This window comes from Sinohyriopsis cumingii, chromosome 11 (genome assembly GCF_028554795.1).
Source record: "Sinohyriopsis cumingii isolate HCF-2022 chromosome 11, ASM2855479v2, whole genome shotgun sequence".
NCBI lineage: Eukaryota > Metazoa > Mollusca > Bivalvia > Unionida > Unionidae > Sinohyriopsis > Sinohyriopsis cumingii.
The window spans coordinates 96,755,937-96,900,115 of NC_142971.1; the positions used below are offsets into that span (position 1 = coordinate 96,755,937).

At 35.6% G+C, this 144,179-nt stretch overlaps 3 protein-coding genes across 3 annotated transcripts in view; 2 read left to right on the forward strand and 1 right to left on the reverse strand.

The window, feature by feature from the left end:
• The first annotated feature begins 2,506 nt into the window (after positions 1 to 2,506).
• LOC149789072 (uncharacterized) lies at positions 2,507 to 51,875 on the forward strand. Its single transcript, XM_089973581.1, has 9 exons — positions 2,507 to 2,590; positions 10,923 to 11,042; positions 17,595 to 17,744; positions 18,297 to 18,440; positions 20,067 to 20,221; positions 25,191 to 25,344; positions 36,978 to 37,136; positions 40,971 to 41,101; positions 42,597 to 51,875. The coding sequence occupies exons 1-9, from the start codon at positions 2,507 to 2,509 to the stop codon at positions 42,646 to 42,648; spliced, it is 1,149 nt and encodes a 382-aa protein (XP_089829707.1). The 3' UTR covers positions 42,649 to 51,875.
• A 14,169-nt stretch (positions 51,876 to 66,044) lies between these two features.
• Positions 66,045 to 66,584, forward strand: LOC149789073 (uncharacterized). Its single transcript, XM_089973582.1, has one exon. It carries the CDS (start codon positions 66,045 to 66,047, stop codon positions 66,582 to 66,584), a length of 540 nt encoding a protein of 179 aa, XP_089829708.1.
• Positions 66,585 to 72,040: 5,456 nt separating this feature from the next.
• The window catches only part of LOC149789074 (hepatocyte growth factor receptor-like), an 84,317-nt gene continuing 12,178 nt past the window's right edge, over positions 72,041 to 144,179 (reverse strand). Inside the window, exons 3-20 of the mRNA XM_089975256.1 lie at positions 133,290 to 133,457; positions 118,397 to 118,525; positions 116,836 to 117,015; positions 113,684 to 113,826; positions 111,772 to 111,889; positions 111,068 to 111,204; positions 102,268 to 102,435; positions 101,467 to 101,554; positions 96,465 to 96,740; positions 94,509 to 94,658; positions 92,585 to 92,873; positions 91,740 to 91,886; positions 90,722 to 90,805; positions 89,859 to 90,043; positions 85,769 to 85,878; positions 85,174 to 85,336; positions 84,699 to 84,835; positions 72,041 to 78,252 (exon numbers count right to left, since the gene is read on the reverse strand). Coding sequence (XP_089831382.1) covers positions 78,057 to 78,252; positions 84,699 to 84,835; positions 85,174 to 85,336; positions 85,769 to 85,878; positions 89,859 to 90,043; positions 90,722 to 90,805; positions 91,740 to 91,886; positions 92,585 to 92,873; positions 94,509 to 94,658; positions 96,465 to 96,740; positions 101,467 to 101,554; positions 102,268 to 102,435; positions 111,068 to 111,204; positions 111,772 to 111,889; positions 113,684 to 113,826; positions 116,836 to 117,015; positions 118,397 to 118,525; positions 133,290 to 133,457 — 2,868 coding nt within the window. The 3' untranslated portion in view covers positions 72,041 to 78,056. The remainder of the gene's footprint in view (positions 78,253 to 84,698; positions 84,836 to 85,173; positions 85,337 to 85,768; positions 85,879 to 89,858; positions 90,044 to 90,721; positions 90,806 to 91,739; positions 91,887 to 92,584; positions 92,874 to 94,508; positions 94,659 to 96,464; positions 96,741 to 101,466; positions 101,555 to 102,267; positions 102,436 to 111,067; positions 111,205 to 111,771; positions 111,890 to 113,683; positions 113,827 to 116,835; positions 117,016 to 118,396; positions 118,526 to 133,289; positions 133,458 to 144,179) is intronic.

The following is a 144,179-nucleotide window of genomic DNA, read 5'->3' on the forward strand; positions in this document are numbered from 1 at the left end:
GGAGATATGGACATAATTAAGCTTAGAAATTTATTTAGTCAGGCTCAGTCTACCCCGCATGGTTTTATAACAATAAATTTGCATGATCAGAGGTCACAATATCGAATCGGTCTTGATACAAGTTTCAATAAATAGCAGCAAAGAGGGCGCGACCTTGATAAGGCATCATCATAGCAAAACTCACGCTTATACCCAAAACCCGTAGAGAGACTCACTCTCGGAAAGGTAGAGGCCTCGGTGTTACGTGGTTTTTTTTTTGTTTTTTTTCGTTTTTGTAATAAGGGTTAGTTTACCAAAATAACGCTTATAAAATGAGGTGGGTTTGTCCCCTCTGCTGCTTCAGTACCTACACAGACATCATGATTATTCATTTAAATGTGCATTAGACACTCATTCTTTTTAAAGCGTTGCACTTTCATATCGATACTTCTCAGCCTCTAAGTGAAAAAAAAACGATTTGTAACAATTTATCGACTTGTGTTGTCTACAATGATTGGACGCAGAAGCTGATGCATATTACAAAGCCATTTGTAATTGATTCCATAAAAAAGGTGACTTAAAACGTCAAGTGAAAAAGGTGACATTTAAACCCGTGTAGGCCAAAATGACAGAAAAACGCGGTACAGAGGAAAACCAGAACCGTCGTCGAAATCGACACGAAAGAAAAGCCACTCTGGGAGCAAATACTAGAAACTGTCGATGATGTAGAGACTCCAATATCATTACAGAGTGTCCCTAGAAATTCTAGGATACCACACGTTCGTGAAAATGTTGCATAGTGACTTGTTTGAATTGCATTAGAATCGTTTTGCTGTGCATGAAAAGCAAATTAGGTAACCATTTCTCTCTTGTGTAGTTTTATTATTCGCAAATTGTAACACTCACCTAACGTGTCCTGAACAATATGAAATCCCTTGTCCATGTTATTTTTAAAATTCTGAACACATTCGCTATGGCTACATAATCTTATACCTCTTCCTCTGCTCTCAGAGGTTCAGATTGGGAGGCTCTGTATCTTTGCTGTTTTATTCCCTGTACAACTTTATTGTCGAGCTAAAATTAAGAAACTTGTATATTTGTACGCAATCAATAGTTTCATATTTCACTTTTTCAGTTGTATTTAGCATTTGTGCAAGAAAATAAAATGAGAGGACATAAAAGAGATTAAAATATCTACTATTATTTCCTTTCTGTATCTAAATACAATACACGTGCAATGTTTATAGAAACCCAGTTGACAAATGTGCGATGCGCCGTCCCAAAGTTAGCTCGTATTTTGGGGAGTTGACCTCGTAACCTTCTGCTTCTAGGATTTCTCACGGGGTACTGAGGTCTTGGTACTGTGAAGGCCCCGTCTGAAGACGTAATGGTTGGCGATTTGACTTCTTTCCCCTCTTAAAATATTAGAACGTATGTCCTGTTTTGGCCGATTCTGCGGACACTAAACAGCATGTAACAATTTAAACTTTACATATCTAAAGTTAAAGATAAAATCGCCGGTATTATAAATAGCTAGTCTAAGGGTGTTCACAAATTCATGTAAATTGGAGAGAGAGACAGACAGACGGACAGACAGAGAGGGGATGGTAATAATTCAAGTTGAATGAAATTCAACTTTTAGACGTCGAAATATTTAATTTAATAGAATCATTAACACATAGACAAAGCAAAAGTTTCTGATTTTTATATATTCATTTACAGCCTTAAATATTTTCAAGTATCGTGTGTATTTGCCCAAAGTATCCAGTATCGTGTGTATTTAACCACAGTATCCAGTGTCGTGTGGATTTAACCACAGTATCCACTATAGTGTATAATTTAGCCTATGCGTCGTCTTTGCCAGTCTTCGACCTTTCTTCATTCTGTAACTGAGTGTTGTCTTCCTTCTTCCAGCACTTGACCTAATAAAAATTATTAGTAGAAAACTACACGATGACATTTCATGGTCAATAAGGAATGAAGACAGAGAATAAGTAATTTCCATGTGTCAAAATAGTGAACAATTTAGAAAAGAACGATTAACATATAGACAAAGCAAACAATTCTAAAATACACTCACGGGGAACTTTATTCATTTATTTAAATGAGGCCAAATATTTTGTGAATAATGATGAAGTGATTCCATGATTTGACAAAATTCAATAATGAATATTTAATATAATTCGTTACAAGGTTGAGGGCAAATACAGATATATATTTTTGAAGAAAAAAACGATCAACAAACAACGTTTCTGATTCTTAACTATTTATTTTGTTTTATAATTTTTGTAAGCAACAGTGACTATTTTCCGCCATTGACAGTTTAAAATGCCTATGTACCGCCTTTGCCATATCTTAGCGTGTGTTTGTCCGTCCTTGCCCTGTCTTTGCCCGTATGTGCGAGTCCTTGCCCTGCCTTTGCGCGTATCTGCGGTACTTAGTGGGACCGCTCAAGAAACAGACTGCTCTTCAAACATTTGATACATTTTCGAATTTATTGTGTTCGCAGAAACAAGCAGACACAAAAATGGCGGCCGCTGGCTACGGCGGGAAGTTAAAATTTGATTCGACCTTTAAATCTAGGAAATATCATCCTTACAGAGTTTCCAGAGTAATTATTTGTTAAAATGAAACGTTTATCTGTGTTGTTTAAGCTGAATACTTCTTATTTACATGCCTTGTAATATTCTACACAGCTTTGACTTTATATTATAGTACTTATTGTTGACACTCCTTAGCCCCATCCCAGCACATATAGCTGGTTAGGACTTAGAACTGACACCCTGTTTATCTCTAAAAGTGTTTTTAATGTGGGTTTCCCCTGTCACCGTGTGAGGTCTGTATGTGTTTTTTGTTACGAAAAAACAATAATGCGGTACAAATGAATTTAGCAGGGTTGATTTCTTTTTCATCCATCATATCGTATTGAGTTTTGTTTATCCCAAAAGAAGCATAAACTATGTACTTTCTTCCCTTTGTCTGGGCTGACAGTGGGCCTGATTTGCTTCAGATTAGGGTTGTACTATTACCACAGTGGCAAACAATCACCATGGGCTAATTTCCTTCCCTTTACTTATTTATATTTATTATAAGTGACTTTGCCACAGTTGAATGTCCGATATTTGTTATTGTATGTAGAAGATATTTTAATTAATTTTTTTAATTTATTTTTTTGTATGTATGTATGTTCGGACAGGCCTATCTAGATCAAGTACCTAGTCCTCCAAACGAAAGACACTGAGCCTGACATTTATGATTTTGGGTCGCTCATGGTCGATGTTTTACTTTGTAGTACTATATATCACCCTGCAGTAATACAGGAAACTTTTATTTAACTTAAGTGGTAAGGGTAAAATGCATAAAACTATATCAGTAAGAGCTATTTTAGTGACTGATCATGTGCAGGCCAAATAAGATATGCGCAAGGTATTTTGTAGTCCTATGGCGTAAGACACATCACCCTATATATTTTTTAATTTGGGGGGGTGATGGGTCTTACTGCCTAAATAACGGTGCTCTGTAGCGTGTTTTGATGTCGACTAACAGTATAACGAAAGTCAAATTGTCAGAAATATCAGACAACTGGCAACCAATAACGATGCTTTCCTACAAAGTAAAGTTTTCATGTTTTTGTCAGACTTTACTTACCATGATGTCTTTTCTCTAATAAATTCAAATTCTCATAAAAGAAATGGACCTGTTTTCAAGTTTTGTTGGCCTACATTTCAGTTGGCTGGAAGGTAATGAAAGCTGGGAATGCCGAAATTGGGTTAAGTTTAAATATTATTCTTTAAGAAAACGAATAAAAATGTACTATGCCTATTGGAACTGTAATTTGTAAAGCAATGTTTCGTTTCATTCAAGAAACATATCCACCAAATGAACCTACTTAAACATACCTCAACTATCGTCGCATTGCGACAAATTCAAATGTATGTCAACAAAACATGCAAATGCATCCATTTGCTAGTGTCTTATTTTCATTCCGCCAGGATACAGACAGCACAGTAAGTATATTAATTAGTGGAAGAGTGTCAATATATGCTGCCAAATGTGTGAGATATTCCTGAAACTTTGACTACTCGTTTAACGACATCGGAACATGCTATACAAGCCCATTATTTGGATTGTAAGACATAGCACTTAAGCAAAAACAACGTGCTATGTCTTACATTGTAGGACTAGGTATTTTGAAAAATGAAATTTCAGGGTGTAATATAACTTGTCTCTTTATTACATATTTATATTTTTATCCTCCATATACCTTAAGATATTATGCCATGAGCTGTCCAAAAATTAAAATCTTAAAATAAACAGTTGTCAAAAATTTAAGACTTTTGGAGATAAAGTTTTCTCCTCAGCAAAGGGGAAATTACATTGTAAAAAATAACTTTTATAATACCTTAAACTTAATGCATGTTAAATATTAATAAATGTATACAAGTAAAGAAAAAAATACACTGAAAAGCGGTTTTCCAAGGTTTACCTACGTACGGTAATTTGGAGTAAATTGTCTCTGTTCGTGCATTAGGATTCACATCGCTTTGATATACTCCAAAACAGAAGCACAGTCCAGGTGAATCAAAAATGCAAAATGTGTTTAACTATCTGTTGTTTCAATTTCACTGTTATTTCTTCAAAATCACTGAGTACCAAATTAAAAACTGAGACTATACTCAACAACACTCCATCAAGATGGTGAAGGGTTAAGTTGCATTTATAAGAATGTAGGTTGGCACTGAAAATCACCAAAGTAGCAATCCAGAAGTTTATACCTCTTAAGATGGTGATCAGTCCTATTAAAATTGTGTATTGTGTTTGAAAAGTTATGAATTGGTTAAATGGAATGCCGATTTTATTGAAAAAATAGACATTAATTTATAGCGTAACATATTTTCAAACTGTTAGACATCAGTTATTATCTGTACTACTTCATCATCTTTGTAATGCATCTGCTGTTAGGACTACATGCCTGACACACTTCAGAGTTCATTTCAGGCAATGCGCATCAGCTAAAATTTTAAAAAATATCTATAAAAAAATGGCAAAATTATTATTCGTTCTTAAATTGCATCTGTAGGACACATACTTGACAGAATAAAAGGATAAAATGCAATTTAAATAATTTGCCGTGCCTTTACTTATCCTATAATGCATGCAAATATTAAAATAATGCCAGATATATTAGATTTGGGTTCTTTCCTTGACATGAAACCCAATAATTCCGTCCAAGACAATATTACTTTAAAACAGGATATGGAGCAAAATAAGACCTGTTTTGATATCCAAGTCTAACTTAATTTTCAAAAGCATGTTAGAGTTATCCCTGCCTCGCTTTTGCATAGCTAACACATCCCAAATTTCACTGACAGTAAAAATTGGCAAACTTGATGCTTACTTGCTAAAGTTAGTGCTAATATTAGTACTCCTACTTCATGGATGGAATACTTGTATAAGTCAGTATGTATTAGGCCAAAGAAATGTAATTGCTAATGCATTGTTTTTTAAATTAGGCCAGATATGTAAGTTTTTTTAAAGCATTATATATATATATATTTATCCCTGTTTGTTGAACTTGAAGAAAATCGCGATCAAAATTGGTAACGGAAACTTTGATGTATCGCTCGTTTTATCGTTGAAAACGGTAGATAGGACCTGGAAATTTCAATCAACACTATGAAATATCAAATTAAAAAATAGTTCATACAATTTTTTACATTTTCTTTCCAAACGACATTCCTAATACACCACAATTAACGCTATGTAAGGAAATTTCAATCAATGAAAATGTCACTTACCCTGAGTGGAGGTAGTATTTTAATTAATAAATACAAATTAAATAATTTTTTATCAAATGAAAGTTGTGTTCTTGTTCCATCTTTTAGTTCCTTTTAAGCGTAATCATCATAAATGCAATGTGTCCTCTTGTAATTAAATGTAAAATGCATCAATCTACCATAACAGCTATGTCCGCAAGCGTTTCTCTGAGAACCTAATTAAGTGCCGACCATGTTTTGATAACTGACTTCCGGAAGTATTTGTTGTATTGTTGCACTGAATTAAAAGCTGGCCTCCTTTGTATTATCACGTTATTTATGTCCTTTGAATAAATAAAAAAAGGAGGTAGAATAAAAGAAAAGTTAAAAAGCACAAAAGTCGGACTAACTTAAAATCTAGTGGCCTCGGTCGTATGTCGGGTGAACTCACCTCATTTAATCAATCGAACACTGTAATAAACATTATTGTGTATGTGACATAAACTACCTTAACTTAACAGACTCTTTCGTAACTGTGATCAAAGATAACAAGGCTGCCAAGCGAAATGAATACTTTGTAAAATATAGAGCTTGATTTCACAGATACAGACCATTGTGGGCAAGTGAGGTTCAGAGAATTCTTGAACTGGCATTTAGAGATATCCTCTGGGATTATAAGAAATTTCATTATTAATTCCATTGAAATGATGACATTAACATTGTACTAATTGAACAATAAAAAATTGAGTTTCAACGTAGATGTATCACGAAATAAATTTCGCGTGTTTTTAAAACAAAAAAGGAATCTTGTTTGGGAGTGTATCAACTGTTAGTCTAGTTCCCAAATTATGGACTTCCAATTTGGCAAGATACTATTAAACACCACTACGGGAACCAGACTCGTGAAGAAAACAAAAAGCAGTGACGTTAATACAGATTTTTCGCGTACATGTTATGGTTGTCCAAACCAGTTGGAACAATGTTTCATATGTTGGATATTTTGAAGGAAAAAATGGTTTTTAAACAGAATAACGAACAACTTCATTAGAAAAAGCGCATTATTAAAAATTATTATCAACGTGATTGTAAATTGAGGAATGAGTCATTAAACAGTTCAGTTCCCTAACACCGTCCCACCACCACCACCACAGTTTTCTCGATGTCTAAGCGATTATTTTTCAATTTTTGGAGGTAACTCACGCCTCGCTTATAGTGCGGTCCATGTTTGTGGACCCTGTTGTGCGCGAGTTATTGAGAGAGAGGTGTGTATATATATATATATATATATATATACTAAGCACATGAAGTACTTGGCTAAAGTGGCTCAGTTATATGGTAGGGGAAAAATGTGCTAGAGTCAGTAACGAAAAACGGGGACAGTTAGCTGACTGGAAACACTTGGAGGTCGGGCCTCAGCTGTAGCAGCCAGGTGTGATTCATATTAGCTTTTTCAGCCTACTATAAATAGTTTTGAATATGCTTCTTTTATACACTGAAAGAGATTAAATATTCCTCATATTTAATACCAGAATTGCTGTAGATAAGGCATACATGCCAACCATTAGGCTTTTGGCGTAATCATTCCACTTTTTTCTTATTATATTACGCCTTACACGTATCTGTATTCGGATTACACATTTTTGGTATATCCCCCTCCCCAAAAAATTAATAATTTGTTTTGTCATGAAAGTGCCATTCAACGCCGTCAGATCACGTGGTCACTGTTTATGCTCTGGTTGAAATCTGCTATTTAAAGTACCGGTAACTGGGTCATATTCTCCACTCTCGAAAATGGAGGTCGCGGATTTTGTTCAGTACTTACTCGAGTTTTCATGATTAGAATCACAACTATGAAAGCTTCAATAACTTAGGTAAAGGCTCTGATATTTATGTAGGCAGCAATTAGTTTTTATAAATTATCAAATTCAGATGACTTTGTGATGTAGACGCAAAGAACTTGTAAATTTAGAGTATGAGAAATGGCAGCTACGGTTGGTCATGCGGCTTCACTAACTTGACGGTGAACAAATTCTCTCAAGATTTTAAAGCATCTAAGAATTCTTCCGTGAAAAATAATTACACAGCTATAACAATCAGACTTGACTCTTAAATTTTTCCATTCATAATACTGTATCCCCTAGGGGTGCAAGACTGAGAGTCAAAAATCACCTTGGTATCAAAACTGGGGGTCAGGTTAAAAATTTGTGGGTCTCTGAAGCGCAAATGAGGGTAAAGGGAAACACTGCATAATAGATGTGTACCAAAAATGTAAAATGGTTATAATTGCTGTTAAACGTAACATACACTGCACTGCTTAACAGTGTGTATGGAGTCGAATAGGTAACAGATGTTCTTTTTATATCTCACTGCACTGTGTAACTTTGTTACGTGTGTATCGAAAAGCTAAAAAGCCATACACTCTTTTTAGAGTCTGTGTAAGAGACTTTGACAACAAAAAAGAGCAAAGTTAGAGTGCTCTTCTTTCATTACCAGAATTAACAGTAGATTCCACTGGAGAAAACATGTTTTTCATTTGCTTCATAATGCTTCATAATGCTTTGAATAAACCTAATTGTGAGAGATTGTTCAGTATTGTTAACAAAAATAAAACTAAATTCAGATCCAGGCTCAGTAACCCAGTACTTGGTGCTCTACTAGTGTGCAAAATATTCATAGGCTCAGCTAGTACAAAGTGTTTTGAAATGCAATACAAAAGTCTATTGTTTTTTAAAGCTCAAAGTGTTAAATACGAAAAGTTGAAGCAGTAATTGATGTTTAAAATCCAGAGGGATAAATAAATCATTTTGTACATATGCTTATTGAATTTTTATCATGTTATATGTGGATTACTCTTTTTGTCCACTTGGATTACACTTTTTCCTTGACAGGGGTTGTCATGTATGATAATGGTAGAAATGCATGTAAAATATTGTTTACCTTTACATGATATTTTCTTTGAATTGTGTGCCATATTGCATGTATTTTTATTTCCAGCCTTGGACGTTAACTTATTTGGAAAATTAAGCAGTATACATATTGTAGAATACAAAAAAAGTCATAACAAGTCTTATTTGGAAAATGAATTACTGTGATAATCTCATGCTAACAGTCATGGTGGACAGGGTATAGTTGTGTAAATATTTCAATATAATTTATCTGATATAGGTTGTATAACTTTATCATTGGTGAAACTCCCTTAAAAACATAATTACATTTTTTAAAAAAATGAGGAATATCTCAAACACTTGGCAGCACATATTGATGCTTTTCCACAAATTAAAGTCATGTTGCTTTAGTCAGACTTTATTTTGATGTCTTTTATCTGATAAATTCTAATTCTGACAGAAGCCAATTGATGCTGTTTTCAATTTCCGATGACCTACATCTCAGTCGGCTGGAATGCAATGGAAGCCAAAATCGATTAAAAGGATGAAATGTTTCTTGAACAAAATTAAGCTATCTAAACACTTTCATCAATACATGTATTAGTATGCTTTTATTCATTTCATTAAAGAACCATACCTCAGCTTAATCTGATTTCAGCTCAAATAACCAAACAAATAAAAGCCACTTCATTATAAGCCCATTATACATAGCATGTATAAAATGCTGACAAGCTGCGGAGTGGTTAGAAAATGTACTGATATTTGCAAGGATTGAATACAGAGACAGAAAGACGCAGAGATGTACATGTGGTCATTATAATAATACATCAAATAAACAACTTTAGCTTTCATTATTGTGTTTGTTTCTGAGTGTAGCTGAATAAGTAGTGAATGTGGCCTCAAAATCAAGACACACTGAGACTTAGACAAAATGCTATTTACATACTTGAATAATTTTTTTGGGTTAATTGGCAAATTGATGATTGTAATGAGATTCAAAAGAGGGGTATAGTTGCAAATACTGATAGTTCGAATGGACCAGTATCTAGTTGTAAGAAAGTGTGTAATGCCTGTCTAAGTGTTTGGAATAACACCGTTCATTTCATCTGGACATTTCACCATTTAAGCTATGTCCAATATGCTTCTGAGTGGAGACTGCAACTTTTGTGGTGGGACTCCAATTTTTACCAATATAGTAGTCCCATATTCCTAGTTTTAAAATCCTAGCAAGATCTCTTTGTCAGAATAAAAACACAACCCATGTGTAATGTATTTGACATGCTGAATTGAACATTCTTATTCTATAATTTGTTATCTTAATCTTTTTAAAATAATAACTATTAATTGACCTATGATTTCCAGGATGATTTTAGCAATGCACTTGATTGATGGAAAGACAATAATAAGCACATGCTTTTGTTTGCACAGTTGATTTGTGTTGATAAAGTGTTGCCACCCATACTGGATAGAGACATTTAATTATAGTCTGGGCTTCTGATTTGATTACCACTTGGCCCGTGTAAAAAAAAAGGAAGTTTTTTTTGAGCACTGTAAATGTACCATTGCTTGATTAGACAGGTGTGAAACTAAAATAAATATGTAGCTATTCAATCATATGCATTTGTGAATACTTCTTGTTATATATGATTAAACGATTCATACCAAAAGGAGTATTATGACCTTCTCTGAGAGACCATTAAGGGGTGGTCTTTTAACACAGCTTCCACTGTACATATTATTACATATGATTAAATGATTCATACCAAAAGATGACACTTTATTCATTCATTCCATTTATTCAACATTATTTTTGATGACAGACAGTCATTTTTGAGCTGATGCAGTTAAGAGTGATTTTCAGTTATGTTATCTGCAGGTAATATCTATACATGCAAAGACTACAACATTTACCAGAATTGCTAAGTGTGTACACAGCTTACAATAACCAATATGATCACAGTTAATTGAAAAAATTACAACTCAGCCTTTCTCCATATCTGCCCATTAGGTTTACTGGAAAACTGACCACCACTTTATTTTTGGACCACTGCATGTTAATTTAAATCTTCATGTTTTAACAGAAGCAGAATGAATCCTCTGATCAGTTTAAACTAAAAAAATATCTATCTTTAAATAAGAAGAAAAAAACAGACAATCAGCATACATATAATACACGTATAATTAAATAAGCAAATACAGGCAGTTAAAACCTGTTACTTTTATTCTGAAACTGTACAATACACATTATTCATTTTAGTTTTGTCAGGCTGAATGTGATTTATCTGTGTGTTTGTTTGAATAGGTACCACGAAGAGAAGTCCATCAGACCTATGACAGAATATATGCCACAATTTATGGACAGTGTGTGGGGGATGCCATTGGTTTACTTACAGAAGGACTCACCAGGGATGAAATCAAGAAGGTACTGGTACAATACAGCTCACCTTTTTTTTTCAGAACCCTGCTCATCGTGATGGGGGACTGAATCCCTCCACTTTTGCTCTGCTATGGAGCAATAAAATATGAATTACCGCTGTGCCTCAGCCAGCACACCAATGGCATTCCACTCTGGATCAGCTGATTGGCATTACTGATTAACGTTTGGCCAGTGAGTCAACGAAAACCATGATTGGTCTTGAGTGATTAATAATCAAAGACCATGTAAGCAGTCTGATTTTTTATTTTGATCATATCTATATGGACAATAGAAATTACTTTTAAAACTCTTTTACATTCATACATTTAGAAAACTTAAGCGCTGACTTGACGAGAGGCCCACCTTGTTTTGCATAGTGTAAATTTATCCTGCTGTTTAAACATGTTGGTACAGGATAAAAGTTTTTATATATACCTTTTTGTGCATGTCTCCTTTATCCAGACCTCTTTCTTAATTGTGAATTGACAAACATTGCTAACTTAATCCTTTGCCAAGGTTGCCGTTCAGCTCGTACAGTATCATTCTGCCTATCGCAGCAGTTTCAAAGCGTGTGAAACCGCCTACATGCATCCCAGTCATGTTGTCTCCAGTTAGATATCGTGCATATACAGCCAGTAAATTCTGGTTATTCTTTGCCTGTGTATAAACCATGCTCTTATTTGTTACAGACTTGAATTAAATTACTTTTGTCAGTTACAATTACAATGACTGTGTGCTTGCAGATGCCAGTTACATTTACAGTTCCAGTTAGTTGCAGTTATGACTGTACAGTTACAGTTATCTTTGTCAGTCACAAATAGAAGTACTTTTCCCCCCATAATGAGACAAAAACAAGAAAAATAATTTTTGGTTGAGTATTTTATGCACATTATGTATCAAAAAAATACATTATAAGCAAACATAAATATATTGACCAGAAAATGGTTATATTTAGCATTATTTGTAAGAAATATTTGATAAGGAGTACAAACAGGTTGATGCATTTTGGATCAATGACAGCAGTATTATTATCTAGTCCTGTATATCCTCACTAATCACCAAGTAAAATGATATATAATGGCTACAACCAACGTTTTTGTAGGCAAACATCTTGCTACTGTACTGCTATATAATGGCTACAACCAAAGTTTTTGTAGGCAAACATCTTGCTACAGTACTGCTATATAATGGCTACAACCAAAGTTTTTGTAGGCAAACATCTTTCTACTTTACTACTATATAATGGCTACAACCAAAGTTTTTGTAGGCAAACATCTTGTTACTGTACTGCTTTTGCTGCATTTCTATTCAACAGAATATTCAGTCAAATCAAATACAGTAGCACTTATTTATTTGCAAAGTTTTTAATTCACATAAGCACCAGAATATCTGTCAGTGTGCTGTAACAAGACTATTACTAATCAGTGGTCATTACTGGTTTCATAAACAAGAATTGTCTACCCTGACTTTCCAACAGCCTTATCACCACCTCACAACACAGCTGGACATACTTTGGTTCCAAAATGGCTGTGTGTATCTTACAACAATAATCAATGAGACCTGCCATGACCAGTCATAATATTGTTACAACATACTGATTGATGTTTTAGTGCGTATAAGCCCATTATGCACAATTCCAAAAACTCTCTGCAATTGACTGTGATATGGGGGCCTTGAATGGTCTAAAGCGCTCTCCATTACAGATCTCTACCATCTCACCTATATCTGCATGAGTTTGAGTCTATATGTATATGAGAAAGCTTGCCAGTAGCTTCTCGTGGGTCAGTGGTTCTTCATGGGTTCTTCCTCACACCATTAATACTGGCCGCCATGCATAGTCTATTGTGTGCTGAAAAATTGCATTAAACCCAACAAAAACGACAGTGTGATATAGGTCAAATGAGGACTACCATTTTTTATTTATGTGTTATTTGTGTTTTCTAACAGGATGTGACTGATACATGAATTATTTAACATGTGATCAATACTCAAATTCATGGATTTTTCATATGCATGTAAAGTATTTAATGCATTATGTTATTGTACTACACAAATGTAAATTTTCAATATACAAGTGTATTTAAGAATGACTGCCTTTGTTTAATCAAACGCATATTTTTGTGCCAGCTTTTATCACACACACTCCCAGGTCATCTTTTTTTATACATGCTTCATTATCTTCAGCTAACTGACAAAGTTGTTTATGTGTGTGTGTGTGTATATATATATATATATATATATATATATATATATATATATATATATATATATATATATAAGGCAAGAATTTTTTTAAAAATTTGTTTTGTTTTAATTTTAGGTCACAAGGCTTAGGCCATGTGAGCTTATATGATGGTCCTGTGTTAGCCATTCATATTTCTTTCTTTTTCAGCTCATCAAAAACCACCTTGCTAAATTGGAATGTTCCTTAGGATATGGTCAACCAAAATTATGTTGGTTTGGATTCACTCAAAACTGTGAGACACTATAGCAATCAAGTGAAAATTTCTTCTTCAAATTTATTAGAACACTGAAGCCAAATTTGATCAAACTTGGTAGTTATGTTACATAGGACATCTAGCATCATATTTGTCTGGCAATTCTGGTATGCAGGGATCGTCCTGGGCTTCGCCAATGTCGCAAATTGCGATTTTTTTTCCTTATTGGCGACAAAAATATCCCATCTGGCGATTTTTTTGGCGACATACTTTTTGGTTATTTAATTTGTACATACAATCGTGGATTTGGACTGGATAAATTAAAAGGCAGAACGAAAGGAAGCCACAAACTTGACTAAGCAATGCATTGGTATCAATCTGTTACACAAACAATCCTTTGTTCTTATTGACAACCCCATCTTTACAGTGCATTGTTACATCATAATCTGCTTATGCTGACATCTGGGCTGAGTACTGTATGCTGCGATACAGTCAATCATGCTACCGCACTATACCTACAACTGACCGACTTCTGAAGACGCGAATAGAACAGATACAATTAATTGTATGGCTAATCCTTCTGTTTTTTTTATACATATACCAATACAATAGTTTTGCTGAACCTTCATAGAAAACTGATAAGCTTTGAAGTACCGACAACTGTGTATAAATACAAAGCAAATGGAAACAATCTAAATCACAATTACATCTGTCGCCAGTGCAGCATTTTACTCATTGATCTTTTCATTTTGCCATCAGTCCTGTGTTACGGCTGCAGAGACTTAAACTCCGCAACAAGAAATAGCAAAAAAAAAAAAAAAAAAAAAACAGTTTTGCATAATTAATAATAATTATTTATTTTTCAAAATACAGGAGTGAAAGAATCCCTAAGTTGGGTGTGAATTTATGCTTATATATACGGTCCAATATTGCCAGGTGTTGACTCGTGTAAGTTTCATTCGTGGGAATGGAGATCCTATTTTTCTTGTCGAGAAAATTTATACAGCATTCAGTGATCATTCTTGGGATTTAGGAAGCAATTCGCTACAAGCTTTGTGAAGCTAGCCATAAAGGTGGCGGGGGGGGGGGGGGGCTGCTGAGAGACTACTGGTGTCACCTGTCAGCACTGTACACTGTGAACGTGGATTCAGTAAGATGAACTTCATAAAAACTGACACCAGAAATAAGCTCTGCATCTCATCTCTCGAGAATTTAATGAGAATCAGCATGTACAGATGTGAAAAATTAGACTTTGAAACTGCATTCAACAAGTGGGCAGCCCTAAAATCGCGACGGATCTTCATGTAACACTTTGTAACATTTTGTTAATGCTTCTTGTAATTAAAGTATTAACTAATCCATCTTTTGTAATTTTCATTGCCTGTTACATTAACAGACTAAATTAACACTTGGAAAAATGTACACTACTTTTTTTGGCGACACTTTTTGAAAATTGGCGACAAAATACTGAGGTTGGCGATTTTTTTGGCGACAGCTTTTTAAAAGCCAGGACCATCCCTGGTATGGATCCCCTAATAACTGGTTGGAGTAAAACTTTATTAAACTTGATTGGTGTTAGGGCATGCTTTATCAACATTTTGTTTGTGCTGCTCCCCAGCAGTGTTGGCTTTCATAGCAACCATATGGAAAATTGTTTTCAACATTTTCTTAAGAACAGCTGAGCCAGTTTTGATCAAACTTGGTAAAAAAATGTTTGTTATGACAAGCTTGGTAAAAATATTGTCTTGCTTGGTTCCTCTAGCAATGGTGTGGCTTCCTTAGCAATCGTATGGAAAGACCTTTTCCAACTGTGTTTCTGTAATGGCTGAACCAATTTCAATACAACTTGTTTGGAATGTTTGTTGCTGATGTATCAGATCTGTATCAGTGATGTCACCCATAGCATTGATGTGACTTCCAAACTAACTATGTGGAAAATTTATTTTCAAGAATAACTTTAAAAAGACAGAGCAGATTTGAATCAGACTTGGTAGAAATGTTTGTTGGATCATGCTATAACATAATTCTGTTTTATTACTTCATTCTCCTTTCACGCTTGTTAAAAGATTGGTCTCAATTTAACTGACTTTAATAATGGTACAACAATATAAATATCTGTTCCACATTGTAATTTTGGCTTTGAAATATTTTGCTTTTCTGAAAGTAATATATTTACGCAATAATTAGAAACAAGTCCAGAACTTGCACTCCATTATATACAGGTCACATGCATGTGGCACTCATTCTGTTGACTTGATACCAATTCATAAGCACATGTGCAAATCTCGCTGGGCAAGAATCCACTTTGCTAATTTTCCATCTAAATTGTTGCCTTGGGATACTTGTCTCCCAAATCAAGCTAAAGGTCCACATTCATTCATCTGCTGAGAAAAATCTGTTTTTGACCAATTTGCAATCATTGATTAAGGTATTTTTAAATATCTTACCATTCCATGTAATTTGTAACTTCCTGCTTGTGCTTAATTATAACATTGCTTATAAGGCCTTCGCCTGACATTTTTACATCACTCTCACCTATGTGGGATCTATAATAAAAAAAATGTGTTTTATTGCAACAGCTGAAATCTATAATGTGGTTTCTTTTGTTTCATTTTATTCCCCTTTATATATGTTAAAGTTTTGAGGAATCACTTTAATTTGGTAATAGTGTAAAGTTTCAAACTGCTCCATTGTTTCAATTTATTTCAAAATTCCTGTGACTAGCAGTAAAAGGAAACCAATGATTGCTTCCAGATATTGGCCAACTCTGTATATTAAAGAAAATCTGCATACTTAAAAGAATCCAAAGTCAATTTCCATGGCCAGTTTGCTTTGTAATAAAAATGACCTTTGTGTTTGATATCTAACCCAGTAAGTTCATTGCTTGCTATCAGGTGTGTTTATTCACCACCCAGGCTATTACTTGTTTGCCATCTGTGATCATAATTGATACAAAAAGGAAAAAGGACATTGATGTTTGCATGGTAAATATTATACACAGCATTAACTTTGTTTAATGATACTTTTTCTAACTCATTCTAGTGAAACATTGTCGTTTGCACTCACAGTGAGTGTGTGTGTGATTGAGATTTTTAACATAGCTTTAACAATTTTCCAGTCATATCGCTACGATGTCTGCATTGTGGCAGCTTAAAGTGATGTCTAGCACTGGGGCATCATGTCACATACATGTAGCATGATGTCCCATCCAGTCACGTTATCCTGATACCAGGCTGACCAGTCCTAACACTAACCTCTTCATGCTGAGCGCCAAGTGAGGCAGCTGTTAGTACCATTTTTGTAAGTCTTTGGTATGACTCAGCCAGGGATCAAATTTATTTATGTAACAAATAGTTGCCAGTGCATTGTGTAGCCAAGTTTATGGCTTCCTTTCGATGTCCCTTTGAATTTCTCCACTCCAAATCCATTATTACAAATTAAACAACCAAAAAGTGTGTCGCCAAATGGTATATTTTGTCGCCAATACGGGGAAAAATCGCAATTTGCTACATTGGCGAAGCCCATGACGATCCTGTATCTTGGAACAATGCATGGCATACATTTGAGCGAATGGAAATTGTTGCTTCTAAAGCCAAGGAATTCTGAGACTGATAACTTATAATGTAGAAGGGGTATAAAATTGTAGACTTCACTTCACCTATGCTGTTGTGAGAGGCATCAGCGAGGAGAATCCTATATTATGTGGATTGTCCATTATGATTACACTGTTGGCCTGCTTCATCAAATGAAAGATAATAGTTGGCCCTGTTTTGTCAAACCTGGCTGAAACACTGAGTGCTAGTTACGGTCTGCATCAATATTGTTATTGCAGTATAAAGCATATTAATTGTTTGTTTTTAAGATCTGTTTTATGTATCAATGCTTTTGAAACATTAGAGAACTTCGGAGTACAACATTTTCCAATTTAGAAACTCTTTAAACCTTGCAAACCATGTACAAAACCTATATTCTTACCAAATATGAAAGTTCAGCTTAATAGATCATAACATGTTTAACACATTTTATTGATAATGTTTGCCTTACTTGACCAGTAATGTCACTGACGGGGCTGCAAAAGGCACAAACATTTTATTAACACTGCTTTTTTTTATCAATCCAGCACTACAAGGAGGTTTTCAGTCGCTTGGAATTTGTGCACAAGAAGATGTTTCCTGACTCCCACCGTCGTCGCTGGGATCAAGGAGACTGGACTGATGAAACTGATCAGATGATCCTAATTCTTCAAATGCTTTTAGAAAATAAAGGCATGGTGAGTCTTGCTTCAGGTTAAACTATCTTGTACTAAGTTTTAAGTTGAAACAATTTAGTGACTTAGTCATGAAAGTGGGGTCTTTTGGGACTATAACATTTTTATTATATTTTTTTTTTAAAGAGCCATGTAAGGAATCATCTGGAATATTTATTGGTGTCCCATTGCTTGTTCAAATGTGTTGCATCAGATGCCATCAGCTCTATAATACAACTCTTCCTAGATCATTTAAGATAAATTCCAAACTTAGAGATGAAAATTATTTGCACAACAATGTTAGAATTTGATCTACCTCTTGCCCATTTGGGTGGCCTACGAAATAAAACTACAGGGATAATGAATAAGACATACCCAAGGACAACACTAAAAATTTACTTCAGAGTTCTGGTTTGGAGCTATATTTTCTAGGTCATACTGGCCACAAACTTAATTTCAGGTCACAAATCAAGCCACATAGAAGTTGTTACTCTGTAAATAAGAAAAAACAAAATTTGTATGTCTTATTATCTTGTTCCATTATAAACTTATATTGTGATAAAGATTTCCTTCTAGGTAGAGCCTGTTGACTTTGCCAAGAGGTTGATGGAATGGTCCGAGCATGGTTTTCGAGAGCTTGGAGATATTACTTGTCCTGGGCTTTGCTCACAGGTTCGCAGTGTGATATTACATCCACAGTTCTCAGAGACACCCCAAAAGGTAAATGGTACACAGAGAAGCTGAACTTAAGTAATTCATGTGTATCCTTAGTATAAAAAAAGATTTGGTGACGCTTTGGTATTTCATTAACACAATTTTGTCACTTAATCATAAAGTTCGGATTCTTGTAAGACCATTTATTCCATAATTTGCACTGGGTATGGGGTAGGATACAATCCATGTGTAGTGCTTATGTGTTCGCATATATGCAAGCTTATGTATTTTTAGTGGCATTGGTTGGACATTTTTCATTAAAGTTCATGCTACGTATGCATTAGTCAAGAATATTGGCAGAGTGCATTTGAAAAAGATTGGACCCATAGCCCCAACTTAGTAACTATCCTTATATCTTGGGAACATTTTACTTATAAAATATTTTAAGGAAGAATGAAGACACTTTTCCCATTTCTCATGTGACCTTTTTAAGAATTGACACAGATATCTCAGGCTGCAGTTCATGCAGAGTAATAATTTTAGCACCAATCATTAGCTCAGAGATTTGACTTTTTAGGCCTACATGATATTTTACATTCTATTTCATCTTAATGAAATGCCTTCCCAATTTTCAATTACAATATAAACTCCTATTTTGCTGAGAGACAGTTTTATTTTGGATTTTCTGATTCAGTGCTTAAGCACTAAGATATTAAAACTAAACTGTTTATGTGATGCATGTAAACCACCTGTAACTATTAACTTTCAAGTGAAGTCTGTGCCACAGTTACTGTGTGGATTAAGCTGGTGACTGACAGTGATATTTAAATGGGATAAAGCTACTGCCACAGTGATGACTTGTTAACTATCAGTGCAGCTCTTGTAAAAATAAAAAGTCATTCATTTTATATTTTGTTTTTGTAAAGTATTATTTGCAAGTTAACTTTCTGTGATTGCCATATGTTATGTGGCTGTCATTCAACATATTAGTAGGGCAGTTTATCGTGTAGGGAATACACAGCCATCTGTCCTTAAAAGGGTGCCCATGGTAGAAGTTTGGTGCTTATGCATTTCCTCCTATTGCCTATTATCTGACCATTAATTTGGCTGAGGAATGAATTTGTAATAGAAATTAAAAATAAATTATATTAAATTTTGTATCTTCAAATCACCTGATTATATTGCTGTTAAACCTCCCACACTTCCCTGCAAATACAAGCATTCTCATTAATGTATTGCTCAACTTAAACTGGTAGTAGATAAAGGTAGGAGTTATTTCTCTTTGTCTATAGAGATCTGAAAGATGTCAACTTAAACTGGTAGTAGATAAAGGTAAAGGAGTTTTTTTCTCTTTGTCTATATGGTATATAGATCAGAAAGATGTTAAAGGGATTGGGTAAGTATTCTCAGAAAAACATAATTTACTCCAAAATTTAAATTTTTCTTTGAATACAACATAATTTTAATGTCATGTTTGAATTTCAACTACTGTCCAGTGGAATTCTAAAACAGCAGTATAATAAATAATTGCTCATCATCATCCATGTCATTATAATATTAAGAACAGTCAGAATCATTAAAGAAATAAAAAGATTTTAAAACAAATAGCAAGATCTACACATTGCTTTTTCCCCTTTGTTCCAACCATATTGCTTTAAAGTTTGATAATGATCCAATGTTCATTATTTATAGGCTGCAGAAATAGTGTGGAGAGACTCTGGTAAGCTTGCAGCGAGCAACAGTGCAGTGGCACGAATATCTGTGATAGGCATCCACATGTACAATCAACTAGGGCAAGTTATCAAGAATGCCCTTGATGTTTGCAGATTTACACATGCTGATCCAAGGTACTTAATATCCCATTTGGAACTATCCATTTACTCTCATGAAGCATGTAAAAAAAATTATATAGTGCAGAAATACAATATTGCTTATGTTTAAAGAAAAAGATTGTGTATAGATGTTTGGTCAGAAACACAGATGTCAGCTGAATTTTGTCCTGTGCTTGAACCTGTAACCCAGAAAATCCTATTTAGAATCATACAACGAAATTTTATAAAAGATGGAAATGTATACCTTTAAAAAATCATGCATCTTTATCAAAGTTTCCAATTTTGCAAGAAAGTTGTCCCCCACATAAAAAATCGCCTGCTGCCCAACATGTCAACTTGCCACTAGAACAGGATCAGGATTCTCACAGAATTTCCTGGCATATAGTCTGTTTCTAAATTCTTTAGTATTTTTTCCCCCATTAACAAGACGTAAACCCATTACACCCTATTAATTCTTGTTTCTCTTCCACATAATAGCTTTTTTTTAAATATTGACTTTTACTTTGAAAGAATGTACTAGATCAGTTTAGTTGGCTTACTATCGCTTGCCATTTATTAGCATTGTTATGTTTAATTTTTGAAAACTAGCTATAAACCTGATCAAATTACTCGACTAAACTGCTGACAGAAACAGTCCAAAGTAATGTATTTCATGTCTATAGTCCGATGGATAAACATTACATCTTTTCAACGCTGTTCAGAGAATTGGCTGACATATCACGAGTCATGAAAACACCATGGTTATATCCTGTTTGTCCAAAATTGATATTATTTGAACAGAATATTGTGGTGACAATTGCCTCTTTTCAGATGGTAAGCATTGCATTTTTTTTTTTTTCATCAACCAGTCAAATTTGGTATGCATTTTACTTTGGTATTGGACACTGAAACCTTAGGTGCGCAGAAATTCCTGACAACATTGTATATATTAAAAAATGATACAAGCTCCTGTATCAATACATGTTTGGGGACTGGTTTAACGAATTACAAGAAGAGAAGTTGATTTTACAGAAACTTCAGTCCTTGTCTATACAACAGTATATAATTTTGAACGTCTTTTGACAAAATTTAAATCAACCCTTTTGAAAATGTTTGTCAAGTGACGGATTTTTAACCAGATCGTCTTAAGGAGATTAGGTTGTATTTAAAAAAAATCTTTTGGGGGATTTTATTGGCACAGATAAATTCAGGGTTAAACTCTTTTCGTTACAAGACAAGATTCTAATTATTTGCATATATTTTTTTCATGCTGATTTGGAAATGTTACTTTTTATGAAATCCATATATGTATTGCTATAGAATTCTTTAGAATTAAATGTTTGAAAGGAAACAAAACATAATTTATGTTCATCATGTTGTTCTCACTTAGCAACATAGTACAGCAAAATAAAGTTAGAATTTTTATTCTGTACATTGAATGACTTTACGTGCTAATTTATAGGAATATAATCAAACTTGTTTTGTGTGATACATTTTGTGGTTTTATACATGATCATCTTTTCTGACTTCGATGTTTTTGGAGAGTCTTGAAAGAGAAATATCGTTAGATTTAGAAAATGTATGTTTTATAATCTAAAATGTTCTTAGTTCCATTCAGTAATGGTCATATGTGAACCTTAAAAAAAGTAATTTCATCCTGGAGATGACCTGGAAATTTATCTTTAGAAAAGCGTGGGAACCATGTTTATATAATTTATTTATATAATCATATCGAAAAGACATTTCATAGGTGCAGTTGATTTTGGTTTATTATTGTTGGGTTAGAGACTTTGTAACATTTATGACATTTTCATTTTGAATGATCCAAGGCTTCATATTTGTCTTGATGTACACTTTATTAGCTGAATGTTCTTTCATTTCTCAACCCTTAGCTCTAGTATAAACCAAGATTCTGAAACATGTGAAATACACTTCATTTGTGTAATCAGTAGAGTAGGGTAACACTAGTCATTTTGAATCACCATAAAAAAAATGTCTTCGCTATGATATGCATCGTGTTGTAAATAGGCTGATTCCAGAACAAGCTTAATTTATTTTATTTCTTCTTGTCATTTTAATATTTACTAAATATTGTTAAAATAAGCTAAAAATGGGTGTTGTGCAGTTTTAGGGGAGGTTGTTGTGGGGTTTAACGCCATTTTTCAGCACATGATAGGCTATGCATGGCGGCCAGTATTAATGGTGGAGAAAGAACCAGGGAAAAGCCTGGAAAGAACCACCAACCCACGAGAAGCTACTGGTACGCTTTCTCACATACCCACATTGGCAGAATCCTAGACTCGAACCCACACAGAGGTGAGATGGCAGTGATCTGTAATGGAGAGCGCTTTAGACCACTCCGGGCCTTTTATGGGGAGGTAGATTGATAGTAAATTTATGGGGTAAGTGTACAAATGCAAAGAAAACTAATGTCAGGAGGAAACAAATCAGCATGTATATACAATATTAATGGGGAACCCCCCACCTACAAACCTCTTTGGAATTAATGCTATATCATGTCTCCCTAAAATTTACTGAATTTAAAAGAATCAACAGTTGCATAGGTGGACATAGTACATTTAAAGAGACCAGTTTTATGCATGGGTTAAGTGATCTTGTTGATTTCATTGGAAGAGATGGATTGATGGCAAGAAAATGTTCCTTTTTGGACAGTTTATATCAGTTGTTTCATTCTTGTATCTTACTGTGTTAATAGTTAGAAACTAGAAAGTGTTGCAATTTATCAGTCAGTGATATTGAACTGCCGCAAATAATTAACCTGAATGTATGAGGTGCTATCAGTCATCGTTAATTGTTAGAGGAAGACTGTTAATGGTAATTTGAAGCATGTTCTTAACTGTGCCAACAAAGCTGTAGGGTAAAGTCTACAGTTATATTTGTAAAATTAGACAAATTTCATTGAGCAAATGGTTTGTTTTGTAAAGATTAATTCATGCAGTAAACCTATCAAATAGGCACCATTTTTGATTGTCAGCAAGGGGCATTTGGAAAGTTCTGAACATCTCAGTAATTTGTTTCTTCAAAAATGAATATACCTACACAATTTACAAGCATGTCTGAGACATTTTCTTCTGTGAAACATCAGTATTTAACCCTTTCATCACTAAGTAACTTTGGAGTTGTAAAGCAAAATGACTTGTGGATTTTGAAATAACATAACATTGCCAATTTTAAAGATATCTGGCTGGATTAGGTGTCAAATCAAGGTTAAAAATCAAGTTTTTTAAGACTAATTGATTAAAATGTGTAAACAGGTAACACAACAGGTAAAATACAAGTAATTATCTATTTACTTCTTAGAAAACTTATAAAGTTCCCAAAACTTGTTCAATTGACCCTAGATGTACTCATGAATAATTCCAGTAGCAACACAAATCTTTCTTTCAGCTATATGACAGCTAGAAATAAAAATTCCTTAAAATTCCTTGATTTCTTCCAAGGTGAGATCGGTCCAAACACCTGTATTGCCTCTGGCACATTTGATCGTCACATTCAAATTCGTTAGATGGACAGTGTTTCCAAAAACTTCATCTGAATAAAATATTTGAAAATATTCCAAAGCTCTCCTGGAGCCATCTAACACTCATGTGGGTCATGTGGGTCTAACTCTCTCAGAAAACTGAAACAAATCTCTGGTTTTCCAACTTTGTCCAAACAAAAATTATGTGGAGCGTACACTTCCTCCGGTTCAAAACCTTCAAAGTCCTCATCATCGTCATCACTGTCACCCACAAGCGCATTCCATTGCCTCTCCAGATGCCTTCTCTCATTTTCATCCAACTTTACTAGGTTGAAATTGGTAAAATCCACTGATAATTCAAAATCTAACACTTCACTTCACTTCGAACTCCGCCATTTTGTATACAAATTTCACCATTCGGAAATCTCGTTAAAAGTGCCTTCTTTGTTCGATATTTCTAGATGTATACAAGCTAAACTCACGAGACAATCCAAATATAATATCTATATTTCAAGTAGGAAGTTATTATAGGTATCCCCAAATTTATATAGTCGGGTACTGCCCCAGACCGGTAAACCGGTCCATAGTGTTTACGGACTTACTTCCCCATAGTGATGAACGGGTTAACGTGCAACACACCCAGTGAACAGGTGTTTGCATTTAATGGATAGTGGCAGTGGGCAAAAAGATCCTGTAAAAAGCGTAAGCAGTTTTTTGACTTTGTATGATATTCACCTTGGATATAAAAATGAATCTGGATAAAATATATGGATCTAATGCTTTGTCATATATAATGATTTTAAGACATTTTTGTCAGTAATCAAATAAAGGTGACTAGGACAAAGCATCTGTAACAGAAAATGAAGTCACAGATGTGATGAGTGTTGTTGATGAAGATGCTAGATAGACAGTTGAGGAAATAATCCAATTAACAGGCATAAATTCATAACAGCTTTTAATATATTAAAGCAAAGTTTGTGCTAGAAGGATGTTGCATTTATTGATGAATGAGCAAAAACATACATGGGTGGAAATCAATAAGCAGCCAATTTGCCAGATTCAAAAACTGTGATCAAAGTAGATTAATTGAAAGGTAATATGATGAAACATGGATATGCATTTTGTTTAACCCAGAATTTAAAGGAAACTAAAGTTGAAATCAGTGAAAATGATGCACATTGTTCCAAGGAAGAAAGATTTTAATGCTTTATTATTGGGCCTAATTATGCAGATTTCCATCCTAGAACATTTGACTGGACAAGTTTATGTGAAAATGTCCTTCCTAGAGATGTAGAAATCATTGCTTTATAGTTTACCATTACTGAGAACCTACCAGAAGGCCACCACAACCATTGCAGTGACATCATCTGTTTGTGTATTATATTAGTTTGAATAAGCTAAAAAGTCCATCTTTGGGCAGATATTAATGTATTTTGTGGTGCATGTCATTAAATGATGATGCTTGCAACATTTACAGTTTTGCTGAAACAGAGTCACGTGAATGTTGTTCTTTCTGTTTTGTAGGTGTGAAGCATCATGTATAGCTGTGGCAGTTGCTATTGCTTTGATGCTACAAAAAGATGACAAGTATTTAAAAAAGAACGGACAACTAGACATTGATTCTGTGATAGATGAGTGTTTTACGTATGCATCAAGACTCCTTCCAACAGTCACACAGGTAAAATTCTAAGACATTTGCCAGATTTGTCAGGTCTGTATCAGCAAATGGGATTAAATTAAAAATTTTGTGGCACAAACATTTTCATTGTCAGCATCAATAAATTATATTGCAAACATCACTTCATACTTGTTTTTAATTTGTGCTGAATTGTTTTGCTGTAAAATATAACCCCATTAACGATGCCACTTCTCTGGTAAATGTAAAGATCACACTCGTTAAAATAAAAACAAGCCATTTGGTTTGGAACTCAGGGCTGTTCCAGTAAAACATATACCCCACCCCACCCTGGGACGGCACTGCAAAATAAACTTCTGTAGGAGGTTGTGTTTCAAACTATTTTGATTCTGACAGTGGAATGTTGGTTAGGAAAATCACTTCTGTTGTGAGTTGTGTTAACAAAATGAGAAATCGCTGGTGGGGTTGTCAGAAAGAAAGAAAAATCAAATTTATATTTAAAATCGCATCTAACCCCCTCCTAGCGGTCTAACATGAATAAAACATTGGGTCAGAAAAAACGTCTCAGATATAAAAAAAATGTGCTATGCGCAGTATGCATTAAACTTTTAACTTTAAAAGTGCATTTTGCAACGTAATTTGCGCTACCACATATATCTCACAATGATTGATGTGACATCCAGATATCTGGATACTTCGGTTAACATAAATGTTAAACTAAATTTGATTGATTCATTGGGCCCTGGAACAAACATTTTATGGTAGTTTTAGCCTTACTTTTATCATTAAAATTTTACAAATGCGTGTTTCGAATAAGGGCCACACAGGAAACTAAAATGGCTGAATCACAACACGGTTTGCCCTCAGACAACGTTTTCATTTGGCAAATACTGGCTGGTGATGGCTATGATGACAATGAATTTCATGTATATTGGCCTGTTGGACATTGGGAAATTGTCACTGGAAATACCAGTGTGTGATTTTGAGCCCAAAATTGATGTTGAGTGCGAGTCCATGTTGGATTGACACTATGCCGGTTATATTTATTCAAGATACCCATGTCTGAACAAGCAGACTATGGGAATGTTGGACTTAAAACCCTAATAGAGCATTATGGAAGAGAAAAATCTGGCATAAGAGGCAGCAAAACACTGATTCAAGGAAGTGAATCTTTGGCAGAGTTCATGTTAGTGAAAACTGACAGAGGTCTCAGAAACGCTTATAATCAGGCATATTTGGTTGCCAATTTTTTTAAATTTAGGTGGGCGGTAAAATTCAAAGACTTGCCAGTCCTGCTTCAGTCACCTGCATAGTGGGAAAATGTGTTGATCTGTTAGCTGTGCTGATATTTACAATGACAAAATTTAGTGGCTGATACCCCCCAAGTCATCACCATTATAAGAGTACATCAAAAGAACATCCTGCAGTAGCTGAGCGGCAAGATCAAGGGATTTGACTGTCAGCTGGGTAGGAAAATCTTTTGATATTTACAGTGTTTGAATTAAGACACAGTACATCAAATAAACAACTTTAGCTTTCTTTATTGTGTTCGTTTCCAAGTGTAACGGAATAAGCAGTGCACGTGACCTCGGAATCATGACATGTTGAGACAGACTTGAATGATTATTTTGGGGTTCAGCGGCAAACTGACGAAGATTGTAATGAGATTCAGGAGAGTGCTAAAGTTGCTAGAACTGATAGTTTGGATGGGACAGTAGCCAAGTGTAGGAAAGTGTGTGATGCATAGCTTAATGCTTCGAATAAGACCTTCCTGGGATCGAAAAAATTCAGACTCTCTGATGGACAAACAACAGCTATGTCAGTGTTATAAAGAATGTAGAAATTAAACTCTGTGGCAACCAATAGTTCTTATAATTTGCAGAGTTTTCTGGGAGGGGACTGCAACTTTTGCCATGGACTCAGTTTTAAAATCCTAACAAGACCTCTGGGTCAAAACTTTTCTTTTTGGAACAGAGATATCCAAGAGAGAATACCCATGTGGCCATACATGTGAGATGTTGAAAATTGCACAACCACTACAATTTTAAGCAGTGTCATTAATGATGAAACTGATGAAAAAATACTTGATGTCATTCTGATATATGGATCCTTTACTACACTACTAATCTGTTCATCTTGTTTTTTGTTTTTTTCTTGAAATCTAAATATTTGTAATGATGTGTTTTATTGTCAAAAGGTAAAATGTTCTTAGTGTTATAAAATCTAAAATTATTAATTTGCAATGGACTAAAGTAAAAAGTGGGCAGAAATTATTGCCATATTACAGTGTTGTTAAAAACAACAGTAGTTGTACAATATGTATTTTGCAAAGAGATATCCAGGAGAGAATACCCATGTGGCCATACCTGTGAGATGTTGAAAATTGCACAACCATAAAGAACAGTAACTTGTTCAAGCTAGTTATACATATGTGTTTCAGACAGCAGGCAAAGAAAAGAGTTCACAGCACAGTAATATTCGTACAAAGAGGAGATGTATCATATTAAATCAGTGTATCCCCCAGGGGTGTAAAATTGAGGGTACAAAAAAAAACCTAGGTGTCAAAACTGGGGGTCAAATAAAAAATGTGGGGGTCAAAAATGTACTGACAAATTTTCATACTACTCATACTTTTTCAACTTGAAATAGGATATTGCAACTTGCACAACATACTCTCTCTCTCTCTCTTTCTCTAAACATACAAATACGCCAACATGCACAGTTAACAAACAAATGCATTGTCCATTCAAATAATAATTTTATTAGTTCATTTTTCTTTTAAAGTCGTACTTTTAACAGTCTTCTCAACAATATTATAGCCCAACACATTACATATAAGCCAATACAAAAAGCCAAATAAATCTTTTTAACCAAATGGGAGTTAATTTACTGCCATTCATCAAATGTGTACTATCATAGGTTTCAATGTACTTCGTCCTAGAACACATTTATCCAGATATCAAGGAGGATACTGATTCATCTTCTTTATAATAAGTTACACTTGAACTTTAAGATCTTTCTTTTATTGCAGTAAAAGTTAAAAACCAACAAAATCTGCAATGACGCGCTGACTTTGTAATCCAAATAACGCATTTGTCTCTGCAAGTTTACTGATTTCTTTGTTGTGAAATAATGTCTTAGGTTATAATGTGTTTTCCAGATATCTTATGGCGAACAAGGGCCTATTTTTAAAAACTTTAAAATCCTGTCACGAGAGGATTATCTACATTTGCAGTCTTTGCAATCACGCGATCAGAAGTCACACCGGTAATCATAATGAATATTCCAGTCAAGGGAATAATTTTCTCCATCTTTCATTAAAGTTAGATCCACAGTCACTCTTTTGTGTTCTGCTTCTTTCACTTTCTTCGCTAATGCTTTTTAGTGCATGACGTTTTAATCTGGAGATCACTTTCTAGTGCAACGAGCCTTGATGTTAAATATCTAGAACAGCTTGCTGAGCTCGATGGAAATCGTGAGAAGATCACGAGATTAGGGGAAGCTACTCCATCATAACATTGCCTGTGCTAGTCTGGTTCATTGTTTTATATGTTCCCTGCATTGCACTTTGCTATACGAATAGAGGAGCACAAGGCAGGGAGCAAACAAAGGAAACCCCAATGCCTATATGAGAAGTATATACGATGCCATCCATAGTCCAATGCATTGGGTATTAACAAAATGTGTGTGTCAATTTTCTCCAGCGTGCGTTCCTGGCACACAAATGTGCGTAAAGGGAAATACTGTTAAATTCAGAAACAGTTAACAGATTAATGCTCATAGGGAACATCAGAGAATCCCCATACATCATAATTAAGTGTGTGTAGATCTTTAGTTGGCAGAACCACTATGGCAAAGAAAGAATAAAGAGACAAACTTTTATATCACGCAGATGTATGACCAAATGAAGTGCATGCTCTCTATGTGCAAAAATTAAATGACATTAAACATAAGAGACCGACTGATCTGTGTAAACTCAAAGCAAGATGGATAAAATTTGTCCTGTTTGTGTTCAGTTCTTCCTATGTATATTTTGATCATGGTGGTATTTTCTGCAGACCTTTTGGCACTTGGTTCCAAGCCATCATTTGGTATTTGTATTACAAATTGGAAAACAAAGAAAGTATATTATCTAGTATACTACATTTTTAAGCAGTGTCATTAACTAATGATGAAATTAATGAAAAAATACTTGATGTCATTCTGATATATGGATTCTTTACTACACTACTAATCTGTTCATCCTGATTCTCCCTTTTTTACCATCTCCTTTAGTCTTACTGGTACCAGTGCTTTTAATAAAATTGTAACTTCTGTTTTCTTGCAATCTAAATATTTGTAATGATGGTTTATTGTCAAAGGTAAAATTTGCTTAGGATTGTAAATCTAAAACTATTAAGTAGCAAGGGACTAATGTAAAAGGTGGGCAGAAATTATTGCCATATTCCATTGTTGTTAGAAACAACAGAATAGTTGTGCAAGATGTATTTTTTGCAACGTTGGAACTAGCGCTTGTATATCTGCACCAAATTGAGTTGTTTGAGAAGAAATTAATTTTTTAAAACCCAAAAATCACTGAAGCAATGAGTTCTTGCATTAAAGTCTCACATTAAGTAACATTTAAAGTAGCCAGGATAGTAGTTTAGGATGCAACTGTACTAATTTCACCTTTTGGTATATCCAAATCTTGAATGTGATGGAGGAACATAGCTCCAAAATAAACATATCAATTTTAGAACCTGTTCATTGACTATGAATCAAGTATCCAACTCTGAGTCCAACTGAATTGTTATGAATTTTTTAATTCTTTTAACATTATCATAATTAGCTGATAAATATGGAATAAGCCTATGGTCTTTCTGCCATCCCAACCTAGACCCCACCACAACCACTTGACCATACCCAATGACCTCACAGTAATAATCGCTATACAACTAGAGATGACATCTCTTCGAGAATTTTGATTTCAGTAGAGCCATAGCAGAGTGAACAGTAAGAAAGAGTGACAGATATTTAAGTGTTAGGGAGATATTTAATGATGGCTATTCCTCCCATGACCACTTCCTCATTGGAGATCACACACACACACCTGAAATCCTGGCAGCATCCCAGCAGGGGATATAACTATTCGTTTTATTGGTCTCTGGTTATCCCATGGTATTTATGTTACTTGAACATTATCTTACAGCGTGTCCATTTAGCATGGTCGAAAAAGGCTTACAGCCATTGAGTTGTTCAAGGACTTCCATTGCTACAGATGTGAAAGAACGAGAACCATACTATAAATCAGTGAAGATAAAATAGAGTATATATGGGTTTTACTATCCCTGATTGGTTGAAAATGAAAGTAAGATTTTAGTAAAAACAATCTTTTGAGAGCTTGTCCTACTGCTCCTGAAAAAAGTGAGGGACATTGTTTTATTAACATAATTTCCGTCCCTTTACAAACCCGAGTTTGGACGACTCATTACTGAAATCAGCAGCTGACTCTTTGGTGCAGTATTGAAAGCACACATTTCAAATTTGTATAGATCCAGAAAATGGTGCAGCTTCTTATGGTTTTCTTTTCACAAAAGCTGTCATCGTAGATGTGTCTATACTGATTTTAGCTTCTTAAAAGATGTATATAATTGATTTTAACCTTTTGATCTGTTTCTGTCCATTCTGGTGATATGTCCACTGAATCACTATGGTTGGAAAAATACTTGGCAAATTTAAAAATTTAAAAATCTTTTGGCAGATTATGATTATACACTACTTCTGCATGAGAGATGTGAATACTTTTATTTCTTGGTTTGTTGATTGTGGTTGTTGCTCAATTCAAATGTATTATTGAAAAACATTGATGCATTCTCATACATTGTTACAAATATTTATTACAGATGCATATCTCCAGATATTGGTGAATATAGCTTGAATAAGTTATAACAGTTCTAGTTGGAACAATGAACATTGTTAGAGAAAATTTAAGTGAGCTAAAATGTAAACTTTTCAGCAGTGTGTGATGCAGGATTGCTAAAGACTTCATATGCTGACCATGAAAAATCCATTTGTACCAACAGATGATGACTTTTAGGTAACTGTTAGAAAGGCATAATTGACGATATTCAAAGGTCTACAAAAATGACTCAAGTCAAAAGTTATAAACATGTACAGCTATGGCAGAAATGACTGACTAGTACCTTTGCTACTGTTGCCACAGTTGATTAGTTGGTTGATTTAGTTTGGTTTGATTTTTTTTTTGTGTGTGATTTTTTTTAACAATATATTAGGTGGAAGAAAAACCCCGAAAGACCACCATCCTAAATTGGTTGATCTGTGACACAAACTGACTCTGTGAGGTGTGCAGATGATGTAAAAGCAAGCACCTTAGTATACTTGGGTACATGGAGCCTATGTTGATTTGACATTTATCTCCAACAGCCGAAGTCATTTTAGACATGAGATCTTGGGTTTCAGTAGATCATTATGGTCTTTACACCATTTTTAGATGAGAATCTATATATGGCAGCCAGTTTTACTGCTGAAGAAAATCCAAATCCTTTTGAGACACCTAACACCACTTATGTAGAACCACTGACCTTCCACAAGTAACTGGCAACATTCCCATTTACACATTGAAGGCAAGTAATCACATGATAAGCATCTTGTACCACTGCCATAGAAGCCCCTCAGATCTCTATCACAAGACAAGCATCTTATACCACTTTGTCATGAAAGCCCCTCAGGCCATAGGTGTAAGTCTCATATGAAAGACTAGAAGTGGGAGACAGAACCTGTGACAACTGGATTGAAAGTGCAGAATGTTACTGCTAGGCCATCAGTGATGATGATGCTGTTGACAATACAGTTAACTGCAGTGACATTGATTTTATGAGTACTCTGGGAAAAATGATTCCTTGACTTTCATCCATTATTTAAAATCTGACTTATGATATAAAAATGTTTGACTTGCTATATTTTTTTATAACTTTGTATTAGTCTGGCAACAAGGCATAAAAATAAGACATCTGTAACTGAAAAAGATGTTCTTACAAGAAATGATATAGTGTAAAAGTAGACAAATAATGCAACATCACTTCCACAGGCATCAGTGGGTTTCTTTCTTCTGACAAATCATGTATTATAAGTTTACAAAAACATTTATTGAAAAAAATAATAACGAAGAATCGTAGAATCTGATCACACATTTAAAGCAATACAAGATTTAACTATTATTCTAATCAAAAGCAGCATGCCTGAAAACAAAGAAAAATAGCAAAACATAGTGATCACTTTAGGAAACACAGAATTTAGTAAGGATACAAATTCATGATTTCTGTATTAGAATAGAAATATCTATTATAAAATCTGTATTCATGGATGTTAAATTAGTAGGTATTAAGGGACTGATCAATGACATCTACAAATAATAGACCACCATGAACATTTGTGATTTCACAGTATCAGAGATGTACTTGGTTGACATACAAATAGACAAAAGATTGATTTTAATGATTGAATACAAATAAAAATATGTTTTAGATTATATGATCTATAAGAATTCAGTAGATTACCTCCAGCCAGCTGTCATTTAAATCGCTTCTGTCCCCAACCCAATATTAAAATCACTTCTACTGCCCACTAACCCATAGCCAGAAATTATGTTTAAAAAATATGCTTCTGTAGGGGGCAGTGTTTTTTTATTAAAACACATCTGACGGTGGATCATATTTTTTTAAAATTGCTTCTGTTGTGGGTTGGTTGAATTTGAAAGTGCCTTCCCCCGGGGGGTATATGTTTTACTGGAACAGCCCTCAGTATGAATGTTGTAGACAATTACTAACAGAAAGAAATATATATTGAAAATAAGGGTAAATATTAAAACTTACATGGAATTTACTTTTGATTTCCGTGTGATGGATAAAATTCTTAAATATTGAAATGAAAATTAATATCATACCAAAAAACTGCTGAACAACTGGTCACTTTCTGTATGTATGCAAAAGTACTGTCATTAACATTTTGGTACATCCAATTCTTATACGTCATTTTACCATTTTACATAATCCTCCAAAATATTTATGAAATTGAAAGAATATTTTCATTCCTTCTTCCCATGAGACAGGAGAATATGGTAATCCTTGTACCCAACATCTGTCCATTCTTTAATTTTTGATTTGCCATGTAATTTGGGTAATTTTATTGTAAAAACGTGAATATGCACATTTCAACAAAACTTTGCTATTGCAAATTATTTTCAACACAGTCTCATAAGTTTAACTAATCCCACAGTTTTTAATGGAATGCCATAAAACTTGACAGATATTATGATTATCACCTAAAGATGCTTGTGTTTTCAAATCCTTTTGCTCTCATAATTTTTGTTAGAGTTATTGCTGTTCTTGTCTTGTAGCTTAATGCATGTAACAAAGTCTCATTAGTACTATTAGTTAGGTTACTGATTGTCATGTTAGTTGGAAATTATTATGGTCGTCACATGAATTATAAGGCACATTCTCACAGTTTTTGACAGATTGTCATGATAGTTGGAAATTATTATGGTTATCACATGAATTATAAGGCACATTCTCTCAGTTTTTGACAGATTGTCATGATAGTTGGAAATTATTATGGTTGTCACATTAATTATAAGGCACATTCTCACAGTTTTTGACAGATTGTCATGATAGTTGGAAATTATTATGGTTATCACATGAATTATAAGGCACATTCTCTCAGTTTTTGACAGATTGTCATGATAGTTGGAAATTATTATGGTTGTCACATTAATTATAAGGCACATTCTCACAGTTTTTGACAGATTGTCATGATAGTTGGAAATTATTATGGTTATCACATGAATTAGAAGACACATTCTCTCAGTTTTTGACAGATTGTCATGATAGTTGGAAATTATTATGGTTGTCACATTAATTATAAGGCACATTCTCACAGTTTTTGACAGATTGTCATGATAGTTGGAAATTATTATGGTTATCACATGAATTATAAGGCACATTCTCACAGTTTTTGACAGATTGTCATGATAGTTGGAAATTATTATGGTTGTCACATGAATTATAAGGCACATTCTCACAGTTTTTGACAGATTGTCATGATAGTTGGAAATTATTATGGTCATCACACGAATTATAAGACACATTCTCTCAGTTTTTGACAGATTGTCATGATAGTTGGAAATTATTATGGTTATCACATGAATTATAAGACACATTCTCTCAGTTTTTGACAGATTGTCATGATAGTTGGAAATTATTATGGTCATCACATGAATTATAAGGCACATTCTCACAGTTTTTGACAGATTGTCATGATAGTTGGAAATTATTATGGTTATCACATGAATTATAAGGCACATTCTCTCAGTTTTTGACAGATTGTCATGATAGTTGGAAATTATTATGGTTGTCACATTAATTATAAGGCACATTCTCACAGTTTTTGACAGATTGTCATGATAGTTGGAAATTATTATGGTTATCACATGAATTATAAGGCACATTCTCTCAGTTTTTGACAGATTGTCATGATAGTTGGAAATTATTATGGTTGTCACATTAATTATAAGGCACATTCTCACAGTTTTTGACAGATTGTCATGATAGTTGGAAATTATTATGGTTATCACATGAATTATAAGGCACATTCTCACAGTTTTTGACAGATTGTCATGATAGTTGGAAATTATTATGGTTGTCACATGAATTATAAGGCACATTCTCACAGTTTTTGACAGATTGTCATGATAGTTGGAAATTATTATGGTCATCACACGAATTATAAGACACATTCTCTCAGTTTTTGACAGATTGTCATGATAGTTGGAAATTATTATGGTTATCACATGAATTATAAGACACATTCTCTCAGTTTTTGACAGATTGTCATGATAGTTGGAAATTATTATGGTCATCACATGAATTATAAGGCACATTCTCACAGTTTTTGACAGATTGTCATGATAGTTGGAAATTATTATGGTTATCACATGAATTATAAGGCACATTCTCTCAGTTTTTGACAGATTGCCATGATAGTTGGAAATTATTATGGTTGTCACATTAATTATAAGGCACATTCTCACAGTTTTTGACAGATTGTCATGATAGTTGGAAATTATTATGGTTATCACATGAATTATAAGGCACATTCTCTCAGTTTTTGACAGATTGTCATGATAGTTGGAAATTATTATGGTCGTCACATGAATTATAAGGCACATTCTCACAGTTTTTGACAGATTGTCATGATAGTTGGAAATTATTATGGTCATCACACGAATTATAAGACACATTCTCTCAGTTTTTGACAGATTGTCATGATAGTTGGAAATTATTATGGTCGTCACATGAATTATAAGGCACATTCTCACAGTTTTTGACAGATTGTCATGATAGTTGGAAATTATTATGGTCATCACACGAATTATAAGACACATTCTCTCAGTTTTTGATGGATTGTCATGATAGTTGGAAATTATTATGGTTATCACATGAATTATAAGGCACATTCTCTCAGTTTTTGACAGATTGTCATGATAGTTGGAAATTATTATGGTCGTCACATGAATTATAAGGCACATTCTCACAGTTTTTGACAGATTGTCATGATAGTTGGAAATTATTATGGTCATCACACGAATTATAAGACACATTCTCTCAGTTTTTGATGGATTGTCATGATAGTTGGAAATTATTATGGTCATCACACGAATTATAAGACACATTCTCTCAGTTTTTGATGGATTGTCATTAATGTTGGTTATTATGGTTAACACCAGAAGATGCACATGCCAACAAATCACCTCAAATTTGGCTACAGTCATTGCCTTGCAGATTTGTATGCATTGCTGTCAAATTTTTACAGATCCACAGATCAACAAATTACCATAGTTCCCCACATTTGGCTTCTGTTATTGCCTTGAGTTTTTAATGGATTACTGTGAAACTTTAAAAGAGGCACATTTAGAGAAATCTTTGTGGTCACTAGTTTTTGGTAAGAGATATTGCCATTTTCGACATAGAGCCAGATGCAATGTATGACAACATTTTTTGAATGTATCTTCCCTTAAAGTTCATTGTGGACTGCTGTGAAACTTTTGTGCATAATATTGTTATCACGAGATGTTAACCAAAAATTGTATTTACACTGTTTTCACAAGAATCCTGATCTCTTTTGTCTACATCCTTATCTCCATGATGGGCAAGGGATCGGGTACAGGAGAAGTGGAGTATGTTAAGTGAGCAAATCACAAAAGAATTCCTAAAGTTTAGTTTTCTTTGGAACTGTAGTTGAGACAAAATGGAAAGATCCATAAATCTTTTTGAGGAAGATCTCAGTAAGGCACATCTTTGATTCTTTGAGAAAGCTTTAAAATATAGTGTTCCTTGAAAGTTTTGTTAATACTTGCGCCAGGTTCACACTATGGTATGTTTCCATAAGAAGAACATTTGAACTTTATTCTTTTGTTATTAAACAATTTGTTCACAAGTTTAATAGCAAATATGCTGAGAGGGTTGGTCCTTTCCTTCAGGATCCTCATTCCATGAATTGTTTATCCCATTAAATGGGATGGTGACCATACTATATACATACCCAAACGTTTTTAATCCCAGACGATAAATGCAGTTGAAGAGAAAATCTTTATTTGCTTCTTTGTTTTCTTTTGTCAGAAGAAGGAGTTGAGGTTTTATTTATACTGTACATCAGTAAAAAGTCTGAAGCTAAATGAGCCAGGCAGAGCCAGTTATACTTACAAAGCCTTGGGGGCTGGATTCTGGGCACTCAAGCAGAAGGATTTCAGGCAAGCTGTGCAAGACATTGTGTTGGAGGTTTGTTTATTAATCTTATTTAAATACTTCAGTCCTATAGAGCATTTGCTCCTCACACATTGAAATTTTACAGTAGGCAAATTCAGTGACAGGATTATTGAATAGAATTATTCCAGAATAAAACTTTAATAGAATATATTGGTATGATATTGCACACCTGAATTAAAGACATACAGAATGTTATCCTCACAATTTCTGAGAAAATAAATATTCCTCCTATCAATTTCATGCAGGTGTGGTCCAATGTATGGGCATTCAAGTTTGCTAGTCCAGCTATTAAGCGGCAACACTATATGGACACTTCACAGTGTTGACAAATTCCAACATTTTGATAGGCAATTGGCTCTAATTCCACACCAAACATGAATGTCCAAATATCAAGAACGGGTTGTAGAGGAAACTCAGACTACTTTATGCCAAACAGGCTGTTACAATACAATCACTGCATGGAATTGGCCGGTTAGGGGCAAAATTATGAATGATGTCACTGGGTGTATAATTTGTAGATGGTGAGTGAGTGTTGTCTCATCCTTTTTGTTTTAATTAACTGAAATGGGTGCACATACCTGCAACAGCTGTCTCAGACAAATTGTCTGTTTAAAGAATAACAACACAAACTACTGATGCAATTTTTGATCACTGTTGAAGATTAAAGCAACTTGCTTATGCTAAGTATGGTTTTGTATAGATCTTCTGCCACTTGTATCAATATATGTATCATTACAGCAAAAGTATTGATGTATTGATATATCAATGAATCATTTCACCCCCAGAAGTTTGGATTCTTTGGGGGGTTTTCTTTGTAAAAAAAATTTCACTGACATTGTGGAATGTCCTTTTCATTTGTCAGCAGCAGTATGTTTATGGTTTAGAAGTTCTGTTATTCAGGTGAATTGTAATATGTGTTTAAGTGTTAATAATTTACTGTCTCAACATCAGAGTCTGTCAGAAGCCAATCTGTTCTTTTGATATGACTGTAGTGCTATATACACATCAGCTTTGATCTGAGATTGAAGAGTCAGCTTATTTCTGATGGATTCAGATGATGTAATAGATATACACCTGGTATAATTCTATCCTCCCTATGTGTCCCACCATTATCAATTACTGCTCATAGTATTGGATTGCAGCAGAATCTTATCAGGTGAGAGAGCATAGAAGCCAGTCTCATCATGATGTGTAGTTGCTGTCAAGGCAAAGCCTGATGCCATCAAAGAAATTAGCCGACTCTCCTTCTGGCGCTATAGAGTGTGGCTAATTTATGGTGCGCAAAGCAATAAAAATTATGTTGATCCAAACTTTTTTGTGTGTTCAAAACAAATTAATCGCAGGTTTGCTGAGGACTGGCTTGGTTTGGATTTTTCCACTTTCAGTTTATGGATGACAAGTCATGTGATCTATAAGCCATGCTGAAGTTGAGCGAAAATTACAAATTTTATTTGGTGCATGTTAAGATATTTACATTTTTTTTTATAAGTGATCTCTGAACCAAAGTTGTTAATTGATTGTGGATTAGGTTGGTGACAAAAGTGGGATTATGTCAGTTTCATCAGACCCTTCACACCCCAATTTATATATTTTGACATTTTTGTTTGGAATTGGGGTCAGAGCCAATTGACTATTGAAAAGTTGGAAATCACCACCACCTGGAGAAAAGTCAGATTCAGGGAGCATTAGGCACGTGTCAGTGATGTTTTGTTTTAACTATGTGACTACTGTGTGTTCTCTGTGCTTTATGAATCTAGTTTTCTCCAGGTTGCTATAACAGGTATCTGGTCATTATTTTCAAAATAAATATGTTGAGAATTAAGTATGTTTTAGTGTTACATATATTTTATTTAAGTTGTGTTTGACTTGATTTGATTGTTTGTGGGTTTTGGAATCTTTATTTTCTTTACGTGTCATTGTAATGTAGTTTTGTTTACTAGGAATTTGACATTTTCCAGAAAATTCAGTTTGACTGAGTTTTTCTTTAGATACCTAATAATATAAACACTTGTTTGTATTTTTGACTTAGTTCCTGGCCTTGACTGAGGGTCAAGCAAACAACTTTTTCTAGGAGTAAAATGATTGGTTCTTATCAAGGACATACAGGAGCAATGTGACTTTTACATGTAAACATGATCATGTCATCCTCTATTTTGCAATTAGGCGTTTCCGAAATTGCAAAATACTTAGTAGTAATTGTGATGTTTAGAGAGAGAGATCTCAGAGTCTGGGCTTTTGATGTCAAGTTGTTTTCTTCTTTTGTGATCAGTATTGAAATTTTGGAGTTTTTTAGTTATATGCTAATTCTTCTTCTGATTACGTGGACTCTAGAAGATTAATTTGTTTCTCTGGAAATATTATTGTATTCATACAAAACTCTTGAACGAAGGCTTTTCTTGAAAATTTTATTTGGATTTCCAAGTCCGGAGGATTATTGTTTATACAAGATGTCAACACAGTACAGGCTACAACATGTCATCGCCTTCCATCTTGGATTCTTCGTCAGAACTCGAACTTGGAATCATTAAAACATTTCAATAATAGGACTTTAAAAACTTTATTTGTGGATTATTCTTGTATTAATTTTGGATTTGATTGTGGAAACTCTAAGTTCTCATATTTTTCATTTTTACAGTATTTTTCTACGGAAATAAAAAAAATTTTTTTTTCAAAGCTTGTTGTTCTCACTCTTTCTTGTTTTTTCGAGCCTAAACACATAACATAAGATTAGTTCTTTTTACAACCATTGTGACTTTCATTTAATATTTTCAACTATTTTTTCTTACAACAACATTGCATAGGAGTTTCTAGTTGATATCCTGTGACTATTGAACTTATGATGTAATGGACATGAAATTTGAGATATTTGTTTAATCACATGACTAGCCATGCAAATGGTGAGTACTAGGTAAAATTTGATTAGCGCTGTAGTTTCATCTTGTCTATCAGTGGAGTAAAGAAATTACAAATATTTTACTTGCTGAAAAAATAAGTCATCTTCCTACTGATTCCATGCAGGTATGACCCAACGTAAGGTTGTTTATGTCTGCTAGGCCGACTAGTAGTTGGCTACCCTATGCCACCACCATGTGGTGACAATGAATTCCAGCTCTTCAATAAGCAGTTGGTTCTGACCCAACACCACAACATACGCATCAAAATATCTAAAAATGGGGTAGGAAGAGTCAGAGGAAATTAATTCTAGGAATAACAATACTGTTATGGTACTGATTTGAGAGTTGTGACATTGTCTATTATCAAAAGTAAAGGTCAGAGGTCATTTCATTCAAGATAGAATGCATGCAAATGACAAACCATGCATTGATGATATTGGCTGGTTAGCATTTGTACCAGTAAAATTTGGATTTGTTCCAACTTTTTTTGTCTTGGTCAATACAAAGTATTGGTTGTTGTGCAACCCTAGATGAATTTCTGTGCGATTTAATTGTAATTTTTAAGTATTTTAGCCTCATTAGGTAAATAAGCTTGTCCGATTTTTAGGTCTTAATTATTTTATTTTTTTGGGTCTGGAAAATGTAAGGAATCTTCTAAATTTGTGGCAGGCCTCCTGCTGGTATTGAACTCAGTTGAAAATAAATTGCTGTGGACATGGTTATTGTCCCTTAAATATCTGCCTGAAGTTCTCAAGTAACTTGTAGAAAACAAGTTTATGGAATGAAACAATTGGTTTCATTAAGTGATCAGTATTAAGTAAATGTCCAATTCAACTGTGGTATTGTTGATCAATCATGTCAGATTATTTGGGTTTATAATAAAGCACTAAATTGTGTAATTTTTACCTAAGACTTCATTCAGAGAGGAAGCATATTTTTTCATTCTTTCAAGGGTGGAGATGCAGATGCCAATGCAGCAGTGGCAGGATCATTACTTGGTTGTAAACTTGGTCTGGATGAACTTCCAAAGACCTGGATAGAGAATCTCAAAAACAGACTTTGGCTTGATGAACTCATAGATCAGTAAGTTCGGAGCCATTGTAAAGGCTTACTATACAAAATTTTGATGTCATTTATTTTCATGAAAGTTAGTAAATGTGGCAGTTTCAGTATAAAATTTGAGTGAATTAATAATGAGATAAATACATTTACAAAGAGATAAATGTAAATATCTTCGAGTAATAGTCTTTCATATAAAAAAAATTCTTCCAGATTCTACTTCCTTGCATAATTCATTAAAAGTATATTCCAGCACTCCAAGTAACTTTCTAACTTGAGTAGAATTGGGTTGACCTGTAGGAAAAGAATAGTGGCCATTTCACTGTTAGTCTCACAATCCATAAGGGATTAAGATGTGAAGTAAATTGAATGTGCTTACCTTATTTTGGTGCAAAATGTGATATATATATATACTTGCAACTGGTACTGTTGTCATTTTCTAGTTGTTGTATTTTGATTCTTAATGTTGCCAGGCAGCAACCTGTTCAGACATTTTTCATTAATATGTGGGGTTTTTTGTAGAAAATGTGATCATTTTACTTACATCATTTATTTATTTTTACAGTACTTTAAAATCTCATGGCTTAACTGAAAGATTTGACTGCTTCTATTTGTGGTTGGCTTAACTGATAGATTTGACTGCTTCTTTTTCTGGTTGGCTTAACTGAAAGATTTGACTGCTTCTTTTTCTGGTTGGCTTAGCTGAAAGATTTGACTGCTTCTTTTTCTGGTTTTCTTAACTGAAAGATTTGACTGCTTCTTTTTCTGGTTGGCTTAACTGAAAGATTTGACTGTTTCTTTTTCTGGTGTTCTTAACTGAAAGATTTGACTGCTTCTTTTTCGGGTTGGCTTAACTGAACGATTTGACTGCTTTTTTTTGTTGGTTATCTTAGCTGAAAGATTTGACTGCTTTTTTTCTGGTTGGCTTAACTGAAAGATTTGACTGCTTCTTTTTCAGGTTGGCTTAACTGAAAGAGTTGACTGCTTCTTTTTCTGGCTTAACTGAATGGTTTGACTGCTTCCTTTTCTGGTTGGTTCAACTGAAAGATGTGATGCATCTTTTTCTGGTTGGCTTAGCTGAAATCCAGTGTATCCCCTAGGGGTGCAAGACTGAGAGTCAAAAATCTCCTTGGTGTCAAAACTGGGGGGGGGTCAGACTAAGTAAAAAACAAACTTTGGTATGAAAACTGGGGGTCAAGTTTAAATTTTGGGGTCTCTGAATCACAAATGAGGGTAAAGAGAAACACTGTGACTGCTGGTTAAGAGTATGAAGAGCCAGCTTTTAAATGTGTAGAATTGTTTTTTCTTTTTGTGTTTAAAAAAGAAATGAAATTTCTAACTTTGGTATTGTCACGTGGGAAAGAACACAACTTTTTACCCCACTGAAGTAAATACAAAAATTTATTGTAAAAAATTGTAATTTTTGTGACATTATGAACCAAAGTATGGGCCGCTATCTGTCTCCAATTCATACGGCAAGTGATACCTTGCCTTGACACTTTTTCTACTTCTGTTTCAGGTATTTTGACATGATGGAAAGGAAGCGAAATACTAAAGAAACAGTTGTCTAATGTAAATTTAATATGAGATTGTATAAGCAAATTAGGTCATCTAGGAAGTCAGTTCAAAAACTGATGTGGAAAACAAATGGCAGAAAATCTTAGAAAAACCTCTTTGGTGTAACTCTTGGTCACTGAATAAGGAATCATGTTAAGGTTACAAGGAGAAATGGTTTGCCAAGAAATATTATTTAATATATAGGTAATAGTAGGTACACAAGATTTGACATAAGTAGTTGCATTTTTATGCCCCAGTATTAAAAACAACCATCAAGAATATGTTGATAATCTCCATCTGTCCACCAATCTGTCTATTCCTAAAACATGGGTGAAATTTAGCAACAATTTGTATTTATGTGTTTACTATGGTAAGGGGCCATCTATTTAGTAAGTACGCATAGAGCCGGGTTAACCCAAATGCATATGCTTGTGTATGGGGGTGTCTACAGATAATGTACGTACGCATATAAAATGGTGGGGGTCTCGATAATAATTTGTCTAATGTGTGACCTGTTCGACTGGATTCAAATTTTAACTGACACATTGAAACTTTTTAAAGTTATGCCGATTATTTCTTTGATGCAGCCAGACATTTAATGGCGGTGGACTATCTGTTTTATTAAACACATTAATATTAATCCTTGATCGTTTCTGCTTGGATTAAATATAGGCCATTCTTCAGAATTTGGGAGGGGTGCATCAAGCGTACATATGCAGGTGGGTGTGTGTATAAAATATGCATGTGTACAGGGAGGGAGGAGGGGTCAAGCTTTGCCAGTACTTTGCATACATACTAAATGGATGGCCCCTAACCATCTCAGAGAGGGTGTAAAATCTTGTTTCCACCTGAGGAGTCCTTGAAAGAGAGTCATAGGCCAAAAATATACAACAGTATTGCAATTTACAAGGACATTTTCAGATATTTTCTGACCAGACCTCCAATCTGCAACCCTAGTAAGAAGATGCATCATATTTGAGACAGATTTGAATTCTGACCGCTTGGGCACTAGGAGGTTCAAATAAAATATGCAGTACAAAGGGTTGGCACGGTTTTTTTAAGAGTGGGGTTTGCATGCAAACTTTCTAGTTGAGGAAAAAAGTGTCCATTTGGTTGCATTGTTTTTTTTCATCTGTAAATGTTAAAGGGACATGTAGTATTACCCTTGGATCTGTCCATTTGGAACATATGGTTAAGTTGGGAATTTAGGTCAGATGGACAGACATAGGTTTATGTGAATCTGTGTGAAGCATATTGGTGAATTGAACATTATGCAAACCAGGTCATTGTGATTGATATTTAACTGACTTCGAATATGTTTTGTTGTTTAGGTCAGTTTCTGGGACATGGTTGTTGGAAAAGTCATAAACTTTGTGTTTGGATGTCTTTGTAAACATACACCATCCTTCCAAAAAGTAAATCACTGTCTTCTATATTTCTTGTCTTACTGATTTAGTTAAGTTTTGCGTTAAGTCAGTTTCTAGGACAGTGTTGATTGCAGACCTGCCAACTCTTATGATTTTGCTGTAAGTCTTACAAAAATTACCCCTTAAAATACTGACTTATGGCATACAAGCAAAACTAACAGAGAAATGATCATTGCCAGAAAATCTGGATAATTGGTTCATCCATGTTTTATTTGGATCGGTTTTCATATTAGAATTAATGACATTAGTCAGGGAACCAGACTAACTTTACAGCAGCACCCCAGATGCTTTAAACTGCACCTGTTTGTTCATGTGAAGTGTTTGCATGATCAAACTGTTGGTTACAGAATTTTTAAAAATGGTGTCCAGAAAGCAATGCATGTTTTAGACAAATGGGAAAATGAACTTCTAGAAAAGTGTTAATAATCAACACATTAGAATAAAAAGGAATATACAGATTCTTCTGAATAAAGCTGGAAAGGACACAGTTAATGTTTATTGGACATGATGTGCCAATTTGAGTATGCCTCATGGCGGGAGATATGATTTACATTGTCATGTGAAATGGAAAAGAATTTCCAAGAATTAGGTCAAGTTGAGAGATAGCAACAAGCCACTGAGTTGCATAGGGTTTGGAACTAAAGTTTGTGCAACTGTACTAATGGTAAATAAAGTCTACTGTACAAAATTTTAAGTTGAACATAATGTTTATCTTTGATGTGTCAAACTTATAATTTCATTTTCCAGCTTTACAAAGCAGTTACTGATATTTTGTTACACCTTACTGAAATCTGGTAAATCTTACAGAAAATATCAGCTGCCTTACTGAGATCAACTTGTCAGGGTTGGCAGGTCTCCAACTGTGTGTTGATGGATCTAGATGATTTTAGCAACACTCTACTCAAAGTAGATCAATATAGCAAGGTGTTTATGTTCCATGAATGTATTCCTAGTTCCAACCTATTTCCCACCTCTCTATCTCTCTTACACACACACACAATTATGTACAGACAAAGAATCTTGTAGTTGCATATTAAAACACTTGTTTGATCGGTGTTGATATCTGACTGAAAATCAGTGAGCTGTTATTTATTAGGGCAGGAATGTGCAACTAACAGCTAGTAGGCCAGGTCTGGCCTGCAACCTGGTTTTATTTGCTTATTTACATCATAGGTTGCGGCTTTGAAAATCACTTATCGGATCCACTCTCGAAAGGAAGTTGTACATACCTGTATTAATGGGTCATAGTTAGCTTCATCATATCTCTCAATGCTTCTTGCTTCATTAGTCCCATACAGACAGTCAAAGTTTGAAATTATCTGCGTTTTAGAGTGTTTATATGTGCTTTGTAGTTGTGGTAAAACGTTTTTGAAATTGATATTGATTCCTTTGGTAGGGACTGCATCGAAGAATCTTCAGTTTCCATCATAACCACCAGCTATTGCATTGCTTAAGTCATATTAATTAACAATGCAAGAACTACCAAGTATTGAAAACTTTGCTGAACTTAACTAAAAACTGCAGGTCCCAATAGAAATTCTTTTGGCAACTTGACAGTTACCTTCTTGTTATTCTCATGGAATTGATTGCTATCTCTTGCCATTAGTTTGAATTAAGCCAAGTGTAACTGTTCGTCATATATGGAGACCGCTATGGTAGCCTAGTGGTTAGAGCATCTGACTGAGACATGGGAGGTCATGGGTTCGAATCCTGGCCAAGTCATACCAAAGACATATAAAAATAGTACTAATAGCTGCCTTAATAGGCACTCAGCATTAAGAGATTAGCATTAGTACTGGTTGGCCTGGTGGCATGATAATGTGGCTGGGTGGGACATCATGCTACATGTCTGCGGCATGATGCCCCAGTGCTAGACATTAAAATAAACTGCCACACTGCAGATATCTTAGTGATATGACTGACAGATTGTTAAATCTATGTTAGAAATCCACAACACACTTCATATTTAGATGAGTGAAAATGATGGAGCTGTAATGTCTATTAAAATTAAATATGTGAAATAAAACAATAAACCTAATCAATAGTTAACTCATTCATCTCCACTGTTATCTATTGAAAACTTGGAGACTTAATTTTGAGATTCTAGTTTCATCTTTCTTTTACTGGAAAAACTTTGGGCAGCTGTGGCTCTATTTTGAGCTAGAAGTCTTGAATATCCTTTATAAATATACAGATAACCAAAGCCATTGCATGGTACAGTTGTGTTGATCAGATTTGCAATGCAAAAGTTACAAAGTATGTAAATTATTGAAGTTACTAAGTAAAGACTGCAGCTGTCATTACATGTTGATCGGTTACAACGTAAGACCTCTATCCTTATATTTGTTGTTGTATTGCTTTAGTCAGACCATACTTACTCTGATTCAAACAAATGGGCACATTTTCCAGTTCCGTTGACACATTTCAGTTTGTTGAAATGTGATGATACCCAAAGATTGGCATAAAGTATGTTAAAGGAGACTTAAGTTTCTTTAATGAAGTACAGTAATCTGATCGTGTTTGTCAGCAGTATGTTTTTTTTTTCATTTCGTTATAGAAACACACCCCAACTTAAACAGACTTCAGCTGTTATCTGCCACCATCTCATCTCAGCAAATTGAAATACATGTTTATGGAACTTGAAAACATGTCCACTTGCTTGTGTCAGAATTTGATTTCATCAGGAAACAGAGTAAGCACCTACTGAAGTAATTAGACTTTAATTTGTGGAAAAGTGTTAATAGTAACTCTTACAATTTTGCTGTCTTTCAAAATTACCTTTAAAATACAGTCTTACAGTCTTACAGCATACAAGCAAAAACTACAGAAAAAATGATAGTTACCGAAAAATCCGGATAATCGATTCATCCGGGTTTGATATGGATCCGGGTTTCATATTAGGATTAGTGAAATAAGACAGGGAGCCAAACCAATTTTACAGCAGCACCCCAGACGCTTTAAACTGCATTTGTTTGTTCATACAAAGTGTCTGCATGATCAAATTGTTGATTATAAAAAAAAATTAAAATTGCGTCCAGAAAGCAATGCATGTTTAAGACAAAAGGAAGAAAAAGCTTCTAATAAAGTGTTACAAATTAACACAGAAGAATAAAAAGGAGTATTCAGATTCTTGTGATTAAAAGCTGGAAAGGACATGATTACATTTATTGGACATCTTGTGCCAATTTGAGTATGTCTCATGGCGGGAGTTATGATTGCCTTCGTCATGTGAAATGGGAAAAGTATTTCCAAGAATTATGTCAAGTTGAGAGATAGCAACAAGTCATTGAGTTGCATAGGGTTTGGAACTAAAGTTTGTGCAACTGTACTGGTGGTATATAAAGTCTACGCATACTTTACAAACTTTTCAGTTGAACTTCATGTTTATCGTCACTGCATCAAACTTTTAATTATGTTTTCCAGCTTTACAATAGTAGTTATTGATATTTTGTTACACCTTACTGAAAACTGGTCAATCTTATGGACAAAAATCAACTGTCTTACTAAGACGGACTCATCAGGGTTGGCAGGTCTGCAACTGTGCTTGATATTCCTGAAAATTTTGTCTCTAGTTCCCCTGTTAGTTGTATGTTTTGACCCAAGCAATATAAATATCAATATAGACATGTTACATTGTAGGACTACTCTCTTGGTAACTTGACATTTGCCATCTTGTTTGCATAATTTCATCTTTCAAAAAAATCTGAAACAACTCAAGTGCAGTAATTGTTTTTATGAATTGCTTTGCAGCAACCAGATATTACCAGACTTTTCATATTCTATTAAACATCTAAGTGTTATATTGTAATTTGTAAAACTTGTTTGCAAGCCATTTGTGATGAATAACATTTTTTGGGGGTTAAAATAAATTTTAATAGTTGTATTTGTTACAATAACATTTTACCAAGTAATCTACATTTCATGCTTGAGCTATAATTGTATTTGATGTTCTAGCATTCATAAAAGATACATATGCAGGTAATACACTTGTACTTATATTATTTGTATATGATTAAGATTAACAATCATCTGTGATATATAAAATATATTTACTCTTGTATATTCATGATTATATCTGGTAAATCATAAACTCAACTAACAACTAATTAATCCAGTTTTTCATACATGTTATTGTATATTGTCCACTTGGGTATATCAGATCTTCAATCCACAAACATTTTCAAATATCTTGTACAGTTTATGACAAAGTTAGTAGAAAGTACAACAGTAACAGGTTACAGTATATACTAGGATGAGTGTTGAAAATATACTTGTAGCTTCATGTGATATTTAAATGACAGTTATTTTATTCTAAAAGATTACCATAGTTTACAGACTAACCATAATGTATTATGGTTATGCTTCTACCAAAATGTAACAGCATGAAACCTCGATTGCACTGTGTTCTGAATTGTGTATTTGCTTCACATACACACACACACACATACACACACACACACATATATATATATATATATTCAGATCATCATAAAATATAGCAATATCTTATTAGGTCCTGCTGTCATTAAACATTTTAACTTTGATTAAAATTTGCTACTCAAATTTTGCATGCCAGTTATTTGTGAACTACAAAATTTTGAAATAAGCTGTAGGTTTTTCAGGATTAGAACCAAGATCCTGACACTAAATTTGACTTTGTAGAATTTTACAGTGGTGCAGGATATTTAGTTGAATAAGTTAATACAGTTTTTTGAAAGCTAAGCTGGATTAGAGACAACAACTGTGTATAAAGTTAGGGGTTAAATGCAATGTTGGTTTTTTCTTTTCTAAATAAGTGCCAAAATATCCTTCTGGAAAAATGAATCTGAATCTGAGTACATACAATATTGATTGGCATGTTTATGAAAGAGGAGCCAGGTGATGTACAGAACCCCTATTATTAATATTTAGGCCCAGGTGATGTATGGAACCCCTATTATTAATATTTAGGCCCAGGTGATGTATGGAACCCTATTATTAATATTTAGGCCCAGGTGATGTATGGAACCCCTATTATTAATATTTAGGCCCAGGTGATGTATGGAACCCCTATTATTAATATTTAGGCCAGTTTTGAAGTAAATTTTGTTCTTCTCTCATACTAGATTAGTTAGTAATATACTTTGTGTATATAGTAAATAAAATTGTATATGGTATTGAATTGTGTATAGATGATAAGAAATATCAGGGAACAAAATTCAAAGTTACTGTATGTTTAATGATAATTATTAAGTTTTTCATAGGTGAACAGTGTAACAGTTGCTTAAATTTTGTGGGTGTTTTTAGTTACTGTTACAGTCAGCCATCAGCAGGTTGTGTAAATCGTAGTTTTCTCACATTTTGCATGACAGTTAAATTCATAAAAACTGTATTCACATTATTAAATAGGTATATTTTGTGTATTTGCATTTTTTGGTTGCATCTAACAAATATGCTTATGTTCCAATGAAAGAATATAGTGATTTAAGTTGTATATAGTCATAACCATTTTATGCAACAGCTTGCATAAAAACGTTCAGAACTGAAATATAAGGAATAATTGTTCTGTGTCCCAACAACCAAGTTTTCTGTACATGATTTTGTCCATGATCCTCACTTTTGGCTGGTACCAAGAGTTGTGTGTTTTAAATGGGTTTCACTGTTTGGTTTGTATAGTGTAGGTTTTAAGCATTACATTAAGTTTTATTGGTGCAATTTGTATAGAGTGTAATAAGGTGAATACGATGCATTGTTAGGATCTAATCCATTTAGTTTGTGTCCTTAGTATTGACCTGTAGGTGTGTATACAGTCAAGTCACCAGCATTCCTTTAGATGATAATCACTTGAATCTATCATAAATATTAAAAACCATTTTCTGCTTATTCTGGTTTAATATGCAACATTTGATTTCCAACTCTGACACTAGTTAGGTCACAGTACTCTATACTTTAATGCGTGATGGATTCTTTATTTTAGTAGTCATGCACAAAGTTCATCATGCCATAAAATACAAGTTTTGGCATAGCAGTACAGCAAGTTTTGCATGAATATTTTTTACAAAATAGGTGATATATTTGATTCCTAACACTATTTACATTTAAAGCTTGTATAAACAAAGGAGTATATAAAATAAGGGACAGACTGAAGATTCATGCAACTTTTGGTTTAAGATAGAAATGAATGATTATGACCATTTGATGACTCCATTAGTTGCTGGCATTTTCAGAATTTTACTTTTTCAGTATTTTCTTTTCTTTCTCTCATGATCATAGATTATGATATATTTTCTATCACTTACACTCTAGTCATCACACACAAATTAAGACTTCTTTTTCCTGTTCCCAATCATGATGTCATTCTTTATTCTGTATTTTCTTTTACCCGATGTCTGATGTATCTTTGGTTTCTCTATTTCTTTCTGTTCCATACACATACATCTCTGTACATATATGATGTCACCTACAAGTGACTAACAAGATCCTTGATCTATCTTTCACTTTTAGTTCACAAATTTTGCAGGAACCATTTGTGTCAAATAAATAAAGCTACATGTACATACATGAAAGTACATGTGTATTTGCAGTGTTGGTTAAATTCCTGCCTGGAATGAATTTTATATTATGTACACATCCTCATTGTGTATCTCATCATATTCTTACTATATTCTTATCTACATATTTCAACAGGGAACAAAATAGCTTGCATGAAATTACTTGCATGTATTCTTTGCTTGAGCTGTAAGACATTACAGATAATGTCATAAAATTACTTCTATAATGAAATAGATAAATTTGCAAAGAAGGGGGGGGGGTAGCCATTTTTTTTTATTCATTTCCTCTACAAGTTTCCATGAGAATGAAATGAGCTGATATTCTTCATTCCTATGTGGTGGTCTCAGCTGTTTACATTTCACTCAATGAAGTTAGTAATGGCTGGATCATAAACAGTTGTACCAAGTTCTCAGTAATTGCTTGCAGCACATGCTGGTCCTTCAGATGCTTGTCTTTGTCATTGTTTTAAGACTGCATCCTGCACATTTTTATTAACTAGTCCTAAACATTCTGAAACTAAATTCTGTTCATATACAATTTCTCCTAACAGTTTATATTATCACGAAAGATTTATTTTCATGAACAAAATGAAAGAATTTGTTTATTTAAAAAATGTAAATGTTCACAAGAAATTTATATAATATAAAAAGATAGAAATAATTGTACTTAATACGGTTTACTTTGGCAAAGTTGTACTGAGTTTCCTTCAATGTAGATTATTTATGCCTGCTAAATGGGGGGGGGGGGGGGCTTGAGTAGCCAAGTGGTCTAAAGTGCTCACCGTTGCAGATCACTGCTGTCTCACCTGTCTGCATTGGTTTGAGTCTCTGGTCTGGCCAATGTGGATATGTGAGAAAGCTTCCCAGTAGCTTTTCATGGGTCAGTGGTTCTTTCTCAGGTTTTTCTATGTTCTTCCTCCACTATTGATACTGGCTGCTATGTATAGCCTATCTTGTGCTGAAAATGGCATTAAACCCGACAAGAACAGCAACATCAACAACCTGCTAAATGGACGCTCTCATTCTTACTGGAAGCTTACAGTATCTAAAGCATATAGAGAATTATGTTGTAACTCGCAACTGTAAATTTGCATACAAAACTGAACATTTTTTAAAATTAAAAGACTAAGGAGCAATTTTTTCATGCCATAAAGCATTTTTATGTACAATTCATTTAACTGTCTAGCTTCTATTTTAGCTGAATTTGTATCTTTGTGGTCATATTGTTAAGGTCTTTCATACATTTTTTCCTGATTATGCATTTACATGTATACTCCAATAAGTATATGCTTAATAAAATGTGTATATAGTAAAGTACTTGGTGCTTTTTCTTTACCCCAAACAAGGAGGTTTTTTAAAAAAAATTTAATGGTTTTTGAAAAAGATAAGTTATTCATATACGCATATTGATTATTTCCTCAAATGAAGCATTCTTCTAATAGTTTGTTGACTGATGATGACAGGATGCCAACATGCGGTTGACAAAAATCAAGATTACTGTGTCGGTGTTAATTTATTTGTCTTACAAAAAGATTGACAGAAATGTTTCCCTCTTTGTAAACACTGAATTTATTGGTTTCAGTAGATTACGATAATTTTCTCAGTTTTCAGCAATCCTTGTTTTTCTTTGACCTTTTATATGTGAATAAACATTATTGTTCCAACTGGTGTGATGACCTGTAAAATATCAGTGATATTAAGAGCATCAGTTTAAGTTGAGGTTTTATGAAAGAGCAATACCTCCTTCATAAGTGATATTTTTAAATTTTATTGTCGTTGAGGTAATGTAGGGTTTCCTTTATTAAATATTGCCACGACATAATTCCACTTTTTTAAGACACATTGGCTAAGTGGTTAGCATACCAGATATGCAACTGAAAGGGTACAGGTTCAAATTCTACCATGGGATCATTCTGGGCTGGCAACCATACTGTGTCTTTGGGTCCATTTACCTCAGCGCTAGATAACCTACTTGCAATGCTGTGGCATACAACGCCAAACCAAAACAGTTCACCTTCATTAAATCTCTAGCAATGTGATTGGTTATAGAGACCACATAGAAGCCCCAGACACCTATAAGATTTTCATTAGCTCATATTTTACCTCTATTAAGCTATGTTACCTAATTTCACAATGAAACATGCTCTGATAACATGAGCAATGCTAGAACTAACTGGAAAGAAACATTTTTATAAAGTCATCTAACAATCTCATAATCAGACTGCCTTCGTCACTTTATAATAATAAAAATGAGGACTTTACATAGCGCCTAATCTTCAGAAGCTCTAAGTGCTTTACAACATTAGACAACACCTATAATATATAAAAAAAAACATATATAATAATATTATTAGAACAACAAAAAACACCATGAAATTAAAAAACATGTTGAAATATTTAAGATAGGGAACATTATTAGGTCTTTAAGTTTGCAGTCGTAATAAGTGAGTTTTAAGCACAATCTTGAATGGGGATCACCATCTTTGTGTCTAAGTTCAGTGGGCTATTCTATCACATTGCTGGGCCCTGGTATGCAAAAGAACATCCATATGACTTCATTTTCGTAGTGGGAATTATGAGTATATGATTGTCAGAAGAGGAGTGTAAGTATCTTGCTGGTGTGTACACATGGGTGAGGTGAGATAGGTATGTTGGACTGGAGTCTGTCAGTGAAAAGTAGCACAGAGAACAAATTATATTGGACATATATGAATCTCAACAATGGAAACATTTAACAAATAATGTGGGACATCTGTACTGATTATCAATATTGCGGCCACTTTAGTTGTACGTTTGACCAGCAGGTAATGTGACCTGCTATTAGTCGTACATTCCAGTTTGAGAACATTCCCAACTACTCATTTTGACCCATGTTGACATAATTAATTACTTTTATTTCTGAAAGCCATTAATGTTTCATCAGACTTATTATGATATGCAACAAAAAAAGTTTGACAACACTTACTGAATGCTTGACTTAATTTCCTACACAGACAAAGCATTAGCAACAGTGGTGGGTGTTTGTAATATATTTAAAAATAATATGCAACCTACACACTAGCAGTGAACTCTAGATATTTTCTTGGGGAAATTTCCTACAATACTTTTAATTACCAAAAACCATTTTTGGACATATTTGGAAATTTTTATAATAATGGAATACAAGTCAGATTATGTACATATAAAACTAGTGATAACTGTTATAGTTAATTCTTGCTGTAATACATTCTCATTTAATCTGTTTTGCTGTTCTATTTATATTGCAAAAGTTTTGTTGGTGGACATTTTTTAGAACAAAGGTTTGTAATTTTTTTGGCACAAAATGGAATTCTCATTCCTGATTTAAATGTCTTTTGTTGTAAAAGATGACCTTAGTCCTAAAACATGACTTAAGTGGTAAAATAGTTCTAAATGATTCATACTGAATCATAGTAAAACTTTAACACTCATATTTAGGAATTGTTTTTAGTAATGTTTATGCAGGTTTGTGAATTCCTCATTTACAAATCTGTTGATTACTGTAATAGAACATTCAAGAGATGCATCTGTTAAGGTCTAACACTTGTAATGGGCATCTCCACAGCATTTTTTCATATTTTACAAATAAATATTTTAACAGATTTTATGCCCACAGTCCTTTTTCAACTAGAGCCATTCAAATGTACCCAAATCTAACTGAATTTGGAGTATATGGGAAAGAAAAGTGCTATTTTGGATCAAATAGAAACAATTCCAGCTCATTGATTGTTCATCCATCTGTGTGACATTAGCACTTGGGTTAAGGATTTTGTGTTTCGATCATTTGCTCCAATGTTATTGATTATAGTTACCTGAGTTGTTATTTAGACCTGTCAGTTTAAACATTTAGTCCATGTTCCATATAAAACATAGTTATCATGCAACATTACATTCTGCTCTTAGGCTTCCTTTAGAAAAACAAAAATTATTGAGGTTTACAAATGGTGTAACATTACCTATGGATATTGAACAAATTGCAAGATAATCAGTCAAGTTTTCTTTCAGCCATTTCATATTTGACTACCTAATAGTACATTACCATTTTCCTTAGAAAATTGTTATTCAGTAACTAGTGTAACTTAATATTATGGAATCTCTGAAGGAGATAAAGACCACAGTACAACCTAAAAACAATACCTAAATACCACAGTACAACCTAAAGACAATACCTAAAGACAGTAGTACAACCTAAAGCATTTACAAAGTCAGTGGAACCATTTGCCGTTCAAAAATCTAAGCTGCCTCTATCACCATTTTTATGGCAATATAAGTCTGTGAGTAGATGACAAGTTCTACATTGTGTGAGATGTGCCCATGGGGACAGACAAAGTTGTATGTAACATACACTTTGGTGCAACACTGATAAACATCACAACCAACTAACAATTGCATTTATTTTTACTGCAAAACAAAACAAAATTAACAATAATTAAGTTAAAAAATCAATCACCAGTATTGTTTGAAATAAAAGGATATAAATATTTCAGCTAGATAGACTGGAATGGAAACAGTTGTAGTGCAGATTATTATAGGAGCAGATATTTGCTTACCAGTCAGTGTTTTTGGTTCAACAGTAGTAGGGTTTGCAAAGGTCTCTAGGAATTTGTTTACAGTAATACCTGCCATTAGTAAATTAAACAGCATTGACATGATAATGATAGCAATGAATGCAACCATAAGGAGTTAATTCTACTTTATAACAAGGTCAACAGAGTGAAAGAGATACAAAAACTATATTCGGAAAATATAATAAAGAAAGCCTAAATAGGAATGGAAGAAATTGAAAGAAAAAGATCTGCAACGCTTTGGAACCAGTTAAAGTTTGGCAAAGTTAACCACAAAGGACACAAATGAATGCATTATCTGATGCTATTGCATTGCTTTTCTTTTCTGAGAATATTCCAAGTCCAGAACTGAAAAGAACATGGTCCCAATCTGACTGTACTCACATCCAACATGGGGAATGTCAGCCGTTTTGGTTGTAAATATACACGTTGCACCTGTGCAATATTGCTCATTTAAATTTACACTTGTTTTTGATCTTTTAACTTGTTTTTGGCAGTAAAGCTACTTTTCTGCATAGACCGAGTGTTCGGCTTGTCTGTCCTTAATTCAGTTGAAAGATGTGTTTTTTGTGAATATTGGGGTATTTTTGTGACTTTTTTTTAGCAGCTCATGCTTCACTAAATTGTATCCTGATTCATTGTTCAGATGCTAAGGAAAGTATTGTCTACCCTTTTATGATTTCAGATTTTTGTTTTGCAGGAATGTTTATATTTGATAGCTTCTAATGTTGCAAGTGATTACAGGAAGGCCTATCGATGGCACTCTTAGCGGAGCTTCTTCATTTCTGCGGAGATGCCGCCTGACGCATCTCTTGAGGCGCAGACACTTCAGAGGCCCCATCCCCTTCGTGGCGTCAATAAATTTGAGGGATCAACAGCACAGGTACCCTGTCAGCCAGGAAACATGCCCAAAACTGCCCATCCCAACCACCCTATGATGCCTTCTCCAGAGTTCTTCAAGCAGGTGCAACCTCGGCAATCTTCTAAGTGGACACAATTCAAAGCTTACACTCGTCCGTCGTTCTCTAGACGAGGTGGTTGTATAGGCCATGGGAGGTCTTCGGACACCTCCCGATTCCTGAAGGAAGAAGTTGGCTCGAGGAAGTTATATGCTCACCTGCGGTGTCTGTTCAGCATCCCGGTAGGAGTTCGTCTAGCACCTTTGTCTGGTGTTTCATGGGCAATGTTGTGGTCTATTCCACCATAAATTACGGATATCAGCATCATTTCCAGGAACATCCTCCCCTTTCATAGACACACATCTTTCACCAGTACAAACTGGCTCAATTTAAGAGAAGAGGCTCACACCTTTCTATGGATGATCGCAGTCAAGAGGGTGGAAAATGACCAGGCTCCGGCTTTCTATTTCTGGATCATTCTGTTGTCAGAAAAGGCTGAAATGTTTGGCTCATAATCGAGCTTAACTCCTTAAATACATTTCTTTGAAAAGAACACTTCAATACAGAGAATACCATCTTTTTCAGGAATGCCATGTATTTTGAGCTTCATGTGCTGCTATTTCGCTCATTAATGTTAACATGGGAGGAATCTATTATGTGTTCTTTGGGTATTGTCAAAAACTCCTTGCAACTTGGCAGTGTCCATTAATCTTTTCGATGCATACCTTCACACCTCTATCTTCCCTCAACAAAATAAATGCATCAGATTTTGTCTCCACCAGAATTTTATTTTCTTCTCCCATATTCTAGCTCTTCCAATGGCCTCTTCTCTGCCGAAGTTGATGGGGGTAGTTGCATCCCACTTGAAGTAAACTGTGATTCCCATCCTACAGTATTTCGACGACTGACTGATGCACGATGTCTTAAGAGTTTCTTTTCTGAATGACCTGTCCCTTTGTTGGTAAACAGTGATCAGTCTCGGTCTAGTGCCAAACATAGATACCGTGTATGTGGGGATGAATTTCATCACCAGCCTAAGGAGGGTTCGTGTTCCTCCTGATAGAATTGGCCAAATCACGCTGCTCATAACGGCTCTTCTGGTCAAGACCTCGTTACCAGCTCTCCTTTGCGTGTCTCACCCGGGGACTACTAACTCAGCTACAGGCTTGGATCTTCTAGCGAGATTTTACTTGAACCCTTTTTACTTCCTGCTTCTAGCAAACTGGAGACCGCACAAGGACCTTCAATCAGCTCGAATCCTTCTGTGATGGGAGTTAAAATGAGACCGGATTCCCAAGTTACAGTCACTATATCTGACAGACTGACGCAACAAATTTGGGTTATGGTGCTCACTTGGAGCCAGATGTAGTTCTTCAGAGGTTTTGATAACGGGAAACTGCAACCTTTCATGCAGGCAATATCTCTAGCTTTTCAAGGGTATGTCAACTTCATACAGCACCATTGAATTATGGTCGCCTCAGACAACACACTACTAGTAGAAAACCTCAGGGTTCAGGGACATATACGCTATCCTCTTTGTTTTTACTTTTAAAACCTCCTTCAATCAGCGGCCTTGAAATAGACCACAAAGTTTACCATTCTCCAATCAAGAGGAATATCCTAGTGGAGAATATTTCTAGAGTGTCATGTGGTCCTTACAGAATATTCATTGACTCGGTTGGTATCGGCGTCCTTTTTACAGCTGCAGGGAAATCTTTAGTGGAAATGTTTGCCGCGAGACAAAACAACAAACTCTCTTTTGATATATCTTCATTACCATATGAAAGGGTATGGGCAGTGAACGTCTGCATACGCCTTTGAAAAGATTCACAAAGTCAGTATCTCTACTGTTAGGTTTGCCCTTGTAGTCCCCATTCCCACTGGTTTCAAAAGTCGCGACATACTCGACCAGATGGTAGATAAACAGAAGAGTGCCATAAAGAGGGACCAGTTGTTTTGGATCAAGAGGACACTCCTTCACAATAGCCTATAGATTTTCCACCTTCACGTTTGACTCATCTCGAGCGATCAATCTGCTAGGACCAGTTTTAGAGCAAGGTTGCCAGCTGCATCCCCCATGCTAGGAGACAATCCAATTCCAGGCTTACGATGCAAAGTGGAGAATATTTTGGTGTAGTGGAAAACGCGTATGGTTATCGGTGCAATAGAGAATTTGTTGATCCTAAACGCAATTTCATATTTTCTTCTGATCCTTATCGACGAAAGATAATACATTCGATGTCCACTATTAGGGTTTAAGACAGCCTTATATTCAAACACAAGTTCTGTAGGGTTCCGCCATTTGGTCAGACACTCGTCTTTTTGTTGTATCACGTGTTTTGAGCTTAAGAGGCAGATATCTCGCTCGTTATTGTTCATAAGGGAGGACGCTATGATATGTTCTTTTGATACCCCATATAAACCTTTCAGCAAGCCTTCTTTCGAGAACTTTACTTTTAAGGCTTTTTTCCAGTTCTCCAATATCCTTAGCGAGGAGAAGGAACGAGAGCCTTTCCTTGTCAATTGAAAAGAGTTGCTTACGGTTCAACAATAATTATTTTTATTCGGTTTCTCTTCTTTGCCGACCAGGTCTTCTGGTTAAGAATCAGCTCCCTTTGGTAGCTCAACCGCTTATCGAAATTCAGAGTCTCATTTATATAAGCGTATCTTCATAAATCTAAAAGGTTCTGATATTTGGCCTGCCTCAGTTTCCAAGCGGATTATCTTCACTATCTTGAGAGCTCAGCAGAGACCAGAAGGGACCGTTCTTTCATGAGATTAGGGCCACCCCTACATTTTTGTCATGTTTAAATCACTCATCTTTAGATGATGTTATGACAGCCAACTTCAGGTTGTCTCGCACTACCATCTCCTGTTACCTTCTTTGGCGCATGAAAGCAAACGCATTTGTTCCTTGGGCCCGATAATGATTGCACAACATATGGCCCAACCTTCGTTAGGTTAAGCAGATCAATTTTCAGTACAAGATTGTGTTGAGGATACCAACCTCCCGTGTAACTGATTAATTCAGCAATTCAATATTAGCAGACGATTATTCTGCTAATTAATTTTTCTCTTTTGATTGAGGGATTGGAGTTGGGGTGGACTTATTTTTATTATGCAATGCGGCTGCTATTGCAAAGATTCCTTCCTTCCGCCAAGCTTTGTCGTCCTGTACTCTGGGTGTATGTAAAAAAAAGTAGTTTTCTTTATGGTGTTTGTGACCAAGAAGTCAGACTGGGATAATGTTCTTTCCCATACTGGTCCACCAAAACGGAGCAAAAATGTGTCCAATAGAATATTGACACTAATTTTGTTCGAATAGATACCACTATGAAAATTCGTTGGTCAACGTCCGACACAAAAATATATTATAAGCAGAGGAGGAAACATTATTATATAGACTTACAGTTGTATAAAATTAAAGTTTTTGTTTGTTCTAAATTTAAGCTTTCTATCTCAACAAGAGAGGGGGTGGGTGGACGGACGATGCTAAAGGATGTACGCAGGATTACGTAAGCCTTGGATCAATACCTGCCTACACCTCCTGCAGCAAACCTTGGTTTTAATTTCAAACTTGACCCAAGACATACAAGATATAGCGCAATGACGGTCAGATCAGACTCTCAACTTAAAATTATATCATGTCGAAAACAAAGAGAAACACGTAAATACACTTAAAGGAATTGAACTCAGGATAAGTCACTGTTACTAAGGTAATGCAAGGTTATATTTGGAGAAAAAAATTTTTAGTGCAAATAATAACATTTGCAATACACCGGATCTCTGCAGGCACACAATCCTTAGAGTAATTTCATAAGTGATACAGGCAGTAACAGCTGCATTTGCAAAACCGTTTCTAAGTTCTCTGGTTTAAACTTGTAAAATATAGCAACGTTTGCGACAAGGGGAGTGTCGAAGAACATTGTCTGCAGCAAGGTCCTAAATCCAAGATGATACACATTTCTTGAATAGCATTGCTTTGTGGAGACTGCAACTTGGCATGACTTTAAATATCATTCGTTAACATTTTCATTACATCACCTTATTTGTTTTTCTACTCGTAATAAAAATGTTTGTCATTTTAAAATTTCTAACTTTTAAATCCCCAGTAAAATTGTTTTGCTAATTTTATGTTTTAAAATTTAACAGTACTAAATCAATCTCAAACAAGCATTCTTCTGACAAATGAAAGATTTGTATTTTATTTGAAGAAGAAGAAAAAATATTTCAGCAGCACAGATTTACACTTGTTCTTTTCCTAGAATTCTCCATTAGTTTCCCAGTCATCATTTTAAATAAAATCTTTCTCATAGTCATTTGGTATCTCGAAAAGACATTTTTCTACCTGCAAATATTGTTCATCAGTGCCTGATCCCATTTGTTTCACCAATACGTACTGACTTATGGGATATCTCTAGAAATGATTAAATATGCACAATACTTTACTTTGACGTTGCAGCCATGGTACTTAATTTTTCCATCTTTATTTTTGATTTGCTTCATCATTTCTCTGTCGTATCATGCTAATTCCACCTTGTAACCCACCTTTAATCATTTTCAACATATCATAGCCTGATAAAAGTTCAAGTTCTACACCTTGAGTTAAAGGTATAACAACACAGTCATGTGAGCACATATATTAATTTTAATTAAAACATGAATCGTTGTTCTAAAGCTTAACGCTAAGCAGTTTTAGCAAAGTGAGTTTATTACTAATTGTTGAGTAATCTGCTTCTTAATTGTCATCACAAAACTTCCAGATGAAAATTATCAAGATTGATATGGAGTTTTGAAATGGCAGCCATGCACTAAACTAGGTCATGAAGTGTGCAAATTTAGGTCTAATAATTACTAGTGTTCAGTTGGTACAATTTTATTTTTCAATTATGCGGCGTTTTCATCGTCACGTCATAGCCAGATCAGACCTCTTGGCCTCGTCTGAAAATGTTCGCATAACACTGATTATGTCGAAACAATGGTCTTGCAAGGACGATTGATTTTACAATTTTAGTCATAATCACAACATTATACCATAATCCATCTGCAAAGTTTATAAAACCTGTTAACATTCCAAAGTCTAACGTGCCTTATTGCTAGATATCAGTGAGTAAAAAGACACCAAGTGCACCGCCATCGGCTGGCTGTCCCTTTGTGAGAAAGTCTCCTTTATACCCTATATTACCAAAGGACACTCGTCTTATTTTCAGTTTGCAAATATTAAAGGGATTAAACATGATTTGTTATGTAAATCGATTACTAGAGGAAACAAAACAAAAAATAAATTATAAAATACCAAGCATCATACCAAGTTATGAATTTTGTAGAAACCAAGCGCGACTACAAAATTACAGTGCAGCAGCAACATGATAAGGCGCTGCAGGGATAGTTACAGATGCAGTTGTTCTTCTGTTTTAATTGAGCTTGCTGCAACGGTACTAACATCTCTTGCAAAAACAAAACCTTTTTTAAACTTCTGACATTAGTAAGTTTAAAAGTATTAATGGCATGATATGCAAAACAACACTTTGCTATTAAACCAATCATCAACGAGTGCAGCATGCAAAATGAGACCCCGAAAAAGCAGTCAAGAAGAACATAAATAAGGAAAGCGAAGACGTAGAGATTTTTTTATTACAACAGCATCAAGCGGACGAGAAGAAATAGGCAGAGAAAGATATTAAGGACACAATGGATACACATTCAGAAGTTAAAGTTTGAATCTGGACTGTTTAAACAGTTTATTTACGCAAAGAATGATACTTCAACTGATACCGTGAGAAAGAAATTTATCTCAATAAAACATAAATAGTGTATTATCCATTTCTTTACACAAGCACATTTAGTTACTGGGTTTTACAATGCTTCTGTTGAGTTCAAATCAATATCTTCCACTACATAAACGAAAAAAATAAATAAGGAATGATTTATTCTCTAATGAGTTTTGATTACAAACTTAAAATTTACCACACAAACGTCAGTGGGAGTGGCTACAAAATAATGAATTCATAAAAGTATGCATGCTAAATGTTTAGAGCACAAATGAAAGGTCGAAATCACCACAAATGAATAGTTCTACATTGTTTATCATCAATAGCTGTGCCGAATTGTTCCAATGTCATAGTATTGTACTCGTTTCTAATAAATCTAATACTTCTTGTAGATTTTCGAAACACACAATGTTACCCATTTTACCTTGAACAAATCAATCAGCTAAAAAAATTAATTTGGTATAGCACGTCCTTATTACGTATGAAATATTCTTTATTAGCCTTCTCCTGTTAAAATGTTTCTAATGGAGGAATTATTTCATACAGTGTTAATGGTCATTACAAGCAATATAGCGACTACTACTACTATTCCACAGACTTTGGAATCTTACAACAACGAAGCCCTTTGATTGGCAAATACGATCTGAATTTGACAAAACATTTATTTTAGATCAGAATTACTCGCACGAATCAATATTGTTCATTCCCTTCTCTACTATTAAGGATACAGGACTTTAGAGTTCTCAAGATACGTTCTCCAAAGATTTACAATTTTCACCATGTTCCAGTAACATCAGAGTTTATATACTGTTTAAGATTTTAATGATATTACTTGCATTTAATTTCTTTAATATATCGTAATAATCGATACGATAACATACATATATACGACAAAAGTTTCAGTTTATTTTTGGTGCCGCTACATAATTCATGCAAACATGTGCTAATTATCTGCCTACGAAATGAAGTTGTGAATACAACATTTTTTTTTCTGCCCTTTTTTTTTAAAACTTGGAAAAGTTTAAGTTTATTATCGTTCGAGACTGCTGGTGAGGTTCGTTATACAGTAATCGGAGCACCACCATCCTATTAATTTTAGAGAATCGGTGGTCCTAATCTGCTACATTGGGTACTTCAACCTTGACTTTATATCTGAGACGTGTACATTGTTTCTGTATAAAAGTCAGCAGTCTATTGAAATCATTCACTCTGTGATATACAGCTTGTGACCCAGACCCAATTGTCTTTTTTTTTTTTTTTTGCCTTCTGCATTTGACCTGCAAGGACGTGTATATTTCAAGCAGACGTAATGACAGTTATAGCCATTGTCAAAACATTTCCTTCGCCGACAAACTTTCAGTTGCAGGGATAAACATATTCCTGGTGATATTTATATGGATCCCTAGCAAGTTATCTGACTTGCTGGCGAAATTGATCTGAAATGGAAATAACAATTGAATTCACAATAAATCCATTAATTAGCAGTGCAGGCCGAATTATAGTGCAATATTTTCCACCTCTTTCATTAGGAAAAAGTTTCCAAAAAAATATGTTCCTCCTGAGGATCATTTTAATGTTGTAGCCCTCCAAACTGTAATATTTTGACATCAGCTGATTATGACGGAGGAATCCTTATTGCTATTGGCTTTGTTAGATCATGTCACGTGCAAATACACGTAAACAAACATAGTACTCATTTATTTTTCTCTCAACTGTATCTTAAATAAGAGACATAACAATCACATGTTTAGATTGAATTCAAAATTTTCAGCTTCAATTTCGAAAAGTAAAACAAGAAATGGAAATTTCTGTACATTTTATTAATATCTAGGTTTCGCTCTATAGTACCACTAGTTAATAACATTCTAATACATTTTCACCAAGTGCCACTCGTTTCCAAAAGGTAAGAAAGAGAAAATAAGAAAAGAAGGTAAACAAGAATGAAAATGTGTACAGAAAAATAAAATCATTAAGTGAAACATGCTTCACCAATATTTCGACCAAATAACAGAAATCCTCCTCCATTGGTGCCATATTGCGTTATTAGTGTATGGGTCACTAGTCAACTGTACACCGTTTCCTTGAGCCGAACTGTATTACTATCATATTGAGTAAATTAAGGTTATTATAAGCAAGCATGCCTTCTTCATGCATCACTGTATATCATGTCTGCTACAAACGTGGATTTCCAGACGCTATAGGATACTGACCCAGTGAAACTCAATAAACTAGTTTTGTAACAAAAGGGGCCGCAATTAATTTGAAGATCATGACCAAATAGACATTCGTGCTAAAACGTGGGCAAATTGGATTAAAATGGGTGTCATGTCCATTAAAGAGAGAGAGAGAAAGAGAGAGTTTACATTATTGAAGGGGCTAACTAGATGGCAATCACCATTTAGAGCACAGCAGCTATGAACTAAAAAATGCAGCAAGATCGAATGCTCGTAATTCATCGCAGACATTGTGCCTCGGGGTTAGTTTTCAGTATGGTTGTGATCAATCAGTATTTGCTCCCATCTTGGACACTTCACACCATTGTCAAAATATGGCTAAAAATACAAGGTACGATGAATCAGAGAACACGGAGTACGAGACCTATGCAATATCACAGAAACCCACGGAGTACGAGACCTATGCAATATCACAGAACACAACAGAATATGAGACATATGCAATATCATGGAACACCATGGATTACGAAGCTTATGCCATACAGAAAAAAAACGTAGTTCGAGGCCTATGTAATATCACCTGTATCAACTTTAAATGCATATTCAGTTGGCTACGATTCTAAATTGTATGGCAGACAATTCACACTGGGCACACAGAGTTACATGACGTCATCCAGATGGAGTCAATGTACAGTGCATTCCCTTAACTTAATATGGAGTATGCTGGTCAATAAGCTGGTTAGTGGTGTGGAAGTCAAATCCAATAACAGACCGCAGGTATTGGATCCATTGAATCCAATCCTGCAGTCAGTCACAATAACAGACTACCTATGATACTCAAAGAGCTGTAAGCATAATAGCCAATCGATCTGCTGGATAGTGATATAGTACTCAATGACAGCGTGGCAACGAAGTATCATGATCGACCAGTTAAATTCATAAACAAGTAAGAAACTTCATATTTCATGTAACATAGGCCGGAGGTTTTCAAATAGGTAATGGAATTAGGATTTATATAGAAGTATTAAAACTAATAGACCTGAGGAAAAAGGTGAGGAAGAGGCGATAAGACTGAAGGAGCAGACATGAAGATTAACAGCAGGATTAAGAATAGCTTCAAGAAACTGAAGGAAAGCTGTATAGTGAACCAGTGTATGGAAGGCGAGAAAAGCATGAACCAGAATTAAACGAAAAGGACATACAAATTGGTGAAAGACCTGACAATAGAGAAACAGGGAAGATCCAACATGATCCAGGACAAGACTAGAAAGAGTCCACAAAAGATCAAAAGATCCTAAACTCATGGACAAAACACTATTCAGAGCTTTAAAACCAGGAGAATTATGGATACCAAGATGTACTTAACCTTCCCCTGACCAAACCAGAAATTGATCACCCGATCCTCAGGGTAGAAGTAGAGGCTGCAGTAAACTCACTAATGAAAGGGAAGTCAGGGAAGACAAGATACCAGCAGAACTTGTTCAAGCAGGAGGAACTTCCATGATATAAGTCCTCACAACAGTCTGCAACCAAATTTGGCAAGCAGGAGAATGGCCCACCCCAGGACCAAGCCTTTCATCACTTTTCCAAAGAAAGGAGACCTACAGCTGTGCCAGAAAAACCGAACAGTTACCCAAGTAAGGTTATGCCTCAGATCATCCTCATCAGAATGAAATTTCATTCATAGCATTCATTGTTGAAGAACAGGCAAGTTTCAGAGCTGGACGTATAACAGATCCTCAGTCTTAGAATCTACTCTGAAAAATATCTGCAGCATCAATAGTATCGCTATCATGTCTTCATTGACATCAAGAAGGATTTCAAAAGGTGTGTGTCCTAATGGTCCACCATGCGGATATACAACATAAACGCAAAACTAATTAGCACCATATAAGACTTGTATGACAAGGGGATTAGTGCATTTCTCGTCAATGACAACACAGGAGATTGGTTAAGGGCCACAGTCTGAGTCAGATAGGGAGGCCTTCTCTCATTCACACTCTTTAACATCTACCTGGAAAGGACCATGTCCGATGCATTGAAAGAGCATGACTGCAGTGCTAGTGTTGGAGGGAGAACAATCACCAACCTGAGTTTCGATGAAGATATCGATAGTTTAGCAGGAGATGAACAAGAAAAGGAAACCTTAGTAAACCGTCTCAAACAATCATACAAAAGGTATAAGATGGAGATCAGCTCTGACAAGACCAAGCAAATGACAAACAACATAAGTAGCATCCAAAGGGTAATAAGAGTGAATGGACAAAAGCTGGGCACAGTGACAAGCTTCAAGTGTCTAGGTGCAATAACCTCTGATAAAGGTTCAGAACCTGAGGTTCTTTCCAGGATTGAGCAGACAACAAGTGCACTGGCTTGGCTGAACCCTGTTTGGAAGGACAGAAACATTAGGCTTGAGTCTAAGATCAAGTTTATGCGCTTCCTCCTCATGTTCTTAATCCTGTATGCATGTGAGACATTGACCCTGGCATCAGAGAAGAATCCATGTTTTAGAGATGAGATGTTATCGAAGGATCATGAAAATCCCATACTTCGACCACGTCTATAATAAAGAAGTGCGCATTAGAATCAAAGGTGCAATGGGACCATAGGAAGAGATCAGATAACCACCGTAAAGAAACAGAAACTAAGATTGGAATTTTCAGTCTCACGCACATCTGGCCTGTCAAAGAAAATCCTACAGTGCACAGTGAGGGGAAAGAGAAAACAAGGCAGAAGAGATGACAAGATTACATCAAAGAATGGATTGGTATGGACGTTGCAAAATCTCAAACAGCCATGGAGAACGGGGCAAAATGGAGAGCTATTGACGCAAAGTTATCAGTTGCGCCCCTATCATCAGCCATGTTACGAAGAAATACAAAAAAAATAATGAAAACAAAAGCACAAGATGCTATGGAAACAGTGGTAACACATGTTCTTAAGAAGTTGGTCAAAATTTTAGCAGATTATAAAGAACTAACGAAAGAGACCTTGGATCAAATCAAAGATTCCTAAAAGACAAATAAAAGCTTCGGCTCAGTACAAGACTTAAATAACTCACATATATAATCCTAGTCATGATATGGCTTTCATGTAAACCATTCAAATTAACATTACCAAAAGTGAACATAGGTTATACGCGATGAGCAATAATGATGTTGCGAGTTTAAGAAAAAACTTGTGTTACTGCAATGTACCCTTGTTGCGTGGAAAGCAAGTTGTAATGAATATATTGATGTGTTTGTGTAATATAAAGCAGTCATATAAAGATAGAAGTGCAGGACAAGGGATATCAAACCAAAGACTTCGCGTTCTTGCCGGTGAAGCGTAAATTCAAAGTGCAGTGAGTGTGACTCCACAAAATGGACTTCACCGAGTGTCATGGCCGGTGAAAGAGTATGGACGTATAGATGACAAACCGTAAATTCATGGAGCAAAAATGTGGTGTGGTATTCATAAACAGGGTACAAGTGGGAAAATTGAATATGGAAGGTTCCTATTATAATGACATGATAGAACTGAAAAATTATAAGCGAGCTAAAAGGACTTTAATGAGTTTGATTAATCCTATTGGTATTTCATTTATTATTTTATTTTCATCACAAGAGGTAATTAATTAACATGAATGGTATATTATCTGTGTAATTTGCACTCTTCGTCTTCGTTCCTTGAGTGATCGTCGCCTGTCCTAAACATGCACCTTCCGCTACCTTAACTATCTAAGTGTAGAGGAGTTAGTGACAATGGCTAACTCTTGGAGTAACAATAAAGAAAGATCGCAGTTTCAACGTTAGATCTCAAAAGTTACTCAGAGGAGGAGAATGGGAAAATAGACAGAGAGAAAGGTAATTAGACGAGTAAACGATAATAGAAAGAGAGAAAGAAAAAGAAAGAGAACACTCAAAGGTTAAAGGAAACGTTGGTGGAGAGAACAAAGTTACAGGCGGAAGTGATCAAAAGAGAAACACGATTCTAAGAAGTGTAAATATGGAAAGAACAAAAGAAATAAAAGCGGTTAGACAAGGAATATAACAGAAAAGGAGAGAAAAATTTGGCAAAGTTTAAAGAGCATGAAGAGAAAGAAGTTGGAGAATGAAATGATCCAACTGAAAAGTGAAGATACTAAAAAGAGGAAGCAAGAGTAGTAGGAGAAGCAGAGATATGTGTAGGAAGTGAAGATATAGACATTTAAACTACAGTACCACGAATAATTAGAACAAGCAGTGCAAATTTGCACGTCACCGAATCAGCAGACATCATTCCTAATTGCAATGTATGTAGAACAACAGTTTTATGAGGACCTTTATTACAAGGAGTTGATTAAGCGGGTTTCGATCGGAATTCTAATCACAAAAGGTAGACATGACAAGCACAGCACATCAGGCATTATTCAGTTGAGCTCGGTCCTGCTGAGAAGCATGAAGCACGTTCATTTAGTCCATAGTTCAAGTTCAAGGGAGGTTCTGATTTTCTAAGTTGGACTTGACATAACATTATGAATATAACCCACAAATGTTATCATACCAACTTCAGATAATGTCATCAGCTATAGATCAAGACAATCAGAAGGACACCCAGAATGTTACACCAGCAGAGAAAGAGGAAACCCAGTTGAGAACAGATGGACTGAACGGGTAGGTTCCACTTATTTTAATAATCGAAGATCTGAACAAGACAGACGTAAGTTGCAGACTGTGGGTGTTCTCACATATGGCGTTTTCAGGAAGAAATGATTGTGTAGTACCCTGCATGGTCTTAGCTCTTTGGTTATTGTGTATCTTCTGAAACGGTTCAAAACATTCGACATAAATTGGTTGTAAGACATGACTAGTGTGCGGTGGCAATACAAAATGAATGATGTTTTGTTGTCTGCCCAGTCGATGATGATCAAAGATACGTTTGATGTTTGCCTGTCACACAAGAGAAGCAGTGGCTTGGAAAAATCACGCCTTTGATCATAGCTGATATTATTCGTCCCCAGATATTTCTTGAAAACATGACCACAGAACTACCATGTATCACAAACAGCACCAGAAACCCTAGTTGTTGCACTATCAATTAACCCCTCATTAGCTTACCCGCTTTACAAAATAAGCCTGAATGGACGTACCTAAAGAATTTATATCCTATAAAACAGTCACATTTTGACATTGCACTGGTAACTGAGACCAGTATCGAATTTTATTGACGATTATTAAAGGAAGGGTATGATTTTGGGAAATACCCATCTCATCTATTTTCTAAACGTACTGTGGTTTAATCCTTCAAATTATTAGTGATCATCACTTAGTTCAAAATAATCGGTCACTTTCTCCTGGATATGACATTGGTACGTGCGATTCCGACAGACCACGGATTTTTAACGGTCAAATTAGACCATTGCGATGTGAAGTTGCAAGGAAAAGAGGATTATCTTTTTGATGAAGTCCATTGTCACCAGCACTGTCGGTGTCTACATTACATGCATCTGAACAGGTTTAACCAGAGCCTATTTACGCCAAAAGCGAGATGTTATATACTAGCTTGGCTTCCTGCTTCAAGGAAACAATGTATACAGCCCGCGATTTAACGGTGTCAATGTTCATTTCACCAATGACACGTTGGCTTAAATTAGTTTCAGGAACACTGTGCAACCTTGGCCCCTTTATAACTGGCATTATATTCCCATTCAGCATATATGTATGCTTTAATATTGTTTTAGCATCTAGGTAATAACAACGATAGTATCGATGCAGTTTTCTGCCATTCTGAAAATTGTGGAAAACGGCGTATAATGCCTTTATGACAAGGTTTGAAAAGTTTAATAATATTTCTCTCTAATATTATTGAAACGTTGATTAATCAAAAGTGAAAGCTAGCTGCAGTGCATGTTTCATGCCTATTTCAGTCTTGTAACTTTTCGTAAAGGTATTCTATAGAGAGGTGCAAAAGCTGTGTGTGCCTCATACTGTCAACCACTGTGTTGTGCGATAGCAATTACGCCAAATATCTCAATTACAACAGGTATTATTTCTTACATAGTTTATTTTGTTAGTGAACGGCACAGACGTTTCGGAACATGCTCGTCTCTCTCCTATGCGAGTTGATGACGAAGCAACACCTCTATAGATATGTGAAAAAGGTTCTTATAAATTGATAGATATTGAAAATAGCACTCTATGACCTTTCAACTATCAGTCTCATACGTGTACTTTAAACTTTAAGTCATTTGGTTTCAATAGTCTGAAACTATTGCTTACGCTGTTGTTAGTGATCATCTAGTCATTGTGACCTCAAAGAATTTTTTATGATGCAATGACAACCATTGCTTTGGGGCAGTTCAGTTTAGTAATTAGGAAATCATAACACTTTGGATATTCAGTTCGAGTGATGTGAGATTTCTATGTCGACCAATCATAAAAAGGTTTTTATATGTAACGTCATGTTTGACTGGTTGAAAATGAAAACTCAAGCTTAGCAGTTTATGTGTTTTAGGTCTTGTGTCTCCGTCATAAGCCCTCTACGAGTTCGTGGTTGTTCAATAGGCCCAATTAGTATGGTAAAAGGCAACTAACGAGACCAAGAGCTGTATGGGTCAGTAGTTAGATGCCCGACTCCTGACTGAAATAATGCAGATTCAAATCCTACCATTGAATCAGACCTAGACGATTACCGTGGCACGTCCTGTAGCAAGGCCGATTGGCTCGGCACTAAATACACTTTTTTTGTTGATGTGACATAACACACCAAAAACCCACAAAGATTTGCCATAAAACGTTGTTCAACGCTTTGATCAATAAGCGGTTATTGCAGACCCAATAATAATTCAGCCTATCGAAATGTATAAATGCAATTATTTGATTGGTCAGAATACTATGAAGTAAGGTTTAGAATAAAATTTTATGACGAAGGACTTTACATTTTCCAACTGACATGTATGTCTCGTGTCGTGTCTTCGCGTGATTCCGTTTGACCAATGAAGACACACGGGACTTGTATGAGGTGGGTGTAACGTGCGCCTGTTCGAAGAGCATCCATTATGAACAAACGCTAGGGGTCTCGATAACGGACAGTGATACTGATATCGTGTTTTGTATCAATCAAAATGTATCTTTGATTGTTTTTTTTCTCGGCCTCGGTTGCTATAAAAACAATTAAATATGGAATAAATTTTAACACTAGACAGTGCAAAAGCGTCAGGCTTGATTTACATATCGTAAAAGTGGCAGGTTAGTTAGATACAATACAGAAGAGGTAGGTTAGCTGGACCTGGGGTAAAAGTGGCAAACTAGGTGGACACAGTGTATATGTGGTATAATAGACAACATGAAGAAATGGACAGGTCATTTGGACGTAGTGTATCAGTGGGAGGTTAGTTGATCGTAATGTACAAGTGGTGTGTATTTAGAAGTAGTTGGATAGTCAGACACGGTGTAAATGTGTACATTTTGTTGGACATGATATTAAATTGGCATGATAGTTAGACACACTGTAGAAGTTGTTGTTAATGTTGGGTTTAACGCCATTTTTCAGCACACGATAGGATATACATGGCGGCCAGTATTAATGGTGGAGGAAGAACCCAGGGAAAACCCGGAAAGAACCACCGACCCACGATAAGCTACTGGCAGGCTTTCTCACATACCCACATTGGCTGAATCCGAGACTCGAACCCACGCAGACAGAGGTGAGATGGCAGTGATCCGTAACGGAGAGCGCTTCAGACCACTCGGCCACTCGGGGGCCCCCACTGTAGAAGTGACAGGATAGTTAGGAACAATGTAGAAATGGCAGGATAGTTAGGAACAATGTAGAAATGGCAGGATAGTTAGGAACAATGTAGAAATGGCAGGATAGTTAGAAACAATGTAGAAATGGCAGGATAGTTAGAAACAATGTAGAAATGGCAGGATAGTTAGAAACAATGTAGAAATGGCAGGATAGTTAGACACACTGCATAAGTGGAAATGGTAGTATAGTTAGATATGTGCACTTGCACGAAGCATACTTTCAACTTCAACCAAAATAAGTCGATGATTTAGGTGACATTTTGTATTGCATTATTTAATATGGAAAACGTCTGCACTTGTTTCGTATATTACATAAATGAAAAGGACTTATTTACAAATAAACATTTTAATTTCTGACATATCTATCCATCTTCTCCATATGACACATTTCCATCTACACCAAATAATAGCGAACAGTCCATTACGTTAGTTGTTAAATTGTTAAATGGTGAACACAACTGTGGTGTGAAGACATTACATATTCGAGGACAATTTTTTAAAAATAAATTAACCTTTCTCCTGAAAATATGATTATATATTTTGTGAGACTTTTTAATAGTATTGTGTATAGTTGGAACTATAAAACAAGGAACAATGGCTATTCAATTGCATTTCTGTACAAGAATCTTGATAAATATCATAAATATCATAACTTACGCCAAAAGGCAAAGGAATAAGCATACAACTCAGTCAATTATCTAACTACTAATGATCTTTTTATAATATACCTATAAAAATATGCAAGAGACAAATGCAAAAATGAATCCCCCTTTTTGACTTCCATTCTTCTGTACTGTTTGTTGATGTTGATTAAAAGCGTTTACTGCGCTTTCTACGCAAATAATTTTATGTCTTTCATTTCAAAGTTATGCGACATTTCATGACACAAATAACTGTAAATTTTTTTAGTTTTTTTTAAGTATAGCAAACTTTCATGCTACAAATAACTGCATATGTCGTTCATCTGAAAGTAAAGCGAACTTTAATGGTACATTAATATTTGTATCTAGCACATATAAAGTTACACTACAAGAAACAAGGTAAATGAATGAATGCCGTATTCCAAAGTAAATACACAAGCGCAGATTTGTCATTACACAACAACATCATTATTAATGCGCACATAACTCCGCCCAGATAAATTTGAACTTAGTCGCGCGCTCGACATAACTTTCGAAAGAAAATGGCGTGTCTAGTTAAAATTGAAATTTGCAGTCATATTGTGAATGAATGCGCACTGCAACAATTTTTCCATTTGATCTGGAATGAATATATTTTGGTATTCTGTTTCGATTCGACGAAAGTTTGTGATTTTGGACGCGATTCATCTGTGGAAATTATACATGAAGTACATCGGATTGAAGCGGCGCGGGAGAAGCGTGTTTGCATCTGCAAATGTGTTTCTGTTTCTGTCACTGAATGTTTGAAATCATAATGTGGGGAAACTATGAAGTCTTTTAATTGCAATTATCAAAAAGACGCTATGGAATTTAATGCTTATTTCATTTTGAGTGCAGTAAGGAGGATGCAAATGCACTTAGCATCGAAATTACAGCACAATTTCGAAATGTGTAATCCAGATTGAAAACCTGACATGGCTCATCTGATTCGGATTTGCAGAATTAAGAAAATACATTTTGAGGAAATTCAGAATGTAAAACTGTAAGTATATTTTATTTTGCCATTCTTATCACCAGCTAAAGAAGAGAGTATATGGTTTGTCACTTGTATTTTATTTGTAAGGACATTATCTTGCGTCTGATATATACTCTAGCTAGTCTAAATCCGTAACATTGTATCAACGCAGATTGTGCCAAAACAGCTGGTATGTGGCAATCCCGAAACATCTGTTTTAGTTCATTCAGAAACAAATTTAAACAACCACAACGTAAATAGCCTCCTACGCGAGTGTACATGATTTGTGTACAAATCGAAAGTGCTGGCGTCTGCGTCCATTGTTTGTTTAGAATATAAAGCAGTTCCTTTATGCACGTAAATGCTATATGTGTATTGTCGCGCGAGTTCAGTATCGGGTAACACTGTACGATTCTGACAATGTAAAGTTAACGGAGAAAAAATGAGCATATAATAATAGTTATTCTTTGAAACAGACAATGTCGGACCGGCAGTTAATTATAGTTATTCTATGAAATAGACTATGTCAGACCGGCAGTTAATTATAGTTATTCTATGAAATAGACTATGTCACACCGGCAGTTAATTATATTTATTCTATGAAATAGACTATGTCAGATCGGCAGTTAATTATAGTTATTCTATAAAATAGACTATGTCAGACATACGTTAAACAGCTTGGCCTCTGTAGGCAGTCAGCGTATCACTACTTCGATTGCATAATACATAAATTGTAAATGAACGTTTTCTGTAGACTTTCATGATCTACCTCATGCTGCTCAGGAGGCACAACATGTGTTTTCTTCAATCAAAGGATCACCGAGTTCTCTCAAAAAGAAGTAAATGAAGTAATGCAAAATAAACAATGGTCAATCTGAATATTTAAATGCATCCAGGCATTTGATGGCTAGAGAAACTCAATTTTTCACCTTAATAAAAAATGGCATATTTCAATTGCTATAAAAAGGTGACTGATGAACTTGCAACTGGGTGTGTAATACATTTTTTCTTCGACTTGACAACCTTACACTAAAAATACGTCGGTAACAACGCATATTTAAAATAATAGATAAAAACAATCCCACGATGATCAGAGGTAAATGATAACCTTGTTGATGGAATGCATATCGTCAAAGTGTGACACAGCTGACTCGAAACTTGGGATGCTTGAGTTCTTTAATCTCTGATCTTTTGTGTTTATTAATCCTGTAATTACTTAAGATTATTCACCACGCTCTGGTTATAAATCGGACGTATATGCGCTTTCATTCTATTCATCCAACCACCCGTCTGTCTCTTTGCTCGTCTTTCTATCCGACAAATGTTTAGATTGATGATCAGGATTTAATACACATTTTCCACAAGTCTTATGCAGGTATAACCCATCTCCTGTTTCAACCTCTGTTTCAATTATTCATTGTATGTTATGCATCATCCTTTTCTCTGCTACTCCTCCATAAACCTTATTTAATAGTTTTGCATCGCTATTCTGACCGAAGAGTTTCTTTGGATCTCCAAAAGCTGAATTAAGTATATAATTTTAAGTTAATTTTCCTTATATATTCTACTTAATATTGCCCATTGTGTTATTTCAACTTTACAATTATCTATGCTCCAACAGGCAGTAAATCTAATTACCGAACTACGAAAGAAAGGTCACATGAAAGTGAGAATGGTTTCATATTAACTGCTACAGTTTGTTGGCTTGTACAAAACATATAACATGTTAATTTATTAATTAAAAGTTCTTTTTTATTGCTATATGTCCATTTTCATGCGCTAAGCGGATTCTACAGGACGCGGTTATAGTCATTTACCAATATATCAGATCAGTACCAATGTTTCTGAATATAAATATGGCATAGATGAATGGGTTTTCCTATTTCCAAAAACAGACATATTGGAAAGCTGATAGTTAACATTTGTAAATGCTTGACATACTTTCTGTAAAACTGTGACAAAATCTATTTAGAGTTGAGTGTTTTACCCCTCTTCTAGAAGTCGTTTGGCACTTGTTTCTTTTTTTAGTTTATAAGAGGCAGATTTATACAATTACAGTACTATTTTGCAAACCTGGTAATATCATGTTAAGTGCTTTTTAGAACTCCTTTAATAGTTTTGTTGCCTTTATAATGATAGCGGCCGGCAGATAGGCATACAGTTTAAGATGCTTATTTTAAAGTTAGTCGAATTTCCTTTGGCGATTTTGAAGTTGTTTATAAGTTTTTTAAGTTTTTAATAACAGCGGCTATATGGACGTCGGGTTGACATCATCAATACAAACTTAAAAGGCCTTTATGCCAGGCTGCTTTCTGTAAGCTTTGAATTATATTGAGTGGGGTTTTTTAAATGGTCCCTTATACGGTTTGCTTTTATACAGCGGCATTTATTTGGTGGTCAATCTCGTTTTTGTTAACCTTTAGAGCCTTACTATAGGATATTCTCCACCAAATTTTCTTAAAAATGCTTTAATGGTTTCGGAGAAGATATTGAACTAGTATATATAGACAGACGAAGGACGCAAAGCTATGCATAACACTTTCTCACCTTCCACAAAACGTGGAACATGGACAAATATGACACGAGTTATTAACATTCAAAATCGATGAAGTGATGTCCCTTTCATTTTAGAAGATACAGTGTTCAGAGGAAGACAGTGTGTCAGTGATCTGTTCTCGACATGTTTGACTTAATATTTGATTAATTGGGTGGGGAAAAATTATAAAAGATTTCATAAATCGAAATCGAAATTTTGAAATAATTAAGCATTCCATAATTGCATTCCTATCACAGATGGCTTTTAAACGGAAAAGAAGGTGCGAAGAAGTATATTCAAGAAACAAACTTAAAACAGCCATTGATAGCAAAAATAGTCGAACACAGATATACAATTGTAGGCAAACTTTTAACTTGGGTTAATAACATATGAATTGCTAAGTAATGACATCAAAAAAAACTGTAAATTTTAGCAGCGAGCATACATATCAATGTGGTGCCTATTAGCTAATAATCCCAAGCACCTCAAATATTTCCTTTTTGTATTTCGGATGAGCATTATCCCGACCGGTAAATACAAAGTGAATCGTGAAATTTTAAAATCGATTTTCGTTTTGTCAACACTATACATCATTTGCAATGTTAATTAGCAGGAACACCCATTATTACTCGTATTCTGGGACTGGTTCCGTTTTAGGGTCATTATTGACTTCACCCGAGAGAAACAAATATCGTCCCATGAAAAGATGATCAATGGTTAATCAATTAATATATTACACAAAATAAAATATAGATACGTAAGCTAGTGAGTCGGCAATAACTGTCAGGGAATTATTAAGTAGACTGATACTTCATGAAAACATGCAATATTTAAGCAAATGAGAAAGCGTTAACATAAATTTGTTTTTGTCTTCCTGTAACTTACCGGTTATTTGTTTAATTTATTATATTACTTACACATAATTTAAAACCTATCATGACATAAACTCTAGGCATTTTTCTGCCAGCTTTGGCGATGGAGGTACATTTTGTCCGGCCGGATTTTTTATATAATTTATAACACTGTAACAAACATGTGTAATTCATCCAGCAATTTAGGCGGAAGGAAAAATAGGCCGAAATATCAATTGACTTTAAAGATGCCTGTATCATAACCTGTATCATAAAGCCTTGGAAAAATATTATCCAAAAAACTAAAATGTGCCTGGAAATAAGTGTTGGTGAAGGTGAATAGGCAATAAACCGTATAATTAAATACAGCAAACATTCTTAGAAACAACATAGTTATTATGTGAGCAAATGTTAAATAACTGTCGTTCTTTTCTTGCCGCATAGCATCGTTATGGTATGTTGTCATGAATGGAAAAATGAAACTAATGAAATATACAGTTGTTTCATTTTTACCATTGTAAATGTTCAATGCGTGTCTTCGTTTGCACCATTTAAACATATTTGCCGTTTTGTTTTTTATCTATCAAGCAAGGAGAGACCACAACAAAATAGTAAAGGGTTTGAACATTTCTTACATTAATGAGAGCTCTACCAGAATGCACTATCGCGCGGTAATGTTATGTGAATAATGTTTTACAGTTCTGGAAAAAGGTAAATAATCCCCCTCCCAATATCTTTACTCTCTAAACGATTTCATATAATCATGCCAGTTAATCTATCTTGACATCGTCTAATCAAATGGTCTTTGACCAATACAATGTGACACCGTCTAATCCCATGAACTTGACCAATACAATTGGTTGATCCTACGACCTTTGACCAATACAATGTGACACCGCCTAATCAAATGAACTTTGAAAAATATAAGCACTATCTACTTTGGCTGGCGTAAGTAATTATATGACATAACAATGCTGGTCCGATTGTAATGGGGTAAGTAATTATATGACATAACAACACTGGTCCGATTGTGGTGTTTGTCCCATAAACAGGACCGAAATACATGAAGTATATAATCACTCTGATTATACACAACTCAACACATTGCAGAGGTAACGTGCTAAATTGTCAGATCTTACAAGTTTGTTTTTTTTTAAATCAGCAAGTCTGGAAAATTTGATTAGTTTAAGCAGGAGACAAAACTCTTATCCAACTGATCGTTGGTTGGATCAGAACACACTCTCCATCTATTGCTTGAATTTCACGCTAAGTTCCCTGCAGATTCCAGTATTAACATACGTTGTCTCAGGATTTGAAATACTCCCTTTTCTACAGCTTCGTTCGACCAGCCTTTGTACCATGTCTGGTATTTCATAAGAAAGAATGCCGAATGTGGGCCGGTTACTTGGTTCCCAGCTCCAACACCTCAGCATTAACTGGTACCTGTAATATATAATTAATAGTTAGATAATCTATGAAATTTATTAAATCTATTTAATGTTAAAATGTGCCATCATTATTTAACGGCTTTCATAAATTTCATACATCAGTGCAGACATTCTGTAGTAAAGTAATGCAAGTAGAGGGTCAACTATTTCGTAGAAAGATAACAAGAAGATTACTGACAGACCAAGCTTATGACTTCAAAAGAATTTTACCCCAGAAAACCTCGAAATATCAAAATCAAACAAAGCAAAACAATGTTGTTTTTTTCATAGCACACAAATGCGCCTCAATCCCGTCTTTGCTATAAGAGAGTGTTAACCTCAGATAACATGCACGACAGGTAGACGACTGGTGAGAGCACGGGGCCATAGGGGACTTTAAAATGGGGAAGACTTCGCAGATCACGGTCCACACAATACACAAGACAAAGATTATTGACATATTAAGTAAATACCAGCTTTCTCATTAGCCATCAACTAATTGTTTGATGACTTTCCTTGCTACTGCATAGAAACAAAAACACAATTGAAGACGAGGCCACTTACTCAATTTTTTTTTTGTTTAATATGGTAGTCCGTAAGCGCACAGTACTTTACTAGCAAAACGCTACCATACTAACGTAACATTTTAAACATTACGCCTGAGATAAATGAAGATGATACAATGTTCCAATAGTGTCGCGTTAGAAGAATTCATTCAAACAGGATATAAATAATAATAGTAACAATATAGATAAATACAATGGTATTGTGATATATTGCAGCGCATGACCGCAATACACGGGATTAAGCTCACTATGTCAGTCGGAACTTGTACTTTTGACAATTTATGACAAGGTTTGGATGATTGCGAGTGGAATTAGAGGTGGCATTAATGACTGTCTTCCTGGTGATGATGCGAAAATAAAATGAGATGGTGATTCAAAAGGCCAAGGTCACAAGGTGCAGACAGAGTCCGGTCAAGGTCAAACATTTTTTAAATGTATTTTGACACTCACACTTTATCTGTCAGAGCAATTCAGATGGGCGAGTGACGAACATACTGTTGTTCAAGAAAATCGTTCTAAACTTCACTTATGTTAGTGAAGCTGGATGAGTTTAAAAAGAGGATTTGGTGATATCAACATATTTGCATTACCATATCAGGAACCACCCCTTGCTCCAAGGGTGCTTGTTCCAGACAAAACTGATCTATCCCCTTTTAAAAGAATTTGATAAATTATCACAATGTTGTAACAAAAACAGCTATTATTACAACTAAATTATCACAATGATGCAACAAAAACAGCTCGATTAGTACATTGGTGTAAAAGCAGCTACTATTATAGCAATTGCATTGGTGTAAAATAACAACTATTATTACATCTAATTATTACAATGGTGCAAGAAAAACAGCTACTACTACATCAAATTATTACAATGATGTGACAATAACAGTTATTGTTACATCTAATTATTACAATAGTGTAAGAAAAATAACTATTATTGCAACAATTTCAATAATTATGTCAATATTTGCTTTCTCTATAAAAATAACAAGTACTATTTTCCTACTACCCCACCTTCTACACAACTCCGCTTATTCCCACGATTCCACATAAGTAACCAACGCCAACAGTTGAATCATTTTTTGACATGACCAAACAATGACTAAAATCTTAGTCCGGTCCTTTAAATAGTACAAGTTTTGCTTGACCTGCAAGTTTTAATTCTGTCCTTTTCAATGCGATCTTATTATCATATATGTCAAATAAAATAAACTTGTTTTCGTTCAAACTAAAGCATCTCATCTTGCTTGAAAATTCTCTATTTGTTTGTTCTTTCACCATTTATGTTTATAGAATAAACAATTTATTATAAACGATTTATTATATCCCTTGCATTTCATGAGTACCTACTTTGTTCCTTGCATTTCATGAGTACCTACTTTGTTCCTTGCATTTCATGAGTACCTACTTTGTTCCTTGCATTTCATGAGTACCTACTTTGTTTCTTGCATTTCATGAGTACGTACTTTGTTCCTTGCAAAAGTTTTTTCTTCGAAATCTATTCAGTATTCTATGCTCATCGTGTTTGTCATATATCTGTAAGATCGATAACTCTTGCTCATAACAAATGCCATCTATTTTTTCTTCTTTGAAGTCTTCCAATAGTAAATAACATGATTTAGTAGTATGCCTTGCCTGATTTTGAATATTTCCTCAGTAAATTTAAAAGGTATCCATCTGAAAATATTGTGTTCAGTTTTGAAATTTGACCAGTTCACTACTCTTTAGTTCAGAGTTCCATGCATATAAGTTCTTAGATAACCGAATATATTAATTCAAACTACGGATCAGGTTTTTCTTGGCTCGTTTTAATGAAATATATATCGATTGATGTTGTAGTGAGAGTGATTGCATCATTTAATTATCTTTGGTAAATTGTCATTACATTTTATCTGGTTTAGTTTTGAGTAACATGCTTCTACATTCTAGTCTTCGGAGTTCTGATAAACCATTCAGCTACCTTTGTTCTAATCTGCGTATGTTGAAATGTACTTTTTATTTTGCTTTTCTATCAAATTCCTAACTCTATTGTTGTAAATTATTTCCCCTTGTTCAACAGTATACTACCAGCCAGTATCTCTTTTAAAATGTCTGTATGTCAGTGAAAGTGTCGTTTATGCACTTAGCCCTGTTGGTTTTTGCTCTTTCAGTCCATGCGTATTTTGGAATAGAATATTCTATCATCGTAAAGACGTATTTGCAATATCCATAATGTCTGCTTGAGACAGGTCATCCATCTGAGCATTATAGACCCGTCTGTAGGGAAACATTTCAGCTTGTTTGTTCAGTGGATATGTACATAACTGGGGTAAACGTTCTTTCAATAATTACACTTGGTAATGTTTTATTTTGCTATAACCTTCCCAGAAGTCATTGAGGTTTGTGTAAACAGTTATACTTTAATGACCATAGTATAGATATTCTAAATAATTATCTTGCCCTGCATAAGTCTACGACTTGAACCATTTATAACGGAATTAATGCATGCCATTTATAACGGATTGAAAGCATGCCATTTATAACGGAATGATAGCATGCCATTTATAACGGATTGAAAGCATGCCATTTATAACGGAATGAAAGTACGCCATTTATAACGGAACGAAAGCATGCAAAAACATATTTTGACGTGACTGACTTGCTAACATAACATCCGTATAGAAATGGTACTTTTATTTTCAAAAATGTTCAATATTTGCTTCAATCCTGTAAAACATATGAATTAGCCTAGATGGAGGTCAAATTTGCCATTCATGTGGTTGATTAAAAAACAGCTACTTTACAAAGTGAGTCTCCTGTGCAGTTGGAATCTAGCTTTGTTTCCTCAAATTCTACCTCTGCTAGTTAAGAATCGTTATAGATAGATTGACCTTGTAAAGGTCATGTGATCTTTTAGTTGTGCCTTAAATTTAGATGAACATAAATGCGTGCATTTGTGTATTTATCCACTTCAAAATAAAAATTCACGCTGCACAGTTTGGCTCATCCTCCACTCCAGATTGTTGATTCCAATCTCTGTGTTGAAACATATATATATTTATGTTTCAAATAGTTTGATTCGCTTTATTCGTTCAACGGCGCTTTTAACACATTATTTGATTTATCCTGCCAATGAAGTGAGACAAGTATCTTTCCCAAGAATGATGAGGCAAAAGACCCGAGCAAATGAGGCAAGTTGACTTGAACGCTGTTTAGTATCACATCTAACTTGCAACAAACTTGAATCTCATGCAAACTTACAAACAAACACTCGTTATATTTTGATAGTAAGATTCTTGCTTATACGTTGGACTCTTGTGCTTTAGTAGTAAGTTAACGTCTAGTTCTGGACCAAATATTGATGTTGTTGTTGTTGTTGTTGTGGGGTTTAACACCATTTTTTCAGCACACGATAAGCTATGCATGGCGGCCAGCATTAATGATGGAGGAAGAACCCGGGAAAACCCTGGGAAAAACTACCGACCCAAGAGAAGCTACTGGCAAGCTTTCTCACATACCCACATTAGCCGAATCCGAGACTCGAACCTACGCAGACGGAGATGAGATGGCAGTGATCCGTTACGGAGAGCGCTTTAGACCACTCGGCCACTCGGGGCCCACCAAATATTGAAAAATACAGTACAAGCGGTAGTGGCTTCTATCTCTAAAGCGTCCTTTGTTTTTATCCAGTAGGAAGGAAAGTATTAGGGGACAATGGAAGAGCTGGTATTTGAATTAAAAGGACAATTATTTTTATTTTTATTTGGTATGCGTGGCCCAAACCCAAGCACACCAAATGGAGTGTACTATTTTAAATTTCACTAGTGGCTTTGTTACATCAGCCATCAGCTAATTACAAAGTTTCACAATCCTGCAGCCGATGGTGGACAGGCGAATAGCGTACATACAAAACATAATTAAAATCAATGAAACCTGGAATGTAAGTCACACTGACCTACTTTATGATGAACGGCATTAAACTCATCATTACACATTTAAACAAAAATGTAAAAGAACATGCAGTTACACTCAAAACATAAGGAAGGTGTGACGGACGGACAAAGTTACACAGTATGCCCTATTAACATTTGTGGTGTTGCAAAAGAATAAAACGCATTTTCAATACATACATCGTCTTAGTTGTGACCATACTCATTTTGAATTATCAGACTTTCTAAACGGGCTAATTGAGCGGAGTTGTAAAATCATGTGTGAGATGATGACAAAAATGCACTCATATTTCACCTGGCAGTTTTAGTTTTCCTGCCGTGATTTTCGTGCGTTAGAATTCTCAGGTAAATCTGAATCTGATTGAGATAATGGTTTTATAATCTAGGGATATTGTCCAACTAAGACCCATAATTTACATCTAAATCACATATCTCTTAAGTTGCAAATAATACTGCTATAGACTAGTCTACTTATCTTTTGAACACTACTGATAACGACACGGATATCACATATCTGTTTACATCACATGTATCTCTTAAATTGCTAGTGATAATGGTATGGTCATCGCATATCTGTGTAATGGCTGGTGATAATTACATCACATGTATCTCTTAAATTGCTAGTGATAATGGTATGGTCATCGCATATCTGTGTAATGGCTGGTGATAATTACAACACATGTATCTCTTAAATTGCTAGTGATAATGGCATGGTCATCGCATATCTATGTAATGGCTGGTGATAATTACATCACATGTATCTCTGATAATGCTAGACACAATGACATCAGAATTAATACTCCGGTTACTTGCTCCTGTGAAAATTGCTGAAAGTTTTTTTTTAATTTTTAACCTTTTTAGTTGATACAACAAAGATTTCTAAAACTCAATATCCCAAAAATATCAAAGCGATTTTCTTGAAAAGTTTTCAAATTTATAGATTATTCATTTAGGAACCATAGCCGTAATGGACAGAATGGGTTCCATCGAAGCTGTGTTGTATTAGGGTTAGAATGGACAGAATGGGTTTCATCGAAGCTGTGTTGTGTTAGGGTTAGAATGAACAGAATGGGTTCCATCGAAGCTGTGTTGTGTTAGGGTTAGAATGGACAGAATGGGTTCCATCGAAGCTGTTTTGTTTTGTGGAGTTATATATTTATGTTTCTTATGATGTTATGTATATGAATATTTTTGTAATTCCTGGTACATGATTTTATCTAATTTAATTTTTATTCATGGCCATAAATTATAGTAATTATCTTCAGTTAGATTCTGCCTACTTGACTAGGGTCTGTTTTTAGAATATCTAGAGCGCAAAACTACATAGGATCTATAAATAGATGGTTACGTATGTTTTAACAGTTACTAATAATAATCCCAAGAATAAAACTAGTTGAAGACTTTAGGTTAATTTCGCATTGTTATGTTAGGGCTAAGACAGTTGAAGAAATAAGTAATTTCCCATTGGAAAGGCTAGGTCACATCGATAGGTATTTCGAAATATTTATTGAGTAGTATAAGAGTCGTGAAGGGACGTTGTGAAATATAGACGTAATAGAGGATGTATATAAGGAAAGAACTGTTTAGTTGAAATGTAAAGTACTGATTGTTTGGACTATAATATGATTCTGGAACTATTGGGAGTTATTTAAAGGAGTTCTGAAGAATACCATTTTGACAATGTCAGGATTCTTTAGTCACAAACGGAAGAAAGGTACGCACTTTAGAATAATGGAGTGGAAATAATGACGAACTGATTGATTCAGCAGCCGAATATTCTTTCTTCCTTATTCTGGTTATTATCGTAGCATGTTAATGGTCCAGAGAGAGAGAGAGAGTTATGGAGAAATAGGAATAGTCAAAAGACGTACAGAAAAAAGTAGAACAAATTATACTTTAACAGCCTGAATATGAACTATATATATATATATATATATATATATATATATATATATATATATATATACAATTCTTCTGGACAATAGTTTGGCTTATCCAATCTGCGGCCATCTGTCAAGTATCTCAGCATATCCCAGTTGTCGACTCCAGGATATGGGTTAATTCCCCTCGTTATGACTTCCCAAACAACTACACCATAAGACCACTGCAAAAATAATGTAATGTTTTCGTCAATCTAAATGATTTTCATGGCAACGTGATGGTTTAATTCTATGCATTTTCTTTTAAGTTTGCCAGAGAACATTTCTTTTCTTTGAAATTTAAAGATTGGATGTAGTTTAAATTCGAACCTGTAACACATCATCAGTGAAAAGGAAACAAATCAAAATATTATCTTAGAAATAGGCATAATAATATGCAGATTCTCTTTCTCTGCTTAAAATGACTCTTTAACGTTGTGCAAGAGTAGGTCTTATAAAAAATGAATTAAGAAGAACAACAAGGGTTAATTTAAGCAAAGAGAGAGAGAGAGAGAGATCTTACAACATCAGACTGAACTGTGTAGACTCCACGCTCCAAACATTCAGGCGCCATCCATTTGACTGGCAACTTCGTCTGTTTGTTTTCGCAGCTATAATATTCTTTCTCATATATGTCACGTGATAGCCCGAAATCTGCGACCTTCACCTTAAGATTTTCATCCAACCTTGAATAAAAATTCTCATCTTATTTGGAAAGAATGCTCTAGCAAAGTATTACGTGTTTTTCGTTTATAATTTTCCACCTTTACTCAGCAGAAAAGAACATTTTCCGTATCTCATTCCATACCGCAGATATCACAGATTGTAAACAAAACCATACAAATCAAAGAATGAATGACCATAGTTACACTGCAAACAAAAGCCTCATTCATTCTTACATAACAGGCCACTTTTCTTCCTTAACTAAAAATGATGACCCTCATGTGGCACAAAAGGGGATTTAACAAATAACCTGACAAACGATAATTAATTTCACCATTTCTACATTAGGCATCAATATAAGGCACTAAATTTATTTTAGCTAAAAGATAGTCCTTCCTAATCAGATAAAGATGCATTCCTAAAGTATGTATGTATGTATGTATGTATGTATGTACATGCAATTCCTGGCTGCCAAGTCCCTGTGCACGAACTTCAGTTCGGCCAAATAACACATGCCATTGGCAATGTCTGCACAGAACATCATCAAATCTTTCACCATGGGAACCTGCAAAGATTAATAAACGGAGATGCATGTATTTGAAGTGGCCTAGATAAAGAAATTGATATTGCCATACCATGCACCATTGATAGTTCCAGATTATATTCTAGTTGCACTGAATGGGTAAAATGTTAAATTAGTATATCGTGGTTTATACTGGGTATTGATATTTAAGTTTAACCAATGTAATAGACCGTATATTTAATGCGCTTAGACTGAAGTGAATGTAGAGATAAATTACTATCCTAACCTGATGCAGTTAAGCATCCTGGAAATGGAAATTAGGGTCTTCTGATGGTATAGTATAATGGAAATTGTGTCATTCACTACCTTGACATGACTAAGGCAAAGTGAATTTTCAAAAGTAAATTATCACTGTAGTGAGGCATCTTATCATATTTTAAACAAATGTTTCATTATATTAAGCTAATAAAGAACACCTGTTGATAAAGAAATCCAGCAATGATTGACATCTGCTTAAGAATGGCACATTGTCCTGAAGGGCACCTACGTAAGAATGGCACATGGCCATGCAAGACGTATAGGTAAGAATGGCACATGGCCATGCAAGACATCTACGTAAGAATGGCACATTGCCATGCAAGACATATAGGTAAGAATGGCACATTGCCATGAAAGACATATAGGTAAGAATGGCACACTGTCATGAAATACATCTACGTAAGAAAGGCACATTGATTGTCATGAAGGACATCTACGAAAGAATGGCACATTGTTATGAAGGACATCTACAAAAGAATGACACATTGTCATGAAGGACATCTACGAAAGAATGGCACATTGTTATGAAGGACATCTACAAAAGAATGGCACATTGTCAAGAAGGACATCTACGTAAGTATGGCATATTGCCACGAAAGACATATACGTAAGGATGGCACATTGTCATGAAAGACATTTACGTAAGAATGGCACATTGTCATGAAGGACATCTACGTAAAGAATGACGCATTGTCGTGAATAATATCTACGTAAGAATGGCCCATTGCATTAAAATACATCTACGTAAGGATGGCACATTGTCATGAAAGACATCTACGTAAGAAAGGCACGTTGATATGAAGGACATCTACGTAAGAATGGGACATTGCTATGAAAGACATCTGTGTCAGAAGGGCCCATTGTCATGAAGGCCATCTACATAAGATTGGCACATTGTCATCAAGGATATCTACGAAAGGACCACACATTGCCATGAAGAACTTTTGCGTAAGAATGGCACATGGCAATTAAAGACATCTAAGTAAGAATGGCACATGGCAATGAAAGACATCTGCTCATAAAGGATATCTGCTGATATTGTAGAAATACATATAAATGACAGATGCAGTGATTGATCGCTTGATTTATATTTTATATGTTTAACCTTTATTTACATAATATTTGCTCATAAAGAGCAACTTTTATTGTCCTTCAGTGGCCTTTATAGACATATTAGGCTGTAAATTTTACTTAATAAACACCTGACATAAACAAAATGAAAGCTATTATTATAACCTAATCAGAATCGCCAATACCTATTCGATATGTCACAGTGAACTTGCGGAAATATTATGACTGATCTATGAATTTTACCATTTCGAAAATATTCCTTGTTACTTCATTTTTACAAGATTTCAGAAAAAAATTATAAATCTTTTTTTTTTCTCGTAAGCGCACATTTAATAAAGAATATAAAGGGAAACATTATTCAAGATGAGCATCTCTATGCCAATGCTGCTCTGCTGTTCAATATTCGTCGACCCTGATCAACACAGAATATTCACCTGGTGAATAATTTAGACCTTTTGTTACTGTTCTGAGCCTTTGAGAGTTAGGTTTTCTCCTGAGTTTATATTTTCTTTGTATTCGTTCCACTATTTTGTTTTGAAACTCCGGATTAAATGAATTCTGAAAGACTGTTATCTTGTAAAAGTTCTTTGAATATTTACTATAATTTAAATGAGCATAAACATATTGGAAGACACGTGGAAGAACGAACTCCCTGCGGGAGGCTACTGGCTTTCGTAGGTACCAATGATGGTCGAAGAGAAACCCTAATCCACGCGAACATACGTGCGATCCGAATGATCTATACAGTTGAGCTCTTTAGACCACTTGGTCACCCGGGACCCCAGTGGAGATGGATATTGTGGGACTATCGCAACAACCTGCATATTGAGATGAATATAGTTTAACCATCACAGCAGCCTGCATACTGAGATAAAATGGACAGACTATCACAACAATCTACATATTTAGATAAATATAGTGTGGCTATCACAACAATCTGCATATTGAAATGAATATAGTGGAATCGTCACAACACCCTGCATACAAAGATGAATAAAGTGGAAACGTCACAAAACCCTGCATACAAAAATGAATAAAGTGGAACCGTCACAACACTCTGCATACAAAAATGAGTTTAGTGGAACCGTCACAACACCCTGCATACAAAGATGAATAAAGTGGAACCGTCACAACACCCTGCATATTGAAATGAATATAGTGGAACCATCACAACACCCTGCATAAAAAAATAAAGTGGAACCGTCACAACACCCTGCATACAAAAGTGAATAAAGTGGAACCGTCACAACACACTGCATACAAAAATGAATAAAGTGGAACCGTCACAACACCCTGCATACAAAAATGAATATAGTGGAACCGTCACAACACCCTGCATACAAAGATGAATCAAGTGGAAACGTCACAAGACCCTGCATATAAAAATGAATAAAGTAGAACCGTCACAACACTGCATACAAAAATGAATATAGTGGAACCGTCACAACACCCTGCATACAAAAATGAAGAAAGTGGAACCGTCACAATACCCTGCATACAAAAATGAATAAAGTGGAACCGTCACAACACACTGCATACAAAAATAAAGTGGAACCGTCACAACACTGCATACAAAAATGAATATAGTGGAACCGTCACAACACACTGCATACAAAAATGAATAAAGTGGAACCGTCACAAATACCCTGCATACAAAACTAAATAAAGTGGAACCGTCACAACACCCTGCATACAAAGATGAATAAAGTGGAACCGTCACAATACCCTGCATACAAAAATAAATAAAGTGGAACCGTCACAACACTGTATATAAAAATTAATGAAGCAGAACCGTCACAATACTGCATAGAAAAATGAATATAGTGGAACTGTCACAACACCCTGCATAAAAAGATCAATATAGTGGAGCCGTCACAACACCATGCATACAAAAATGAATATCGTGGAACCGCCACAACACCCTGCATACAAAGATGAATATAATGGAACCGTCACAACATCCTGCATACCAAAAATGAATATAGTGGAACCGTCACAATACCCTGCATACAAAAATGAATAAAGTGGAACCGTCACAACACACTGCATACAAAAATAAATAAAGTGGAACCGTCACAACACTGCATAAAAAAATGAATATAGGGGAACCGTCACAACACACTGCATACAAAAATGAATAAAGTGGAACCGTCACAAATACCCTGCATACAAAACTAAATAAAGTGGAACCGTCACAACACCCTGCATACAACAATAAATAAAGTGGAACCGTCACAACACTGTATATAAAAATTAATGAAGTAGAACCGTCACAATACTGCATAGAAAAATGAATATAGTGGAACTGTCACAACACCCTGCATAAAAAGATCAATATAGTGGAGCCGTCACAACACCATGCATACAAAAATGAGTATCGTGGAACCGCCACAACACCCTGCATACAAAGATGAATATAATGGAACCGTCACAACATCCTGCATACAAAAATGAACATAGTGGAACCGTCACAACACCCTGCATACAAAAAAGAATAGAGTGGAACCGACACAGCACCCTGCATACAAAGATGAATAAAATGGAACCATAGCAACAAGCTGTTTATTGTGTGCATTATATCTGACAACAAGTCAAGAGAAACTAGTGAAATATAATAAATGATGATTTCTTACGTTGTTTTCATCTCTGATGTAAGTAAGAACATCCCCGTGCCTCAAGTAGGGCAATACGACGAGTGGCATTTTGTCCAATCCCACACATATTCCCACCATTTCCATTACATTGTTGTGATGAAAGTCCTTCATAATGAGCGCTTCCTTCAGAAATCCATTTACGTCTATGTCCCGCGGACCATCAACTAAAGTGGTAAATCAATTTGAAAACCGGTAATTTTTATCATTATAAAAATGGGATTAAATACTCGTGTTCGACAGCTAGGTATAAATTCCTATATATTTCACTCTTAAAGGTAATAAGCCATTAGGTCCCAGACCTTCTTCAATAATATTTGAAAACGACGCTATGACTCAAACTTTTCCAGTTATTCATCAGCTTGGCAAGTGTGACTTAATTAAATATAAATTATTGGTATTTGAGCACGTTTCGAACTATTTAGTGACAAGTACATAATTAATGGAACATGAGGAAAATATAATTCTACTTTGGATGTGTAATAACGTTGTTCTTGGATCTCATACTAAAATGAAAATACCTTACTATGAGATTTTTAGTTTTGTCAAATCTCTTTATAAAATGTTAAATGCATTACTATGGAGGGTTTTGACTGCTGTCAAGTCTCATGCTAAAAAATAAAATACGTTACTATGGAGAGTTTTGACTGTTGTCAAGTCCCATGCTAAAAATTAAAATCCGTTACTATGGAGAGTTTTGCTGTTGTCAAGTATCTTACTAAAAACATAAAATACGTTACTATGGAGGTTTTGACTGTTGTCAATCCCATGCTAAAATTAAAATTCGTTACTATGGAGGGTTTGGACTGTTGTCAAGTATCTTACTAAAAAATAAAATACGTTACTATGGAGGGTTTTGACAGCAACTATTCTTTCTTCTTTTACACCAACCAGTTGTAGATATCCTTTATAGACGCAGCCAAAATGACCTGAAAATTAAACACGTCAATACTTGGAATTTTCTTCGCCCTTTTTCCCTAATAAGACCACTATAAGAAACTGTATGTCCTATTTCTCACTAGACTGTAGACGACGATGAAATATTAATACGCAACAAGCAAATTCAATTTGAAGTGTGCCCTTTACAAACACATCTAAATTTGACAAGGAACTCTAATCAACAAATGGACAGTCATAAAACGTTAACAAAATTGTTGGACAATATATTGATACATAGACTTCTGCAATATAGGTTCCTTGTAGATCGGTATTTCAAGTTTGACTACATCTTTAAAGAAAATAAATTCAAATGTTTGCTGCAGCATAATGAAGTCCGAGAAGTTTAAATGAACTAAACAAGCTGGAAATGATCCTCACCTTATGAATTTGTTTTAAATCCGGGTATTTTGGAGACATACTTCGTCCTATTTGAAGTGAACACGTTGCGATTATCCAATGTACAACCATCGAATTTAAAATCATTCTTTTTTGCGGCGATGAAAGAATAAATAAAATTTTTAACATATTTCACAAGACCACTTATTTAGAAAGAAAGCAGCATCCATACATGAATTTGTGAATCGCAGTGGCTCATTTCTTTCCTTCAAAGCCATTGTCGGCACGCCGTAAAAGATTGCGTCTTTCACTCATCGATTATTGCGGTCATTTATGAAAGAAACAGCAGCCAGTGGTACATTAAGTCTTGAAAAAGTGACATGTATGATTAACCATTTCTTCTAATGAATTATCCGACTTTGTAAACAGATAGGGCACTATAGACTCTAGAGGAATAGGATAAGCATTAGTTTCAAAAACGATTTAGGTTTCCTTGGAGTCGGATAAACGTTGATCCATATATATGAAGCAATATGTATTTGCATGTGATGCAGTGTGCTATCACCTTTGACTTGAAAGACAACTCACCTTTTCCTAACAACTCTCCGAGAACGAGGTTGTCCCTTTCTATAATGAGGTTACCACCTGTTAGTGTTTGAAGTAAATCCTCGTCAATACAGGAAAGTAAAGGAGCTCCTTCATCCGCACTTTTCGAAAAGGTTTGTTCTTGATAGTCTGCCATTTGAAAAAAATATTTCAGTTAATTTTAAGGAAAACTAAACAGCACAGTAACTGATTAAACTAAGGAAGCAAAGGAAGTACTCTGCGCTTCAAAACTATATCGTCTCGTATAATTAAAGGCATGTGTCCATCGACGTGCATGATATAAAATTGCCAAGTACAAACACAGCACAGTAACTGATTAAACTCCAGAAGCAAAGGAAATAGTCTGCGTTTCAAAATTATATCGTCTCGTATAATTAAAGGCATGTGTCCATCGACGTGCATGATATAAAATTGACAAATACAATCATTGTTGTCATGTTCTCTATTCATTATACGTGTAGTACCACAGTAATTCATCAAGAGCAACATCCATATGGTACATCACATTCAAATACACATCCATAGTAATAATGCTAAGCACGCTGTTTAATTTTCTTGCAATCAAACTTTCAACATTACCATCGTCGTCGTCATCATCGAAATACATATTTATAATGCATGTACTTTATGATGAATCTAAGCATTTTCAAATCGTCCCCATCGTCTGAATTACTTATAATTACAAAGAATAAGGATACGGAACTAAACAACGATTATCGTAGAAATGAAACGAGGAAAACGACAGCAAAACCCACTGAGATGAAAATTATTTGCATTTGTGTAAGTAATTGTATTATATAAGCATACAAAGTAGTCCTTGATGATACCATTTTCTCTGTTTTGCACCGACGCGTTTTCTACGGATGATTCGCCTTGTACTCTGCTACGTCCAGAAGAGTATTCCACAATGAAGTCAACCCTCTGCCGTTTCTTACGAAATAGTCCGACACCCAGTCGCTTCATTACTAACATAGCTATGATTACAAAAAACACTAATCCACCAACAAGGGAGACAATCACTGCGATGTTGTTTGCTTCTGTCGGAGTATTATATTTAAATTTTCCTCGATAACGGACGTATCCACCAGACAACTCCAGGTTTTCTCCAAACGAAAGCTGAAATAATGGGATTATTAACATTTATTTCTTTTCTCAAATCCACCTTGGTGTTATGGAACAACCATAACCGATTCAGACATCATATAAAACACAGTACTTACACAGACGATTGCATATACGAAGCATTCATTATATTCAAGGTTACAATGAGAATGTTGAAACTAAACACCCCACATTTGGGAGCGTAAGTAGTTAGTCGCTGCATCTTTGGTGGGTTGAAATGTGCCCTTCGATAAATTACACTGCACAGATCTTTAGTTCGGATAAATTGAAAATATGTGTACAAGAAAAGGAATCTTACAACTAAGTTGGATCTTTGTCTCAGAGTTTCTCGATAAGACCGAAGGCAAAACTAAATTTTGGAAGGTGTAAAGAAGTAGTTACCAAGATTCTATTTAAAAAATTATAATATATGAAGTCCTCCTGAACGTTCGAGTGGGAAAATATTAATAACCATAGATAATTTTAGATATCCTACGATAATTCTTCGAGTGAATGCAAAAGCTTCCGTATGAATTGTTTTGATTGCTAAGCACAGAATATACTGGCCAGCTAACAATATGACGTATAGAAATGATTGGGGTGTATTTTAATTAAACCTTTCCTGATAGTTCATCAATGAACGTATTATTTGAATGCCACCACTGTCTTATGTCCTTATTAAATTGGGTGGACTATTACTTAAATTTTTTGAAATTTATCATTACATGATGTGGCTTACTTTATAATATGCAGTTGTTTTGACATTAGATTCGCTGGTTTCTTCATTATATAATCCAACCACAACATATATAGTGATAAACTCACCGCACGTAAATGATAATCAACCAATACAATATTGAAGAACGTCATAATACAGTCATGGCGTTCTATATATTGTGACTAAATCTATTATTGTGCGCAAAGGGATAAAATAAATGCCACCATTACTCTCCATCACGAATCAAGATGGAGTACTTTTCGCATCTCAAAAAGGCACGTGAGTTGTGTTTTAATGCACGCATGCCATCGAAGAGTTAATAATATTGTTCTTAATGGAGTTAATAAAAGTGTCAATGCAGCGACTACCAATTCATTGATGAGAGATAAAAATGATTGCAAACTATATATGAAATAAACAAACTGCTCCAGACAACAAATTGCTCTTAATACCAGTTTAAATTTGGAACTTGTCCACTATAATTAAACCTTCGGGAAAATTGTTTACCAAAATATCCATGGATCTGCTTTGTAAAGGCCTCTCTTTGCATCCAGAAAGACAAACATTTTAGCCTTAGTGTAGGCCTGTGTAAGTACGAAGATTAGGCGTGAGTTATCAAATACTGTTATTTCATGGATATCAACAAATTCCTGCACTAGGATTAGTTCTTTTGAAAATATTTGATCACGTCTGATGGAATCTATACAGATACATGAATTTATCTTCAATAAAGTCAATTTAAGAATTCATTCATAAATATGCCACATGTAATAAATGTTTAACATAAAGATTATTAATAATATAATATTGGTATTCAAATCACCAATCAACTCCTGTGGAAACAATAGTGATACTAAATCAAGACAACATATTCCATTTCTGAACAGTTCCGCCAACAGAAATGGTTTCACAACAATTCTTGTAAAACTTACTTTGATATTCATCTTCCTTTCCAGTCCAACGTAAGAAGGGAAAATCGGTATACAAGATAGGTATTTTGCTGAAACATCCACGATTCGACATGCATCCGTGCCAACGTAAACACTTATTTCCTTGCGATCAACCAAATCGAAGTCTTCTCCCTGATTTACATATGTTGGGAAAGAATCAGTTCACACACACATACATATATATATATATATATATATATATATATATATATATATATATATATATATATATATATATATATAACTTTTTCGGTTGTGAATATTAGATTAGTTATATAATCTGTAAGGAAGAAATCAGATAGTTTAGTTCACTCCAGATATTTACTAGTATCTACATGGTAAATGTTTTCTAAACACAAATTATAAATTATTACTAAACAAGGGAATTATTCATTTTAATAATTATATATTATTATATACAAAAATTGAACAAGATATTTTCCATCCAAATTTTCTGCTTTTTCTACACTTTATTTGCTGAGAATAATCTGACCAAAGTTTTATAAGTCATCAATATCGCCAAAACACATGTAATTGTGTTCCATCAAAAAAATGCATACAAGCATTCTTAAGATAAAGCGTATACTTGACTGAGAATATCAAACTATCTGAAAATGGTTATGTCAGGCTAGAGTTCTAAATCTGAAATTCGTTTATCAATTTGGATATATTTGTGTACTAAAATATCTAATAGACTGGTTCACAGAGAAAGAATCATAGTGTCTAAAATTCCCGCCTACTAATAAATAGTATGTTGTGTATTTCGTCTGACCTAATAAAAATACAACAATAATTATAAGCTTAAACGGGATCTCAAATGGGTAATGATTTAATATTGAATTTATGAAACGAGTTGAATAAGGTCCAGCTTTTGCAATACATCGCTCGCAAAAGCTGAGCATTATTCAACTCGTTTCATAAATTTAATATTAAATCATCACTCATTTGTGATTCAATTTTTAATCCAAGTTTTATTTCAATGGAAATTATTTAGATAGAAAAAGAAGAACGAATAGTTTCTTCATTCTGACAGACATTGCACCTTTTATTTGTTGTGCGTATAAAATAATCCCAAACAAATTTAAAATAATAAAGGTAGATTATACTATCTTGCAAACTATACAATGAACAAGCTTCCATCCGAAGAAACAGAACATTTTATAAAGACGAAATCATTTTTCAACACAGAATGTCCGATGCATGCGATATCTCATTGTTTGATGCTGTAGACAGTACCAGTTAGAGTCCAAGTTCATCCTGAAATGTCTCCTTTTCAAATAAATACTATATTGTTGCGATATTTTTTGTGAGCGAGGATTACTGATGAAATTCCCATATTTATTGTAATTTATTTGTGATCGCATATATGCAGTAGGCTGTATAGAAGACGTAGACAAATTTCTTTTTGAGTCGGATTTGCATCACATATTTACTGCGTAAATATGCTGTGGTTCGATCAAGTTCAGTCCGTTGGGAGACTGGTTTATGTCTACATTCTTCGGTGAACAGAGGCAAGTTTTTTTTACTTCTTAAGTTAATATTTAAATCACGCTTGTATATAGGGTGGATTCCGTGTTACAAATATTCCGCCTCCTTCCACGCTGTTTTTCAATGATGATATCGTAATTCATGACATAACAAACTCATGTGTTAGTAAACTGGCCATATTCAAACAGAGTCGAGCCGAAAAATGGCCAATAAAATAATCATTGAAAACAAACAATTCCAGAAATCGGGGTCAAAAACGTTTTCCCAGGATCGCAGCCAATCAGAACTGAGAATGCTACACAACAACTTCAAGGGCTTATTTTGATCAATCAGAATAACATAAAGTGATATATAACACATTATGATATCAAAATTATTATACTACACATCGTATAGGAAACCTATACCGACTGTGTGATAAAATTAATTATTTCATTAATAAGGAAAGACCTGTATTAGTATGGTGTAATTGTCCTTTGCCGTGTCAGCATCATAGAGAAATTCATTTTGATCCCCATCCACCTTTGGGTCCGCAACAATTGTAACATTTAAGTCAGTCAACTTCGATGGAGGTTGACGAAAATACCGAGATGCATCTTCAGCAGAATGGTAGTGTGCAAACTGGATTTGGGCACTGTATGGGATTCTATCAGAGACTGCCATCCTGGGTGAAATACAAATCATGGTTGTTCCGTCGGAAGAGAGTGAGCACTCCTTTGTTGATCTCTGTAATGTTGATTCAACATAATAAAACACTGAGTTTGTATAAGACAGAATACTTGAATACCCGGGGTTTAGGATGTTTGCAAAACACACACACACACACACACACACACACCACAACACAAACCACACGAACATACTGTCGATTGGAAATATTACTCACATATATGAAGATGAATTGATATGTCAGTTTATTTTAAAGATTATTGATCCTATACAGCTATTAATATATTTCTAAATCTTGGATCCAGTCAATGAAAATTAACATGCTTATCAGACTACGTCTCATTTATTGCCAAACGTGCAAACATGTGTGTGTGTATATATATATATATATATATATAGATTCATTAGAATACAAAACAAGAACAGATGGAGGAAAGAAAAGAAAAGAATAAAGGAAATCGAAAGAGGAAAAGAAACTGTGTTAAACCTTTCTAAACGAATTCTAACTAATAGTGATTACATTCTTCTAGGTAAGGGATTATCATATTGTCCTAGAACCAAAGTGCATGATAATATTAATTTAGCAGAAGCATTTTTTAAATACACAAGATCGTAAAATTAAAAGAATTTTTCTCACAATCATGTACATCTTCACAGTTTGAAAATAGCTTCCATCTACAAAATAAGCCCTTTTACAATAAAAAAGAATCAACATTTACACCTTCTAGTGGACGAGATATTTATCTCGATTTTTATATTGAAGCAACTAAACAAGAAATTTTAAATAGCAGTCCTAAAAGAAAACATTTTACAAACATATCTAAAGAAGAATTAAATTCTTTACGTAGCTTATCGCAAGATGAAAGCATTATTATTAAAAAAGCGGATAAGTCTAGCACCATAGTAATTATGAATAAGGAGGATTATATTAAAGAAGTGGAAAGACAATTAAATGATGAAGAATATTACACAAAACTTTCCTATATTCCTTCTGAAGAAACGAAAGAAAAAATAAGCCAATGTATTAATTTAATCTCTGTACACAACTGTTCTATATATGATGAACTAGATATCTTCCCAAATAAAATACGCACACCTCAGTTTTATATTTTACCAAAAATACATAAAGCGGTTGATAAGTCACTACCTTTAGGATATCCAGGTAGACCCATTATTTCTACATACAACTCAGTTACAAATAATATATCGCAATATATTGATCACATTTTACAACCACTAATGAAATTACTACCTTCATACGTAAAAGATACTTTTGATTTCATTACCAAATTGAAATCTTTACCGAAACTAACGGAAAATTCATTCCTTGTTACACTTGATGTGGTTTCACTCTACACGAATATACCACACAATGATGGTGTCGAAGTGTGTAAATATTATCTTGAAGATAACGAATTTACATATAAACTATCAAAAGAACATATTTGTGATTTGATAAAACTTGTGCTCGAAAATAACTTTTTTCAATTTGGTAATACAAACTATCTCCAAAAAATGGGAACAGCAATGGGTAGTCCTATGGCACCTGCTTATGCATCTTTATTTATGGGAAAATTAGAAAATGATTTTCTAAATAAATGCCTCTTAAAACCGGATGTATGGTTAAGGTTTTTAGACGATATTTTTATGATTTGGAGTTATTCATTAGAAGACCTTTTTTACTTTATAGACAGTTTAAACAAATTACATCCAACAATAAAATTTACATTCAATGTCTCTAAAACTAAAGTTTCATTCTTGGACGTTGATGTCATGAAAAATGAAAATAATGAAATTACTACCATGGTTCATGTTAAAAACACGAATATTCATCAATATGTTGAATATTCTTCATGCCATTCTAAATCATGTAAAAATGGGATACCATATAGTCAAGCAAAAAGATACAGAAGAATTATTTCGGATGATGCTGTGTTTAAATCATCTTTGACAGAGCTAGGTCAGCATTTTTTTAAATAGAAATTACCCTATTGACATCATTAATACTGCTTTCCAAAAGGTATCTTCTCTTACACAGCTTGAATCTTTACAATATAAAATCAAAAATAGAAATGAAGATATCATTCCTTTTGTTATTAAATATAATCCAAGTTTGCCTAATATAGGTAAGATTATCAATAAATATTGGGATTTATTAAACTTATCATGTAAAGCAAGTGTTAAATCGCTACACGAAAGCAAACCCACACTTGCTTATAAAAGGACTAAAAATCTTAAAGATTTCCTAACTAATTCCAAATTAGAAAAACCATCATATAAAATAGGATCATCAACTAAATGTAATAGACCTAGATGTTCACACTGTTCATTTATTAATGAAAATACTTCTTTCAATAGTAATAATATGAAAGAAACTTTTAATATGCGTTGTGACATTAATTGTGCAACATCAAATGTTATTTATTTGATAACGTGCAAAAAATGTGGCATCCAATATGTTGGACAAACCAGTCAACAAATATCTAAACGTATGAACCAGCATAGATCAGATATAAAAAATTATATCGATCAATCATTTTCATCTCATGTTGCCGCACATTTTAACAAAAATTCCCATACATTGCAAGATTTCTCCTTCCAACCTATTGTTAAAGCTGATTCTGAAATGGAACGTCTACTAAAGGAAACCTATTGGATTCACCGTCTTAATACGGTATATCCAAAAGGTCTAAATTCAAAAACACTATATGACATTTAGTAATTTTTTATTAATTTTTTTTGAATTATGTCACCTGTTTACAATTAGATATGAATATTTCATATTATTTTACTTTGAAGAAAATCTTAATTGGTGAAAGTATAATCTAATAACATAAAAAAAGTCTACTAATTCTTTAAAAATGAAATTGAATTTGTAATTAATTATCAATATAATATGATTAATTATTTATAAAATACTTGATAGTAACCGTAATGTACACCATATTTTTATTATATTTTTATTAAATAAATTGAGTTCTGATAACCACTTTAACAGCTATAAAGATTATACTAGTATATGTGTTGTTTACATTTATCTTTGTAATTTTTTTTTTATGTTTGTAATTTATTTTCTTATCTCCTAATAAGCGTGTATTATACATAATACTAATATTACTAAAACTGTTTATCTCTATTTGTTAATAAATTGTATATATGTGTGTGTGTGTGTGTTACGTTTTTAATATAATTAGTGATCTGATAAAATGAAACGATCAGACATATACAAATTCATTAATTAATGTTATAAAAAAAACTTCATGAAACAGTCAATCTCTCTCCCTCTCTGTCTCAGAATATTAGCTTTTCTGTTCATGTTTGTCGTCAGTGAACTTCAGTGCCAGTGAAAAACCGTCATATTTCTTTTCACGGTGCGAAGTCTAGTTTAAAAGATGTGTTTAATTTAAATCGCACATAGTATATTGAAAAGATAGCAATGGTGTGTCCAACATGCGGTAAATACACATTCAATCATGCTATTAGTTACACATTAATGTGACCCAAAATGGAAGCAAGAATTTTTTAAAGAGTCCACAGAAAAAAACATCAGCTCATGCCAAGACTGAGCAATGGATCTTGTGAACCTTAAAAGAATAGAGTCAAGATTAGTAGAATGCATCCATTATATTAATAGGTGTCGGATACAAATAATCCAACAAAGGATCAGAATTTTGCGTCACACAGGATGCATGATGTATCTGATGCAATATTTTAACAAGACGGTTGAAGTTTCTTGTCCCACACTTAAGAGCAATGATGCATTCTTTTCTATACTACTGAAAGGAAACTGAGGGCCGAAGTAAAACTGGCGTATTGTGAATACTGCTGTAACTTACAGAAAAAGAACACCCACTGAAAATTTCTTGTGCATGAGATACAATGCGAAACGTTTATTTTACCTTGAATAATTAATTGTAAACTTTCAGTGATATTTAAATACATTTTAGTTTTCAAAGAATAGTGTATACAATTGTACGCAAGGATACAAATGTAAAGGTAAAACAATAAAGTTCATTTTTATCCATATGATTAATTGTAACAGACAATAATGAAATAACCAAAAATTCAACTTTAGATGTAGAAGTCATTTACCCAAACAACTTTAGAACTATGGTTTCATAGACTACAAATGAAGGAAAGAAGCCTTACATGTAGCCATGTCGATCAGTACGAAACGGCGTGATTGCGGAACACTTAATTTCAACTACTGCAGATTTTTTTTTATATCTAAATGTGTTAGAATTAATGTATAACTTGACTACTGTGAAAAAATGTTCAAGTGTTGATTGAAACGGTGACATTATGCTAATTTGTGTTCACTAAACTAGCAGTAGAAGATAAAAATAGTCCACGAGTCAGGATAAAGGTTAGGTGTGAGGCAGCGCAGCTGTTCTACACTGAAAAACACGATCACACACATATAGGAATGTGAAAAAAATTCATTCATGTAAAGCGAAAAAAGGCCTATGAAACACGCACAAAAAACTAGTAATGTTTTCTCCCCGAGTTTATCTATCTGTTAGCGATAGGAATATAAAAAATAGACTCAATCTGTTGTCTAAACAAGTTTTTCCGTGCGAAAGTCCGAGTAAAAACCAATTTTTCTATATTCACTATAAGGAAGTATCCAAAGATGGTGACCACAAACAGAATCATGCAAAAATGTATCTCGTGAAATTAATATATGCACAAAGGAAAATCATCGTAGAAGAAAATATGATACGTTAGAATGGAGACTGAAGTGCCATGACTAGCAGCGAGCTTACAAAAGATTTTAACGAACCTGTACGTAATGCCCGTACAAAAATGTAAGGAAAACTGATCCTACTGCATTCAGATTACTGCCTGTCAACGTAATGGTCGTACCGCCGCTAATCAAAGGATTGCAATCATATTACCGTAATAATAATAATAATAATATAAATAATAATAATAATAATAATAATAATGATAATAATAATAATTGGTTTTTTTTCTTTCTGTAAGATGTAATCGAAAAGGCACGGTAAAGGACAAGACTCGATGAAGTCCTTCTATATTTCTTTTGTAAGAGGTGATTTGAAGTTTGGTTACCTTATCTAATTCACAACAAGTTTGGGTCTATGTTATTAACACATAATGCAAACAGTAAGGTCGAAAGGGAATGTGACGTTCTGATGTTGCTATTAATACAACTTATTCAACTACTTTTGCAACTACAACCACAACGACGACTTCAAACACTATGATAAAGACGACGACGTTTATTATTCTACATTTTGCTGATGTAACACATTCAATGAATTCCTCCAGCACAACCTGAAAGTTATTTACACAAGAATCTTATGTACCACCACTTAATAACCGCATTCTAAATCACTATAAAAGTAAACGCATAAGGCAGCCCGCATTTTCCTTCGCTGGAAAAAGTTTGACAACTGATGATGATGAAAATAGCATGGTATTTTAAGCCACAGGAGCACGTAGATTTATTTGCAATATACTAAACACCTGTTAGATTCGTGTAATTTATTTGATTGATTATTAGATATATACAATTATTTTCTCAATTTTCTTTTCTATTTTTCAAAAAATAAAAAATTACCTTTTTATGACAGTTTTGGGTTCAACGTTTCTCAGGATTGGGTTTGGCACATATCTGAAGTTATTTGGAGGCCGGAGTCTTTCCTTGTCGATGAACAAGTTGCAGTCGGTGGAGTTAGTTGAGTTGTTCGATGATGGTATCTTGCAGACGATTTCTTTTTCAGAGCGACTAAATTTGCAATGAAGATTCATGGAATTTAAATATGTACGAGTCCTTGAACTAGTCAAGTTATACATGTATTCTTAGGTGCTAAATAAAACTCAATGGCCCATGTCAGAGGGGAGACATTTTCTGTTAGTTATCCTGCTGTGGTACAAGTTCTTGCAACATAAGTGACAGAGTAAGATTTTCACATTATTTAATAACTATTAATGATACGTTAATGGCTCTAATGGTTTCAATTTCAGCTTCATGTTACCTCATGCAAAGAATATCTTATATTCACTCCTTAATTACACATGAATTAATAGCATTCTGTACATATCGAAGTGTTTATTTTAGAACAACAGGTTATGTGAATGGAAAACTTCGATATTTTGTATATGGTTATTAAATCCATAATCGGCGAAGAGTCGTCGAGTCTCAAAAGCGTTAAAAAAAATTGCACAGTTGAATTCACGTGAACCGAAAATATGACTTCCGCGGTTGTTTCCTAAGCTATATAAAACCCGACGTTTCTGTTTGAGGAGATGGTTTTACGTACCCGTATTTTGATTCCTTTTATCAGAGATACCATTATAGCGACAATGCAATAAAATAAAAATTAAAGGTTATAGCAAATTTAAGTTACATCCCTGCCAAGGAATATGTACTAAACACTTTTGTAAAGTTCAGCTTCAGCACATGAGAAGAGATGTAATTTCCGCCAAACCATGCCATAGCTGGGGTACGGAGACACGAAAGAAAACAGTAATGTATATTCCGTGTGGCACTTGCTTGATTAAATATGATCTTGTTGTTGCAGAAAAGCAGACTAAGAATGGGGTCCCGAGTGGCCGAGTGGTCTAAAGCGCTCACCATTCCGGATCACTACCATCTCACCTCTGTTTGCGTGGGTTCGAGTCCAAGGCTCGGCTAGCGTGGGTACGTGGGAAAGCCTGCCAGTAGCTTCTCGTGGGTCGGTGGTTCTTCCCTGGGTTTTCCAGGGTTCTTCCTCCACCAGTTATACTGGCCGCCATGTATAGCCTATCTTGTGCTAAAAAAATGGCGTTAAACCCTAGAACAACAACAACAACAACAACAACAACATACTAAGAATCACTTAACTGATCTAATGTTTCAGCGGTTATGAAACGTTAATCCTATTGAAAGTTGACTATTCGCAGTTATACCATTTTGCCTCTTTTAGAAATTGGTATTCTATGGTGATACTCGTTCAATGAATGTATTATTTCAGTGATGAGATTTTAGCTAAGTTTCATTTTATGTAAAGCAGCATTTTGCCGACCTGGATGTAGATACGCTTCCCAATGTGACGACGTCAGCAAGTGAACAAGTTAAGACCTTGGCCGAAGTCAAAGCCAAGTTTGAGATCGAAGGGGCTGCAGAGTGTTTCTCCACATGAAGGGTGGAAAAAGAATACCATATGAATATTGGAAGCCTTACTGTTACTCCATGCTCTGAGCCAAGCGTCGGCCAGATGGCCCTAAGCCCTATTATAGACGATGAGATCGCTGTGATTATTTTTAAAACCTATTTCCGTTGATCAGGAGTAATTGCTTTGAATTAAGTGTGTTCATGAGCTAGATGTGTGTGAGTTGGTAGCAGAATTCAAGCTTGACACCGTTCGGAATGAAAACAACAAGGTCGATGATACTGTAAATATTTTACTGACAATTAGCCCTGCTATCCTCATTGATATTGACCTGCCCTACTCTGAAAAGTATATGCGGTTGCAACTGTGCTGTATAGTCTCTACTGTTTCCAGGACGCAGAATTGAATAAATCTCGCCGCTATGCGAGATGGCGACCCTAACTTTGCGGCGCAGTACTTGTTCAAGCACTTTGAGGGTGCCCTTCGGGAACAATGTCTAAATAAAAACATGGCCACAAGATTGCAGAATGGAAGAAATGAGGTTTTGAGACGGGACAATTGTAGAAGACATAGCTAAATTGGAAAAGATTTTTCACCAATCAGTCATTTTGACAGATAAAACGGACAAGGATAATTGCAACAGTGTCAACTATCAAGTTAGTTCTTAGCAATTGATACAAAGGATAGTCCACAATAAACACATCGAGTCTAAAGTTTTACAGCTTCTGTTAGCAGGTCCACATCTACCTTAGTAATGTCTGGAAACGCATATTGGAAGCCAGCTTAGATAAACCAAAAGATGAAAGGTTGCTTGGGGGCCTAGACAAAAGATGTATAGATGACTAACCTACCGTAAACGTAAAAGCACAATAAAATAAACAGCTTCACTCCACTTTCTGACGATGCTGAAGCTCTCGCGGTAAAGGTATTTGGCCAAATCAACACAAAGACAGTTGTAGTCAGAGTACGGTTGAACATTTACTCTGGTCATCATGCTGGAAGACTGAACATGGCCACTGAGAGCCTTAGGACTACTATCAAGGCTAACACGTTCATCACATCGTTTCCGTTGACATCAAGGTATGCTATCATGCTGTCATGCTTCCGTACAGAATCAAGATGAGTATGCCCCTACGTGAAGTGTTTAATCACCCTAAGGAACAGGTGATCCATTTAAGCATCAATGGCCCCTTGTCAGTTAGGGATGACATTGTATGCCGTGCCAATGTGGAACTTTTGTTCGGGTGAGGTCCAAATTCCTACTGGGTCAGGTTTGGACTTACTACGACAGGTAATAAGATATTTTTCTTAATAGTTGCTATCACTGTCAGTAAATAACTATAAGTCGTGGGGATTGGCACATCAGCACCATTAAATCCTCTGACAAAGGCGACGCTAAGGAAGGTTAAAAGGCAACGGAAATCAGTTGCTAGTACACACTTAGAATTTGTGTTCGTGCTTGAGTTAACATTGTCAACACCTTCTATCTGCTGTTTTTCCATGGCAACAATACTCTCGCTGTTAACATTGTCCAATACGATTATCCATATCACCCGAGGCCATGAACTAGCCTATACCAAACACGAAATTGACTTCAGAACCGACGTAGCGGAGCATGTCCTTATAGCAGCCGTTGCTGCTTGGCAGGTAGACTGGATACATGGCCTACATCTTTTACGTCGTCTAGTGAAAAGCCCTTCGACTTGTCAATGACAAAGATTGACCAAGCAGTATCAAACTCAGTTTTCGTTTCATACAGCTTCGTTGGTCGAAAATTGTCTCCGGTATTCGCATGTACCTGCTGCATAATCATAGTGATGTCTGTTGGCATATACTATAGCAACAGGTGTAAGCAATGAGAAACCTGGTGTATTGTTTATGATCCAGACATTAGAAGTCGTTATAGTAAGTCTCCCCGAGCGCATCAATCTTTCTATTTTTCTTCCTAGAAACTGATTGGTTGCTAGAGGTTTCCTGGCCATGTCTGGTGGAAGAGGATTCAATATTTCTGCTCTGCAAGGATTCTCCTTTTGAGGTAGTAGATAAGGAATACAAAAGAATGAGTGAGACAAATGCTCGTATAGATTTCTATTAAGATGGTTCTAAAGTACTAATACCACAGCCGCAACCGACATATCATAGTCCCACACTGACACAACACATCTGCACAGTTTAAGCGGTTCCTCCAATATATAATTTGTATATTTATTCAATTTCGATTCATTTTATACTTAATAAAACCGTCTGGAATTCTGCCAGTAAATCTGTGTGATATCATGGACCTGACCTAATAATAGCCAGTGTGAGGTCATTTTCCACTAGTTCTGTCTAGCACACCCCTCCGGCCTTATACTTCGCATCTTTATTAAACCTAAATATGCTTCTCGTGCCATATTACATTATGTTTATTACACTACGATTGTCGAAAAAAAGGGGCGCAATCCCACTACTGCAATATATCTGATCTATCACCTACTGGGTTAGATGGCATGACTATGCTAAAATGTCATAGGCTAGCTGATAACATAGAAACCACAAAACTGTCATGGTCAAGATATGATATTTCAACATGACTACAGACATAATACGAAACGAAGTGCATTCCCCTGTGGATAATAATGTTGTTGTTGTTGTTGTTGTTGTGGGGTTTAACGCCATTTTTCAGCACACGATAGGCCATATATGGCGGCCAGTATTAATGGTGGAGGAAGAACCCGGGAAAACCCCGGAAAGAACCACCGACCCACGAGAAGCTACTGGCATGCTTTCTCACATATCTACATTGGCTGAATCTGAGACTCGAACCGGCGCAGACAGAGGTGAGATGGCAGTGATCCGTAACGGCGAACGCTTTAGACCACTCGGCCACTCGGGGCCCCCTGGATAATAATGAATTCGCGTCTGAAGGTTTTATCATTGGCAATAACCGTGCGACTCATGAACCATTTTTTTTTCGATCACACCCAGGCAATGTATAAACACACAATTCAAAGTACTTCACCTATGAATCGTAATAAATTTCTCTCTTTACCGTGAATTGCCAAAGTTCATACTGCTAACAAAGCTGTCGAGACGACCTCTCTCTCTCTCTCTCTCTCTCTCTCTCTCATTGCTAAATGAGACAGCCGTGACTGAAACGTACGAATGTAACTAAAATAGTACGACCGTATACTTTAAGTTAACAAGAGACGACGCAGAGCATGCACCACAAATTATGAGTCACTGTCTTTTTGCGATACAGACCTATTTCGAGAAATCCCCGAGGAAAACAAATTGGGTCGTTTGATTTCTCGACCACGACAACCACCCGTCTTTCTAATTTACCAATACTGATTTAGTTTAATTATGTTTTAACTGAATGTTTATGAGGTCTTTGTGACCAGTAAAGTTCTAAGGAACAATAGCTTTCGTTCTTCAGTGGCACACTATTCAAGTTAATGATATTGTGGTGGTCACATTTTATCGGTTTATTATTTGGTTTGCATGTGAATAGACAAAACATCACAAGGATTCAATAGCATTTTCTTACCATGTGAGGCTTTACTATCAGTGGGTCTTTGAACTGGTTACACGCAATTGAACCATGTTTGACAAATTTGTAATAGTTACTGTTACCCAACGGTTGTACAAAGCCTCCCAACAGGTAAATCTGATATTTAGAACAAGGAAATGACGATGCCTTAATAAGCTTAATTTGTTACAAACATTTTGGAAATTTTGAGACACAAATGCTACCAAATTCGTATTAACATAGTGTAACGTATCTACTATAAAGCGGAAGAAAATAATGCTTTGTATTATTGTTTTATCACCTGTAAGCGTGGTCCGTATCTCATGAAATGACATACTTATCATCATATATGGTAGCTCATTGAAAAGGAAAAAGATGAGTAATAAATATCAATCCTTACAACTGAGTGAGGTAAAACTTACTTTAACTATTTTTATCAAACATTCGATGAAGTTTATAAGGGATATAAAAAGGAAACTACTTCGTCTACAAGTAGAACATCTTGACTCCCCTGTTTACCGATCATTGCCACCAATCTATTGCATCCCTGTCACCAGTCCATGGCATCACTGCCATCAGTCTATTGCATCACTGTCACCAGTCTATGGCATCACTGTCACCGGTCTCGGATATTATGGCATCATCTCTGAGATTATTGACACGAGTATATGATATTACATCTTTGCAAGCCAAGGTTCGGCGATCCACTTTGTTCCACATAGACCATCTGCATACGTCGATCCTCGAACGTATTTTGAATGAGGACCTTCTCGCAGAAGAAAGAGCAACTACACTAAAACAATGTTCATTACCCGTATTTGGCATTCAATACGGCAACTTTTATAATGCAAACATGCCATAACTCGAAAGCAAAACTTGTATGTTAACGATTTAAATAGGACGTATTGACATTTTACATGTATTGATGTCCACAGACGTTTCAATGATTATTCCTCATATATACCGCACCAGTACTAAATGCGACAAGATAAAAGCAAAACGGAAAGTACAAGGGATAGGCTATGGCGGAGATTTTAAAATGTCTCAGGGATTTAACATTTTTAGGAACATTTATATCACAGAAAGCACTTGAAGAAATTGAGGCAGATTTGCCTACATCGCAATAAATGCAAACCTACCATGTTGAGGTTTGGCGATTTAAATCTGCTTGATATTCCTTTCAAACCTAAATAAGGGGCATTAATATTTAGGGATCCAATTTTTGATGAATCGGATGTTCAAAGTCTTATCGAGAACCAAAACTCCAAAATTGCAAAAAAAAATTGCCAATTTAGACAGTCTATTTATATGTATGTCATGGACATAAAAGTGCAGTCGTTTGGGATTTAATAATTTTGATCAGATGTCTATGGGTACAAACGATACAGACAGACATTGTATTCCCGGTTTCTTGTGGAAGTGAAAAAGGAACTTAACGATCAATATCCAACTAATGTTCTGTAGTATATTATGTGTGCTCTTCTCGGGATGTTGCGTCAATAAAATATTCATGACAATAACTTTCTTGATGACAAGAGGGGCCCCGAGTGGCCGAGTGGTCAAAGGCGCTCACCGTTCCGAATCACTGCCATCTCACCTCTGTCTGCGTGGGTTCGAGTCCAAGGCTCGACTAGCGTGGGTACGTGGGAACGCCTGCCAGTAGCTTCTCGTGGGTCGGTGGTCCTTCCCTGGGTTTTCCAGGGTTCTCCCTCCACCAGTTATACCGGCCGCCATGTATAGCCTATCTTGTGCAGAAAAATGGCGCTAAACCCTAGAACAACAACAACAACAACAACAACAAATCTTGACGACAAGAGATTAAGATTATCTCTTTAGAGAAAGGTGGTTAATCAGAAAGTGATCAGACACACTCTGGAGGTATGTGTGCTACCGAAAAGAGATGCTAAACTAATGATAAAAGCTGGTGAAGATCCCATTTGGAACAGTCGAGTCTTGAAGAAAATCCAGCTCTGTACCTTTACAGAGAACACTGTTTTTAACGACTGCAAAATCTTAGACTTTGAGCGGCTGGCGAGAACAAAAACTCGATACTTCTCCATTTACTACTGACCCTGATTATATCGGTTAGTAGAATTTCTTGGAAACCCAAAACAGGGGGAGTAAAACAGGATCGTTTCTCTTAAGTACGTGATTCACTTTGATCGTGATACAAGTCTTGTGATCATGTTTACCAGGTATTTACCTTCTGTCAGAAACGTTTTTTTGTATAAGAAACTTCTCCTATGTCAAGCAGTTAAACTGCAGTAGCAAGTCATATGAATTAATAAACTGCAATTTCATGAAAAGCATGTGTAATCATACTCTTTGGGAGGGCCTATACACAAATAGTCAGGTTAAAAAGTGAACATGTGCGATCACATTATATCAAAACAGTGATAGAAATTGTGGCGAGAAGAGGGCATGGGACCTTCAAGGTGTGCATTTGATGAATGATACCTCCACCTGTAAAGGGAATGCTTGAAACATACAATCTTAATCAGGTCAAATATGTGGGCCGAGTGGTTACAATCAGGTGTTGTTCTTTACATTTTGGGGATGGAACCGGGTGGGGGAAGAGGGTGTACTGCAATAATTGGACATTTCATAGGCATTTCATGGACATTAGCAAGACGTTAACATTTTTTTTGGGAGATTCTTTCATCTCACTTAGAGTGACCTTCTTTGTTAGAGTTGCGTTTACTTGATTTAGTGTTCTCTGCTATCTTTATAGAGAAACAACTCATTTAGCGACTTTAACTTTGATATCTGCATGGAAAAACATTTGTATACCTGAACACGCTTTTCGCCAGAGGAAGAAACAGCTTATATCCATAAAAATAACATGGAACACAAATGGCAAGATAAATTATTGACTCCTACGTGTTTAAATGACAGGAGGTCATATACAAAGCAGGATAAAATAACATGCAATTTAAAAACGGTCTAAAAACGGAAAACTACATGTCTATTTTGTGTTGCCCTCGGCCCAGAAAGTGGTAAAGCAAAATTCAAAGAGGGCAATTATCGTGGCTATCCCATCCCCATTTCCCACTATACCCAAGTAATTTCCACCTAAATAAAATTTCGCTTCACGACCACTGGTATTAGAAGTACTGTGCTAAAACTCAACTGTGATTTAGAACGTGCCAAAAGTTAAAGGATTTTGGAAAATCCAATTGATGCGGCATGGTATTTATCGGTATATGGCATCATTGCAGCGCTTTTTGGTATAGTTGTCATTAGTGTACTGTCTCATGGCAGCGCTTTATGGTGTCATTGCCATTACTGTAGTGTCTCATGACAGCGCTTTATGGTGTCATTGCCATTACTGTACTGTCTCATGGCATTGATTTATGGTATTTTTGTCATTAGAGCACTGTCTCATGGCAGCGCTATATGGTATTATTGGCACTAGTGTACCGCCTCGTGGCAGCGCTTTATAGTATCTTTATCATTAGTGTACTGTCTCATGGCAGTGCTTTATGGTATCGTTGTTATTAGATTACTGTCTAATGGCAGCGTTTTATTGTATCATTGCCATTAATGTACTGTCTCATGGCAGCGCTTTATGGTATCTTAGTCCTTTGTGTACTGTCTCATGGTGGCGCCTTATGGTATCGTTGACATTAGCGTACTGGCTCATAGCGGCGCTTTATGGTATGGTTGCCATTAGTACACGTCATCAAGGCGTTATTCTATGTTACTTCTTTGCTGGCCTGAAAATAAACCTTAAGGATATTTAAAAAAAATCCTACCTAACAAGCTGGCACTCCTTGTCGCCTACAAATACTTGGCAAGTGAAGCCCACGTCTAAATTTAAACCAATCACTGTCATTGGAATTCCACCCAATAGAGGGCCGAACGTTGGTCTGATATCTTTGGCTTCAGGCTTCTGGTGAAAAGGAGATTTAATGAACTTTAATTGATGTAAATCATGACACAAACCAAAAGAAGAGCATTACCAGATATTTAAAAATATCTCATTTATATAAGTAATTAAAATATGCATAACATTAGTCGCATTTTCATTTACAGCCAAAGTATTTTGGTGGATTCAGTATAGGATTCAGGCAACGAAGGACGAATAGACGGTTAATAAATGTAGATTTGCGTTTGTAAGTGGAATGTTATTTCATGCAATTTCAGTATTTCGATCGAATACACGTTTTTCATCATTACATACTTGCGGACTCATGTGTCTCCCTTAAGAACATATCATCATGGTACAGGCCCATGTAATTTATTTGCGACCCACGCTCATACAAAACGTCAGTTCTGTTTAGTTTTATATGCATTATTATACACTGTCTTTGTCAAATTGTCAGCCGTGATTCCTGAGGAGCAACCTTGAAGACACACACACACACACACACACACATATATATATATATATATATATATATATATATATATATATATATATATATATATATATATATATATATATATATATATATACCTTGTATGTATAAAATGCTGAATCGCAGAACGAGTAATCCGAATGTGTTTGGTCACGTAATGTCACTGTCAGATCACAATCCTCTGCTCTTTCTCTTTCCCTCGCTAAACACTGGATTCTGTAACAAGGAGTTTAAAAAGTCAAATGGAAAAACATCAAATTAATTATACAACGGGAGTACATAAAGTTGTCCGACAAATATTAAACTATTTTTCTAACTAGACGAAAATTGTAATAACAAAATTGGAATTACAAAATGTAATCAATCACTTATAAAAAGAAAATCGATAAATTATCAACCACACATGAAATAAATTTTTCCACCGCGATTCGTACCTTACTATTCCGGTCTACAACGGAGATTAAGTAAACTGACGGACGCAAAATGAAATAATGTCTGGAAAAGAAAATGCAGAAAACCTGTACAGCAAACAAATATGAATTTTATTTCATCGTGACTTAGTGACCTTATTCTACGGAAAAATGCGAGTGCACTGCAACACGATAATGAGACATTATTCCAGGGAGTAAGGCGAGTGCACTGCAACACGATAATGAGACATTATTCCAGGGAGTAAGGCGAGTGCACTGCAACACGATAATGAGACATTATTCCAGGGAGTAAGGCGAGTGCACTGCAACACGATAATGAGACATTATTCCAGGGAGTAAGGCGAGTGCACTGCAACAAGATAATGAGACATTATTCCAGGGAGTAAGGCGAGTGCACTGCAACACGATAATGAGACATTATTCCAGGGAGTAAGGCGAGTGCACTGCAACACGATAATGAGACATTATTCCAGGGAGTAAGGCGAGTGCACTGCAACACGATAATGAGACATTATTCCAGGGAGTAAGGCGAGTGCACTGCAACACGATAATGAGACATTATTCCAGGGAGTAAGGCGAGTGCACTGCAACACGATAATGAGACATTATTCCAGGGAGTAAGGCGAGTGCACTGCAACACGATAATGAGACATTATTCCAGGGAGTAAGGCGAGTGCACTGCAACACGATAATGAGACATTATTCCAGGGAGTAAGGCGAGTGCACTGCAACACGATAATGAGACATTATTCCAGGGAGTAAGGCGAGTGCACTGCAACACGATAATGAGACATTATTCCAGGGAGTAAGGCGAGTGCACTGCAACACAACGATGTGACCTTAATCCACGGAGTAAGGCGAGTGTACTATTACATATTTTCCCGATAAATGGAGTGTCCGTGCTGAAATATAATGAATTAATCTTCCCAAAGAGCAAGGTAAGTGTACTGCAGTATATCGACGTGTATTTATTCCAAAAAGAGAAAGGCGAGAGTACTGAAACATAACCATGTGTCCTTATTCCAAAGAGTAAATCGAGTGTACTTCAAGATAACGATTCGGCCATTTTTCAAGGAGTAGGTTCTCAAGCAACAAATACTTTGCAGTTTTTATGTGTGTGTGTGTGTGTGTGTGTGTGTGTGTGTGTGTGACTCTTTGTGTGTGTGGTTAAACAAATTTCTACACTTTACACTGTTCTTTTCAATTTTGTAACCAACCATGTGATATGTTCTTCGAATGTAAGTTTTATCAGACGGTGTACGTACTTGAACTTTGATCATCATCTTACGGAACAGTCAATCAGTGTATTATTATTCCAAGACATTTTATACACGAATCTTTTATACACGACTATATATGAGGTGAATATTAATTCAATATCAAATAATGAGGGGTCAAGGAAACCATCCGTATGGCCGTGACCACTACTTCAGTTGACGATTAGCTCGAAAACACAAGAAATATAAAACGAGATAAGGCATGGAAAAAATGATTGACAAATTATACATTTTGTTACAGTTGCAAGCGACATGCACATAGCAACTTTACAAAACAACCATCTGATTGGTTTAATGCTTACTTGTCTGTAGTTGTAGTGCTGATGTTGACATCACACGTTGTATTACAGATTTCGACGGTTACTCTCGAGGCGCTTTCTGCTACAAACTCTCCAGTGATGGTAATTAGTGTACCACCAGCGGTTGGTCCCGATTTAGGAGAAACCTTGGAAAAAAGCAAACGGTTCAAAATTTGTTTTTAAAAAGCTCTGCCAGTAAGTAATAATTACAAGAAAGGCCACGGGATGTTCAAGACGTTTCCAGATCTGAAAAGTACACAGGTAAACCGAGCGATCGTAGCAGATCTTCCTGTACACGTGATGGGTGTGAGAGCTCCTTGAAGAACACACAGGAGAGTGTAAACTGACTTACCTAATGGAACCTTTGTTTGATACGGATAAAAACACTGCATAGATGTCGCTGACAAGTGGGTATGGCTATAAACACTGCGTTAATGTCACTACCAGGTGGGTATGGCTCTAAGACACCGGGTTGATGTCATTGACAGGTGGGTATGACTATAGGATACCTGGGGATGTCCCTAACAAGTGGATATGGTTATAAGACACTGCATGGATGTCTCTGACAGACTGGTATAGCTATAAGACACTGCATGGATGTCATTTACAGTTGGGTATGGCTATAAGATACTGCATGGATGTCATTTACAGGTAGGTATAGCTATAAGACAGTGCGTGATTGCATGGATGTCAGTTACAGACGGGTATAGCTATAAGACACTTCATGGATGTTATTGACAGACGGATATGGCTATAAGACACTACATGGATGTCTCTGACAGACTGGTATAGCTATAAGACACTGCATGGATGTCATTTACAGTTGGGTATGGCTATAAGATACTGCATGGATGTCATTTACAGGTAGGTATGGCCATAAGATACTGCATGGATGTCATTTACAGGTGGATATGGCTATAAGATACTGCATGTATGACATTGACAGGTGGGCATGGCTGTAAAATACTGCATGGATGTCATTTAGAGGTGGGTATGGCTATACGATACTGCATGGATGTCATTTACATGTGGGTATGGCTATACGATACTGCATGGATGTCATTTACAGGTGGGTATGGCTATAAGATATTGTATGGATGTCGTTTACAGGTGGGTATGGCTATAAGATACTGCATGGATGTCATTTACAGGTAGGTATGGCTATAAGATATTGCATGGATGTCATTTACAGGTGGGTATGGCCATAAGACACTGAATGGATGTCATTTACAGGTGGGTATGGCTATAAGATATTGCACGGATGTCATTTACAGGTGGGTATGGCTATAAGACACTGAATGGATGTCATTTACAGGTGGGTATGGCTATAAGATAATGCATGGATGTCATTTACAGGTGGGTATGGCTATAAGATATTGCATGGATGTCATTTAGAGGTGGGTATGGCTATACGATACTGCATGGATGTCATTTACAGGTAGGTATGGCTATAAGATACTGCATGTATGTCATTTACAGGTGGGTATGGCTATAAGACACTGAATGGATGTCATTTACAGGTGGGTATGGCTGTAAGATATTGCATGGATGTCATTTACAGGTGGGTATGGCTATAAGATACTGCATGTATGTCATTTACAGGTGGGTATGGCTATACGATACTGCATGGATGTCATTTACAGGTGGGTATGGCCAAAAGATACTGCATGGATGTCATTTACATGTGGGTATGGCTATACGATACTGCATGGATGTCATTTACAGATGGGTATGGACTTTTCATTAAAAAATGTCTTATTTGTTTTACATACGATCATGCTAGGTTTTGAAACCCAACTGTTACGGATTTTAAAATAATTGTTGTCCTTTTATCAAGGTTTTGTTCAGTCTGATGGAAAATAATTTTCTTATTTAAAAAAAAATTAATCCCAAAATAATTACCTTTCCTACATCATATAAACTACATAAAAAATTGTCGCTTCAAGTTTTCTCATTGATAAAGCTTCACTGAAAGATGCTTAAGTGGGTCATCCGACACACTGTCAGAGAAAACGTAGACATTTGTAACTTTTGGCATGTCTACATTTATTCACATTCTTTGCACACAACAAGAGGAAGATAAAATCTAAAATCAAAGGTAAGATGATTACTTACAATTATACTACGGCATAAGTGTGTGTGTGTGTGTGTGTACATTGAAGTAGAGCGTTAAGAGAGAGCCCTGTCGTATGTGGTATTATTAAAAAGTGTTATGATTTTAACACTAATTTCCATGACTCATCACTTCTTTTATTTACCCCTTTCCTTGCGAAGCAGTCAATATATTTATTATCAATCATACTCTCGCAGACGGTATTTTAATATCTCGCTCTCGGACAGGTACCCGGATCTTTCGTGCACATATAAATGAAAATTATATGACTTAGTGCGCATGACTTTCATTACCAGAATATTCTAAGTTGTAAATAAGATCAGGCCTTTCACTTAAAATTTAGTAAAGAACATGGCAAGTATTGGGTAGACAAGGAATTTCCGAGGGTAACACCACTGTCCAAATTACGTAATTCTAAGTAAACTTGTTTGCCTGTAAGTTAACCTATAAGTGATAATTGTCTTAAAATTTAATCTATAATCATAGACAAAAATTAGCTGTCTAACATGTTATTTACAAAATCACATCTACAATCTAAAATCTAGGATGAAATATTAAACGAACAATACAGATATACATAACACATTGAACACTCTTTATCACCTCTATTTCAGTGTCTGTGAAGTTAATCATTCACCATTTCTTTCTACTCTTTCTTATTTAATAGCATGGATTCACTACAATGTTTTTGTTTGATCGGTAGGTATCTAAGACTTCATCCTTGACATCCATTAAGAGAGAGGAAATATTGCCCATAGCTTTGCCATAAATTTCGCCTGGCAACAAATAATCGTTTTGCAATGTGTTTAAACGATAAATTATTCAAAGCCTAATGAGTCTCACGAAAATGTCAATTGAACGAAAAGTAAATATAATATACGATCCAGTAAAAAGGATATTATGAAGCCGTTTATTTTTAAGGTGCCATTAGTAACTTCATGACATCATCTTAAAAACATTTCATATAAAAATTTAACTAAACTACTTCAGGAAAATTTGTTGGTGAAATTAAAACATTGTAATACTGTGATTAATAACGTACGTCAGATATTCGTGGCTTGCATGTATTCTTGTACCATGTTGGCCTGGTGCACTCACTGCTTTTCGTGCACGTGTCAGGATGAGAAGGTCGGTGCAAACACCACCCACATTCATTCAAATCCTCCACGCAGTCCCTACAGTTGTTATAAACTTCACAGGAATCCAACGGAAATAGAAAAACCTGGATAAAGATATATATATATATATATATATATATATATATATATATATATATATATATATATATATATATATATATATATAAATATAAGCAGTTGAATAAATCAGATATAAAGATACATACCTGAGAAGATTGAATAATCTAAATATACACCGAGTCATGGAAAAATGCTTACAGTTTCTTTAAATGGAAACGTGAATGGCTACTAGATTAATGGTGTAATAATACAAAATTGGCCCTATATATGACACTATCACAGTATCCCAAGCTACATACCTCATTATAACACATTATTGGATCACAGTACCCCTAGCTACATACCTCATTAAAACACATTATTGGATCACAGTACCACAAGCTAGATACCTCATTATAACACATTATTGGACCACAGTACCCCTAGCTACATACCTCACTCCTACACATTAATGGATCACAGTACCCAAAGCTACATATCTAATTATAACACATTATTAGATCACAGTACCCCAAGCTACATACCTCACTCCAATACATTACTGGATCACAGTATCCCAAGCTACATACCTCACTGGATCACAGTACCCCAAGCTACACACCTCATTCCATTACATTATTGGATCACAGTACCCAAAGCTACATACCTGACTGTAACACATAAAATAACAGTACCCCAAGCTACATACCTCACTATAACACATTACTGGATCACAGTACCCAAAGCTACATATCTCACTATAACACATTATTGCATGACAGTACCCCAAGCTACATACCTCACTCCAACACATTATGGGATCACAGTACCCCAAGCTACATACCTCAATCCAATACATTAATGGATCACAGTACCCCAAGCTACATACCTCACTCCTACACATTCTTGGATACAGTACCCAAAGCTAGATTAACATCTAACAAGGAATGCTGTAATAAACAATCTGAGTAGAATGTTTGTTACAGACATCACCATCTCCCGTGGTGACGACGTTTTCAAGCTGAATGACAACATCATTTTCATTTTGAAGTTTCTTAGAAATAACTTTTGGCGTAATCCTCTTGAATCAAACGAGTCAGACAAATTGCTCTGTAACGAAATAACGTTTACTAATCAGGTAGCGTTGCATGGAAATTGTTCGCATAGTATGCATTTCTCCAGATATTTGAGTGTACAATTGTATCAACTTGGAAACAAATATTGCACAGAAATTTTCAGAGGATGCATTATGCAGTTTAAATCTATATAAACCTAGAGTTCAAGAGTCCAAAAACGTTTGTAAATTTTCAGGGAAATTAGTCCCAAACATTCGTATGTGCCATGTACAGATATATCACGCTGAATGGAACATTAACGTTAAGAAGAAGAAAATAGGGATGAAAAAATTGAACGTTATCGACATGCCTTAGTTTTACACAGAACGTATAAGCGCTGGTTCCTGTCGTCAATCGCCAGTCCTCCTCTCCTAATTCCCAGAGTTTTGTTTTTGGCCACGTCGGTTACCAACAATGTCCGATTTGTCCTCGGATGTACCTGAATTAGAAACGACAATTATTTCATCACTGACAGATACTGTCATCTGACAAAATGAAACATTATATGTTGGACACTACAAGGTAAGTACCGTATTTACTTTTGTAGCAGCGACTTACAGATGTTACTATTAATATGTTTACATTGATCATACACGTCGTCTCCATATAGAAGCTGGCTTGCGATAAAAGGATTTCTTATTTACAATTGTGACATATAACTCACTGAGAGAGAGAGAGAGAGAGAGAGAGAGAGAGAGAGAGAGAGAGAGAGAGAGAGTTTTCTTCTTCATGGGAAGAAACAATTAATAAAACACTAAACACAAAAGTCATGTGAAATGTTTTCGACTCATTGATGTTTAGATAACAGGGGAAAATCAACCAACAAGGAATAAAACAGAACAACTAAACAAGAAAATAAATAATAAACAGTCTTCAAATAAGGAAACTACAAGTCTATTTTGTGCTGCCTTCAGCTCGTCAAAAGTTGTATAAAAGATGATAGAGGGGATTATTGTTCCTATCACACAGAGAACCAAAATGTTCTTATATCTTACAATGCAGTCGCGGAATAAATCTGTTTGGTAAACAAGTAATGTAATTTAACAAGTTAACAGTAATGACAATAGATAAGAGGATAACCAAGTCGTTACGGTAAGATTTACAGCAATCACTAGGCCTGCCTACATAAACACACAAATATCACTTCTACTTAATATTAACTACCCACCACACAATACTAATATCTAATTTACTCCAAACTGTCATCAATGGCTTTTGTAAGGCAACCTTTCTTCAAATGAAACAATTTTCCCCAAATTAGTTAGCATAAGGTGGCTTAAACCCCAGCCATCAGGCCCCGCCACAGAATGTGATATTGATTCAACTAAACTTAAATAGGAACACATTTAGCTAACACCACAACTTAGATTCATTAAGTTATCTTAAACCGAGGATCACCAGGCTGCGCTACACAATGCGGTAACCTAAACTAGAATCAATGCAATTATTCCCCCAGTTAATTATATAAGATGGCCAATACCCAAGCCATCAGGTCCCCCGCTCAAGGCGGAACTAAAACTAATTATTACATATAGGATCTGAACTATTCACACACTACACCTAACAAACTAAAATCAAATAACTAGCCTTACACAGACCATTGCCAACAACTCGAATTGGAGATATGGTACCACAAGAAGAAGACCTATGACTGTACCTAGTGGGAAAAAGAAAGTACAAAGAGGGAGCAGCTGCAGACCCAACCGTTACTGGACGCACCTACCGGAACAATTACAACTACAAGGCTTCTGCTTCTACCATTAGAACTATACAGACTCCAATGATAGTTACTGGGGTGCAATCACCTATGCCTCGTGAGAATATCATTAACCAGCAAGGGGTGCGAAAAGGGGTTGGATCTGTGCTAGCAACGCTTAGGAAGGAGCAAACAGAGGAATTAAGTAAACATGAGAATAAGAAAACACCAGTAGCAATCTCAAAATCAACAACAGCATCAGCACCAACAACAACATCAGTTATACCAGAAGCAGTATTAGTAGTTAATGGGGATATCATTTTAATCTACTAGTATTTCTAACTGCATCCACTGCAAGGATAGGCAATAAGTACCATCTAAAACCGTTGTATCACCAGCAATAGTTACACCAAAAAAAAGACCAAGGCAACACTTCCAACAACTACGGTTAAAACAAGAGAACAAGTAAAGCATGTAAGAGCAACAGCAGCAACAGTAGCCACCGTGGAACCAACTACATCTACCATCAAAACAAGCCAACAAGAAAAGAAGAAACCTGCACTTTTGGCAACACCACCAGATGCATTACAACATTTGAATCAGGATCTTAACAACAGTATCAGAGTCCATAGCCAGAACAAAGAGCCGATCTTGTCAACTAAATATTCGAGCAGGCAGAAGAGTGATGTATGGATTTTTTCCTGCACGATGCAAAGCAATGCTCGAAAATATACAGAAGATTTACGCATGTTACTTGAAACGTGGAAGGGAGTCTACTGCAAAGGGAAGCTCATCAAACAAACCAGAAAAATCTGTTGAAGGCAAACGAAAACCTTTATCACTAGGAGAAAAGTACAGTGCCATTAGTCATCAGCATGTCCAGCGAACTGATAAACGTTCATAACCTGGAGACATGTACACTCCAAATGAGACCTCAGTGGGAGGATTTGTTGGCTACCGACCTCATCACCCCAAATAAACCCGTTGGACGCACCATGGAGCACCTACATGGACTCTTTTTTCCTTACGAAGTTTAACCTAAGCCTTTCAATGGCTAAACAATTGCCTCTGTTTCAAAAAGGCTATCATTTTGGCTTGATAATTCTAATTGACCTTATATCGTCCTTTATCCACCGTTCTAAAATAACTTAAAATATCCAACAGGCATAAATAAACCAGGCCTCAACTGGTCACTGAGACTTTGTCTTTTTTGTTGATTTAGGACATTTTTAAGTACCCTTTAAACATTAAATGCAAACTTCATTGTGCAGGAAAATTGGCAACTATTCTGCGCGACTATAATTGAGATTGTTACCAAAACATTACTGATAATAGGAAACATCCCGATTTAGATAACTGGTCAAAACTTAACTGCTAGTACTACTTAAGGTTTCGGGAACGTTCCGGCTGACGTTTGGAGCCTCGTTCAGAGTCCTTTCCCTCTTTACCCTGCTCGAACATAAAAAGACAAGTTTGCTGGCCAATTCCCACTCGTCTAGTAACCAAGTGCCCCGAAGATCGTGTCCGCAAGGAACATGGGTGGCACCATGAGTGTGGTATTAATCATCACCGGGTGTTTTATGTGCAATACAGCGTCTGTATCACGACGAGTGCGTGCGTTTTTTTCGATTCCCACTCATCCCGTATTCTGACAATGTATGTGGGGTTTCATTGCCCCTAAACTCGACCCAGTTAAATGGCATACCTTGTAGGCATAAACGCGTGCAGAAGCGTGGCTCTAATTCCCTCCCGTATGATAAATTAAATCTCCGCTTTGTGGGAATTAACCAGACGTACATGCTCAAACGTGTGCAGACGTATATAATTTACAATCAGCCAGACAAGTCTGATAAACATTCAGCATTCTACTCCATTCACAGTCAGCAAGTCGAGGAGAATAGACGTCATACCTGGAACATTGGAGCACATGTTATGATATGATGGGGGGGGGGGCGAATAGTTGAATTATTGTGCTGCCACGTGTACCTAACGACTAACAAACGATTTGAATACAAGGACAATGGAGCCTAGATACAATAACGTGCCACCAACCAATCAGCTTTCCCCTGAGGTTGAGTAGGTCCAGCGAGAAGCTATGACATCGGACGACATATTTCGGAAGAGATGTTAAGCCATTCATATGAAAACCACCAACACAATTCATGACTGTATACAAGAGTAGCAGCTTAGGAAGAATAAATCGACTAGAAAACCAAGCAGACTTAGATGGGACGCTGCTATTCTGTTAAGAAGGGTAGCCAGTCGGGAAAGCTCTGGAGCGAAACCAGTCGGCAAAACAATCTACCTGGACCAGTTAATTTAGACGAAGGGTATGCCATGAACCACGGAAAGAATACCGTTAATCCTCAGACTTCAACACACTGACTTCCGGCGAAGTCCAGTGGACCGATGTCTCGGAATAAAAATAAGTTAGCTAAGTTGCCTGACTGTTTGTGGATTTCCTATTGATTTATTGAAAACCCCGTTCGATAAAACTATATGTAGCTCCCAATTTGATCCTTTGTATGAAATTATAACTGTTTTTGTTTAATATTGTTTAACACGGAAATATGACGAGTTACAGATACTCTCTGATTAGTTGATTTTTTTTACTGATGTACACTTTGTACTCGAAATTCTAACTTGAATGGCTGATGCAAACAAACTTGTGTAACTATATGGATTGCCCTATTAAATATGTGGCTAACACATTATTGGTTGATACGGACAGCCCATTAGTAAATTTGGGCACGATTTGACCAATTAGTCATCAGTGCCGTTTCAACGTTGCGTCTGTCGGTTGTAGTTTCTTTCTGAGTACATTGCCTCGCACTTCTATATCGTACATGCAATAGACGAGTATGTGGGCTGATTCCTACTCGTCTACATCACCAAATGCCCCGAAGAGCGTGTACGCCCAGAACATGGTATGGTATATTCTCAGCGGGCGACTTAACAGTTGCAATACTGACATCCGATTGTCAAATGAGTGTATGTTCCGATTCCCTTTCGTTCCTAACATCCACGATGTGTGGACTATTATAGCCTGGCACAGAGGTGTCGTCAGGCGCGTGGCTTCTTTCCCATCTCACGATTAACTAAGTAGTGTGCTTTGTCTTTCAGACATTAATAAGTCGAACATGCCCGCCAAGCAAGCAAGGACAACTTGTATAAATCCCAGTTTCGTTTTTAATTTCATGCACACAGTAAAGCTATAAAAAAAATAGAAAGCATGAAAATGGCCATATAATAAATACAGACATTCATTTGTGTTTGTTTTTGTGTGGCATATGTATACATCTCGGCCAGACGACCTTGGCGTATCCCTACGCCATAATAGATTTGTTTCTTCCGCTGCCTCAGAATAAAGCACGTATGCAGTTTTGTGTATAATTCTTTTTGACAACGCATGATGACGTCAATCTGTTTACAGCATCAGGAAAAAAACTGGACGCTAGTTTGGATTTTTCAGGTACTGCTTTAGGATCCTTTTCATATGCTATATATTAATTCCTTTCTACTAATTCCCCAATGTCAATTAATTTAATCAAAAATATTTTGATATTTAAATTTTGTAGGTTTAATGCTTTGTCAACAATATAATACCTCCTTTTCAGTAACTTTGTTTTCTAATAATAAAAATTGTAATTGGTTAAGATTAAGAAATGCATAGTTGTTCATATTGTATGTTGTCAACTTCATTTTCATCTTTAATTACTTATGTTTCCTTCCATTTTATAGATGGCTCATACGTTTCTTTCCGTCTTCTAAGCGTGTTGCTCTCGATCCAGTAATACTTTCTAGAGCTTTTCTTTCCTCATATTGTCGAATTCTTTTCTTAGACTCGAACAGTTCTAAATTATACGTTCTCATGAAACTATTTTCTGAGGACTGCATTATTTTAAAAGTTGCTTTTCATGAAATATGTAATAATTTATATTTATTTTTATTTGAAGCATTTAAACTGGTTTTTCAACGACTTTCAGTTGACAAAGTATGAATGAATAATGGATCTGATATTGTTAACCTTATATCGGAAGTTAATACATTTTCAATAATTCTGTCGCATTCTGTTGAAGTGTATTGCAATTTTATTTTTTCAAACAATTTTTATTTCATCAATGAATTTTGGTCCTTCATCAAACTGTTATCCAGACACACGTATCAACCATTAGGATACAAAGTTAGTATCATCATTCAGTGGGCAGGCTGTAATCCAAACACACGTATCAACCATTAGGATACAAAGTTAATATCATCATTCAGTGGGCAGACTGTAATCCAGAACACACGTATCAGCCATTAGGATACAAAATTAATATCATCATTCAGTGGGCAGACTGTAATCCAGGCACACGTATCAGCCATTAGGATACAAAGTTAATAGCATCATTCAGTGGGCAGACTGTAATCCAGACACACGTATCAGCCATTAGGATGCAAAGTTAATATCATCATTCAGTGGGCAGACTGTAATCCAGACACACGTATCAGCCATTAGGATGCAAAGTTAATATGATCATTCAGTGGGCAGACTGTAATCCAGACACACGTATCAGCCATTAGGATACAAAGTTAATATCATCATTCAGTGGGCAGACTGTAATCCAGACACACGTATCAGCCATTAGGATACAAAGTTAATATCATCATTCAGTGGGCAGACTGTAATCCAGACACACGTATCAGCCATTAGGATGCAAAGTTAATATTATCATTCAGTGTGCAGACTGTAATCCAGACACACGCATCAGCCATTAGGATGCAAAGTTAATATCATCATTCAGTGGGCAGACTGTAATCCAGACACACGCATCAGCCATTAGGATGCAAAGTTAATATCATCATTCAGTGGGCAGACTGTAATCCAGACACACGCATCAGCCATTAGGATGCAAAGTTAATATCATCATTCAGTGGGCAGACTGTAATCCAGACACACGCATCAGCCATTAGGATGCAAAGTTAATATCATCATTCAGTGGGCAGACTGTAATCCAGACACACGCATCAGCCATTAGGATGCAAAGTTAATATCATCATTCAGTGGGCAGACTGTAATCCAGACACACGCATCAGCCATTAGGATGCAAAGTTAATATCATCATTCAGTGGGCAGACTGTAATCCAGACACACGCATCAGCCATTAGGATGCAAAGTTAATATCATCATTCAGTGGGCAGACTGTAATCCAGACACACGTATCAGCCATTAGGATACAAAGTTAATATCATCATTCAGTGGGCAGACTGTAATCCAGACACACGTATCAGCCATTAGGATACAAAGTTAATATCATCGTTCAGTGGGCAGACTGTAATCCAGACACACGTATCATTCAGTGGACAGACTGTAATCCAGACACACGTATCAGCCATTAGGATACAAAGTTAATATCATCATTCAGTGGGCAGACTGTAATCCAGACACACGTATCAGCCATTAGGATACAAAGTTAATATCATCATTCAGTGGGCAGACTGTAATCCAGACACACGTATCAGCCATTAGGATGCAAAGTTAATATCATCATTCAGTGGGCAGACTGTAATCCAGACACACGTATCATTCAGTGGACAGACTGTAATCCAGACACACGTATCAGCCATTAGGATACAAAGTTAATATCATCATTCAGTGGGCAGACTGTAATCCAGACACACGTATCAGCCATTAGGATACAAAGTTAATATCATCATTCAGTGGGCAGACTGTAATCCAGACACACGCATCAGCCATTAGGATGCAAAGTTAATATCATCATTCAGTGGGCAGACTGTAATCCAGACACACGTATCAGCCATTAGGATACAAAGTTAATATCATCATTCAGTGGGCAGACTGTAATCCAGACACACGTATCAGCCATTAGGATACAAAGTTAATATCATCGTTCAGTGGGCAGACTGTAATCCAGACACACGTATCAGCCATTAGGATACAAAGTTAATATCATCATTCAGTGGGCAGACTGTAATCCAGACACACGCATCAGCCATTAGGATGCAAAGTTAATATCATCATTCAGTGGGCAGACTGTAATCCAGACACACGTATCAGCCATTAGGATACAAAGTTAATATCATCATTCAGTGGGCAGACTGTAATCCAGACACACGTATCAGCCATTAGGATACAAAGTTAATATCATCGTTCAGTGGGCAGACTGTAATCCAGACACACGTATCATTCAGTGGGCAGACTGTAATCCAGACACACGTATCAGCCATTAGGATACAAAGTTAATATCATCATTCAGTGGGCAGACTGTAATCCAGACACACGTATCAGCCATTAGGATACAAAGTTAATATCATCATTCAGTGGGCAGACTGTAATCCAGACACATGTATCAGCCATTAGGATACAAAGTTAATATCATCATTCAGTGGGCAGACTGTAACTTGGATCAAACATCATTTTTTTTACTTTTGGCATAAGATATTTTATGCCTCTAGCTTGTTGTAGAGGAATTTTCTTCTACATTTATATTTATTTAATTCTGTACCGAATGATCAAATTGATCAGCGAAATCAAGATTTTTTTCATAATTAATAATATATTTCTAGCATTAGGGTTGTTCATGTTTCTATAATTACATGGATCTTATTTCGGATCTTGAACCTAGTTAAAGTCCACACATATGATTTCAAAATGTATGCACAATGTTTTGAGGTTAACGAAAGAATGATCCATTTCGTGGTATTTGAAATACAGCGAACATAACGTGCATATAAATGTCTCTGGTAAGATATTTCTCTTGTATATTTTAATCAGCTATCCTTTTGTGATCGTGTAAATCATTATCATCCAACCCCATACTGAAAATTATTATCACCCCAGCCTCCCACTTATACTTTATATTTAGCGGTGATCCGTTAGAAATGAATGAGTCCATAAATTAAACCACATTAAATTATGTTTAGAATAATGGAAATAACAACAACTGAAAATGACACTATCCTAAATTACATAATTGTGCGAGGACGTTTATATTTCTGATTGTGTACAATGTAGCAAAGTACAAATAATTACATGCAAGATTTATATGTAAACACGAAATAAAGTAAATTGAATTTTATCTTCCGTGAGATAAGGCACACTGAAACAAATACATCGGTCTATCAATACCGAAACAGCTACTTCCATCCAAAATCCATTATGTATCGTCAACACTTGAGCCACATATACACGTAGACCGGTAGTATGCATTCATGTTTTTTAACACTAAAGTGAAAAGCTCACTTGACGCTATATTCGCTTATCATTCACTCAAAGTGCAATCAACAAACATTCTGAACTGCCGCAACATAATGTGCATGCAGATCAGCGTCTATGTTCTTTTTAATATTGTTTACTCTTAATGGACTGCACAGACCCAGATCTGCCGGCACATTATGCGACGGCAGATCTGGGTCTGTGCAGTTTGCTGTTGGCAAGTAAATCGGTACGTAACGATCATATACTTGGTTGATATTTATTTGTGTATATTTCCTTATAAACGTAGCAGACTGATTGGAGCTTGACACGAATTCATTATCCAGTGGACAATTTGTTAGAACCTAAATTATAAGGACCAAGTCCAGTAGAGTCAACGTATAGTGATGACTATTCTTACAGAGCAAGGTACCAAGTAGATCAAAACTTGTCTGCAGGTAGACACGGCCCTTATGTATATTAAAATGTAACGTAAAATAGACCAGTCAGTCGAGTCCATACACATATTTGATTATTGTTAAGTATATGTGTATCTGAAAATATAAATGTAATCATTTATACGAAGGTCCAGATGTTTACTCATAAATTAGATCAACAAGTTGTTCTCCACCCATATTTTTTTTTTTATATTTTTTTTTTGGGTCTGGTGGCGGAGACCAACGGTGTTATGCAATATTTGTGCTGAAGCGTCCGCAAGTGTTTCGGCGGATAATCGGACAGCGCGCTATTAATTAATAAATTTATTCAGACTAACCTTTGTATCCAAACGGTAAGTATAATCCCTCTTCTAATGATCCACTGCGTTAAATCCTTTAGAACACTCACTTTTTTAGTATAAATCCCTGTCAGAACAGAACACCTGTGTATTCATCGGCTGTTGACCTCAGATTTGAATTACCCACGCATGCGTGTAAAGCAGCATCACCACATGGCAAGAGTAACGCGTGGAAACGGTCTAGCGAGGCATATATCACTGAGAACTGACTAATGCTTGGGTGAGAGCTGTGCCGTTACGGCAGAAATTTAGGAGAGAGAGAGAGAGAGTGAGACGTCATGTCAGAAATATGAGATAGAGTGAATGATAAATAAATTGTAAAAAGACCACAAACTGTATTCAGATGTGAAAATATGCTACACAATAATAATATTAATAATATTAATTTATTATTATTACTAGTGGTAGTGTTTTCAGTCATATTTAATAACATGTTGTTGTTGTTGTTGTGGGGTTTAACGCCATTTTTCAGCACACGATAGGCTATACATGGCGGCCAGTATTAATGGTGGAGGAAGAACCCGGGAAAACCCCGGAAAGAACCACCGACCCTCGAGAAGCTACTGGCAAGCTTTCTCACATACCCACATTGGCTGAATCTTAGACTCGAACCGCCGCAGACAGAGGTGAGATGGCAGTGATCCGTAACGAAGAGCGCTTTAGACCACTCGGCCACTCGGGGCCCCTATTTAATAACATGTACAACGGTATAAATGGAAAGTTGACATACATACATATCTACATATTAATACTTTACATTACTTATAAGAAGAACATGCTTATTATGATGAACATTATTAATAGCATTTGCAATGTTATTTATGAATACATACATACATACATACATGTTAATACTTAACATTACTTAGAACATAATTAGTATGATGAATTTTATTAAAAATATTTACAATGGTATTTATGAATACATACATGCATGCATACATAAATACATACATACATACATACGTCTGTTATAATGTTTGTTATATTTTAATCAAAAACAATATTTTCTTCTTCCCACTGCATTGACAAGTCTTACAACAATTTACACAACAATTACAGTTGTCGCAAGAGCATATATTACAACTTCCCGCGGAACATTCTTTTAGGCCAGCGGGAAGTTTATCCATATCGGGGATCCACAATGCCACAAGAATTTTTCTTCTTAAACAGACTTGCCGATTTTTGGCAACTTCTATCATGTTTTCTTCTGTTGTCGTCTTCATCATGCTTGTCCTGTAAGGTAGGAGGCAAGCATAACCTTTTCTTCCATCTCTGGCACAGCTCCCAATCTCTTGCCAATAGCTCAGAATGCTCTTTGGGCATCCCCAGTGAATAACAATGTCTACATCGCTGATTGGATCCCCATTCTGAATGCTACCATAGCAACGAGACAACGAATTATGCTTTCGGGTCTTCGAAATTCAACACCAATATAAATCGAGGTTGGGGAAGAGCAGAATATAACTATAGCGATTAGAAACATGCAGCCAGTCCAAACAAAAACACACAAGGTTTATAGCAAATACAGAACAGTATATCAACACACACCTATAGTACACATTGGACAATAGATCGATGGCAAGGATCACTAGAAATATTACATTCAAACATGGCAAGGAAACCAGCCGAAAGGTGATGCCTAAGGAGGGGAGTACAAGCCAAAATAAAACAACTTTAAGTATGCAAGTATCAAAAAAGAAAAGATCAACGGTAATAAAAAAAACAAAACAAATAAATTTTCTTCAAATTCTTTTTAAATTTTTATGCAAAATTCACAACAACAGGAGATGGGGGAAATGTTACAGATATAAAATCCTTTATGAAATTTTAGAACAAAGAGGTTGGCTCAAAGGCTTCTTAGCTTAACGTAGCTAGAAGTCCCCAAGACGACCACAGATAAAGGGGGGTGGGGTGGGTGGGGGTAAATACCTATTTGGTAAGACTGCGATTCTGATTGTTCTACTTGGGTCGAACAAAATATATTAAATATATCTTCTTTCACTTTTGAGGTAGCTGTAGCTGTGAGTGCAATCCAAGGACAATCAGTGAAACTTCTCAGTAATGAAATCTCTTTAAATTCAAGTCTGAAATTTTCACCCCTACAATGATGACAAGTGTTTTTAGCCGCGAAATGATAAGATATGAATTTATATACTATGTACTATGTGTGTGTGCGTGTGTGTTAGAGAGAGAGAGAGAGAGAGAGAATTGGTGATATAACGAATACTTACAATGATCGAAGATCGGTTGAAAGGAGAACACTAGCAAAAAACAAAACAAAAAGAAATAACAACAACAGCAACGCACTCAACATGAAAAGCAACAATACAAAAACAAGCATAATTCGCTGTCTCGTTGCTACGGTAGCATTCGGAATGGGGATCCAATCAGCGATGTAGATATCGTTATTCACTGGGGATGCCCAAAGAGCATTCTGAGCTATTGGCAAGAGATTGGGAGATGTGCCAGAAATGGGAGAAAAGGCTATGCTTGTCTCTTAAATTACACGACAAGCACGATGAAGACGACAACAGAAGAAAACATGATAGAAGTTGCCAAAAATCGGCAAGTCTGTTTAAGAAGAAAATTCTTGAGGCATTGTGGATCCCCGATATGGATAAACTTCCCGCTGGCCTAACAGAATGTTCCGCGGGAAGTTGCAATATATGCTCTTGCGGCAAATGTAATTGTTGTGTAAACTGTTGTAAGACTTGTCAATGCAGTGGGAAGAAGAAAACATTGTTTTTGATTAAAATATAACATTATCCATATGTTATAAGTTATGGTGTAATATTATAACAGACGTATGTATGTACGTATGTATTCATAAATACCATTGTAAATATTATTAATAAAGTTCATCATACTAATTATTTTATAAGTAATGTTAAGTATTAACATGTATGTATGTATGTATGTATGTATGTATTCATAAATAACATTGCAAATGTTGTTAATTATGTTCATCATAATAATCATGTTCTTCTTATAGGTAATGTAAAGTATTAATATGTAGATATGTATGTATGTCAACTTTCCATTTATACCATTGGACATGTTATTAAATATGACTGAAAACACTACCACTAGTAATAATAATAAATTAATATTATTAATATTATTATTGTGTAGCATATTTTCACATCTGAATACAGTTTGTGGTCTTTTTACAATTTATTTATCATTCACTCTATCTCATATTTCTGACATGACGTCTCACTCTCTCTCTCTCTCCTAAATTTCTGCCGTAACGGCACAGCTCTCACCCAAGCATTAGTCAGTTCTCAGTGATATATGCCTCGCTAGACCGTTTCCACGCGTTACTCTTGCCATGTGGTGATGCTGCTTTACACGCATGCGTGGGTAATTCAAATCTGAGGTCAACAGCCGATGAATACACAGGTGTTCTGTTCTGACAGGGATTTATACTAAAAAAGTGAGTGTTCTAAAGGATTTAACGCAGTGGATCATTAGAAGAGGGATTATACTTACCGTTTGGATACAAAGGTTAGTCTGAATAAATTTATTAATTAATAGCGCGCTGTCCGATTATCCGCCGAAACACTTGCGGACGCTTCAGCACAATTATTTCATAACACCGTTGGTCTCCGCCACCAGTCAAACAAAAAAAAAAGAAGGTGGAGAACAACTTGTTGGTCTAACTCATAAATGTGTTTGATGCAGCTTAATGTGGGCAATATAGTTTGGGGAGGAAACTGTCTTTGATTTAACCTACTATGGGTATTATAATAAGAACAGAGGAAAATGGGTTGCCATATTAACCGTTCTCTGCAGTACAGACTGCAAACCAAAGGCGCCCGTATTGTTGCTTGCATTGACCTGTCATACATGTACTATATAACAACTACAAGGGAGGGCACTTCTCTCCTTGCTCGCGCGACCTATTTAAGAATAAACGCTGATATATCAAGCTACGCTTTGCTTAGTTCAATAAATTTGGTACCCATATTAAGCTCAGGCATTCGACTGTGTAGTTCGACTTAATATCATACCTTTAAGGAATGCCAACCATTTTCCCACGCTACCGCTCGACATGGCCCTTAATATGCAAGCCAAACGCGCTGAATGTTATACTGCACTCTTCTTGGCCAACTGAAAATGACGTACGCGCCTATTTATAACTTATTCCGGGAAATTTGAATTGCTCGATTGTCCTGAAGAAGCAGATGAAGAAAAGAAAATGGCGGAATCACACATTATTTCATGGTAAGAATGATCAAAATGTGAAGAACATCTTTTGTTTTAAATTTATTTTAAAACCATAAAGATCCTAATGGTTTGCAAATATATATTCTTATTGTTTAAACGACTGAATGTATATGTTTTATGCTCATTATACTATTTTACATACTGTTACTAGTCCCCATCAAAAGTGATATATGATTGTTGCCAAATATCTGTCAATAATAAAAAATGTAAATAAAAGAAATCTTCACAATTTCTGCAAAATCTCTACAGCTTGCCTAAAGCACCCTTTTAGACTTAAGATTTAAAGTATACATTGTTTCATGCATCATTGTATATGAACATTCATCACGAGAATACACTTTCTTTCTTCTAAATACAGCTACATGCATCAGTTTAGTACTAATCATTTCTACTATAAATTATGTGAATGTTTTCAGCATTCGTTTGCAGAATGCAACAAAAATGTCCATACATGCTGAAACAGATTCTGCAGTGTGGGGCTTACCTTTACTCGTTTAAACAATGTCAGTAAGAATATATATTTGCAAGCAAGGAGAGAAGTGTCCTCCCTTGTAGTTATTACATCGTAACTGTATGACAGGTCAATTCTAAGCAACGATACAAGCCCCTTGTGCTGCTAACTGGATATATTTAGATATCCGTTTTAGTAATAATCCAGATAACGGTGTATGGTGTTCACATTAACTCCTAAATAGAACGAACAATCTAGACACTGATATGCCGAAACATTATGCTAAGGCTAATTTGGGTCTACGTTCTTTGTGCGAGTATTTATTATATCAAATATTATGTACATCCGGCCTTTTATATATGAAGAGCAGCTTGAGCTGTTATTCGGCTGTACACAGCGGATTATTCCCACATACTGCTTTTAAATGTTCGTATCCACCCATCCACGCCAAGGATGACTATATTTTGGGGTCAAGGTCAACGGTTCACAAACCAACTCAAGTCCTAGAATTTACAGTTGAATTTCCTTCTCTTCTGACATTGTCCAACAAACCGTAAATATTAGTTTTAAATATAAAAGCTAAATAAATCCATATACGAAACATTCTAAGCCTCGGAAGTCCCATCCGCGAAGACAACGTTGTGATAATTTGATTGCGGATTTACAAATGATTAATTAAATTTGAGACTAAACTTAATAAGTTAATATAGATATGATATTCAATATGAACATAGCATTTGGCTATTTGCCAACTTAATGAAGGATTACTTCTTATTATTGTGTAAGTTCCAGCATGAACAATTTTCTTGTTTTTCTTAGGTTTTCTCACTTTTTTCAAAATTCCGTCGTCAAAACCGATGAAGACTGTCTCTCCTAGTCGTGTCTCAACACGGGCAGTAAGTGCTGTCACTCTTCCTGCAGTTAGGTACACCGGAGATGCACTTAGCTGATCGTTCACTCTCATTATTATGTCCACTCTGCACGCATCACCATTTTCCTGATAAGACAATGGGATAACAAAATATAATCATTTTCATTATGGTTGTAACCATTCACACACTTTAAACAGATTTATCATTATAAAACTTTCATGCCTGGGGAATGTTTAGGAAATTATTCGATACACTATCCAGGATAAATACAAAAAGGCAAATAAACCGAATAATTATATAATATATATTTATGTTATACATACGTAGATATTTACATTGATTACTATAGATTACCATATATGAAGCTACATGGATGACGGACTTAAAGTCTTAAAGCCGATCAACAAACGAGTCCCTACATTAGCAATAGACATGTATGCATACTTACTGGATAGCCGACCTTACATATACATTCTGTTATTTATAATTACTGGATAGCAAACCCTCTGTAAGTATTTTGTTCTATATACTTACCTGGAAGCAGACCATCCATGATTATTTTCTTATACAGCAGCAGACCGTCTACGTGAATTTGTTATATATAATTACTGGGCAGTAGAACTTTCATGTTTATTTTGAAACACTTGTCAAGTTCATATTAGCGTCTGATTATCCGATGTTGGAAAGATGGTGGGTGAAAAGGTTTGATTCAGTTCTATAACGTTATGTTTTTGAAAGGGGATTTGGGTGAGATGGGGCAATTTTATTTGTCTAATGTTATCTTCTCTTTTTCAAGAAAGCGAATCGCTTTCGGAATGGGTCCCAACTACAGTGTTTATACTCAGTATAACGCCTTTGGTTTTGTAAATGTGCTTCTTGCAATACGACTTGACTGCTCTCCCACAAATCCTAAGAATCGTATGGTCATATTTATTTGGATTTCACTAGCAGGAATAAATGATGATGCCATTCTTTTACAAACATGTAATGTTTACTCAAGAATTTTCTACTAATGCGGAATAAACATAATTTGTGCATTGCCCTTTTCCTCTGATAGGAAACAAGCTAGACAAATCACATGTAACGTGTCAGAACATGTCAATGTCACGTGGTGATAATTTACACAATATAGTCAAGTCTTTTATAATATTACATGCAATATGGCTATATGCTTGGCAAATTTATTGTTCCGGACAGATGGTTTTGACTAGTGTCTTATTTATCTTTAACTATGAACCCATATGGAACACTAGTCATTTAAAGAAAACATTATAGATCCCCTGTAAACTTAATAATATTCAGAATGGTCTTTATCTCTAACCTTTCCTCACTATGACCTTTCCTCACTATGACCTTTCTTCACTATGACTATCTTCCTTTATCAGGTGCTTGGTGTTAGACTAGCACAACCTGAACACTTCTCTGGACATTGTTTATAGCAGTAATTCACAGTAAATGACTAATTTTTTCAGCAAAATGATTTCAACCCTTCTCACGGAACAGACAAGTTGTATCCATTTTAAAGCATTTTCAACAATAAAGTGTCTACGAACATGTTTACGAAATAAAATAAGTATGCAAATTTTAATATTATTTATTATTTGGGGTGGGGTTGCTTTATTCGCTTTATCTCAAAGACCTATTCTATAAGCTATTTTTAGTACAGCCGTTACAGAGCCAACTGGCAGCCTTAATATTTGTCACCTGAGTAGTAAAGACCAATTGTTTATCCAGACAAAACGCATCAATACTAACCATGATGTCAGAGAAATGACTGCATAATCAAGATCAGCTGATTTGCAATTATATCATGACGGTTTTACGCAAGCCCATTTATTAACTTCAGAGCAGCTTTAGCACCAGATTATTTCAGATTTGTATGCAGTTACACATATCAATATTGTTTGTATGCAGTTACACATATCAATATTGTTTGTATATATCAGTATTGTTTGTATGCAGTTACACATATCAATATTGTTTGTATGCAGTTACACATATCAATATTGTTTAGTATTATATTACAGTATCACGTGCATCTTTTGGTCGTTTAGCATCGAATGATCGAAAATAATTATCATTGTTTCCTATAGAAATACCATGGTAATTTATCAGCGGAAATATTATGTCCGTCATGCCATTCAGAACATGGCCTTACCGCCAATGATGGGAAAACACCTCCGAAATATTACCATGGTCAGCACTGAACATACATAAACTTTGTTTATCAAGCATAGATTCAGCTGAAGACTTCCTTTTACTTAACTTTTGCAAATGATTACATAAAAGTATCCTATTTTTGTTTTTAAATTTAATCTGTTTTTGCTGGTGAACGTTGGCATGAGACTGAGTTCATCATTTTTTTGACTATTTCGACATTTTTTCGATGTATCCCCACTAACTGTTTCCTACATGGATGGAATTACATAGAAAAGCTATTAATGATATTGTTCATCAAGAAAAACTTGCATTAGTGCGTGTGAGGTATACAAATATGTATTATGTAGGCTAAAATCATTACCTATATGACATAGATTTATCACAAAAACAAATGTATTCAAATTGTCCTTTTCATATTGAATTTAAACCGGAACGTTAACATATCATAGGCTCCATATGTGGGCTTTAACATATCAGTAGGTCTTACCTTCGAGTTTTAACATTTCAGTAGGTCTTACATGTGGGTATTAGCATATCAGCAGATTAATGGGAGTTAAAACATGTCAGTAGGTCTTACGTGTGGGTATTAGCATATCAGCAGCTTAATGGGAGTTTTAACATTTCAGTAGGTCCTAAACGGGGCTTTAACATATCAGTAGGTTCTACGTTTTGGTTTTAACGTATCAGTGGGTTCCACTTGTGGACTTAATATATCAATGAGACCTACACGTTGGCTTTAACATATTATTACATCCTACACGTGGGCTTTAACATATTATTACGTCCTACACATGGGCTTTAACATGTCAATAGGTCTTACATGTTGGTTTTAATATATCAGTAGGTCCTATATATGGGAATTAACAATATCAGTAGGCCCTACATGTGGGCTTTAACATATTAGTACGTTCTACATGTTGGCTTGAACACATGACTAGGTCCTACATATGAACTTTAACATATCAACAAGCATATTGACTCTTTCGCAAGTACAAAAGATTCATACCCATTTAATTGTGATTGCTTTAATATCTGTTATGAATTAATGCTAATTAGTTTTACCCAAGGTCGGCTTCGCGTGGACACATATTTGTTGCAGTTAGAAATTGGTCTCGTGCCACTTGAATAACTTTACTCAATCATTCACTACAGTTATCACATTGATTGTGGACCACTTGACTCAGTCTTTTATTACAATCTAAGGATGGCCTTGCACGACTCAACTCGGACCTGTACCAAATTTATTAAGATGGTTTAACACTTGCCTCAATTCTTTTTCACGATTATTATCTTGCTCCTGTACCTGTACTACTTCACACAATCCATAACAACATATATTAAGCTGATTTTGTACTCCACGACTCAGTCCATTACTACAGACATCAGTTTGTTTCTAGACCACTTAATTGTGTCCATTTATACAGTTATCAAGCTAGTTCTGACTCCATCCTTTTTAACAATTATTATGTTGCTCCTGTACTAGGTGACTCAACCCATTTATTAGGGCGATCAAGTTGGTATTTTAACACACGATTCAATTTTAGTTTGGAATCTGGTCCTGTACCATTTGACTAAATCATATGATAAAGTCATGCAGTTGGTCGTATGCCTCATGTCTCGTACACTAACGCCAGTCATCATGGTTTTCATTTTATTTTCCCCCAACCTAACTGGTAAGCTTATACATACCAGAGTAGTATATGTGGATACCATAGGACATATTGAGTAATATAATGAAAAAAATGGGGGCTGTACTTGAGGGCACTACATGAGAATTTAACATGGTGAGACTGCATAGGGCACTATATGGGAACTGAACATGGTGGGACTGTGTAGGGCCAAATGAAAATGGTTTGGGACTGTATATGGACACTGCGACTTGAACAAGGGTGGGACTATCTAGGGACAAGGGTTATATAGGGACAAACATAACTGAGGCATACACAGACATATACATATACATACACAAACAAACAAACACCTATACAATAGAAAGACAAAACAGATTTTTGGCAAAGAGAATATAAACCTTTTTGAGGCAATGGAGTGGCCCTGAAAGGGGCCTTTGGGATTTTTGTTAAGACCACTGAGTTAACATAGGGAATATTGCATAGGTCTTCTCCTATTCCTCAAACTTCGTCTTACATCCGGATCGTAGATTAAGACTCGCTTCAGACAGTCTTGTCTCTTCACATAGACCCTTCGTTTCCAAATAGCCGTATCTGTGATCCTCGTGATGCCCAGGATGATTTCACATAAATGGGATAGTCTGGGTTGAACAGCATTCCCGATATGAGGGTAGACGATTCTACGTTAGTCTACATCTTATCGTGAGATAGATTAAAGTAATCAGGCAAACTACGGGTATTTATAGTTAAAGAGAGGATCGAAACGTATTGACTTCTTTCACCAACCCGAACGCGCATTACAAAATTCAGTCAAGCGCGGCGTCCCTTCCAATCAGAAGAGAGTTACCAGTGACGTCACATACCCAAGGTGCGCTAGGGTCTGTGCGCAGTGAATCGATGCGACATAGCTGGAGCATGAAGGAAATTAAGACGACAAAGAATTGGGGTACACTGGCCGTAAAGACGAGAAGTGATGGCATAGCAGCAGCTATCAAAGCACTAACAATGATACTCCGAAAAGAGAGTCATTTTAATTATGCTTTAGTGGATTTCCTCTCTTCTTCACAGTAATTTTTTCCGGCACCATCACCTTCTCCGCCTTTTCCTTCCTTACCGAAAGTCGAGGATTTTTGACATAGGCAGAAAGAAGAATTGGAGAAATCTTTTCAGCAGCAGAAAGAAGCGGGACATTCTCCTTTCTCATTCAACAGCGAGAAGAAGGGGCAAAAAGAAAACAGAGAAGAAACAAGGAGAACAGTCAAAGTCAAACGGTCACGGTACTCTTAGACATTTCGGCAGAGTTAAGGAGTCTAAAAACAAATGTATCAAACTTCTTTAACCTGACCCAAGAGAAACAGACCTTTCCGATCAAAACAGTCCAATCCAGTCAACACTCTCACTACTCCTCAGATACCAACAGTAGCGATCTCTACCAAATAATCGACAATAGCAGGCCAAGAAGTAGGCAGTGGCAAAGGTATAAGGCAGATAAAGATCATTACCTCCCGTTCTTGAGTTGTTTCAAAAAACCCACTCAACTGTCCTTTTCAGGACACCCACCTCTCTCGAAAAGAGTGACTATTCAAATTTTGCTAAAATCAAGTAGAACTTAAATTCCTTTTCCCCGAAATTGGCGTGTGTGAGTGTGTAAGAGTAGTACCTATTTATTATTATTATTATAAAAACTTATAACCAAGAGACACTTAAGTTTTTTCTTTCTGGTCTATTCTTGTAAAAGTTAAAATGAAAATTCACAACATATTACTTTAAAAAATTCATTGGCTTCCTCTTTTCTTTTCACTCTTTCCGTTTGAACTTCTTCACATTCACAGGTTTTTCCTGCTTCTCTTCCTCACGTATTTCTTGTCTTATTTTCTTATCTTTCTTGACGGGTAAGGGTTCTTCTTCTTTCTTTCGGAGGGTACCTCCTCTTCATATTCGGAAGCCCTCTACTTCTGCTCATCTTGTTTCTTGTATTGGTTCTCTTTCTTATTAGGCCAGTCTGAAGACCAATGTCCTTTCTCCTGACAATGATAACAGATATCTTGATCTTTGTCTCTCTTGACGTTGTTGACATTCTGAAGACCAGTGTTCTTTCTTCTGACAGATATAGCAAGTCTCGACCTTAAGCTCGAAAGGAGAGAGAGTAGTGCGTCGGCTTCTCTGAAGAAAACCTTCGTATGACGCCTGGCAAAGCTTTAATCAGAAGTTCGATCTGTGTTGGCTCTTCCATCTTCTTGAATGGTTGAAAGCGAAATGAACACCTTCAAGAATTCACTTACCCTATATTTAGAGAAGATACTGACTCCACATGTAGAGGTGACCATGGCTTTTGAAATTTAATCATTTGACATTTTGCGACCAAGATGAAACGATCGGACAATTTCATTGAGAAAAGAGAAGGAAATAAGAGGCAGAAACATTACCTATCGCCTCGCCCTCGAGCTGAAATCTTGTCTCTAATCCATGCCAGCGATTTTGAAGATGACATAAGTGAGCCAGAATTTACACCTTCTACGTCTGCATCGAGACACAAAGAATCTACGTCAAGCCAAACGTTGTCACTATCACCTGAAACGTATTACCACATTCGAGAGACCGATAAACGCTCCTCCAGAAAATATTGAACCACAGCATACACGTACAAGGTGGAAGAGTTAACCAGCTATTTGTGTGATTCTTTGTTAACCACGCTGAAATGACAATGTGAAGCCAAAGAAGTCGATTTCCTGAGACTCTCCATGTATCACGACAGTTTAAAGTCGCCCGTCTGGATTGAGCTTAGCAGACCAGCAGAACTGATACATTCCAAAGTCATTTACAAGATTCAACACGTGCAGCAATCCAACGACAAATTTCACATCACCGATGGAAAAGTAACACTGTACACGACCTACGTTTCTCTTCCCAAAAGGACAGGACGAAAACAAAATTATTATTGGTGAATGACCTTTGCAGCACTAAACACATTATCGTCCACATGAATAACACTCAAGCCATAATGTCTTTGGCCCAGGCTATTTTGGTGGGTCGAACATATGCCGACAAGAGCGACATAGATTAATTGAAAAGAGCCTTGGAGAAGATTCGATAAAACGAAGTGAAGCAGAACTCCTGTTACATCAAGCCGGTTTATTCAACGACAAACCCTGTGGCATTCCTGAAATGCAAATATTGCAAGATGGCTTGGCTCTCCGCTACACATTGAAAGTGCATCCTCAAGAAGTACGCGGACCTCTGTTGTTTCGAGCCGACGACTACAAAGATGGAAAATACATTCACGTCTGCCATCACGATGAACATTCATTCCTGGGATACTGTTATCATGGTGAGAAATGTGACGATTTGTATAACAATTGAGAACAACACAAGCATTGCGGATCGTAATTTTCAGGATGTTTGGTCTCTAAACCCTGTCTTGATGAAGAACGAGAAAGAGTGCATTGCCATGCTTGTCAGCAAACTTTTGTCGTCCCTACCTGTTACCAACATCAACTGAAGACGCAAGGTTCACAGCGGAAAAGTGGTTACCAGCTGCTGAAATGGTGTTCTATTTGTGAACAAGTCATTCGCACCAATAGTTGCAAGGCGCAAGTTTGTTCAGGAAAGAAAAGATGTCACATTTCTCGCCAAATCGTGGACTTGGAACACGAATGCTACATTCAAAAATACCAATCCAGACAGGAGGAAGAGGAAGATGATGACAAGAAAAAATGAAATTTCATCTTTTTCGATTTTGAATGCAATTAAGAGACCGGCATTCACATTCCTAATTTCTGCGTGGCTCATCAAGCGTGCGAGAAGTGCATCCAAGAACCGATCTCTTTTCATTGCCCTCACTGTAGCAAGATTCCTGGAGGATGTGAAAAAAACCTCGGGGACCTAACATGCTGACCGATTTTGCCCAGTGGATCTTAGACACTATCGACGAGACATGGAGTGAAGAGGACATCAAAGGTTACTGAGATTTTCATCGCTATGCCACAGTGATGACTCACAATTTCTAAGGATACGATGCACAATTTCTTCTAAAAGTCTATACAGAACAAAGTACCGAACGTCCTAGAAGTTTTTCTACGCTTGGTACCAAACTGACGCCTTGGACCGCACGACTTTAAGGAAGAAATTCCGACGTGGACATTTTGCTGTGGAAAATTTCGAGAATTATTCATGGAACACGAAGAGATCGATCCTTTGAAAAAAGCCATCACCATCGCCAAAGCGTGTACTCTAGTGTACCGCAAATGATTCATGCCCGAGAACACCCTGGCTTTCATACGCCCTCAAACTAGACACTTTGTCTAGCGTCGTTACTCGGCCAAATCTCTGCTTCGGCTGCATTACTTGTGCGACAAGAAAACAAATGGATCCATCATACCAAAAACGGCGGAGGCGAAAAAACCATCGTAATGTATTCGGTGGATGGCTGGGACTTAGAAAACCCTAAGATCTTATACAAGTTTAACGGTTTCTTTTTCACGGATGTCCGATCTGCGACCCTCAGTGGGAAACCAAAAATCAGTTTTTACAACGGACCATGTAAGGCTTGTACGAGGCCACTTGTCAACGCCGCTAGAAGTTAGAACAGCAAGGATACCAAGTCGTGGAAATGTGGGAAAACGAGTACGCTCACCGTTCGAAAACCGATCCCGAGTTTATACGCATCGTGGAAAGATATAAGCTGGTAGACCAGCGGAACAGTTTGTATGGAGGAAGGACGAATGCCACCTGTTGCTGTAGAGAAAGAAGAAGAAATCAAATACCTGGATGTGTGTTCGCTGTATCCTTACGTGTGTAAATATTAACACTTTTGAGCATATCACTCACATTTGATTATGTAACACATCAACCCAGACAACATTAGATAATATGATGGATATATTAAATGGAAAGTAGTGCCTCTCACCGACTTGTATCATCCTGTTTTACCGCACCACTGCCAATGAAAATTGATGTTTCCATTGTGTCGCTCTTGTGCTGGAACATGCAAGCAAGATCAACCTTGTCATCACACTCAGGAAGAACGCGCATAGACGGCAACGTTGATCAGCGAGGAATTGTTTAAAGCTCTGGATCTAAGATACAAATTATTAGAAGTGGGCGAAATTTACCTCTTTCCCAAGACAGAACAGTATCAAAAGTGTGACGAGCCTTAGAAAGGAATTTTCGCGGACTATGTGAATGACTTTTTCAAACTGAAGAAAGAAGACAGCGTATATTCTTCCTGGTGTCAAACTTCCGAAGACAAAGGAAATTCGAAGATAAACACTTTGAACAGGAAGGCATCACTTTAGACAATGTGGAGAAAACCGAAGGACTGCTATCGTTTGCCAAAGTGATGTTGAATTGTTTGTGAGGAAAATGGCAGAACGACCATGTTTACTCAAGACGGAGTATTTGACAGACGCTTCCCGCTATTTCCAGATGATTCACTCGGAAACCAAATTCATGAAACACGTGGATGTGATTCGTGAAGGTTTGATATTAGTGATTTACGAAGAAGAACTTGAGTTTGTTCAGGCCAACGAATTTGGAAATGTCATCATTGTGGCCTACGTGACAGCCCATTCTCGCTAAAAATTGTACGAAGCCTGACACCAGTTAGGAGATCATGTGCTGTATTTTGACACGGACAGTCGCATCTACATAGATCACCTTGGTCACCGTCACACTAAAGTCAAAAGAGACCGTTTATGAGCTTGGACGTACAAGCACCCCGAAGACAAGATTCTAAGTTTTGCTAGCGGCGGTCCTAAACATTACAGCTACGAATACGAGGACCAACGAGGAGAAGTGAACATCAAGTGTAAACTGATGTTTTGCGTGTCAAACTCGACGGATGCGAAAGCGATGCCACTCGTTATCGTGGACTCTTTAGTGGTTTTCATTCTTAAATTAATATTACCGTATAGCTTCCACCCTCCAGATGTCATCCACGCTTGTGCAAACTACTTCATGTACCATCACCGACACATCAAAATGAACCTGTGAAAGACGAATATTCGTTCCCTGTGCGATAGTCTGGATACTGCAACTTTGAAAGTCGATTCCAGACGTTCAAAGGAAAGTTGCCCAAATATCTGGGAGCGAATTGCAAGAAAAGATCTACAAGGAAGTAAAGCAGGGACTTGCCAGGGCAACATCTCAATTTGTGACTGTAGAACTTCTTTGCCGAAAAATTCACAAAAGGAAAGTGAAAAAGAAGAAACTGAAAAGAAAAAAACAAAGATTTCTCTGAATTAAGTCAGCATTCTTGAGACTATTCCACTTTGGACCATTTAAATTAGAAGATTTTATTGACATTTCCCGGAATGGCAGTGGTCAGAAATTACTATCCACACCCATCATTTTAGCCCTGAGATAAGATTTTTAATAAAAATATGGACATTTAGAAGTTGCCCCAACGTGAGTATAGACACTGGCTGACATTTTCATGGATACTTTAAAAGAGAACTTTTGTGATTTGCCTTTAGGGTTGAGAGAACACATTTACCAAGAATTCGTCAAAATACAAGTGAAACGCAAAGAACTCAAAGAAGAATTGCACCCTTTACGTCACATTAGTTTGAAGTTTTGGTACCTGAATGCTATAAGAGGATTGATTCTTAGGAAAGCGTTCCAATAGTTAAACATTGATAAACTGACAGAGTGTCAGACAGATTTGGATACTACTTATTCAATTTACAAATTGTCAATACTGCACCGAATCGCAGAGGAAGAGTTAGAAGATCACCAAAACCATTTACAAGAACTACTCTTTGGCTAAGAGGCAACTTCTGTGAGATGTATGGTGTTGGAGTTAGTGACTAAACAAATTGAATTCGCCACTGAAGTACAATGAGTTCTGTGCAAAATGTACTTCTATTTTCCGCCACAAAAGATTATATAAACGTTTGCTACCAAGTCAAGACCTTTATCAGTAGTGACACAACTGATTGCGTGGAAGGAAATCAGTGACACTATTCAGAATGTGAAGGTTTACGAAAAGGTGATACAATAACTGTTTCTTTTGAATTAGAGATGTCGTGTGTGTCTTAGTGACTTCCTTTCTGGGATTTC

What these genes read in the sequence shown, in the direction of transcription:
- LOC149789072 (XM_089973581.1), top strand. Translation starts at nt 2,507, where the DNA reads ATGGCGGCCGCTGGCTACGGCGGGAAGTTAAAATTTGATTCGACCTTT. An exon ending in TCCTTCCAACAGTCACACAG is followed by an intron (nt 25,345 to 36,977) that starts GTAAAATTCTAA and finishes TTCTTTTGTCAG; the next exon opens with AAGAAGGAGTTGAGGTTTTA. An exon ending in CTTGATGAACTCATAGATCA is followed by an intron (nt 41,102 to 42,596) that starts GTAAGTTCGGAG and finishes CTTCTGTTTCAG; the next exon opens with GTATTTTGACATGATGGAAA.
- LOC149789073 (XM_089973582.1), top strand. Translation starts at nt 66,045, where the DNA reads ATGTCCGATGCATTGAAAGAGCATGACTGCAGTGCTAGTGTTGGAGGG.